At 43.8% G+C, this 144,179-nt stretch overlaps 1 protein-coding gene and 4 pseudogenes across 1 annotated transcript; all 5 read left to right on the forward strand.

Annotated features, from left to right (window-relative positions):
- The first annotated feature begins 1,211 nt into the window (after positions 1 to 1,211).
- LOC125511403 (putative cyclin-dependent kinase F-2) lies at positions 1,212 to 2,504 on the forward strand (annotated as a pseudogene).
- Positions 2,505 to 4,119: 1,615 nt separating this feature from the next.
- LOC147990237 (protein FAR1-RELATED SEQUENCE 5-like) lies at positions 4,120 to 4,983 on the forward strand (annotated as a pseudogene).
- A 37,722-nt stretch (positions 4,984 to 42,705) lies between these two features.
- LOC147990238 (serine/threonine-protein phosphatase 7 long form homolog) lies at positions 42,706 to 89,309 on the forward strand (annotated as a pseudogene).
- Positions 89,310 to 131,012: 41,703 nt separating this feature from the next.
- Positions 131,013 to 132,242, forward strand: LOC125511487 (putative cyclin-dependent kinase F-2; annotated as a pseudogene).
- A 1,617-nt stretch (positions 132,243 to 133,859) lies between these two features.
- LOC147990239 (protein FAR1-RELATED SEQUENCE 5-like) lies at positions 133,860 to 134,722 on the forward strand. The gene is made up of 2 exons (XM_087537622.1): positions 133,860 to 133,879; positions 133,963 to 134,722. The coding sequence occupies exons 1-2, from the start codon at positions 133,860 to 133,862 to the stop codon at positions 134,720 to 134,722; spliced, it is 780 nt and encodes a 259-aa protein (XP_087393748.1).
- Positions 134,723 to 144,179: the final 9,457 nt, after the last annotated feature.

Raw genomic sequence — 144,179 nt, forward strand, 5'->3', positions numbered from 1 at the left:
TAAAAATTGTACAGCGGAGTAAAAAATTAATAACTTGGATATATCGTTTTCATTTTAAAATTTTAGGGTTGCATCTTATTTACGATTTTTAGGCGAAAAGACCACATCTGTTATAAAAGTTCACCGGAAGTACAAGGCATCTAAAAAAATTTACATCGAGACTCTAAGACCATCGAACACCCACTACTGCCGCAAGAATGAGTTGATGTCGCCGCTCTCTGCCGGAGCCGGTTTGACTTTGTCGATGTCAACGGGAAAATCTTTGTGCACGTGCCCATAAGGACCACTGCGCCGGAGTTGTAGTCATCGCAGTTGAACCCTTGCATATATTTAAGCACCTGACATCAAATCTTGCCACATGACGAGAAACTCCAACCTCGCCGCTAAAAAAAAGGGCAGAAAACTTTGTCAGAGCTTCATCGACTATGACTCTCATGTCTTGCGCGATGTGGTTCTATGCCGACACTTAGTCGACTAAACGATGTGGTTTTTCAGTAAGAGGGTGCAGCTCCCATTGCAACACATGGCCTATTTCGTCGTGGCAATTGATGATGGTGTAGTTTTTAAGGACTAAAACGGATGAATGCAAGGGTGCTATTTCTCGTGATGCAATGCACGGGCATATTAAATTGTTTATCAAGTACTTCCTCTATAAATTAATATAGTACGTAGGTCTCTACTTTATAAAGGGAGTATTAAAGTTTATTCATCAAGTAATTAATAAAATTTTATAACTGAAAGAAGTGTACACACATTTAAAAATCTTCTTGTAATTTTAAAATGTATTCATGCCTTTGTAATAATTTTTCATTTATTATAAAAAGGTGTTCACAAATTTGAAAATATTCATATATTTTCATATAGAAAAGGGAAAAAGAAGTGTCCACATTTAAAAAACCTTGAGTTGATGGAAAATATGCGTGCATGAATATTATAGAAATATTCATGTAATTTTAAGAAGTTTTCACACAGTTAAAATCAGTCTTGAATTTTTTAGAAGTGTTTGAACATTTTAAAAAATCTGTATTCGCAAAAATAAAAATATATAAAACGGAACCAAAAAAAGAGAGAATGGCGTACGAGTTGCCTTGCGCGTGACGAAGAGATTTCAAAGTGAGCTGTCCCTGCGACTGCGAGCGTCACCCGCGTAAATTTCAAAAAAAAAAAAGCGTCACCCGCGTAAACGCGACGCGTACCCAAAATCTGTCTGAATCCCCCCGCGCGCCGCCAGTGCCAGCCCATAAACAGCCTCGATCCTTATCCTCCTCAATCCTCATCCTCGATCCTTCCTCTCATCCACCTCGATCTCCTCTGCTCCCGATTCACACGAATCCCCACCCCTCTTGCTCTGATCTGCTCTCGGCGCGCGTTCTAAGCTCAGATCATGCCGACGGCCATCCGCAAGCGCCCGGCGGCGGGACAAGAACCGCGCGTCCATGGCGGCAAGAAGCCCCGGTACGCGTTCGGTAGCATCTCCGACTACGAGAAGCTTGAGGTGCTTGGAGAAGGCACCTACGGCGAGGTGTTCAAGGCGCGCGACCGCCGCACCGGCAAGAAGGTCGCCGTGAAGTGGGTCCGCGGCAACGGGGCCGGCGGACACGGCCCGCCCGACATCCGCGCGATCACCCGCGAGGCCGGCTGCCTCGGCGCGTGCCGGGGTCACGAGTCGATTATCGAGATCTTGGATGTGGCGACGGACGCCGAGACAGGGGACGTGTTCCTCGTCACGGAGCTCGTCGCCGACGGCCGCACCCTCCGCGAGTCGCTCTGGAGGCCTGTATCCGAGGACGTGACGCGCGTGATGATGGAGCAGCTCCTGGACGCTGCAAAGAACATACATGGAGCCGGCGTCATCCACCGGGACTTCAAGCCGGAGAACGTCATGGTCGGCTTCTTCGGCGGGCTCAAGGTTGGTGACTTTGGGTCGGCGATGCGAGCGAAGCCGGCCGGAGTGCCCTATGAGGAGTGCTGTGTCGGCACCCTGATCTACACCTCACCGGAGCAGCTGGAAGGCAACCGGTACTACGGCCAGGCCGTGGACATGTGGGCGCTTGGGTGCATCATGGCGGAGATGTTGGCCGGCGCGACCCTCTTCGTGGCGGACACAGAGGAGGAGCTGCTCGCCGAGATTTAAGTTGCGAGATCAGATCACTTCTACGGGGAAGCTCGACCTGGAGTTCTTCGAGGAGCTTTCGGAAGCCGGGCGTGAGGTCCTCACCGGCCTGCTTGCCTTCAACCCCGCCGAGAGGATCACGGCGGCGGAAGCGCTCGAGCACCGGTGGTTCAGCAAGCCCAAAGGAGCAGAGCACCCGGGCTTTGTGTCGCTGAAGAGTTAATTAGCTTGATGTAGCATCTGATAGATGCAGTGCCACAGGTTAATTATTTCATTGCAGTGCCACTGACTTAACCGCTGTGTTACTGTGTAATCAGTTGCACGAATCTTAGTTATGTGTTCCTGTTCATGTAATTATTTGACTTGAGCAATCAATGATTCAGTTACTGTAGCATGGAAATTACTTGATGGACGAACAATGTCTATCCTGAATCCTGATGGCGTGCTAGAAATGGAATTGGCTAAAAGAGCTCCATTTTACGCATCGTGGTGATAGTGGTGCGTCTGAATAGTTGTGCATCTGAATCTGGTTGAGCTTTTCTATAACCTGTCTGAATATGATAAGCTTCTGAATCTGGTTGAAAAAAAAATGATCTTGATGTAACGGTGATTGCTGCTAACCTTCTGAATCTGGTTGAGCTTTCTATAACCAGTCTGAATCTGCTAAGCTTCTGAATCTGGTTGAGAAAATCGATGTTGATGCATAGACTAAATAGATGTGAAGTCCAAGGAAGAAAAACAAATGCTGAATGTCTCAGACCTAAGAAGGATATTCTACTAGTAGCAAGTTGGATTTCATCAGTTCAGAGCGACACACATGAAATCTGCACAGCAGTAAACAGGCAATCAAGTTTTTCTATAACCAACAAAGACTTAAATTCTTTGATGTGTGGTAACAGATTCCACTGAAAAAATATGGCTACCTCCTCTGTCTCAAAATCAGTATAAAAATCCGTATAATACAAGGAAAGGGAAAAATCTCTAAAAATCCTTGCGTACCTAAGCTTTTTTTTGGCTCCGGTCTCATCATGGCTGAGCTTTACTTCCATTGCAATGCAAGTCACATCTTCTTGTGCAAGTCTATTTAAAGCTCGGCAATTCATCTCCATTTCAGGTCTCCTCCTCAACAGATCTGAGTTGAGAGATGGTTACTTGACTGCTGCGTTTGTACTGAACATGTAGTACATCGTTATCATTTTTCACTTTAGCTATATGTCAGGCAACTGAATTTTCATTTTCGGTCAGTCGAATTTGATGCCGTTGATCCAATGTGCTTTATGATACGTGAGTAAGAAGTCTTCATTGATTTGACTGACGCTGTTCTTTATTCAGTTGATTTCCTGCCTTTGCTTGGTGAGTGCATGATGCAGCCGGGCGCAGATTCTCTGACTTGCCATGGCAAAGGCTGCCTCTACCTTACCCCTCACGATGCCCTCCGTTTCTGATCCCACGGCTACTGAGTGAACTGCCTCTCTCTGTGCACATCAATCGGCCCAAATCGAAACGAAGCCAGCCCGTAAAGGCCCAGCTAGAGGACCTGGAGGAGGAAAAGCCAGAGGATTTGACGGGTGAGCAGCCGCCAGATGCAATTTTTGGCGCGGGAGTCCAGTGCGGGTTCTCATCTCAATTAGCGTCTTAGCGATTGGGACGATCATCGGGGTGCCTGGACGCCTCGCTGGCTGGGCCGTCCTAGTTGAGCGTCGGAGCAGATCGAAGCTGCTCGACTTCCCTCTGCTTCAGGTTCGTGTCCTCCTTCGATTTCAAGAAACAGAGACTGCCTAGTTTTTAGGTTTGTGTCCAAGTCGCCTAGAGCAGGAACGCAAACTGCCTGTAATTGCTATTTGTCTGAAATATTCGCTCTTTCACTGCCTAGTATGATTGATTTATTTGTTCGGTTATCCTAAAGAAATCTACACACTTTCACTTGTAATTGTCTGAAATATTCAATCTGTTTGTTCATAATATGTGCAGTATACATCGACTTCTTGCCTTCCAGTTAAGATTCAATGGCACAATCCAACAAGAAGTAAGTTAGACTTTCCATTCGAAAAAAATGTATTTGCTTGCAACCAGATCTGTAGCAACAAAGATTGATTAACTTTTGTGTAGGGAGAATGAGAGTCCTATCTGGTTACCTCAAGTTGGTCTGAAATTCAGAAACTTAGATGATGCTTGGTTGTTCTGGGTAAACTATGGAGGCCGTGCAGGATTTGAGGTCAGAAAAAGGTATATAAATAAGATTAAAGTTGACGGGAAGGCAACATCATGTAGATATGTGTGTGCCAAAGAGGGTCTTCGAGCACACGACAAGAGGGATCATATCACAAAGAATCCCCAAGCTCAAACAAGAACAAATTGTGAAGTTCGGATGACACTTTCATTGGATCGAGTGGCAGGGAATTGTGAAGTGGTTGATGTAATGCTTGTCCACAATCATGGTCTTTACTTGCCACAAACATTCCATTTTGATGTTATCACAAAGAAAGATTTCAGAAGTTCAAGCTTTTGAAATTGAGACAGCCGATGATTCTGGAATTAGGCCAAAAGCTTCACATGAGCTAGCTAGTCGCCGAGTTGGAGGACCAATGAATCTCACCTACACTCCTCGTGATCTAAAGAATCACTTACAGGGCAGGCGCCAAAGAGAGTTGCCATATGGACAAGCAGGAAGCATGTTGAAGTATTTTCAAGGCAGGATCGTCGAGAATCCTTCTTACCAATATGCTTTGCAATTGGATTGTGAGGAGATTATAAGCAATATATTTTGGGTTGATGCTAAGATGGTCATTGATTATGCACACTTTGACGATGTTGTCACATTCGATACTATACTGCAATATAAGCAATATATGTTGGAAATGTTTGTTTAATTATGATTGTACTGTACTACAGTGCCAAAACTGAATTCTGTCTATACGTGTGCCTTTACTTAACTGAATCTTTTCTGTATTTGTTCCTATACTGAACCATAGTTCATTTCTGAACCTGAAAAGCTGCATTCTCCTCTCTCTGGCGAGCTGGGCTTGTTTCCCCCCCGAACTGGGCCTTAGTTGGGCCAAGGAATCACATGGTTTGGCAAGCTGTGCTTAGAGAGAGGCAGCTCGCTCAACAGCCATTGGATCAGAAAGGGAGGGCATCCATGAGGGGAAAGGTAGAGGCAGCCTTTGCCATGGCAAGGCAGAGAATCTTCGCCTGATGCAGCCACATGCATGCATGTCTTTTTTTTGCGTTCAAACTTGGGAGCTTTATTCAACTCAGGAACTCCATTGTTCCTGAGAACGGAGTCTTGGTCATTTTACCCATGAGGCATGGTTCGCACGTGTCAAATGATTCGCAATCAAGAGACTCCAAAAGTCCATCTGCATGGAGCTTCTTCATGCGTTTGACACCTATGTGACCAAGGCGGCAGTGCCACAAGTATGTGGGACTATCATTATCAACCTTACATCTTTTGGTATTCACACTATGAATATGTGTAACATTACGCTCGAGATTTATTAAGAATAAACCATTCACCAGCGGGGCATGACCATAAAACATATCTCTCATATAAATAGAACAACAATTATTCTCGGATTTAAATGAGTAGCCATCTCGAATTAAACGAGATCCTGATACAATGTTCATGCTCAAAGCTGGCACTAAATAACAATTATTGAGGTTTAAAACTAATCCCGTAGGTAAATGTAGAGGTAGCGTGCCGACGACGATCACATCGACCTTGGAACCATTCGCGACGCGCATCGTCACCTCGTCCTTCGCCAGTCTCTGCTTATTCCGCAGCTCCTGCTTTGAGTTACAAATGTGAGCAACCGCACCGGTATCAAATACCCAGGAGCTACTACGAGTACTGGTAAGGTACACATCAATCACATGTATATCACATATACCTTTAGTGTTGCCGGCCTTCTTGTCCGCTAAGTATTTGGGGCAGTTCCGCTTCCAGTGACCACTTCCCTTGCAATAAAAACACTCAGTCTCGGGCTTGGGTCCATTCTTTGGCTTCTTCCCGACAGCTTGCTTACCGGGCGCGGCAACCCCCTTGCCGTCCTTCTTGAAGTTCTTCTTACCCTTGCCTTTCTTAAACTTAGTGGTTTTATTCACCATCAACACTTGATGTTCCTTTTTGATCTCCACCTCCGCTGATTTCAGCATTGAATATACCTCAGGAATGGTCTTTTCCATCCCCTGCATATTGAAGTTCATCACAAAGCTCTTGTAGCTCGGTGGAAGTGACTGAAGGATTCTGTCAATGACCGCGTCATCCGGGAGATTAACTCCCAGCTGAGTCGAGCGGTTGTGCAACCCAGACATTTTGAATATGTGCTCACTGACAAAACTATTTTCCTCCATCTTACAACTAAAGAACTTGTCGGAGACTTCATATCTCTCGACCCGGGCATGAGCCTGGAAAACCATTTTCAGCTCTTCGAACATCTCATATGCTCCGTGTTGCTCAAAACTCTTTTGGAGCCCCGGTTCTAAGTTGTAAAGCATGCCACACTGAACGAGGGAGTAATCATCAGCACGTGACTGCCAAGCGTTCATAACGTCTTGGTTCTCTGGGATGGGTGCGTCACCTAGCGGTGCTTCTAGAACATAATCTTTCTTGGCAGCTATGAGGATGATCCTCAGGTTCCAGACCCAGTCCGTATAGTTGCTGCCATCATCTTTCAGCTTGGTTTTCTCTAGGAACACGTTGAAGTTGAGGGCAACATTAGCATGGGCCATTTGATCTACAAGACATATTGCAAAGATTTTAGACTAAGTTCATGATAATTAAGTTCATCTAATCAAATTATTCAATGAACTCCCACTCAGATAGACATCCCTCTAGTCATCTAAGTGAAACATGATCCGAGTCGACTAGGCCGTGTCCGATCATCACGTGAGATGGACTAGCCAACATCGGTGAACATCTTCATGTTGATCGTATCTTCTATATGACTCATGCTCGACCTTTCGGTCTTCCGTGTTCCGAGGCCATGTCTGTACATGCTAGGCTCGTCAAGTCAACCTAAGTGTATTGTGTGTGTAAATCTGGCTTACACCCGTTGTATTCAAACGTTAGAATCTATCACACCCGATCATCACGTGGTGCTTCGAAACAATGAACCTTCGCAATGGTGCACAGTTAGGGGGAACACTTTCTTGAAATTATTGCAAGGGATCATTTTATTTAAGCTACCGTAGTTCTAAGCAAATAAGATGTAAAACATGATAAACATCACATGCAATCAAATAGTGACATGATATGGCCAATATCATTTAGCTCCTTATGATCTCCATCTTCGGAGCGCCATGATCATCGTCGTCACCGGCATGACACCATGATCTCCATCATCATGATATCCATCATCGTGTCTTCATGAAGTTGTCTCGTCATCTATTACTTCTACTACTATGGCTAACAGTTTAGCAATAAAGTAAAGTAACTACATGACGTTATATGTTGACACGCAGGTCATAAATAAATTAAGACAACTCCTATGGCTCCTGCCGGTTGTCATACTCATCGACATGCAAGTCGTGATTCCTATTACAAGAACATGATCAATCTCATACATCACATATATCATTCATCACATCCTTTTTGGCCATATCACATCACACGACACATGCTGCAAAAACAAGTTAGACGTCCTCTAATTGTTGTTGCAATTTTTTACGTGGCTGCTATAGGTTTTTTTAGCAAGAACGTTTCTTACCTACGCCAAAACCACAACGTGATATGCCAATTTCTATTTACCCTTCATAAGGACCCTTTTCATCGAATCCGATCCGACTAAAGTGGGAGAGACAGACACCCGCTAGCCACCTTATGCAACTAGTGCATGTCAGTCGGTGGAACCAGTCTCACATAAGCGTACGTGTAAGGTCGGTCCAGGCCGCTTTATCCCATGATGCCACCGAATCAAGATAAGACTAGTAACGGCAAGTAAATTGACAATATCGACGCCCACAACTGCTTTGTGTTCTACTCGTGCATAGAAACTACGCATAGACCTAGCTCATGATGCCACTGTTGGAGAACGTAGCAGAATTTAAAATTTTCTACGCATCACCAAGATCAATCTATGGAGTTATCTAGCAACGAGAGAAAGGGGAGTGCATCTACATACCCTTGTAGATCGCGAGTGGAAGCGTTCAAGAGAACGGGGTTGATGGAGTCGTACTCGTCGTGATCCAAATCACCGATGACCCAGCGCCGAACGGACGGCACCTCCGCGTTCAGCACATGTACGGTTGGGAAGACGTCTCCTCCTTGATCCAGCAAGGGGGAAGGAGAGGTTGATGGAGATCCAGTAGCACGACGGCGTGGTGGTGGAAGCAACGGTGATCTCGGCAGGGCTTCGCCAAGCTCAACGAGAGGGAGAGGTGTCACGGGAGGAAGAGGGAGGTGCCAGGGGCTGGGGTGCGCATCCCTCCCTCCCCCTCTTTATATAGGGGTCCAGGGGGGCGCCGGCCCCTCCAGATCCCATCTAGATGGGGGGAGGGGGGGGTGGCGGCCAAGGGGGTTGGCTTGCCCCCCAAGCCAAGTGGGGTGCCCCCACCCCTAGGGTTTCCAACCCTAGGCGCAGGGGGAGGGCCAAGGGGGGGCGCACCAGCCCACCAGGGGCTGGTTCCCTTCCCCACTTCAGCCCATGGGGCCCTCCGGGATAGGTGTCCCCACCCGATGGACCCCCGGGACCCTTCCGGTGGTCCCGGTACAATACCGGTGACCCTCGAAACCTTCCCGATGGCCGAAACTGGACTTCCTATATATAATTCTTCACCTCCGGACCATTCCGGAACTCCTCGTGATGTCCGGGATCTCGTCCGGGACTCCGAACAACTTTCGGGTTACCGCATACTAATATCTCTTCAACCCTAGCGTCACCGAACCTTAAGTGAGTAGACCCTATGGGTTCGGGAGACACGTAGACATGACCGAGACGACTCTCCGGTCAATAACCAACAGCGGGATCTGGATACCCATGTTGGCTCCCACGTGTTCCACGATGATCTCATCAGATGAACCACAATGTCGAGGATTCAATCAATCCCGTATACAATTCCCTTTGTCAATCGGTACGTTACTCGCCCGAGACACGATCGTCGGTATCCCAATACCTCGTTCAATCTCATTACCGGCAAGTCACTTTACTCGTACCGTAATGCATGTTCCTGTGATCAACCACTTGGTCACATTGAGCTCATTATGATGATGCATTACCGAGTGGGCCCAGAGATAACTCTCCATCATACGGAGTGACAAATCCCAGTCTCGATTCGTGCCAACCCAACAGACACTTTCGGAGATACCCGTAGTGCACCTTTATAGTCACCCAGTTACGTTGTGACGTTTGGCACACCCAAAGCACTCCTACGGTATCCGGGAGTTGCACAATCTCATGGTCTAAGGAAATGATACTTGACATTCAGAAAAGCTCTAGCAAACGAACTACACGATCTTTGAGCTATGCTTAGGATTGGGTCTTGTCCATCACATCATTCTCCTAATGATGTGATCCCGTTATCAATGACATCTAATGTCCATAGTCAGGAAACCATGACTATCTTTTGATCAACAAGCTAGTCAACTAGAGGCTCACTAGGGATGTGTTGTGGTATATGTATTCACACATGTATTACGATTTCCGGATAACACAATTATAGCATGAACAATAGACAATTATCATGAACAAGGAAATATAATAATAACCATTTTATTATTGCCTCTAGGGCATATTTCCAACACGAACACCGTTTCTTAAATATCCAGAGACCCGTAACTCCAACCGGGCCGAAATTGTTACGCAACCCCCCCCCCCCAATATTAGCTTCCTTGCACTCGAAGGTGAGATCCAGCCGACTTACTGGGTGCCCACAAGGCACCTCGGCATGCCCCCTACCTTGTGGAGCCCATGGGCCCCATCTTGTGTTGATTCTTGCGCCAGAAATTAAGATATATTCCAAAAAAATCTCCGTAAATTTTTATCACATTTGGACTTTGTTTTATATGGATTTGGTGCGAAATAAAAAACATGCAACAAAAGGGACTTGCACGGGGCATTAGATTATTGTGTTAGTCCAAGAAAATCATATAAACTGTTACCAAAAGTATATGGAAATAGTAGGGTATTGGCACGGAACAATTAAAAATTATAGATACATCGGAGATGTATCAATCCCCGATAACCCAATAAATCAACAAGTTTGGGGGCGGAAAAATGTTTATTTTCCCAGGTAGCATCTTACAACTAGCATGTGCATCCATTGAATAAATAGCTCTTGTCCATCTTGGCTAATGATTTTATAGCAGGAGTGAACTTAGCAAGAGAGTGAATCCTCTTTTTTTGTTGCCTTTTCTTGTCCATCTTCTTTTTCATGATATAATATAATATAAGTTTACTTGATAAGAAAATAGCTCTCTTCTTGTTTGTTCACATGATAATAGTTTTTCGTGTCCATATTGTTTTTCATGATAAGCTTCAAAATCTCCCTTGTCTCATATTTGAAACATAAGGACATATTTGACCTCATTTAACATTGAACTATGTATACTTGCAAGGTTCTTCAAAATGCATGCCAAAGGTGATGACCGGATGAAACATGCATGCACTGAGCTATGGCTAATTTTTTTAAAATAATACATTTTTTATTAATTTTCAGAAATAATACACCGAAATTTTATTTTCTAAAAATAATACGGCCTCGTCCCACTAGAGGACGACTGCAGCCTCTCGTCTTACTGCTGGACAACTGAGTCCAGTCGGCCTATAGGAGGACAATAGGTGGCCCGTACTCCACATGGTGGCCGACGATTGGCCCAGCCATGTCGCAGCGCTCCCACTCGTCCCTGCATGGGCCGTCGGTGGCTGGGGCCCAGATGACAGGGCCCAGTCATCCTGCTGCAGGACGATCATCCACAAGGAGGACGACAGGGTCCCCAGCCCCGGGTCGCCCAGCTCCTTCCCTCGCGCGACCTTATCCCCTCGCTCTTCTGTGTTCTTCTTTCTGTTCTTTCTTCTCTCTTCGAACTAAAAATTAACCCATTTATACTCCAAAGTGAGCCATTTTCTTCATGATTTGCCACCGTAGATACATTGTAGATAGTTGGGGGAGGCAAGGGAGACCTCGATCTACTGATGGGGTAGCTCGTGGTGGTCGTGGTGAGCATTTTTGTGGAGGTGGTGGAGATGGTGGTGAGCAATTTTGTGGAGGTGGTGGAGGTGGAGATGAATTGATGAAGCTGCGGCAGTGTGGTGGACGTGAAGCTCCGGCTCCGGTGATTGAAGGCCGCTGTTCGTCGGCATTGCTTCGCACGCTTCAAGGGTATAATTTTACAGACATTTTCTCTGGTAGATGTTGTGCGAATATTGTAGATGTTATTTGCTCCACTAATATTTTGTATTAGGTGTGCGAATATTGGTATTTGCTCCGGTAGTAACCAATATTTTTTTCAATGTCTAATATTTAGTTGTGTGAATATATTCAGTTGCTCCAATAATATGGTGTATTATATGTGGATGTGGATGTCAGTTTTCCCACAAAAAAAGGATGTCAGTTTATTTTAGTTGGTGCGGTACTATATGTACTATATATAGATGTCAAACATGTTGTTGTATCAATTTTTGAAGTTGTTCTGGTATTATCCTAAAAATATTTAGTACTTAATTATTTTTAGGTATGTGAATAATTTTAGTTGATCCATTAATATTACGTAATAATTTTAGGTGTGTTAGTTAGGACTGTGAATATGTTTAGTTTGTCATGATGTTTAACAGTTGTCTGTCCATGTTAAATAATTTTATAGGTGAGCCGAGATGTCTGATGTAGTGACGTTCATATTTTTCTATGGTCCTGGTACTGTCCAAACAAATGAGATTGGGGTTGATCTGAGTGAATTTGAGAACATAGAGGTGCCACTAACCGCACATCAAACCTGGTCTCTTAGTCAGTTGAAAGAATGGGTGACATCATGTTTAAGGCTGAATACTGAAACGCACACCGTGGGTGTTCATGCATTGTGGACCCGGTCAAGTACAAATGTTTTATTCTATTTAAGGCCAATAGAGTGGGACTCTCAGTGGGTGCGGTGGTTACAAGGTTGCGAAACCAGGGGATGCAATCCTTGTGCCTTAGTGCTTCCCGTTGTGAAGGAGATAATTTCACCTGAAGGCGAGGGTGGTTACAATCCTGGGCAAAGCAGTGATGTGATGCAACACTCAATGTCAAATGCTGGAGATGATGGTTACGAACAAGGACAGAGTAGTCAGGTACACAGAGGAAATGTCGATGATTATTATAGTGGGGAGGTGGACGGTGACGAGGTAGATGGGCACATGCAGAACCATATGGAAGATGAGAATACTGATGTTGACATTGGTCATGCCGATGATTCCGACGAGTCTGATGAAGAAGAGAACCTAGAGGATGTGCTGAATCCTGCATCATGGAATCATGACTTCTCATCAGCAATGATCGTGAACGATGGGCATGATTCTGCCTGGCAATATCACCAGAACAACATTGCGATGGGTGCTATGTATCCCAACAAGAACGCTCTGAAGGACGCAATCATTCAATGGGCAATGTCCACACAAAGGGTTTTCACAGCTGAGGTGTCAAGTCAGAAATACTTGAAAATGGTATGCAAGAACGAAGATTGCCCTGCCAGGGTGCATGGCTATCTCCCTAAGTATGGAACAAGTTGGGTGATCAGTGACCTAGTTCATCACACATGTCTTATTCCCTGCATCCCTCAAGATCATGTCAACCTTTCATCCACGCTTATTGCTCGGTTGCTTTACAGCGAGATAGTGGAGTGCAAAGTGATGGAAGTTAAGGCTATCCAGACAAAAGTATTCGTCAGGTTCAAATACATAATTTCTTATGGCAAGGCTTGGAGGGCTAAGCATAGGGCGCTTGAGACCAGATTTGGTTCTTTTTTCGATGCATATGACTATGTTGTCCGGCTCCTCCAAACGCTGCAGGCCCGCAATCTTGGCACATATGTCGACATCCAAGACCTCTTCATGCCAGAGTTCCCAACTGTGAGGGTACTGCATTGACTGTTCTTCTATTTCGGTGTATGCATCGAAGCCTTCAGGCATTGCCGACCGGTCATATGTGTAGATGGAACTTTTCTCACTAGCAAGTACAAGGGTCAGATCCTGACAGCCATTGGTCAAGATGGACAAAATCAAGTAGTACCACTCGCTTTTGCATTTTTGGAGAGTGAGAACGTTGAAAGTTGGACATGGTTCTTCAGGCAATTGAAAGTAGCAGTTGTGAAGGATAAGCCCAATGTCTGCATCCTTCATGACAGGCATACAGGTATACTCGGTGCGGTAAAGACACTGACAAACCCTAGTCCTGAGGAACAAACTCCATGGCAGGACTTGCAGAGCCGTTGGTGCATGCGCCATCTGGGGGCTAATTTCTTCTCGCAGTTCAGAAATAAGAACCTGATGAATTTGTTCAAAAAACTCTGTAAATAGAACCATCTATGGAAGTGCAATTTGATACCTGACAGACTTAATGTGTGCACGCAGAGACACGTTAGGGATATGAAAGCTGCAAGAGATGCAGCTGTCAGAGCACATGTGGAAGCAGTAGTAGCATAGTTACCAACTGGAACAATGGCTGTGGAGGAGGAGCCTGTTGGGCTTTGTGACTTGCCTGGATTTGACCCACCTGGTACTAGGAGAAGGCTCGGGAGGTCCATTAAAAACTTCGAGCAGTGGATAGGGAATGAGCCTCTGGAGAGGTGGTCTTTGTTGCATGACACACATGGAGCAAGGTATGGTGTCATGACTACCAATCTCGTAGAAACATACAACTTTGTACTCAGAGGAAACAGGGCATTGCCACTTACAGCCATCGTTGAGGGTATTTTCTATGGCACCGTGAAGTATTTCAGAGATAGACGTCAAAAAGCAGAGCAACATATCTTGAACAACCCAAGCACACGTTACTATAAAAGAATTATGAAGTACATGGAAGAAAATATGCAAAAAGCTAGGTCACACACTGTAGTCCCCATTGGTAATCAAGAAAGAAGGTTTGAGGTCCACTTAGCTAACAAGAAATTCGGTTGTGCAAATGAGCTGAGGATGCATGAGGTCAAAATTGGAAATGAAGTATGGCCAACGTGTGAGTGCACATGCAACAAACCAAAGTTGCTTCACCTACCATGCTCCCATGTACTTGCTGCTTGCGGGCAGCTTGGAATGGACGCAATATCATTCGTGTCTCCATATGTTCTAAAAGAGTCCGTCCTCAATACCTGGACAGGTGAGTTGCTGGGATTTTGCTCAATGGGTAACTTCAACACCGTTAATCCTTTTGAAAGGCGGTACATTCCAGACCCAGAGAATATGCGTACAAGTAGAGGTAGGCGACAATGTCGGCGCATCCAGAATGATATGGATGAATCTGAAGCGGGAGGTGCCACTATGCAATGTATTTTATGTAATGAATTTGGCCATAGGGACTGAGGGAGTCCTGGATTAGGGGCTCTCCGGACAGCCGGACTATATCCTTTGGCCGGACTGTTGGACTATGAAGATACAAGATTGAAGACTTCGTCCCGTGTCCGGATGGGACTCTCCTTGGCGTGGAAGGCAAGCTTGGAAATACGGATATGTGGATCTTCTTCCTTGTAACCGACTCTGTGTAACCCTAGCCCCCTCTAGTGTCTATATAAACCGGAGGGTTTAGTCCGTAGGACAAGAACAATCATACCATAGGCTAGCTTCTAGGGTTTAGCCTCTACGATCTCGTGGTAGATCAACTCTTGTAATACTCATATCATCAAGATCAATCAAGCAGGACGTAGGGTATTACCTCCATCGAGAGGGCCCAAACCTGGGTAAACATCGTGTCCCGCGCCTCCTATTACCATCCGCCTTAGACGCACAGTTCGGGACACCCTACCCGAGATCCGCCGGTTTTGACACCGACATTGGTGCTTTCATTGAGAGTTCCACTATGCCGTCATCGTAAGGCTTGATGGCTCCTCCGATCATTGGTAACGATGTGGTCCAGGGTGAGGTTTTCCTCCCCGGACAGATCTTCGTATTCGGCGGCTTCGCACTGCGGGCCAACTCGCTTGGCCATCTGGAGCAGATCGAAAGCTACGCCCCTGGCCATCAGGTCAGGTTCGGAAACTTAAACTACGCTACCGACATCCGCGGAGACTTTATCTTCAACGGATTCAAGCCCATGTCAGGTGCGCTGCACAATCACGATGAGCATGACGTAACTCTATCGTCGGACAGTGTTCGGGAGATCACACCTGCAACTACTCCGGCCCTCAATCCGGAGCAAATTGCGCCATCCGAGGACGGAGGGATAGACCCCGCCATGGAGGCCGCACTCTCAGTGGCGATGGAGCCGGATACTGACTTCACCCCTTACGAGAGCCGTGTTGCCGAACCACTGGATTTGTCCCCGGCCACGGACTCCGAGCCGCCTGCGTCCGTGCCTATTGAATCTGATTGGGCGCCGATCATGGAGTTCACCTCCGCGGATATCTTTCAGCACTCACCTTTCGGCGACGTGCTAAATTCATTAAGGTCTCTCTCCTTGTCAGGAGAACCTTGGCCGAACTATGTCCGGCTAGAATGGGATGCGGACGACGAAGAAATTCGCTCCCCACCCACCACCCACTTAGCAGCCACTATTGACGATTTAAATGACATGCTCGACTTCGACTCCGAAGACATCGACGGTATGGACGACGTTGCAGGAGACGAGCAGGAACCACCGCCCACAGGGCGCTGGACCGCCACCTCATCATATGATATATACATGGTGGACACCCCCCCAAATAAGGCAATGGCGACGAGACAGCAGAGGTTGACCCCTCCAAGAAGCAACCCAAGCGCCGACGTCAGCGGCGCCGCTCTAAGTCCCGCCATAGCAAAAGTAGTGATACCGGCACAAGAGACAATAACACTCCGGATAGTGCCGAAGACAACAATCCCCTCCAGCACGACTTAGAGCGGGAGGGTGAACAAGCTAGCCCTCTAGAGCGGGCAGCAGATGGAGAATCAGAGGAGGACAATTACATGCCTCTCTCCGAAGACGAGGCGAGCCTCGGCGACGAAGAATTCATCGTGCCTGAGGATCCCGTCGAGAAGGAGCGCTTCAAGCGCCGGCTTATAGCCACATCAAATAGCTTGAAGAAAAAGCAACAACAGCTTCGAGCTGATCAAGATTTGCTAGCAGACAGATGGACCAAAGTCCTTGCGGCCGAGGAATACGAACTCGAGCGCCCAACCAAGAGTTATCCAAAGCGCAGGTTGCTACCTCACCTCGAGGAGGAAGCATTGAAACCCACATCACCAGCATATGATGCGGCTGACAGGCCACCTCGTGGCCGAGACAGAGAGGCATTTCAGCCCGAAGTCCAGCCCGCACCCTGCCGCCAATCAAACAAAAATACCAAGGCTCAGGGCAACACGCGGGACCTGCGAGATGTATTGGAAAACAAGGCAAAACATGCAAGATCGATCTACGGATCACGAGGGCGCGCACCAACACGCGACGATGACCGTCACGTCGGATACACTAAAAGTAAATCCGGCCGGGCCGAATACAGCAGACAAGACTCATATGAACTGCGTCATGATATAGCCTGACACAGAGGCGCCGCACACCCCCTATGCTTCACTGATGAAGTTATGGATCACGAATTCCCGGAGGGTTTAAACCCGTAAATATCAAATCGTATGATGGTACAACAGATCCTGCTGTATGGATTAAGGATTTCCTCCTCCACATCCACATGGCTCGCGGTGATGATCTGCATGCCATCAAGTACCTCCCACTAAAACTTAAAGTACCAGCTCGACATTGGCTGAATAGCTTGCCAGCAGACTCTGTCGGCAGTTGGGAGGATTTGGAAGATGCATTCCTTGACAACTTCCAGGGCACTTATGTGCGACCACCAGATGCTGATGACTTGAGCCATATAACTCAGCAGCCAGGGGAATCGGCCAGGCAATTCTGGACACGGTTCCTAACTAAGAAAAAACAAATTGTCGATTGTCCGGTCGCAGAGGCCTTAGGGCATTCAAGCATAACATCCGTGATGAGTGGCTCGCCCGGCACCTCGGCCATGAGAAGCCGAAGTCTATGGCAGCCCTCACAACACTCATGACCCGCTTTTGCACGGGCGAGGACAGCTGGCTGGCTCGCAGCAACAACACATCAAGGAATCTGGGCACTTCGGATACTAAAGATGCCGACGGCAGACCACGTCGTAACAGACACAAGCGCCGCAACAACGGCGATAACGCCAATGATACGACAGTCAATGCCAGATTCAAAGGCTCTAGATCCGGTCAGCGGAAAAAGCCATTCAAAAGAAGTACTCCGGGCCCGTCCAGTTTGGATCGCATACTCGATCGCTCATGTCAAATCCACGGCACCCCCGATAAGCCAGCCAATCACACCAACAGAGAATGATGGGTGTTCAAGTAGGCCGGCAAGTTGAATGCCGAAAACAAGGACAAGGGGCTGCATAGTGATGACAAGGAGGAGCCCCGGCCGCCGAACACGGGAGGACAGAAGAGGTTCCACCCACAAGTGAAGACGGTGAACATGATATACGCAACCCACATTCCCAAGAGGGAACGGAAGCGTGCACTAAGGGACGTCTATGCGATGGAGCCCGTCGCCGCAAAGTTCAACCCATGGTCCTCTTGTCCGATCACCTTCGATCACAGGGACCACCCCACTAGTATCCGTCATGGTGGATCCACCGCATTGGTCCTAGACCCCATCATCGAGGGATTTCACCTCACTCAAGTCCTTATGGACGGCGGCAGCAGCCTGAACCTGCTCTATCAGGATACAGTGCGCAAAATGGGTATAGATCCCTCGAGGATCAAACCCACCAAAACCACCTTTAAGGGCGTCATCCCAGGTGTAGAGGCCCGTTGCACGGGCTCAATCACACTAGAAGTGGTCTTCGGATCTCCGGACAACTCCGAAGCGAGGAGTTAATCTTCGATATCGTCCCGTTCCGCAGTGGCTATCAGGCACTGCTCGGGTGAACCGCATTTGCAAAATTCAATGCGGTACCGCATTACGCATACCTCAAGCTCAAGATGCCAGGACCTAGGGGGGTCATAACAGTCAATGGAAACACAGAACACTCACTCCACACGGAAGAGCACACTGCGGCCCTCGCAGCAGAAGCACAAAGCAGCCTTTTAAGGCAAACCGCCAATTCGGCGATACAGCCCCCGGACACCGTTAAGCGAGTCCGGAGTAACCTACAACAGGATCGTCTGGCACGTTCATAGCTTGCCTAGCAATTCGGCCCCTGTCCCAGTACCAGTCAAGCAACGAAATCCGTGCCACACGTACATAATTACGCACTGAAAATACCATGGGCATAGGCGGGGGCACAATCAGGGCACGTCCCGCAATGCGGCTTAACCGCCCCAGGGGCTGCATACCTTTATCATTTTTTCTCTTTTAGGACCTTACTCTCTGGAAGCCCTTTCTGGCATTATGATTGCCGGACACATTACGGGAAGGAACAACCAAGGAGGCAAGAAGCTAAGACGTACAAGGGAACCCCCAGGTGGTCTCTAATAACAATCGATATACCCCCTTTTTACTACCCATACGCAGCTTGCCCTTGGATAGGACATGTCTTATTGCACTACTTGTATCAGTACGCTTCGACGTATTGTTTAAATAACAATGCATAGCATTAGTCTATTATTGCATTATCCATCCCTTTTTTCTTATATGTTCATTTACGACAACTTGCACCCGTACATTCTGGTGCGGTTAGTACGCCAGGGTCTTTCGTTTACCCCATAATACGGCGTGAGAAGTCAGAACACTTTCGATAGTGCGGCACCCCGAACTTATAACATTATATGCATCAGCTCCGAATCATGTCTTGGGTCGATAGTTGGGTTTGCCCGGCTCCCATGTTTTGGTACCTTACGTTCCGCTATATCGGCTAAGGTAGCGCTGGGAGACCTACTGCGATTGTGTCCCGGTTCTTCCAGACGAGCACCTCAGCAGAGAAAGCCAAAAACTGACTGTCATGATAAGGCAAGAGTTGGTCGCTGTTCGAGAGGTCTCAAGTCCTTAAAGAATTTTTCCGCTTCAGGCGAGGAGTCGGCCTTTCCCGACTTAGGCGTAATATAGCGCCCCAAATTCGGCCTTCCGAATACTAGGGCTTCGCCAAAATTTAAAATTGTAGACTTCTATGGCTAAGTGAGAGTGATAAAGCCTTATAGTCCGATTGCCCGGTTCGTTGTGCTGAACACCTCCCTCGAAGGACCCAAAATTGGGATAAAGAGTGCTCAGGTTTATCCTGAACACCCTAGTACTACTTACATGGGGGCACAAGCCAACGACTGGCCAATGCTACCTCTTGAGCACTGCATTGGTTTTCCCCGAAGAGGAAGGGATGATGCAGCAAAGTAGCGTAAGTATTTCCCTTAGTTTTTGAGAACCAATGTATCAATCTAGTAGGAGGCTACGTGCGAGTCCCTCGTACCTGCACAAAACAAATAAATCCTCGCAACCAACGCGATAAGGGGTTGTCAATCCCTACACGGCCACTTACGAGAGTGAGATATGATAGATATGATAAGCTAATATTTTTGGTATTTTTATGATGAAGATGCAAAGTAAAATAAAAGAAAAGTAAAAAGCAAATGAAATAACTAAGTATTGGAAGATTAATATGATGAAGATAGACCCGGGGGCCATAGGTTTCACTAGTGTCTTCTCTCAAGAGCATAGGTATTCTACGGTGGGTGAACGAATTACTGTTGAGCAATTGACAGAATTGAGCATAGTTATGAGAATATCTAGGTATGATCATGTATATAGGCATCACGTCCGAGACAAGTAGACCGACTCCTGCCTGCATCTACTACTATTACTCCACTCATCGACCGCTATCCAGCATGCATCTAGAGTATTAAGTTCATGAAAACAGAGTAACGCCTTAAGCAAGATGACATGATGTAGAGGGATAAACTCATGCAATATGATGAAAACCCCATCTTGTTATCCTCGATGGCAACAATACAATACGTGCCTTGCTGCCCCTACTATCACTGGGAAATGACACCGCAAGATTGAACCCAAAGCTAAGAACTTCTCCCATTGCAAGAAAGATCGATCTAGTAGGCCAAACCAAACTGATAATTCGAAGAGACTTGCAAAGATAACCAATCATACATAAAAGAATTAAGAGAAGATTCAAATATTGTTCATAGATAGACTTGATCATAAACCCACAATTCATCGGTCTCAACAAACACACCGCAAAAACAAGATTACATCGAATAGATCTCCACAAGAGAGGGGGAGAACATTGTATTGAGATCCAAAAAGAGAGAAGAAGCCATCTAGATAATAACTATGGACCCGAAGGTCTAAGGTAAACTACTCACACTTCATCGGAGGGGCTATGGTGATGATGTAGAAGCCCTCCGTGATCGATGCCCCCTCCGGCGGAGCTCCGGAACAGGCCCCAAGATGGGATCTCGTGGATACAGAAAGTTGTGGCGGTGGAATTAGGGTTTTGGCTCCATATCTGATCGTTTGGGGGTACGTAGGTATATATAGGAGGAAGGAATACGTCGGTGGAGCAACAGGGGCCCCACGAGGGTGGAGGGCGTGCCTGGGGGGAGGGGGGGTAGGCGCGCCTGAGGGAGTCCTAGATTAGGGGGTGTCCGGATGGCCGGACTATACCTTCAGCCGGACTCCTGGACTATGAAGATACAAGATTGAAGACTTCGTCCCGTGTCCGGAAGGGACTTTCCTTGGCGTGGAAGGCAAGCTTAGCGATACAGATATGCAGATCTCCTACCATTGTAACCGACTTTGTGTAACCCTAACCCTCTCCGGTGTCTATATAAACCGAAGGGTTTTAGTCCTTAGGACAATATAGGCAACAACAATCATACCATAGGCTAGCTTCTAGGGTTTAGCCTCTCCAATCTCGTGGTAGATCTACTCTTGTACTACCCATATCATCAATATTAATCAAGCAGGACGTAGGGTTTTACCTCCATCGAGAGGGCCCGAACCTGGGTAAAACTTCGTGTCCCTTGCCTCCTGTTACCATCCGGCCTAGACGCACAGTTCGGGACCCCCTACCCGAGATCCGCCGGTTTTGACACCGACATTGGTGCTTTCATTGAGAGTTCCTATGTGTCGTCGCCATCAGGAAGGATGCCTCGCCCCGTCTTTAAAGACGGCACCGTTGCTAAGGGAGCTTTGGCTGTCGGCCAACCCTCTGGCTAGGTGGTTTTCTTATGACCGCTTGTTCGGCTTCTGCGCCAACGATGACCTCTCGAGCCATCGAAAACAATCTTCATGTCAGCTCAGAACTCGCCGAGCAGTTAGATCCAATGGAGCTCTCCTCCATAAACGAGCTCTTGGATCGCTTCGCCGCCCTGGGAGTCGCTACGGATTACGACCAGATTGGGCCTAAACCCGATCTGAAAGAGATTAACTCTCCCCAAGTCACCCATCACGTTGCCGTGGTAGAGGGACAGTGCGGCGACCCTTCATCTATCTTAAGGACTCGTTACGTCCGGATTCCCGATCCCTCCAAGCCGGATACCCGCGGAGGGGAGGATATCACTCAAGACCTGAACTCAGAGTCAGGCGACGGACTGGATTCATTGGACAACATCGAGGAATCCACATTTTTGAGTTCGGAAATTCCTCAGCCTCTGAGCCTCAGATGGGGTGAGGCTTCGGATTTAATTCCACCCACCCACCCGAACATTAGCGATCTATCCCAAATTAGGCAAGATCCCGAAGAAACAATACATCATTACTGGGCCAGATTCCTCCTGGTTATGAACAGGATAAAGGACTGCCGCAAGGAAGACGCGATTTCATTCTTCTGTAATAATTGCACGGACAAGGGAATCCTTAACGCCATAAGTCGCCGTGATATTACACGCTTCGCTGACTTGGCGTCCATAGTACAGAAGTACTATGCGATGGAAAGTGCCTGGAGAACCGAAATAAAATTTTGGGACAATCCAGCCCTGAATGCAAACCCAGTCCGAAATAAAAGGGTGCATCATCGCCAGACACCCGGGTCAAACACCAAAAAGCAAAAACCCTCTACAGGGCATGGAACCGTATTGGAAGGATGGCTTAATGGACCCTGTAAAATTCACAGTACAGAGGACGCCACACCAACTCACAGCCTTAGAGCATGTTGGATACTCCGGCAGGTGGCCAAAATTGGCGAAAATCTCCTAATTCCGGAGGCCACAGAAAGCCACCCCAGAGACACCAATACGGTATTAACAGTCTTTGAGACTTTCGCATCAAATAATATGTGAAAAAGGACACTCCGCAGCCTTGCCGAAGTCTACCAAGTAGCAACAATAAATCCATGGAGTGACACGGCTATTACCTTTAACGCCAGAGATGAACCTAAATTCCGAACAGCCCGAGCACCAGCCGCATTGGTCCTCAGTCCAATAGTGGACGACTTTCGTCTTACCAAGGTACTCATGGACGGCGGTAGTGGATTGAACCTCATTTATGAGGAAACCCTTCAAAAAATGGAAATAGACTGGAACCGCATTGAGCGAAGCAGCACAGCCTTTAGAGGAATAATCCCCAGTCGGGAAGCGCGCTGCACAGGAAAAATCACACTAGATGTGGTGTTCGGCATGCCGGATAATTACAGGACCGAAGAGGTCACGTTCCATGTGGCTCCGTTCAGCAGTGGTTATCACGCTCTGCTAGGGCGGGAAGTGTTTACAATCTTCCAAGCAATACCTACATGAAGCTCAAGATGCCCGGGCCCAACGGGATCATCACTCTCGCTAGTGCTCCGGACATAGCACTCCGCGCCGAAAAAAAGACAGCCGCACTGGCCCTTGAGGCACTATCCAAAGCCCTAGCGGCTGAGGAACTGACTGCGCTGCGCTCCACGGTGAATAGAGACGACGTGGTACTCGACAAAATATCCAAGTCCACCTCCTTTAAACCGGCGGACAAAATAGTCAAATTCCAGGTCCATCCAACGGACCCCAATAAAACAGCTTCCATCGGGGCACATTTAAACCCGGATGTAGATGCCGCACTGCGAGAATTCCTATGGGAAAACTGGGAAATTTTCGCCTGGCACCCTTCAGACATGCCAGGAATCCCACGCAGGCTGGCCGAGCACAGCTTAAATATCCTAAAAGAATTCAAGCCTGTCATGCAAGCTCTTCGGCGTTTTTCCGAACCTAAGAGACAGGCCATGTGAGAAGAGCTAGCAAAGCTATTGGAGGCTAGATTCATCAGAGATATAAAACATCCGGACTGGCTAGCAAACCTGGTGATGGTACCAAAGAAGGACAAATCCTGGCGCCTGTGCGTTGATTTTAAGGACCTTAACAAGGCTTGCCCAAAGGATCCCTTCCCCCTCCCCCGCATCGATCAAATTATCGACGCTACCGCAGGACACAATTCGTTGTGTTTCCTCGACGCATATTCCGGCTACCATCAAATCAAGATGGCAGAATCAGACCAAGCCGCAACGGCATTCATCACACCATATGGCCCATTCTGCTTCAACACAATGCCCTTCAGGCTCAAAAATGCCGGCGCAACATATCAGCGCATGATTCAGACATGTTTGGCAAACCAGATCGGCAAAACAGTGGAGGCATATGTAGATGATGTGGTCGTCAAAACAAGACATGTCGAATCTCTAGTAGACGACTTGAGGCTCACATTCGATAACCTACGAACATACGACATCAAGCTCAACCCAAAAAAATGCGTTTTCGGCGTTCCAGCCGGAAAGTTCTTGGGCTTCATTGTATCCGGTAGAGGAATTGAAGCAAATCCAGCCAAGATCCGAGCTCTGTCGCAGCTGGATATCCCAGAGGACCTCAAACAAATACAAAAGTTAACTGGATGCGTGGCGGCTCTCAGCCGCTTTATCTCCCGCTTGGGAGAAAAGGCCCTACCCCTTTACCGCCTCCTTCGGCGCACCGAACACTTCGAATGGACGGATGCAGCCACGGCCGGACTCGACGAAATAAAAGCCATATTGGCAACAAATCCAGTCCTGGCCGCGCCAAACATTGGCGAACCAATGCTATTGTACATTGCAGCAACACATCAGGTTGTAAGCGCAGTGCTCGTCGTCGAACGAGAAATGGACGGACACAAATTCCCCCTTCAAAAGCCGGTCTATTATGTGTCCACTGTCCTTAGTCCCTGCAAATCATGGTACCCGCATTATCAAAAGATTGCGTACGCGGTATTCATGGCATCCCGGAAGCTACGACACTAGTTTCAAGAGTGTTCAATCACAGTAGCCTCGGAAGTACCACTTAACGATATTATAAATAACCGTGACGCAACGGGCCGGATTGCAAAATGGGCCATTGAGCTCCTCCCGTTCGACATAACTTATAAACCACGGCGAGCCATCAAGTCGCAAGTCTTGGCCGACTTCGTCGCAGAATGGACGGAGGACGAACTCCCTAAAGAGTACGACACATATTCAAACTGGATCATGCATTTCGATGGCTCGAAGATGTTGGACGGACTGGGGGCTGGCGTCATTTTGACGTCCCCCACAGGAGACACAGTTCAATATGTACTCCAGATTATGTACACAGACTCCAACAATGCAACCGAATATGAGGCCCTTTTACATGGTCTCCGGATGGCAGTATCCATGGGCATCCAACGCCTAGAGGTGCGCGGGGACTCGAACCTCGCAATATCCAAAATAAATGGATACTTCGATGCCAAGGATCCAAAGATGGCAGCTTACCGCAACGCCGTCCTAAAAATGTCAGCTCGGTTCGAAGGGCTTGAATTTCACCACATAGCCCGGGAAAATAATCAGGCGGCAGATGTCCTGGCATGGATTGGCGCAAAACGCGATGTAGTCCCCCCAACATCTTCTTGGAAAGCCTGTTCAAGCCATCCATAGTATGGGAAGGGGAGCCGCACAACAACAGCCCGGACCTAACCGCACTGCCCGACACCGAACATTCTGACACAATCGGCGGCTCTGCCAATGAAATAACACCTTCAGCCCACGTAATAATGGCCGTCATCGCCCCGTGGATAGAACCATTCCTCGCCTACCTTATTAGGCAGGAACTCCCCGAGGACCAAAACGAAGCACGCTGCATAGTGCGGCGATCCAAAGCCTACAAAGTCCACGAGGGAGAGCTTTATAAGAAAAGCACTACCAGAGTCCTTCAAAGGTGCATCTCCGAAGAGGAAGGGCGGAACCTCCTGGCTGAAATTCATGCCGACTCGGCGGTCATCACGCTGCAGCTCGGTCCCTTGTGAGCAAGGCCTTCCGTACAGGCTTTTACTGGCCGATGGCCCGGGCAGACGCCCAGGACTTAGTCCAACGATGCACCGGTTGCCAGCTCTTTGCAAACCAAAGCCATATGCCACCCACTGCCCTCCAAACTATCCCCATCACTTGGCCCTTCGAGGTCTGGGGGCTTGATATGGTTGGACCCCTTAAAGGCAGAACCCACAAGCAAAAATACTTACTGGTCATGGTGGATAAGTTCACCAAATGGATAGAAGCCAAGCCTGTTAAGACGGCCGAATCCGGACCTGTGATAGACTTTATATCCGGGGTTGTACACCGTTATGGCGTCCCCCACAGCATCATCACCAATAATGGCACGAACTTTACGGCCGACGAGGTAAAACTCTGGTGCAAAAACATGGGCATCAAGCTCGATTATGCTTCCGTCTATCACCCACAAACCAACGGCCAGGTCGAACGTGCAAATGGTCTTATCATGAGCGGCATTAAACCCAGATTAGTGCGGTCCCTCAAGGAATCTAACACGCACTGGGTAGAGGAGCTCGACTCCGTACTCTGGGGGCTGCGGACCACGCCGAATCGCACCACCGGATACACAGCATTCTTTATGGTGTACGGCGCAGAGGCAGTTTTGCCTTGCGACATAATTCATGACTCACCTCGAGTGCGCATGTACGAAGAAAGAGAAGCCGAGCTCGATCGGCAGGACAGTTTGGACGCATTGGAGGAGGAGCGTGACGTGGCAAAATCCCGTTCCGCATTCTATCAACAGCAGGCTCGAAGATACCAAAGCAGAGAAGTACGGGCCAAAAATTACAACGTTGGCGAATTAGTTCTACGCCTGCCGGACAAGAAAAAGGACAAACTCAAGCCCAAGTGGGAAGGTCCCTTCATAATTGACCAAGTCCTTACTGGTGGAGTGTACCGCCTGCGAAATGCATCGGATAACCGACTCGAGCCGAACCCATGGAACGCAGCCCGTCTTCGAAGATTCTATGCCTAGCACCGGATCCTGTGTTCGTCTCCTTACTCTGTCCATTTTTTATATACTTTCTGTCTTACATTTCTCTCCTTCTCTCTCTCTCTCTCTCTCTCTCTCTTATAGCCTTTAAAGGCTCATAAAGTGACGCGCTATCCGCGCTCATTAAACCTGGGGGCTTCTTTAAACAGAAGCTTATTTATACGGGCTTCATGCCCAACACATGTGTCACACTTCCGCATGTACCTTTTATTCACCATTATATACATCGATATGACTTAAGTTTTGGCCAAGCTGGGTTGCCTGGCTCCTGTGCTTACCCCTTTCCCGATTGTTCGGCTAGGTGGTAAAGGGAGCACCTCTGCGATTGTTACTGCCGGGTCAGCCGGACGTGTACCTCAGACTGGGTGAAGCCGAAAGCTAGCGTTCTTAAGGGAATATTCGGTCGGTGAACTAAAGATGATCTTTTTTTATTTATCTATATGCCCCCAGATGTTTTTCCTGCGTTTCTTTTCGCAGCATGGACATGCACTTTAGGGCATGCCTCCCAGGGAAAGGAACCCCTAACGGAACTATTCTCCCTGGAAGATGTTTCTTACTAACCATGTAATATAACATAACTAGTCGGGCACTTGTCTGTTCACGCACTAATGACCCCTACGCCTGGTCTCCATGCATTCCCCGGTTCCTATATAACCGCATGAGAATTCGGAAACACTCCGGACCGTCAGGTCCCGAGGCTGAAGCGAAAAGGTCGTCCATGACAAATGATCTACAATCCGGCTAGAAGGCATTATAAATGTCAATTAAAATACATAGTCATTTTGACTGATTATATTCCTCTTCAATACCATCTAACAGGCTGTCTAATTTACAGTCCTGCTGGGAATACTTTGCGGCCAACTCTACTTGGCCGTATACTAAGCTTACAGGAATCTCCTTCCCATCAGGCCCTACAGGGCCGACCTCGGCCTTATGGTTGGGGTCAGCCTTTGTGTACCGCGTCTTCACCATGGCCCAGGCCTCCCTAGCGCCTTGACGGCAGGCCGACATCTTCCACAATCGGAAGTGCCGCCGTGCTCCCTTTAGCTTCTCCGCAAGCTCTCCAAGACCTTCGGGCACGGAGATGGATGGCCACAGGGCCTGGGCGACGCCTTGCATCGCCTGCCGAACTCGATCGAGCAGTTGCGAGAGCTCGGGAAGAAGGTCACCCGTAGAACCGGGCATCTCCTTTGCAGGACGACCTGTTAGCACACCTACAGACATTGCTCTGTTAGTTGACTTCCCCGCTGAACTTTCTTTCAAAGGTTCGTTCAAGCACTTACTAAATATGCCGCGCCGAAGCCGCTGATTCTCCTTCACGGAGTCTGACAGCTGGGCACGAACATCTTTCAGCTCGACGCCCAGCTTGGTGTTGACATCTTGGAGATCGTTCTTCTCCCGCTTCACCTTTGTCAGCACCTTCTCACCAGCCTTTAGCTGGCGTAGGAGGTGTTGCATTTCCGGATTCAATCCGGCGCCATCTGCAATTTCATTTGTCAGACTCGCACCCATGCCGTGCTTCACAAAATACTTATCTTTCGAAGTGTATATTACCAGAGGGGGTCTCCTTGGGCTCCCCTGCTGCGGCTAGTGCGGCCTCAAGTTGGGCTTTGCACTCTTCCAGCTCCTTGGACAGTAGGGAATTCTTTTCTGTAAGAACCTTCATAACAAATGATCCTTAAATCAGTTATTCTAACTGTTTCAAGTCTCGGGGGCTACTGGTATATATATAATTACCAAAATTTTCTTACCCGTATGTCTTTTACATATTGCTCCGTGGCTCTGGCTAGACCATTTTGAGCGGCACAGAGGTATGCATCTCCCGAATTGAAGGCATCTAACGCCCCTTGGGAGAAACAAGCGTCGTGAAGAATTGTCCGGCGACGCCTGTGGTTCATGGCACTCTCCACCTCAGAGTTGGTGGCAGACAACCCGTCCGCATCCTCCGTCGGAGGAGCGTCTGGCGCACGCCTTGTGTTCGCCTCCGCCTCCGGACCAGGCTTTGGAGCCTGGCTTGTGGAGGCGCGATTGGCAGCCTCTCCAGATATAGTCCGGCGAGGTCTCTTTGTCCTGAAGAGAGCATGAGTGTCAATGTGCCTCGAAGGTATAACACCTGGGATAGGGGGCGCGCCATACCTTTGCGCTGACGCCTCGATCCGGATTGCACTTCTTTTCTGCCCACGGGGCCCTGTGGCCCCTCGTTGGCTTGTCGTCGCAGGTTCGGCCTTCTGCCTCAAAAACCTCCCCTGCAAAGTTCGGTTGTAGTCAGGAAACTGAAAACACGAGAGGGCGGACACCTATTCAGGGTACTGGGACTTCAATCTCAGTTACCTGGGAGGCCGGAATTAGCCCTGGGTAATCAGCCATAATGGCCACCAAGGCGTTGTCCTTGCTCAATTGATGGAACACTCCATCAATCAGCTCCACAGATATGTCCGGATCCTCTTGAGAGGCCGGGTCGAGGGACCGTACTAGGTCCTCGGGTTGTGGAGGAGGGCTGCTTATTTCCTTAATAGCCCGGCGCAGTTCCTGCATTGAAGTCGTTAGACTGAATATTTAATGATGGGAATACAAAACAGATGGGCAGGTAAATGCGACCACTTACCCAGCTTGGGGGATTGTGCATAGAGAATCCGCCCTGTGGGTTGACGCGGAGAAATTCCTCCTCTTCTCCCTTATACAAAGTGGACAAGATCTTTAGTAGAGCGGCAGCTGAATCCGGCCCCTTACGGCCGTAGCGGGTGGCGTCGTCCTCCCCGTTGAAGTCCCACATGGGGTGGCTTCTATACTGAAGCAGCTGCGCCCCCCGCATGATGCATTCGGCCATAACCCCGATCATGGTTAGTCCAGAATGGGCTAACAATCTTATTCGGCCCATCAGGTAAATGATGTCCCTGTCACTTTCCCTCTGAGGGCTCCGTGGACGCCAGCTTAGGCGCTTCTTTAAGGGAGCACTGTCGAATTCAGGGAGGCCGATCCGGACAGGATCCGGCAGCGGGACGTCTTCTATATAAAACCATTCCGAGGGCCAGTCTTAGGACGCCTTCTTTGGGGTTCCGGATAGATATCCGGTCCCGGTGATGCGCCACACTTTGGCTCCGCCCACTTGATACATTGACCCCTCCTTTGAGCGGGGCACAAGGCAGAATAACCTTTTCCATAGCCCGAAATGAGCCTCGACGCCCAAAAACAGCTCGCAGAGGGCTACGAAGCCCGCGATATGCAATACGGAGGCAGGTGTGAGATTGTGTAGCTGGAGGCCGTAGAACTCCAGCAGCCCCCGGAGAAATCGATGGATTGGAAACCTGAGCCCCCTTATTAGATAAGGGACATGGCATACCCTCTCTCCTTTGGAGGGATTGGGGGCACTCTCCGCTTGCTTTCCGCCGTTATAGATGGCAAGACCGGCTCGAACCGGGACCATGTAGGCCGGGGGGAGGAGTCCCTTGGTCTGGAGCGTCACTAGCTCGCTATGTGGGACGGAGCATCTCTCCCAATACCCAGGCTGAGGGCTGGAAGGGCGAGAGAAGGAGTTGCGATGGCTGGCCATGGTGGAATGGACCTTTGTCGAATGCACTCTGATGAACACTCGCGAAGGGGGGAAGATGTTGTTTGGATCTAAATCCTCGTCCCCTTAAATAGGGCAGCTCATTTACGCGGCTAGGGGTGTGAATGTAAAAACACTCAGACTTTTCATATTCGTTTAACACGTGGGAAGCGGCCATTATTGGGCGTAGAAGCCAAGGAGCGCAACATCTACAAGAAACCGGACTTTATTCAACAGGTACACGGAATTTGGGGGAGAACCCGCCTTGCAATGCCGAAGACAATCTGCGCGCCGGACTCATTGTCATTGAAGCCTGGTTCGGGGGCTACTGAGGGAGTCCTGGATTAGGGGGTGTCCGGATGACCAGACTATACCTTCAGCCGGACTCCTGGACTATGAAGATACAAGATTGAAGACTCCATCCCGTGTCCGGAAGGGACTTTCCTTGGCGTGGAAGGCAAGCTTGGCGATACGGATATGCAGATCTCCTACCATTGTAACCGACTTTGTGTAACCCTAACCCTCTCCGGTGTCTATATAAACGGAGGGTTTTAGTCCTTAGGACAATATAGACAACAACAATCATACCATAGGCTAGCTTCTAGGGTTTAGCCTCTCCGATCTCGTGGTACATCTACTCTTGTACTACCCATATCATCAATATTAATCAAGCAGGACGTAGGGTTTTACCTCCATCGAGAGGGCCCGAACCTGGGTAAAACTTCGTGTCCCTTGACTCCTGTTACCATCCGGCCTAGACGCACAGTTCGGGACCCCCTACCCAAGATCCACCAGTTTTGACACCGACAGCGCCCCCTACCTCTTGGCCTCCTCCTTTGTTTCTTGACGTAGGGTCCAAGTCTCCTGGATCATGTTCGGTGAGAAAATCACGTTCCCGAAGGTTTCATTCCGTTTGATATTCCTTTTTTGCGAAACCCTAAAATAGGCAAAAAAAACAGCAATTCTGGGCTGGGCCTCCGGTTAGTAGGTTAGTCCCAAAAATAATATAAAAGTGGATAATAAAGCCCAATAATGTCTGAAACAGTAGATAATATAGCATGGAGCAATCAAAAATTATAGATATGTTGGAGACGTATCAAGCATCCCCAAGCTTAATTCCTGCTCGTCCTCGAGTAGGTAAATGATAAAAATAGAATTTTTGATGCGGAGTGCTACTTGGCATAATTTTAATGTAATTCTTCTTAATTGTGGTATGAATATTCAGATCCGAAAGATTCAAGATAAAAGTTTAATATTGACATAAAAAATAATAATACTTCAAGCATCCTAACAAAGCAATCATGTCTTCTCAAAATAACATGGCCAAAGAAAGCTATCCCTACAAAATCATATAGTCTGGCTATGCTCTATCTTCATCACACAAAGTATTTAAATCATGCACAACCCCGATGACAAGCCAAGCAATTGTTTCATACTTTTGACATTCTCAAGCCTTTTCAATCTTCACGCAATACATGAGCATGAGCCATGGATATAACACTATAAGTGGAATAGAATGGTGGTTGTGGAGAAGACAAAAAGGGAGAAGATAGTCTCACATCAACTAGGCATATCAACGGGCTATGGAGATGCCCATTAATAGATATCGATGTGAGTGAGTAGGGATTGCCATGAAAAGGATGCACTGGAGCTATAAGTATATGAAAGCTCAACAAAAGAAACTAAGTGGGTGTGCATCCAACTTGCTTGCTCATGAAGACCTAGGGCATTTTGAGGAAGCCCATCATTGGAATATACAAGCCAAGTTCTATAATGAAAAATTCCCACTAGTATATGAAAGTGATAACATAGGAGACTCTCTATCATGAATATCATGGTGATACTTTGAAGCACAAGTGTGGTAAAAGGATAGTAACATTGTCCCTTCTCTCTTTTTCTCTCATATTTTTTTGACTTGTCTGGAGTCGCATCCCGACTTGTGGGGGAATCATAGTCTCCATCGTCCTTTCCTCATCGGGACAATGATCTAATAATGATGATCATCACACTTTTATTTTCTTACAACTCAACAATTACAACTTGATACTTAGAACAAAATATGACTTTATATGAATGCCTCCGGCGGTGTACCGGGATATGCAATGAATCAAGAGTGACATGTATGAAAGAATTATGAATGGTGGCTTTGCCACAAATACGATGTCAACTACATGGTCATGCTAAGCAATATGACAATGATGGAGTGTGTCATAATAAACAGAACGGTGGAAAGTTGCATGGCAATATATCTCGAAATGCCTATGGAAATGCCACAATAGGTAGGTATGGTGGCTGTTTTGAGGAAGGTATATGGTGGGTGTATGATACCAGCGAAAGGTGCGCGATATTAGAGAGGCTAGCAATGGTGGAAGGAAGAAAAGTGCGTATAATCCATGGACTCAATATTAGTCATAAAGAACTCATATACTTATTGCAAAAATCTACAAGTTATCAAAACAAAGTATTACGCACATGCTCCTAGGGGGATAGATTGGTAGGAAAAGACCATCGCTCGTCCCCGACCGCCACTCATAAGGAAGACAATCAAAAAATAAATCATGCTCCGACTTCATCACATAACGGTTCACCATACGTGCATGGTACGAGAATCACAAACCTTAACACAAGTATTTCTCAAATTCACAACTACTCAACTAGCATAACTTTAATATCACCATCTTTATATCTCAAAACAATTATCAGGCATCAAACTTCTCATAGCATTCAACACACTCATAAGAAAGTTTTTACTATTCTTGAATTCCAAGCATATTAGGATTATTTAAGCAAATTACCATGCTATTTAAGACTCTCAAAATAATCTAAGTGAATCATGAGAGATCAATAGTTTCTATAAAACAAATCCACCACCGTGCTCTAAAAGATATAAGTCAAGTACTAGAGCAAAACTATATAACTCAAAAGATATAAGCGAAGCACATAGAATATTCTAACAAATTCCAAATCATGTATGGCTCTCTCAAAAGGTGTGTACAGAAAGGATGATTGTGGTAAACTAAAAATCAAAGACTCAAATCATACAAGACGCTCCAAGCAAAACACATATCATGTGGTGAATCAAAATATAGCTCCAAGTAAAGTTACTGTTAGAAGTAGACGAAAAGAGGGATGCCTTCTGGGGCATCCCCAAGCTTTGGATTTTAGGTGTCCTTAGATTATCTTGGGGGTTCCATGGGCATCCCCAAGCTTAGGCTCTTGCCACTCCTTGTTCCATAATCCATCAAATCTTTACCCAAAACTTGAAAACTTCACAACACAAAACTTAAAGTAGAAAATCTCATGAACTCCGTTAGCAAAAGAAAACAAAAGACCACTTCAAGGTACTGTAATGAACTCATTCTTTATTTATATTGGTGTTAAACCTACTGTATTCCAACTTCTCTATGGTTTATAAACTATTTTACTAGCCATAGATTCATCAAAATAAGCAAACAACACACGAAAAACAGAATCTGTCAAAAGCAGAACAGTCTGTAGTAATATATAGCTAGCGCAAGATCTGGAACCCCAAAAATTCTAAAATAAATTTCTGGACGTGAGGAATTTATCTATTAATCATCTGCAAAAATAATTAACTAAATATCACTTTCCAAATAAAAATGGCAGCAGTTCTCGTGAGTGCTAAAGTTTCTGTTTTTTTGCAGCAAGATATCGAGACTTTCCCCAAGTCTTCCCAACGGTTCTACTTGGCACAAACACTAATTAAACACAAAAAACACAACCTAAACAGAGGCTAGATAAATTATTTATTACTAAACAGGAGCAAAAAGCAAGGAATAAAAATAAAATTGGGTTGCCTCCCAACAAGTGCTATCGTTTAACGCCCCTAGCTAGGTATAAGAAGCAAGGATAGATCTAGGTATTGCCATCTTTGGTAGGCAATCCATAAGTGGCAATCATAATAGATTCATAAGGTAATTTAATTTTCTTTCTAGGAAAGTGTTCCATGCCTTTCCTTAACGGAAATTGGAATCTAATATTTCCTTCCTTCATATCAATAATTGCACCAATCGTTCTAAGGAAAGGTCTACCAAGAATAATAGGAGATGAAGGAGTGCAATCTATGTCAAGAACAATAAAATCTACGGGTACATAATTCCTATTTGCAACAATAAGAACATCATTAATTCTTCCCATCGGTTTCTTAATAGTGGAATCCGCAGGGTGCAAGTTTAGAGAGCAACCATCAAAATCACGGAAACCTAACAAATCACACAAAGTCTTTGGAATCATGGAAACACTAGCACCCAAATCACATAAAGCATAGAACTCATGATATTTAATCTTAATTTTAATAGTTGGTTCCCACTCATCATAAAGTTTTCTAGGGATAGAAACTTCCAATTCAAGTTTTTCTTCATAAGATTGCATCAAGGCATCAACGATATGTTTAGTGAATGCTTTATTTTGACTATAAGCGTGAGGAGAATTTAGCACGGATTGCAACAAAGAAATACAATCGATCAAAGAGCAATTTTCATAATTAAATTCCTTGAAATCCAAAATAGTGGGTTTAGCAACATCTACGATTTTAATTTCTTTGATCCCACTTTTATCAATTTTAGCATCAAGATCTAAAAACTCCGAATTCTTGGAACGTCTTCTAGGTAAAGGTGGATCATAATCAGTCCCATCATTATTAAGATTCATATTGAAAAACAAAGATTTAATAGGGGACACATCAATAACTTTTAGATCTTCATCTTTATTTTCATAGGGACTAGAAGAACACGCTCTTATAAAGGCATCTTTCTTAGCACGCATCCTAGCGGTTCTTTCTTTGCACTCATCAATGGAAATTCTCATGGATTTGAGAGACTCATTGATATCATGCTTAGGTGGAATAGATCTAAGTTTCAAAGAATCAACATCAAGAGAAATTCTATCAACGTTCCTGGCCAATTCATCAATCTTAAGCAATTTTTCTTCAATCAAAGCATTGAAATTCTTTTGCGAAGTAATAAATTCTTTAATATTAGATTCAAAATCAGAGGGCATCTTATTATAATTTCCATAAGAATTGTTGTAGGAATTACCATAATTATTAGAGCGATTACTAGGATAAGGCCTAGGATTAAAATTTCCTCTATACGCGTTGTTACCAAAATTGTTCCTACCAACAAATTCACATCCATAGACTCATTATTATTCTCAATCAAAGAAGACAAGGGCATATCATTAGGATCAGAAGAAACATTCTTAATAGAAAATAATTTCATAAGTTCATCCATCTTTCCACTCAAAACATTAATTTCTTCTATCGCATGCACCTTTTATTAGTAGATCTTTCAGTATGCCATTGAGAATAATTAACCATAATATTATCTAGGAGTTTAGTAGCTTCTCCTAAAATGATCTCCATAAAAGTGCCTCCTGCGGCCGAATCTAAAAGATTTCTAGAAACAAAATTCAATCCGGCATAAATTTTTTGTATAATCATCCACAAATTCAAACCATGAGTAGGGCAATTACGTATCATTAATTTCATCCTCTCCCAAGCTTGTGCAACATGTTCATCATCAAGTTGCTTAAAATTCATAATATCGTTTCTAAGGGAGATGATCTTAGCGGGAGGGAAATACTTAGAGATAAAAGCATCTTTGCACTTATTCCATGAATCAATACTATTTTTAGGCAAAGACGAAAACCAAGATTTAGCACGATCTCTAAGCGAAAAAGGAAATAGCTTCAATTTAACAATATCGTTATCCACATCTTTCTTCTTTTGCATATCACACAAATCAACGAAGCTATTTAGATGGGTAGCGGCATCTTCACTAGGAAGGCCGGAAAACGGATCTTTCATGACAAGATTCAGCAAAGCACTATAAATTTCACAAGATTTAGCATCGGTAAGAGGAGCAATCAGAGTGCTAATAAAATCATTGTTGTTGGTATTGGTAAAGTCACAAAATTTAGTGTTATCTTGATCCACCGTGACAAGCAAGCAATCCAACACACAAGCAAACAAAAAGCAAGCGGGCAAAAAGAGGCAAATAGAGAAAGAGAGGGAGGATAGAGAGAGAGGGCGAATAAAACAACAAGGGTGAAGTGGGGGAGAGGAAAACGAGAGGCAAATGGCAAATAATGTAATGCGGGAGATAAGGATTGTGATGGGTACTTGGCATACTGAATTTTGCGTAGACTCGCCGGCAACGGCGCCAGAAATCCTTCTTGCTACCTCTTGAGCACTGCGTTGGTTTTCCCCGAAGAGGAAGGGATGATGCAGCAAAGTAGCGTAAGTATTTCCCTCAGTTTTTGAGAACCAAGGTATCAATCCAGTAGGAGGCTATGCGCGAGTCCCTCGTACCTGCACAAAACAAATAAATCCTCGCAACCAACGCGATAAGGGGTTGTCAATCCCTACACGGCCACTTACGAGAGTGAGATCTGATTGATATGATAAGATAATATTTTTGGTATTTTTATGATAAAGATGCAAAGTAAAATAAAAGAAAAGTAAAAAGAAAATGAAATAACTAAGTATTGGAAGATTAATATGATGAAGATAGACCCGGGGCCATAGGTTTCACTAGTGGCTTCTCTCAAGAGCATAGGTATTCTACGGTGGGTGAACGAATTACTGTTGAGCAATTGACAGAATCGAGCATAGTTATGAGAATATCTAGGTATGATCATGTATATAGGCATCACGTCCGAGACAAGTAGACCGACTCCTGCCTACATCTACTACTATTACTCCACTCATCGACCGCTATCCAGCATGCATCTAGAGTATTAAGTTCATGAAAACAGAGTAACGCCTTAAGCAAGATGACATGATGTAGAGGGATAAACTCATGCAATATGGTGAAAACCCCATCTTGTTATCCTCGATGGCAACAATACAATACGTGCCTTGCTGCCCCTACTATCACTGGGAAAGGACACTGCAAGATTGAACCCAAAGCTAAGCACTTCTCCCATTGCAAGAAAGATCAATCTAGTAGGCCAAACCAAACTAATAATTCGAATAGACTTGCAAAGATAACCAATCATACATAAAAGAATTCAGAGAAGATTCAAATATTGTTCATAGATAGACTTGATCATAAACCCACAATTCATCGGTCTCAACAAACACACCGCAAAAACAAGATTACATCGAATAGATCTCCACAAGAGAGGGGGAGAACATTGTATTGAGATCCAAAAAGAGAGAAGAAGCCATCTAGCTAATAACTATGGACCTGAAGGTCTAAGGTAAACTACTCACACTTCATCGGAGGGGCTATGGTGATGATGTAGAAGCCCTCCGTGATTGATGCCCCCTCCGGCGGAGCTCCGGAACAGGCCCCAAGATGGGATCTCGTGGATACAGAAAGTTGCGGCGGTGGAATTAGGGTTTTGGCTACGTATCTGATCGTTTGGGGGTACGTAGGTATATATAGGAGGAAGGAGTACGTCAGTGGAGCAACAGGGGGCCCACGAGGGTGGAGGGCGCGCCTGGGGGAGGGGGGGTAGGCGCCCCCCTACCTCATGGCCTCCTCCTTTGTTTCTTGACGTAGGGTCCAAGTCTCCTGGATCATGTTCGGTGAGAAAATCACATTCCCGAAGGTTTCATTCCGTTTGGACTCCGTTTGATATTCCTTTTCTTCGAAACCTTAAAATAGGCAAAAAACAACAATTCTGGGCTGGGTCTCCGGTTAGGAGGTTAGTCCCAAAAATAATATAAAAGTGGATAATAAAGCCCAATAATGTCCAAAACAATAGATAATATAGCATGGAGCAATCAAAAATTATAGATACATTGGAGACACATCAGCCAACTCTCAGATTTTATAAACGGCCGCACGAAAGGTAATATTTTAAATTCAAAAAGCGTTGCATAGCGCAAATGAACTCGTTTCACATTACAGGATCACATGAGCATGTTCATTCAAAAATTACATCTCTAGCATATTCCTCCGCCACAAGGCGGGAACCCTTCAGGACACTGTCATAATACATTTCGGGGCAGCAATGCTCCTTGCCCTCCGGTGGCCCCTCCTTCACCAGCTTTACGGCGTCCAGCTTCGCCCAGTGCACCTTTGCCCGGGCAAAAGCCCTACGCGCACCCTCGATGCAGACGGACCGCTTTATGACTTCAAGCCATGGGTAGGCATCCACAAGCCACCTCACCAGACCGAAGTAGCTGCTCGGCAGGGGATCGCCGGGCCACATCCGGACTATAAGACCCTTCATGGCCTGTTCGGCCGCCTTGTGAAGCTCGACCAGTTGCTTCAGCTGGTCGCTCAAGGGCATTGGGTGTTTGGTCCTAGTATACTGAGACCAGAACAACTTTTCTGTCGAGCTCCCCTCCTCAGCTCGGTAAAACTCCGTGGCATGCAGTACACTGCGGGGAAGATCTGCGAACGCTCCTAGAGAGCTCTGAACTCGGGTAAGTAAAAGGGAAGTTTCCTTCACATGCTTGCTTTGCATAATGAATGCCTTACCCACTGCTATCTTCTTCACCGCATCAATCTCCTGGAGGGCCTTGTGGGCTTCAGCCTTGGTGATCCATGCGCTTTCGAGCGCCTTCGCAAGCTCGGACTCTCGCGTCTTAGAGTCAAGTTCCAAGGACTCGTGTTTTTTGGCGAGAGCCTCGAGCTCTTGCTGCACCTCGCCTACCCGAGCTTCTTGCTTTTCCCGCTCAATGCGCTCCTTGGACGCTTTGTCTTCAGCCTCGGACAGCGCCTTCTTCAGGGTCGCCACCTCGATTGTGGCCCCTGGCAAATTCATGATGATCCTATTACTTTACAACCGAATTTCTTTTTAATATATAGACAAGGTATTGCTTACCTTTGCTCTCCTCGAGCTGCCTCTTGGTAAGGCCGAGCTCTTCCTCGGACCACTCAAGGTCCTGCTTCAGTGCAGCGACCTCCATAGTACGTGCGGCAGTGGCCAGCAGTGAAGCCTGCATATGCACATAGACATATTTGGATTAGACTCCTGAGTCATTATTTGATCCTCTATCCGGCCTTTCTTCGCGAACGCCAAATAGAGCATCAGGGGCTATTGTCTATGCGGTAATATTTTCCTATATTTTGATTGCTTACCTGAAAGCCTGTTAGGAGGCTGGCACAAGCTTCGGTTAGTTCGTTTTTGGCGGACTAAACTTTCTCGATCACCGCACTCATGATAGTGCGGTGCTCTTTGTCGATGGAAGCGCTGCGAAGCGCTTCCAGCAAGTTGTCCGGTGCCTCTGGATGGACAGAGGCCACCGACACGGGCGGCTTGCCCCTCTTAACGGGGGGTCGCCCGCCGGAGCTCGGAACCACCGAAGGTTCCGGCGCAGTGTTCGGCTGGGGGCCGAACTTGGAGCCCGTGGGAGTCTTGCTCCCTTTGTGCCTAGGGTCCGGAAGGTCGCCTCGAGGCACCCCCAGGACTACCTCCCCTCGGCTCGGTGCCTTTTGAGACAACACCTCGACGTTGCCCGTAGGGCAAGGGGTGGAGGCGGTCGGAAGTGAATCGCTATTCATATCCGACGAGTCCAAAGAACGGTCCGACGAAGATACGTCGAGATGGGCTCGGGACGGACTGCATAATCATATTCGGCGTAAGGAGAAGCGGTGCAATAAAACATACCATGAATTACTATGGTATCCGGATACTTACGACTTCGCCAGGGGCTTGTCCCTCGGCAACCACTCGTCGCCGCTGTAGGCGGCCGTCGTGGAACAGTCCGGAAGGAGGATCCTTCCCTTCTTGGACCCTTTGCCCTCCCCGGTTGGGGCGGCCTTCCTTTTCTTGTCTCCCCCGGCGGGGGGGGGGGAGAACTTTTCTCTTCCTCCTCCTCGTTTTCGTGGGAGGAGTGCGCTTTGGAGTTATTGGACGATGAGTCCGATATAACCTTGCGTCGGAAACCCTTTCAGGTCCCCGTGGCCTTCTTCTTGGCCTTCTTCACCGGCACCTCGTAAGGCGTCGGAACCAGCATCTTCGTTAGGAGAGCATCTGCAGGATCTTCAGGCAGGGGGGCTGGGCAATCGATCTGCTCCGCTGTCTCTACCTAGTCCTGTTAATGGCATGGAAGCTTAGATCCCGCACATGATTAAATTGGGGCAAATAAATATCCTATGAGATATAAAAACTTACCGGATTGGCATGGCGCTTTGCGCTGAGTCCGCGGTCCTCGGTAAGGGGAGGAGGTACCTCGGCGCCCTTGAACATCACCTTCCAGACGTCCTTGTGCGTCGTGTCGAAGAGCTCTCGTAGCGTCTGGTGCTTGGCCGGGTCGAACTCCCACAAATTGAATACCCGTCGTTGACACGGGAGGATCCGGCGGAAGAGCATGACCTGGACCATGTTGACGAGCTTGATTTTCTTGCTCATCATGTTCTTGATGCAGGTCTGGAGTCCGGTCAGCTCTATCGGGGAACCCCAGGACAGGCCCTTCTCTTTCCAAGAAGTGAGCCACGTGGGGATTCCGGATTGAAATTCGGGGGCCGCCACCCAGTTGATGTCGCGTGTCTCGGTGATGTAGAACCACCCCGATTGCCACCCCTTTATGGTCTCCACATAGGAGCCTTCGAGCCAGGTGACGTTAGGCATTTTGCCCACCATGGCGCCTCCGCACTCTGCTTGCTGGCCGACCACCACCTTCGGTTTAACATTGAAGGTCTTCAGCCACAGGCCGAAGTGGGGCCTGATGCGGAGGAAGGCCTCACACACGACGATAAACGCCGAGATGTTGAGGATGAAATTGGGGGCTAGATCATGGAAATCCAGCCCGTAGTAGAACATGAGCCCGCGGACAAATGGGTGAAGGGGAAATCCCAGTCCGCGGACAAAGTGGGTAAGGAAAACTACCCTCTCATGGGGTTCGGGCATAGGGATGATCTGCCCCGCATCTGGCAGCCGGTGCGCGATGTCCGCGGCTAGATATCCGGCTTCACGTAGCTTTGTGATGTTCTCCTCCGTGACGAAGGAGACCATCCACTTGCCTCCCGCACCGGACATGCTTGGAGTGGTTTGAGGATAAAGACGCAAACTTGGGCGCTGGAGTTCGAGTGTGCGCGAATGGATAAGCAAGGAGGAAGAAGGCGTGGGTAAAAAGGGTGAATCTTTGTCCCTTTGTAAGGGTGGAAGAGGCGATGCGCCTCCCCACTTACCTGGTAAAATCGCTTATTCCCTAAACGCCGTAATTGATGGCGCGGTTGGGTTACCCATACCCGTATTGATGAGAATCCTGTGATAAGGGGACACGATCTCTGCTTCGACAAGATGTGTCAAGAAAACCGCCTCGCGATATGTGCAGTGCTGGTTAAGAAAAACGGTTCGAATAATGACCAGGCCATGGTATGATGTCATGCTGTCAGACGTGTCAGCAGATTAGATTTGTGGAAATATTATTCTCTCTACGGTGGTATGTGGAACTTGTTTTGCAGAGCCGGACACTATCCTTGTGTTCAAAATCTTCTATGGGGTATTCGGAGGAAGTACCTGCCTTGCAATGCCGAAGAAAAATCTGCGTGCCAGACTCATCGTCATTGAAGCCTGGTTCAGGGGCTACTGAGGGAGTCCTGGATTAGGGGGTCTCCGGACAGCCGTACTATATCCTTTGGCCGGACTGTTGGACTATGAAGATACAAGATTGAAGACTTCGTCCCGTGTGCGGATGGGACTCTCCTTGGTGTGGAAGGCAAGCTTGGCAATACGGATATGTGGATCTTCTTCCTTGTAACCGACTCTGTGTAACCCTAGCCCCTCCGGTGTCTATATAAATCGGAGGGTTTAGTCCGTAGGACAAGAACAATCATACCATAGGCTAGCTTCTACGTTTAGCCTCTACGATCTCGTGGTAGATCAACTCTTGTAATACTCATATCATCAAGATCAATCAAGCAGGACGTAGGGTATTACCTCCATCGAGAGGGCCCGAACCTGGGTAAATATCGTGTCCCCCGCCTCATGTTACCATCCGCCTTAGACGCACAGTTCGGGACCCTCTACCCGGGATCCGCCAGTTTTGACACCGACAGGGACACTAATTGTCCCACTTTCATCACTGGGCATGGACGAAGGAAACGGGGACGAGGAGCAAGAGCAAGAGGAGGAAGAGGTCAAGGCAGAAGCTAGGCACTAAGTTATAAATTTGTATTAAGTGTGGCAGTATATTTGAAATTTTTATTAATTCTGGCACTATGTTTGAAATTTGTGTTAGTGCTGGCACTATGTTTGAAATTTGTATTAAGTCTGGCACTATGTTTGAAATTTGTATTATGTCTGGCACTATGTTTGAAATTTGTATTAAGTCTGGCACTACGTTTGAAATTTGTATTAAGTCTAGCACTAGGTTTGAAATTTGTATTAAGTTTGACATTATGTTTGAAATTTGTAAATGCAGGAATGGCGGGAATGGGGTTGCTTAGTGCGGGCATTGATTGAAAGCATCGCGCTACGATAGGTTCTGAGCGCAAGCTTGATGCGCTGGTCACTCGCACTCAAAAGGAAGATTGGAAAATACACGAGGGATGGGTTCAGCGGTACGCACTTTACTTATTTCCTTCAAGAATATATGGATGAGACACACCTACTGATTTGTCCTCACATGCAGGTTGAAATGGGTTGGCCTTTTACCTTTCGCGCGTCTGGTTGAGTCCACGCAGACCTCCAAATGCCTCGCCATCGACGCCTCTTTGCTCACATGCTTAGTGGACCGGTGGAGACCTGAGACCCACACGTTTCACTTCCGCTGGGGAGAGATGGCTCCTACTCTCCAGGATGTGTCCTTTTTATTGGGACCACCATTGGCAGGTCATGCCATAAGACCGTTGGAGGCACCGGCTGATTGGCAGCTTGGTATTGCACAGCGTTTCGCGGGTATTTATGACCGAGCTCCGGTGTTGACATCGGATAATCATGGACCTAAGTACGAATGGTTGCTCCATTTCCAGGTTAGTTCCCCTACCGCTTAAGTTTCATTTGTCTTGCAATTGTTCTTACAGAACATACCTTCGCTATGTACTAATACTCTCTTTGCTTAAAACATATCCAAAAGTTCCCGTGGTATCCAAGCGTCCCGTTGAATGCGACATAGATCACTAGAAGTCTGGAGGCATATATATTGTGGCTTCTCAGCAAGGTGATGTTCACAGAGAACCATCTCAACACTATTAGCGCGAGCTACATCCCTATTGCACTTGAGATCGTGAGCGCTGAGACGCCGAATCAGATCACACAGAGGAGTTGGGGTTCGGCTGTCTTAGCGTATACATACCGAGCTATGTGCAACGCCTGCCAGCTTACGTCACCCACGTCTGCCCTTCTTGGATGCCCTCTCTTTCTGCAACTGTGGTCATGGGAGAGGTTCTCTATAGGATGACCAGACGTACGTGTTGATGAGCCTATGGATATCATGTTCGATGTTGACGGCATCGACATGCCTACCTTCGGTCTCAGTTGGACACGTCGCAGGGTATGTCACAATCCAAGTTTTGTTCGTTTTGTACACTAGGGTTCAATCTAATTTTTGTTTTCCGCAGAGACGCTTTGCTGCTGATCAGACCAGACGAGCTTACACGACATTAAACGAGCAGTTTGATGCGTACACTGGGGCGATCTGGCAGCCGTACACGCAAGAAGCCATAGATGCAAGATACCCCGTCGGTTTGTCCGTGCTATGCACAAGAGATGCTGATTATTGGATGACGAAATCGAAGATCATCTTCGATGTCTTCGTCGAGGAGATGGCCCAACAGAGGGTTATGAGGCAATTTGGTCTTCTGCAATTGGAGACACCTCCCTCTATAGAGGTCCCGCTGCACAGAGACATCCACAGGTACTGTCTAGTTATTAATATTGCACTGTCCTTCAAAATTGTCCATAGTTAAGCTGTTAGTTAATTGTTCAACGAACACCAAAATTTTAGGATCACAAAGAAGGGGATCAACAGGACTGCTACTGAGTGGCTATATAGGGTTCAGTCGTATGTTACACAATGGGAGACTGTGAGCACACATCTATGGCACGAGAATCACAACTTTGATATGGACGAATTCAATCTCTATCTGCAGTGGTACATGATCGGAACACGGTTATGCATCATTCATCACAATCACCTACATGAGATACCTGCCCCTAATACGACGGATATGTACCCGAGCTATGATACTTCGGGCTCTAGGCAGCAAGCGGTAAGATATATTCCATTCATATAATGCAAGTAGTCCATACATACTTTGCCGTGCGCATGCAATAATCGTCCTCACAATTTCAGGTTGAGTTAACTCGCGGACTTGGCGAGGAGGTGTCCACCTTTCAGCGTTCACTGTCGTCTGCACCTCTAATGCTTCCTCAGGCTCAGGTCCAGACCTGGATGTCGCGCATTGAGGAGAAAGTACGATCTGTGTATCGGGCTATTACATGCACACACACACTTTAGATGTACTTCACCAGCATCCCCCCGCCACTCCACGCACCAGCAGCCGCTGCGTCACTCGACTGGTCAGCTCGAACCCACGCATCGCTGACATGATCCGCGTACACGTCTAGCAGAGCAGTGGACGACCAGGCCACCACTTCCTGACCAGGCCGGTAGTTCGGCGTGGCAGCACCACCCGGATCCCACGTCTACCTACATGTTTCGGCCACGACCTCCGCCTACAGGTATGTTTCTTCATATTTATTCTTGTGAATATCTATTGGGCCTATGTATTTCATCATTACTTATGTTCGTCCATCCAACAGGGTCCTACAGATATCAGCTGTATGGACATGACGCGTCTATGTCCGAATCCGGGTAGGATAGTGACCATGAAGGTGGGCATAACAAACAGGATTTCTTGTCACAGCACAACGAGTGGATGGACATATATACGACTCCTGCACCACCTCCCACACAGGAAACACAACATGACCAGACATGGTCTGAGCTTCCTCCCTGTAACATTCGGGCACCCCACAGGTATCTGTGGCCGACGCCGCCTACACCACCTCCACGACGTGCCGGATGATGTGGCTGATGCTTGTCTACCACTATATCTATCTATGTACGCGAGGGACGTACGTATGCTACCTATGTATGTGGTTGGAACTAATCATCTTCTTGGTGGACGACTGGAACTAATCATCTTTCTGGTGGACGATTAGTAATAATAATCTTTCATGTGGACGACTGCAACTAATAATCTTCCTGCAAGACGACTGCAACTAATAATCTTCCTGCAAGATGACCGTAACTTATCATCTTCCTGCAAGACGACTAGTGCCCAACGCTATAGATGATTGCCCAGTCGGCTTCCTGGTGGACGACTGGACCCTAATCGTCCACCAGGAAGACGATTAGGTCCAATCGTCCACCAGGAAGACGATTAGGTCCAATCGTCCACCAGGAAGATGATGCCGTATTATTTGTGAAAAATATCAAAACGGTGTATTATTTCTGAAAATTAATAAAAAATGTATTATTTAAAAAAATTATCCTGAGCTATGTATACTTGCAGGGTGAACTAGTTCAATGCATTAAACTATGTATACTTGCATGCATTTGACTAGTTCAATGTTAGACCAAAGAGTATGCATTGAACTATGTATACTTGCAGGGCTCTTCAAAATGCTGATTTTCCTTTGTTTATTATATTTCTTTAATCACCAGCTAATCTCAAGGTAGTTTGACTGACCAACTCCACTACGTGCGTATTAACTGGCATGGGGCTAAACTCCTTTTTTCATTCTAATTAATGTGTGGGCCTTGGTATCACCCCACCCTATGCATGCATGCAGCATAGCCATATTTTAATGGTTTAGGCCTTAATTGGCTATTAATTAATGGCTAATTAGAGTTTATGGTGTGGTGCACATGTTAATTATTATTTTTGAAATTAAACTCAAGGTCTAGCATTATATGTGATATGAGGTGAATATTTGACAAAGTACACTGAATATAAATTTCATTAGCGTGATATTCTTTATGCGCTGTATCAATATTTTACCTTGTTAATGGAATAATGCCAAACATTTACCATATAGTTGATATTTTGGTGATATTAGCGCCCCTCATGACAATTTGATGTTGGCATTATATGTTCCCCAGACACACATGTCCGCGTGAAGAAAATTGCGCATCCTTGATTCGAACCAAAAGGGCGAACCTAAGGGCATGATTTCTTGAAGTTATATTCCTTGATCCGAACCAAGAAGGCCGAACCTAAGGGCATGATATCACGAAGTGCATATTTCTTGGTCCGAATAAAAAGGCCGAACCTAAGGGCATGATTTCATGAAATGCATATTCTTTGATCTAAACCAAAAGGGCCGAAGCTAAGGAAATATGCCCTAGAGGCAATAATAAAGTTGTTATTTATATTTCCTTATATCATGATAAATGTTTATTATTCATGCTAGAATTGTATTAACCGGAAACTTAGTACATGTGTGAATACATAGACAAACATAGTGTCACTAGTATGCCTCTACTTGACTAGCTCGTTAATCAAAGGTGGTTAAGTTTCCTAGCCATGGACAAAGAGTTCTCATTTGATAAATGGGATCACATCATTAGAGAATGATGTGATTGAATTGACCCATCCGTTAGCTTAGCACGATGATTGCTTAGTTTACTGCAATTGCTTTCTCCATAACTTATACATGTTCCTATGACTATGAGATTATGCAACTCCAGAATACCGGAGGAACACTTAGTGTGCTATCAAACATCACAACGTAACTGGGTGACTGTAAAGATGCTCTACAGGTGTCTCCAATGTTGTTTCTTGAGTTGGCATAGATCGAGATTAGGATTTGTCACTCTATGTATCGGAGAGGTATCTTTGGGCCCTCTCGGTAATGCACATCACTATAAGCCTTGCAAGCAATGTGACTAATGAGTTAGTTACGGGATGTTGCATTACGGAACGAGTAAAGAGACTTGCCGGTAATGAGATCGAACTAGGTATTGAGATACCGACAATCGAATCTCGGGCAAGTAACATACCGATGACAAAGGGAACAATGTATGTTGTTATGCGGTTTGACCGATAAAGATCTTCGTAGAATATGTAGGAACCAATATGAGCATCCAGGTTCCGCTATTGGTTATTGACCGGAGATGAGTCTCGGTCATGTCTACATAGTTCTCGAACCCGTAGGTTCCGCACGCTTAACGTTCGGTGACGATCGGTATTATGAGTTTATGTGTTTTGATGTACCGAAGGTAGTTTGGAGTCCCGGATATGATCACGGACATGACGAGGAGTCTCGGAATGGTCGAGACATAAAGATCGATATATTGGAAGCCTATGTTTGGACATCGGAATGGTTCCGGGTGAGTTCGGGCATTTACCGCAGTACCGGGGGGTTACCGGAACCCCCCAGGGAGTATATGGGCCTTATTGGGCCTTAGTGGAATGGAGGAGAGGAAGGCCAAGGTGGAGGGCGTGCCCCCCTAGCCCAATCTGAATTGGGTGGGGGGACGCCCCCCTTCCTTCCCTCTCTCTCCCCCTTCCTTCTCTCCTACTCCAAAAGGGGGGAATCCTATTCCCGGTGGGAGTAGGACTCCCCCTAGGGCGCACCATAGAGAGGGCCGGCCCTCCCCTCCTCCACTCCTTTATATACGAGGGAGGGGGCACCCCATAGACACACAAGTTGATCTCTTAGCTGTGTGCGGTGCCCTCCTCCATAGATTTCCACCTCGGTCATATCATTATATAGTGCTTAGGCGAAGCCCTGCATCGGTAACTTCATCATCACCGTCATCACGCCGTCATGCTGTCGAAGCTCTCCCTCGATACTCAGCTGGATTTAGAGTTCGTGGGACATCACCGAGCTGACGTGTGCAGATCGCGGAGGTGCCGTATCTTTGATGCTAGGATCGGTCGGATCGTGAATACGTACGACTACATCAACCACGTTGTCATAACGCTTCCGCTTACAGTCTACAAGGGTACGTGGACAACACTCTCACCTCTCGTTGCTATGCATCACCTAGATAGATCTTGCGTGTGCATAGGATTTTTTTTTGAAATTACTGCGTTCCCCAACAGTGGCATCCGAGCCAGGTCTATGCGTAGATGTTATATGCACGGGTAGAACACAAAGGAGTTGTGGGCGTGGGTATATACATATTGCTTGTCATCACTAGTTGATTCTTGATTCAGCGGTATTGTTGGATGAAGCGGCTCAGGCTGACATTATGCGTACGCTTATGCGAGACTGGTTCTACCGACGTGCTTCACACACAGGTGGTTGGTGGGTGTCAGTTTCTCCAACTTTAGTTGAATCAGATCCAATGAACAGGGTTCTTTCTGAAGATCAAAAAGCAATCACTATACCGCGTTGTGGTTTTTGATGCGTAGGTAAGAACGGTCCTTGCTCAGCCCGTAGTAGCCACGTAAAACTTACAACAACAAAGTAGAGGACGTCTAATTTTTTTTGCAGAGCATGTTGTGATGTGATATGGTCAAGACATGATGCTAAATTTTATTGTATGAGATGATCATGTTTTGTAATAGAGTTATCGGCAACTGGCAGGAGCCATATGGTTGTCGCTTTATTGTATGAAATGCAATTGCCATGTAATTGCTTTACTTTATCACTAAGCGGTAGCGATAGTCGTAGAAGCAATAGTTGGCGAGACGACAACGATGCTTCGATGGAGATCAAGGTGTCAAGCCGGTGACGATGGTGATCATGACAGTGCTTTGGAGATGGATATCAAAGGCACAAGATGATGATGGCCATATCATATCACTTATATTGATTGCATGTGATGTTTATCCTTTATGCATCTTATTTTGCTTAGTTCGGCGGTAGCATTATAATATGATCTCTCACTAAATTTCAAGGTACAAGTGTTCTCCCTGAGTATGCACTGTTGCTATAGTTCGTCATGCCGAGACACCACGTGATGATCGGGTGTGATAAGCTCTACGTTCACATACAACGGGTGCAAGCCAGTTTTTCACACGCGGAATACTCAGGTTAAACTTGACGAGCCTAGCATATGCAGATATGGCCTCAGAACACTGATACCAAAAGGTCGAGCGTGAATCATATAGTAGATATGATCAACATAGTGATGTTCACCATTGGAAACTACTCCATCTCTCGTGATGATCGGACATGGTTTAGTTGATATGGATCACGTGATCACTTAGATGATTAGAGGGATGTCTATCTAAGTGGGAGTTATTAAGTAATTTGATTAATTGAACTTTAATTTATCATGAACTTAGTACCTGATAGTATTTTGCATGTCTATGTTGTTGTAGATAGATGGCCCGTGCTGTTCTTTCGTTGAATTTTAGTGCGTTCCTAGAGAAAGCTAAGTTGAAAGATGATGGTAGAAATTACATGGACTGGGTCCGTAACTTGAGGATTATCCTCATTGCCACACAGAAGAATTACGTCCTGGAAGCACCGCTAGGTGACAAACCCGCTGCAGGAGCAACACCAGATGTTATGAATGTCTGGCAGAGCAAAGCTGATGACTACTCGATAGTTCAGTGTGCCATGCTTTACGGCTTAGAACCGGGACTTCAACGACGTTTTGAACGTCATGGAGCATATGAGATGTTCCAGGAGTTGAAGTTAATATTTCAAGCAAATACCCGGACTGAGAGATATGAAGTCTCCAATAAGTTCTACAGCTGCAAAATGGAGGAGAATAGTTCTGTCAGTGAACATATACTAAGATTGTCTGGGTACCACAACCACTTGACTCAGCTGGGAGTTAATCTTCCTGATGATAGTGTCATTGACAGAGTTCTTCACTCACTGCCACCAAGCTACAAGAGCTTCGTGATGAACTATAATATGCAAGGGATGGATAAGACAATTCCCGAGCTCTTCGCAATGCTAAAGGCTACGGAGGTAGAAATCAAGAAAGAGCATCAAGTGTTGATGGTCAACAAGACCACCAGTTTCAAGAAAATGGTAAAGGGAAGAAGGGGAACTTCAAGAAGAACAACATGCAAGTTGCTACTCAAGTGAAGAAGCCCGAGTCTGGACCTAAGCCTGAGACTGAGTGCTTCTATTGCAAAGGAACTGATCACTGGAAGCGGAACTGCCCCAAGTATTTGGAGGAGAAGAAGGATGGCAAAGTGAAAGGTATATTTGATATACATGTTATTGATGTGTACCTTACTAATGCTCGCAGTAGCGCTTGTGTATTTGATACTGGTTCTGTTGCTAATATTTGCAACTCAAAACAGGGGCTACGGATTAAGCAAAGATTGGCTAAGGACGAGGTGATGATGCGCGTGGGAAATGGTTCCAAAGTCGATGTGATCGCCGTCGGCACACTACCTCTACATCTACCTTCGGGATTAGTTTTAGACCTAAATAATTGTTATTTGGTGCCAGCATTCAGCATGAACATTATATCTGGATCTTGTTTGATGCGAGACAGTTATTCATTTAAATCAGAGAATAATGGTTGTTCTATTTATATGAGTAATATCTTTTATGGTCATGCATCCATGATGAGTGGTCTATTTTTACTAAATCTTGATAGTAGTTATACACATGTTCATAGTATTGAAGCCAAAAGATATAAGTTTAATAATGATAGTGCATATTATTTGTGGCACTGCCGTTTAGGTCATATTGGTGTAAAGCGCATGAAGAAACTCCATGTTGATAGACTTTTGGAATCACTTGATGCTTGCGAACCATGCCTCATGGGCAAGATGACCAAGACTCCATTCTTCGAAACAATGGAGCGAGCAACAGACTTGTTGGAAATAATACATATTGATGTATGCGGTCCAATGAGTGTTGATGCTCGCGGAGGGTATCGTTATTTTCTTACCTTCACAGATGATTTAAGAAGATACGGGTATATCTACTTGATGAAACATAAGTCTGGAACATTTGAAAAGTTCAAAGAATTTAAGAGTGAAGTGGAAAATCATCATAACAAGAAAATTAAGTTTCTATGATCTGATCATGGAGGAGAATATTTGAGTTATGAGTTTGGTCTTCATTTGAAACAATGCAGAATAGTTTCACAACTCACGCCACCTGGAACACCACAGCATAATGGTGTGTCTGAACGTCGTAAATACACTTTATTAGATATGGTGCGATCTATGATGTCTCTTACTGATTAACCGCTATCGTTTTGGGGTTATGCTTTAGAGACGGCTGCATTCACGTTAAATAGGGCACCATAAAAATCCGTTGAGACAACACCTTATGAACTGTGGTTTGGCAAGAAATCCAAGTTGTCGTTTCTTAAAGTTTGGGGCTGCGATGCTTATGTGAAAAAGCTTCGACCTGATAAGCTCGAACCCAAATCGGAGAAATGTGTCTTCATAGGATACCCAAAGGAGACTGTTGGGTACACCTTCTATCACAGATCCGAAGGCAAGATATTCGTTGCTAAGAATGGATCCTTTCTAGAGAAGGAGTTTCTCTCGAAAGAAGTGAGTGGGAGGAAAATAGAACTTGATGAGGTAATTGTACCAAATCCCTTATTGGAAAGTAGTTCATCACAGAAATTAGTTCTAGTGATTCCTACACCAGTGAGGAAGCTAATGATGATGATCATGAAACTTCTGATCAAGTTACTACCAAACCTCGTAGGTCAACCAGAGTATGATCCGCACCAGAGTGGTGCGGTAATCCTGTTCTGGAGGTCATGTTACTTGACTGAGGGAGTCCTGGACTAAGGGGTCCTCGGGCAGCCGGCCTGTTGGACATGGGCCGGACTATTGGGCCTTGAAGATACAAGATAGAAGATTTTCTCCCGTGTCCGGATAGGACTCTCCTTTGCGTAGATGGCAAGCTAGGTGGTTGGATGTACTATTTCCTTTCTATGTAACTGACTTTGTACAACCCTAGTCCCCTCCGGTGTCTATATAAACCGGAGGGTTTAGTCCGTAGAGAGGATCATACTCATAATCAGATAGGCTAGACTTCTAGGGTTTTAGCCATTACGATCTCGTGGTAGATCAACTCTTGTAACCCCCATACTCATCAATATTAATCTAGTAGGACATAGGGTTTTACCTCCATCGAGAGGGCCCGAACCTAGGTAAACATTGTGTTTCCTGTCTCCTGTTACCATCAACCTCAGACGCACAGTTCGGGACCCCCTACCCGAGATCTGCCGGTTTTGACACCGACATTGGTGCTTTCATCGAGAGTTCCACTACGACGTTGAAGTCAGGGTTGATGGCTCGCCTTGTGAACAAGGACAACATCACCACCGATGGAGCCCTGGCCTTAGGTCAAACCTTCCGATTGGGTGGCTTTATCATGACCACCCGTTCGGCTGGTGAGCTGATGTCTACTACACAACCTTCTTCTTGTAGACGTTGTTGGGCCTCCAAGTGCAGAGGTTTGTAGGACAGTAGCAAATTTCCCTCAAGTGGATGACCTAAGGTTTATCAATCCGTGGGAGGCGTAGGATGAAGATGGTCTCTCTCAAACAACCCTGCAACCAAATACAAAGAGTCTCTTATGTCCCCAACACACCCAATACAATGGTAAATTGTATAGGTGCACTAGTTCGGCGAAGAGATGGCGATACAAGTGCAATATGGATAGTAGATATAGGTTTTTGTAATCTGAAAATATAAAAACAACAAGGTAACTAATGATAAAAGTGAGTGAAAATGGTATTGCAATGCGTTGAAACAAGGCCTAGGGTTCATACTTTCACTAGTGCAAGTTCTCTCAACAATAATAACATAACTGGATCATATAACTATCCCTCAACATGCAACAAAGAGTCACTCCAAAGTCACTAATAGCGGAGAACAAACGAAGAGATTATTGTAGGGTATGAAACCACCTCAAAGTTATTCTTTCTGATCGATCTATTCAAGAGTTCATACTAGAATAACACCTTAAGACACAAATCAACCAAACCCTAATGTCACCTAGATACTCCAATGTCACCTCAAGTATCCGTGGGTATGATTATATGATATATATCACACAATCTCAGATTCATCTATTCAACCAACACAAAGAACTTCAAAGAGTGCCCCAAAGATTCTACCGGAGAGTCAAGACGAAAACGTGTGCCAACCCCTATGCATAAGTTCACAAGGTCACAGAACTCGCAAGTTGATCACCAAAACACACATCAAGTGGATCACGTGATATCCCATTGTCACCACAGATAAGCACATGCAAGACATACATCAAGTGTTCTCAAATCCTTAAAGACTCAATCCGATAAGATAACTTCAAAGGGAAAACTCAATTCATCACAAGAGAGTAGAGGGGGAGAAACATCATAAGATCCAAATATAATAGCAAAGCTTGCGATACATCAAGATCGTGCCAACTCAAGAACACGAGAGAGAGAGAGAGAGAGAGAGAGAGATCAAACACATAGCTACTAGTACATACCGTCAGCCCCGAGGGTGAACTACTCCCTCCTCGTCATGGAGAGCGCCAGGATGATGAAGATGGCCACCGAAGAGGGATTCCCCCCTCCGGCAGGGTGCCGGAACGGGTCTTGATTAGTTTTCGGTGGCTACGGAGGCTTCTGGCAGCAGAACTCCCGATCTAGGTTTCTTTCTGGAAGTTTTGGGTTATATAAGAGGTGTTGGAGTCGGGAACAAGGCAGGGGGGTCTCCGGGCTGTCCACAAGGCAGGGGGGCGCGTCCAGGGGGTGGGCGGGATCCCCACCCTCGTGGGCAGCCCAGAACTCTTCTGGCCCAACTCTTTTACTCCATATCCTTCGTTTGGTCCAAAAATAAGTTCTGTGAAGTTTCAGGTCAATTGGACTCCGTTTGGTTTTCCTTTTCTGCGATACTCAAAGACAAGGAAAAAACAGAAACTGGCACTTGGCTCTAGGTTAATAGGTTAGTCCCAAAAATCATATAAAATAGCATATAAATGCATATAAAACATCCAAGGTTGATAATATAATAGCATGGAACAATAAAAAATTATAGATACGTTGGAGACATATCAAGCATCCCCAAGCTTAATTCCTGCTCGTCCTCGAGTAGGTAAATGATAAAACAGAATTTTTGATGTGGAATGCTACCTAACATAATTATCAATGTAATTTTCTTTATTGTGGCAAGAATATTCAGATCCATAAGATTCAAGACAAAAGTTTAATATTGACATAAAAATAATAATACTTCAAGCATACTAACCAAGCAATTATGTCTTATCAAAATAACATAGCCAAAGAAATCTTATCCCTACAAAATCATATAGTTTGGCCATGCTTCATTTTTGTCAGACAAAATGCTCCCATCATGCACAACCCCGATGACAAGCCGAGCAATTGGTTCATACTTTTTAACGTGCTTCAGCCTTTTCAACCCTTACGCAATACATGAGCGCAACCCATGGACATAGCACTATGGGTGGAATAGAGTATGATGATAGGGGTTATGTGAGGAGACAAAAAGGAAGAAAGTCTCACATTGACGCGGCTAATCAACAGGCTATGGAGATGCCCACCGACTGATGTCAATGCAAGGAGTAGGGATTGCCATGCAACAGATGCACTTGAGCTATAGATATATGAAAGCTCATCAAAGAAACTAAGTGGGTGTGCATCCAACTTGCTTGCTCACGAAGACCTAGGGCATTTGAGGAAGCCCATCATTGGAATATACAAGCCAAGTTCTATAATGAAAGATTCCCACTATTATATGAAAGTGACAACATAGGAGACTCTCTATCATGAAGATCATGGTGCTACTTTAAAGCACAAGTGTGGTAAAAGGATAGTAGCATTGCCCCTTCTCTCTTTTTCTCTCAATTTTTTGGGCCTTCTCTTTTTTATGGCCTTTTTTCTCTTTTTTTTCGTCCTGAGTCTCATCCTGACTTGTGGGGGAATCATAGTCTCCATCATCATTTCCTCACTAGGACAATGCTCTAATAATGATTATCATCACACTTTTATTTACTTACAACTCAAGAATTACAACTCGATACTTAGAACAAAATATGACTCTATATGAATGCCTCCGGCGGTGTATCGGGATGTGCAATGAATCAAGAGTGACATGTATGAAAGAATTATGAATGGTGGCTTTGCCACAACTACGATGTCAACTACATGATCATGCGAAGCAATATGACAATGATGGAGCATGTCATAATAAACGGAACGGTGGAAAGTTGCATGGCAATATATCTCGGAATGGCTATGGAAATGCCATAAAAGGTAGGTATGGTGGCTGTTTTGAGGAAGATATAAGGAGGTTTATGTGTGATAGAGCGTATCGTATCACGGGATTTGGATGCACCGGCAAAGTTTGCACCAACTCTCAAGGCGGGAGAGGGCATTGCACGGTACTGAAGAGGCTAGCAATTATGGAAGGGTGAGAGTGTGCAATATCCATGGACTCACATTAGTCATAAAGAACTCCTATACTTATTACAAAAGTTTATTTGCCCTCGAAGCAAAGTACTACCACGCATGCCCCTAGGGGGATAGATTGGTATGAAAAGACCATCGCTTGTTCTCGACCGCCATTCATAAGGAAAGCAATCAAAGAACACCCCATGCTTCAAATTTGTCACACAACGTTTACCATACGTGCATGCTACGGGACTTGCCAACCTCAACACAAGTATTTCTCAATTTCACAATTACTCAACTAGCACAACTCTAATATTACCACCTTTATATCTCAAAACAATTATCAAGTATCAAACTTCTCATAGTATTAAATTCACTTTATATGAAAGTTTTTATTATATCCCTCTTGGATGCCCATCATATTAGGACTAAATTCATAACTAAAGCGAATTACCATGCTGTTTAGGACTCTCAAAATAATATAAGTGAAGCATGAGAGTTAATCTATTTCTTCAAAGTAAAACTACCATCATGCTCTAAAAATATATAAGTGAAGCACTAGAGAAAATGATAAACTACTCCAAAAGATATAAGTGAAGATCAATGAGTAGTCGAATAATTATGCAACTATGTGAAGACTCTCTAACATTTAAGAATTTCAGATCTTGGGATATTATTCAAACAGCAAGGAAAACTAACTAAAATAAAATGACGCTCCAAGCAAAACACATATCATGTGGTGAATAAAAATATAGCTCCAAGTAAAGTTACCGATGAACGAAGACGAAAGAGGGGATGCCTTCCGGGGCATCCCCAAGCTTAGGCTCTGGGTTTCCTTGAATATTACCTTGGGGTGCCTTGGGCATACCCAATCTTAGGCTCTTTCCACTCCTTATTCCTAGTCCATCGAATCTTTACCCAAAACTTGAAAACTTCACAACACAAAACTTAACAGCAAACTCGTAAGCTCCGTTAGTATAAGAAAATAAATAACCACTTAGGTACTGTTTTGAACTCATTATAAATTCATATTGGTGTAATACCTACTGTATTCCAACTCATCTATGGTTCATACCCTCCGATACTACTCATAGATTCATCAAAATAAGCAAACAACACATAGAAAACAAAATCTGTCAAAAACAGAATAGTCAGTAGTAATCTGGATCAAACATATACTTCTGGAACCCCAAAAATTATAAAATAAATTGCTGGACGTGAGGAAGTTATCTCTTAATCATCTCAAAAATTAATAAACTAAGTATCACTCTCCAGTAAAACATAGCAGCAAATCTCATGAGCGCTAAAGTTTCTATTTTTTACAGCAAGATCGCAAAGACTTTCCCTAAGTCTTCCCAAAAGTTCTACTTGGTACAAACACTAATTAAAACATAAAACCACATCTAAACATAGGCTAGATGAATTATTTATTACTAAACAGGGACAAAAAGCATGGAATAAAAATAAAATCGGGTTGCCTTCCAACAAGCGCTATCGTTTAACGCCCCTAGCTAGGCATGATGATTTCAATGATGCTCACATAAAAGATAAGAACTGAAACATAAAGAGAGCATCATTAAGCATATTACTAACACATTTAAGTCTAACCCACTTCCTATGCATATGGATTTTGTGAGCAAACAATTTATGGGAACAAGAATCAACTTGCATAGGAAGGTAAAACAAGAAAATCTTCAAGATTTTCAACACATAGAGATGAAACTTGATATTATTGCAATTCCTACAAGCATATGTTCCTCCCTCATAATAATTTTCAGTATCATCATGAATTAATTCAACAATATAACCATCACATAAAGCATTCTTTTCATGATCTACAAGCATAGAAAATTTACTACTCTCCACATAAGCAAAATTCTTTTCATTCGGAATAGTAGTGGGAGCAAACTCAACAAAATAATTATTATGTGAGGCATAATCCAATTGAAAACTAAAATCATTATGACAAGTTTCATGGTTATCATTATTCTTAATATCATACAAGTCATCACAATAATCATCATAGATAGCAACTTTGTTCTCATAACCAATTGGAACCTCTTCTGAAATAGTGGACTCATCACTAAATAGAGTCATGACCTCTCCAAATCCACTTTCATAATTATCACAATAATATTTAACACCCTCCAAAATAGTGGGATCATTACTTCCTAAAGTTGACACTCTTCGAAACCCACTTTCATCAATATAATCATCATAAATAGGAGGCATGCTATCATCATAATAAATTTGCTCATCAAAACATGGGGGACAAAAAATATCATCTTCGTCAAACATAGCATACCCAAGCTTGTGGCTTTGCATATAATTAGCATCATGGATATTCAAAGAATTCATACTAATAACATTGCAATCATGCTCATAATCAAAATATTTATGCCAAACATTTTATAGATTTCTTCTTCTAGCACTTGAGCACAATTACCGGAATCCTTATTCTCACGAAAGACATTAAAAAGGTGAAGCATAAGAGGTACCCTCAATTCCAATTTTTTATAATTTTATTTTATAGACTAAACTAGTGATAAAACAAGAAACAAAAAGATTCGATTGCAAGATCTAAAGATATACCTTCAAGCGCTAACCTCCCCGGCAACGGCGCCAGAAAAGAGCTTCATGTCTACTACAAAACCTTCTTTTTGTAGACATTGTTGGGCCTCCAAGTGCAGAGGTTTGTAGGAAAGTAGCAAATTTCCCTCAAGTGGATGACCTAAGATTTATCAATCCGTGGGAGGTGTAGGATGAAGATGGTCTCTCTCAAACAACCCTGCAACCAAATAACAAAGAGTCTCTTGTGTCCCCAACACACCCAATACAATGGTAAATTGTATAGGTGCACTAGTTCGGCAAAGAGATGGTGATACAAGTGCAATATGGATAGTAGATATAGGTTTTTGTAATCTGAAAATATAAAAACAGCAAGGTAACTAATGATAAAAGTGAGCGAAAACGGTATTGCAATGCATTGAAACAAGGCCTGGGGTTCATACTTTCACTAGTGCAAGTTCTCTCAACAATAATGACATAACTGGATCATATAACTATCCCTCAACATGCAAAAAAGAGTCACTCCAAAGTCACTAATAGCGGAGAACAAACGAAGAGATTATTGTAGGGTACGAAACCACCTCAAAGTTATTCTTTCTGATCGATCTATTCAAGAGTTCGTACTAGAATAACACCTTAAGACACAAATCAACCAAACCCTAATGTCACCTAGATACTCCAATGTCACCTCAAGTATCCGTGGGTATGATTATACGATATGCATCACACAATCTCAGATTCATCTATTCAACCAACACAAATAACTTCAAAGAATGCCCCAAAGATTCTACCGGAGGGTCAAGACGAAAACATGTGCCAACCCCTATGCATAAGTTCACGAAGTCACGGAACTCGCAAGTTCATCACCAAAACACACATCAAGTGGATCACGTGATATCCCATTGTCACCACAGATAAGCACATGTAAGACATACATCAAGTGTTCTCAAATCCTTAAAGACTCAATCCGATAAGATAACTTCAAAGGGAAAACTCAATTCATCACAAGAGAGTAGAGGGGGAGAAACATCATAAGATCCAAATATAATAGCAAAGCTCGCGATACATCAAGATCATGCCGACTCAAGAACACGACAGAGAGGGAGAGAGAGAGAGAGATCAAACACATAGCTACTGGTACATACCCTCAGCCCCAAGGGTGAACTACTCCCTCCTCGTCATGGAGAGCGCCGGGATGATGAAGATGGCCACCGAAGAGGGATTCCCCCCTCTGGCAGGGTGCCGGAACGGGTCTAGATTGGTTTTCGGTGGCTACGAAGGCTTCTGGCGGCGGAACTCCCGATCTAGGTTTCTTTCTGGAAGTTTTGGGTTATATAAGAGGTGTTGTAGTCGGGAACAAGGCAGGGGGGTCTCTGGGCTATCCACGAGGCAGGGGGCGTGCCCCCCACCCTCGTGGGCAGCCCGAGACTCTTCTGGCCCAACTCTTTTACTCCATATCCTTCTTCAGGTCCAAAAATAGGTTCCGTGAAGTTTCAGGTCAATTGGACTCCGTTTGGTTTTCCTTTTCTGCGATACTCAAAAATAAGGAAAAAAACAAAAACTGGCACTGGGCTCTAGGTTAATAGGTTAGTCCCAAAAATCATATAAAATAGCATATATATATATGCATATAAAACATCCAAGGTTGATAATATAATAGCATGGAACAATCAAAAATTATAGATACGTTGGAGACGTATCATGAGCCAACGATGACTTCTCGGGTCATCGAAAATCGCCTCCGAGTTGGCTCCGTATACTCCAAACAGATTGATCCAACGGAATTATCATCCTTGAATGAACTCCTGGATTGCATTGCCGCCTTGGGGGTCGCTACAGACTATGGTCAGATTGTGCTTAAAACCGATCAGGAAGAAACCAAATCTCCATCGATCACCCATCAGATAGCAGTAGTGGAGGAGCAAAACAACAACTCTCCCTCTATACTGAGGACGAACTATGTTCGGATCCCTGAGATCGAAGAGCCGGAACCTGTCCACGGAACGACATGACTTGTCCTCCGAACTGGGAATCAGACGGTAGACCTAAAAAATCGGTCGATCTCCCGGAGCCCGAACTATTAAGCTCGTAAATTTTTCAAACTCCGGATCCCAAATTGGGTCAGGGTTCGGATTTAAATCCACCCACCCACCCAGATATATGCGATTTCACATACCTACAGCAGCAGTCTCAGGAAACAGTCCATCACTTTTGGGCCAGATTCCTCCTTATCAAGAACAAGATCAAAGATTGTTGCGACAAAGACGCGATCTCAATATTCTGCCATAATTGTACGAACGAAGGAATCCTCAACGCTATCAACCGCCGTCACGTATTACATGTCGCTGACTTGGCAACCATAGTACACAAGTACTGCACAATGGAAAGCGCCTAGAAAACTCAGGCAGCTCGTTGGGAACCGCCAGCTCCCACTCAACCTTACGTCCAGACAAAAAGGATGCACCCTCCCGGGGTGCCCGACACAGCAGTAAAGAAATCCAAACCCATTACGGGGCACGGAACCATTCTGGAGGGATGGCTCGATAGGCCGTGCAAAATACACACCACACCGGATACCATACCTACCCACAGCCTTAGAGCATGTTGGATACTCCGGCAAGTGGTCAAGAGTGGCGAGGATATCCTCACCAAAAATACCTCGGAACAACTCCCCCCGGAACACGACGACCACAAAGTATTGACGGTCTTCGAGACTTCCGCTTCAAACAATCGGCGCAAAAGGGCACTCCGCGACCTCGCCGAAGTCTGTCAAGTCGCAACAATAAATCCTTGGAACGACACGGCCATAACTTTCAATGCCAGTGACGAACCAAAAACCCAGTCAGTCCTCAATACAATTGTGGACGGCTTTCGACTCACCAAGGTGCTCATGGACGGCGGCAGCGGATTAAATCTCATCTACGAGGATACACTCAGTAAAATGGAAATAGACAGGAGCTGTATCGAGCAAAGTATCACGACCTTCCAAGGAATTATTCCCAGTCGGGAGGCACGATGCGCGGGAAAAATCACACTTGACGTGGTATTCGGCACGCCAGAGAACTATCGGTCTAAAGAGATAACCTTCCAAGTGGCCCCTTTCAACAGTGGATACCACGCCCGGTTGGGGCGAGATGCATTCACACGCTTTCAAGCCATACCTCATTACGGGTATATGAAGCTCAAAATGCCCGGGCCCAACGGTATTATCACTCACGCCAGTGATCCGAATATAGCCCTCCGTGCTAAAAACAAAACAGCGTCCCTGGCCCTTGAGGCACTCTCTGAGGCCCTTGTGGCCGAAGAGTTAACTGTGTTGCGCTCAACGTGGATTGGGACGACATAATCCTCGACAAGCGCTCCAAATCCACCTCCTTCAAACCAGCTGATGAAATAGTCAAATTTCAAGTCCACCCGACGGACCCAAGGAAGATAGCCTCCATCGGTGCACAGCTGGACCCGATGGTGGACGCCTTATGATAACCCACAAGTATAGGGGATCGCAACAGTTTTCGAGGGTAGAGTATTCAACTCAAATTTATTGATTTGACACAAGGGGAGCCAAAGAATATTATCAAGTATTAGCAGCTGAGTTGTCAATTCAACCACACCTGGAAACTTATTATCTGCAGCAAAGTATTCAGTAGCACAGTAATATGATAGTAGTGGTAACGGTAACGAAAGGTAATGATAGCAAAAGTAATGTTTTTGGTATTTTGTAGTGATTGTAACAATAGCAACGGAAAAGTAAATAAGCGAAGAACAATATATGGAAAGCTCGTAGGCAATGGATCAGTGATGGAGAATTATGCCGGATGTGGTTCATCATGTAACAGTCATAACCTAGGGTGACACAGAACTAGCTCCAGTTCATCAATGTAATGTAGGTATGTATTCCGAATATAGTCATACGTGCTTATGGAAAAGAACTTGCATGACATCTTTTGTCCTACCCTCCCGTGGCAGCGGGGTCCTAGCGGAAACTAAGGGATATTAAGGCCTCCTTTTAATAGAGTACCGGACCAAAGCATTAACACATAGTGAATACATGAACTCCTCAAACTACGGTCATCACCGGTAAGTATCCCGATTATTGTCACTTCGGGATTAACGGATCATAACACATAATAGGTGACTATAGACTTGCAAGATAGGATCAAGAACTCTCATATATTGATGAAAACATAATAGGTTCAGATCTGACATCATGGCAATCGGGCCCTAGTGACAAGCATTAAGCATAGCAAAGTCATAGCAACATCAATCTCAGAACATAGTGGATACTAGGGATCAAACCCTAATAAAACTAACTCGATTACATGATATATCTCATCCAACCCATCACCGTCCAGCAAACCTACGATGGAATTACTCACGCACGACGGTGAGCATCATGAAATTGGTGATGGAGGATGGTTGATGATGATGATGGCGATGGATTCCTCTCTCTGGAGCCCCGAACGGACTCCAGATCAGCCCTCCCGAGAGGTTTTAGGGCTTGGCGGCGGCTCCATATCGTAAAACGCGATGAATTCTTCTCTCTGATTTTTTTTCTCCTAGAAACCAAATATATAGAGTTGGAGTTGAGGTCGGAGGAGCTCCAGGGGGCCCACGAGGTAGGGGGCGCGCCCCCCACCCTCGTGGACAGGTGGTGGGCCCCCTGGTCTTCATCTTTTGCAATGATTTTTTATTATTTCCGATTAGATGTTCCATGAAGTTTCAGGTCATTCCGAGAAATTTTGTTTCTGCACATAAATAACACCATAGCAATTCTGCTGAAAACAGCGTCAGTCCGGGTTAGTTCCATTCAAATCATGCAAGTTAGAGTCCAAAACAAGGGCAAAAGTGTTTGGAAAAGTAGATACGACAGAGACGTATCAACTCCCCCAAGCTTAAACCCTTGCTTGTCCTCAAGCAATTCAGTTGATAAACTGAAAGTGATAAAGAAAAACTTTTACGAACTCTGTTTGCTCTTGTTGTTGTAAATATGTAAAGCCAGCATTCAAGTTTTCAGCAAAGATTATGACTAACCACATTAACAATAATGCTCAGGTCTCAAGTTTACTCATATCAATGGCATAATCAACTAGCGAGCAATAATAATAAATCTCGGATGACAGCACTTTCTCAAAACAATCATAATATGATATAACAAGATGGTATCTCGCTAGCCCTTTCTGAGACCGCAAAACATAAATGCGGAGCACCTTTAAAGATCAAGGACTGACTAGACATTGTAATTCATGGTAAAAGAGATCCAGTCAAGTCATACTCAATGTAAACTAACAGTAATGAATGCAAATGACGGCGGTGCTCTCCAACTGGTGCTTTTTAATAGATAGGCCCTTCGCAGAGGGAAGCAGGGAATTGTAGAGGTGCCAGAGCTCGGTTTTGAAATAGAGATGAATAATATTTTGAACGGTATACTTTCATTGTCAACATAACAACCAACAAGCATCGATCATAACAACCAAGAGATGGCAATATCTTCCATGCTACACACATTATAGGCGGTTCCCAAACAGAATGGTAAAGTTTATACTCCCCTCCACCAACAAGCATCGATCCATGGCTTGCTCGAAACAACGAGTGCCTCCAACTAACAAGAGTCCTAGGGGGAGTTTTGTTTGCAATTATTTTGATTTAGTTTGCATAAATCATGGGACTGGGCATCCCGGTGACCAACCACTTTCTCGTGAGTGAGGAGCGGAGTCCACTCCTCTTGAGAATAACCCGCCTAACATGGAAGATACAGACAACCCTAGTTGATACATGAGCTATTCGAGCATACAAAACAAGATATTTATTTGAAGGTTTAGAGTTTGGCACATACAAATTTACTTGGAACGGCAGGTAGATATCGTATATAGGTAGGTATGGTGGACTCATATGGAATAACTTTGGGGTTTATGGAGTTGGATGCACAAGCAGTATTCCCGCTTAGTACAGGTGAAGGCTAGCAAAAGACTGGGAAGCGACCAACTAGAGAGCGACAACAGTCATGAACATGCATTAAAATTAATCAACACCTAATGCAAGCATGAGTAGGATATAATCCACCATGAACATAAATATCGTGAAGGCTATGTTGATATTGTTTCAACTACATGCGTGAACATGCGCCAAGTCAAGTCACTTAAATCATTCAGAGGAGGATACCACCCTATCATACCACATCACAACCATTTTAATAGCATGTTCGCACGCACGGTAAACCATTATAAGCTCCTAGCTAATCAAGCATGGCACAAGAAACTATGATCTCTACTTGTCATTGCAAACATGTTTATTCATAATAGGCTCAATCAGGAACGATGAACTAATCATATTTACAAAAACAAGAGAGGTCGAGTTCATACCAGCTTTTCTCATCTCAATAAGTTCATCATATAATCATCATTATTGCCTTTCACTTGCACGACCGAATAGTGTGAATAATAATAATAGTGCACGTGCATTGGACTAAGCTGGAATCTGCAAGCATTCAATAAACAGGAGAAGACAAGGCAATATGGGCTCTTTTGTCAGATCAATAATAATGCATATAAGAGCTACTTCAACAATTTAACTATGGTCTTCTCCTATCGATCCCTAGAGAAAAGAAAAGAAATAAAACTATTTACACGGGAAAGCTCCCAACAAGCAAAAGAAGAACAGGAAATCTTTTTGGGTTTTCTTTTTAATTACTACAAGCATGGAAAGTAAACTAATATTAAAAGCTATAACTATTTTTTTTGTTTTTCTTAAGGTTTATCAAACACACAAGAAGAGAGCATAAAAAGGGAAATAAACTAGCATGGATGATACAATGAAAAAGTATGAGCACCAACATCTAGCAATGAGTGTGTGAACATAAATGTAATGTCGGTGAGAAATACGTACTCCCCCAAGCTTAGGCTTTTGGCCTAAGTTGGTCTATGGCCACGGTTGGCCTGGCTGATATCCATAGTAATAGTTGGGGTCGTACTGCGAAGAAGAAGACTCTGACTGCCACTGGTTGGCAATCATTTCCGGATCCCAATGATAATTAGACTGTCGTGGAGGATCAACTTGTGGATCCGGCTCTGGCTCTGTGGCTGATGTAGGGTTCCGATAGGCGTGAATAGCCTCTAACGGAACAAGGTACTGGCTTGCAGATAAATCAAACAAGGAAGGAGCAGGCAGGGTAATAGTCTCAGGATGATGTTTATCAAAGAACAATTTGTATTTAAGCTCTCCTTCCCTATTCTTAACAATAAAATCGTGTGCTATCATACTCTTATAATCTAAATAAACACGAGGCAGCAACTTTTCTTCCTTCTCATAATGCCTAATAGGTATGTTAAAATGTGCAGCTAGGCGTGAAGCATAGATGCCTCCAAAGATGGGGCCCTTTGTACGGTTCAGACTTAACCGTTTAGCAATAATACCGCCCATACTAACAGAGTTATCACTGAATAAACCGTGGAACAAAATAATAATAACAGGAACACTAAGGTTTCCATAGTTTCCACGACCAATTAAGCAACAACTAGCAAATATTGCAAAGTAGCGTAAAACAGGAAAATGTATGCTAGTGATTCGTGCATCGGAAACCTTCCTCGTTTCCCCTACAGTGATGGTATCAATAAACCCATCCACATCGCTGCGGTGTGGTTCCTCTATCGTTGCCCTCGAAAGGGACCAAACAAACCCGGAAAAAATCATAAAGTGACGTCTCCTTATGCTCATCATATAAATAAAACTCCACCGTAGGTGGTGAGCTCCTAGAATGGAAATGAAAGTTTTGCACAAAGATATTTGTGAGTAAGAGATACTGTTCACGTTGGTCGTGGAGGAAGGCGGTGAGGCCTGCATTCTCAGCCAATTCATAAAAATCATCATAATTCCCGGCTGCTCTCAAGAAATCATCGGAAGGCCATTCACACGGCCGAACCTCCGTGGTGCGAGGCAGATTATACTTGGGCTTCTGTGCCTTTTCCTTCGAGCTTCAGCTCGATGAGCCCCTCAAAAATCTCTTCATTATTTTCTGAAAAATTCTGAAATTTTTAGTAACTTCAAAATAAAAGTGAACAAAGCTCAATAATATTGATAGCAACTACTCCTACAAGTGCCTAGAGCCTATATCATGCATCAAAACTACTTTTGACCATATAAATTTGACATGCAAGCTCAAGAACAGGGTCACCTAAGCAGCACAAATTTGCAATGAATAAAGCACTAGAACAAAAACTAATTGGACCAATGGAGGAGTCACATACCAAGGAACAATCTCCCCAATCAGTTTTGTGAGAGGTGCTTTGAGCAAGGAGATCGAAAATGGCAGCAAAATGAGCTTGGACTCGGGTTTGAGCTGGATATTCGTGTTTGTGGGAGGAAGGAGTGTGTGGGTGCAAGGATAAGTGGAGGAGGGCCACCATGGGCCCACGAGGCAGGGGGCGGCCCAGGGGGGTAGGGCGCGCCCCTGACCCTCGTGGCCAGGTGCCAGCTCCTCCTGCTGTGTTCTCAGTGCCAAATATTCTCAAATATTCCAGAAAAAATCGTATTTAAATTTCAGGGCATTTGGAGAACTTTTATTTTTGGGGTATTTTTATATTGCACGGATAAATCAGATAACAGACAGAAAAATACTATTTTTATTTTATTTAATATAAATAACAGAAAGTAAAAGGAGGGTACAGAAGGTTGTGCCTTCTAGTTTCATCCATCTCATGATCATCAAAAGGAATCCGCTAACAAGGTTGATCAAGTCTTGTTAACGAACTCATCCGAATAACATGGAACCAGAGAAATTTTGAATAACACTATGTTACCTCAATGGGGATATGCACATCCCCAATAATAAGAATATCATATTTCTTCTTGACAGTAGGAAGAGGAAATTCAAAACCTCCAAATATAATCGATGGGATTTTTCCAATAGAGTTGATACTATGAACTTGAAGTTGTTTCCTCGGAAAGTGTACCGTATGCTCATTACCATTAACATGAAAAGTGACATTGCCTTTAGTGCAATCAATAACAGCCCCTGCAGTATTCAAAAAGGGTCTTCCAAGAATAATAGACATACTATCGTCCTCGGGAATATCAAGAATAACAAAGTCTGTTAAAATAGTAATGTTTGCAACCACAACAGGCACATCCTCACAAATACTGACAGGTATAGCAGTTGATTTATCAGCTATTTGCAAAGATATTTCAGTAGGTGTCAACTTATTCAAATCAAGTCTACGATATAAAGAGAGAGGCATAACACTAACACCGGATCCAAGATCACATAAAGTAGTTTTAACATAGTTTCTTTTAATGGAGCATGGTATAGTGGGTACTCCTGGATCTCCAAGTTTCTTTGGTATTCCACCCTTAAAAGTATAATTAGCAAGCATGGTGGGAATTTCAGCTTCCGGTATCTTTCTTTTATTTGTAACTATATCTTTCGTATACTTAGCATAAGGATTCATTTTGAGCATATCAGTTAATCGCATACGCAAAAAGATAGGTCTAATCATTTCAGCAAAGCGTTCAAAATCCTCATCATCCTTTTTCTTGGATGGTTTGGGAGGAAAAGGCATAGGTTTCTGAACCCATGGTTCTCTTTCTTTACCGTGTTTCCTAGCAACAAAGTCTTTCTGATCATAATGTTGATTTTTTGATTGTGGGTTATCAAGATCAACAGCAGGTTCAATTTCTATATCATTATCATTACTAGGTTGAGCATCATCATGAACATTATCATTAACATTATCACTAGTTTCAGGTTCATTACCAGATTGTGTTTCAGCATCAGAAATAGAGATATCATTTGGATTCTCAAGTGTTTCAACAATAGGTTCACTAGAAGCATGCAAAGTCCTATCATTTTTCTTTTTCTTCCTATTAGAAGGACTAGGTGCATCCACATTATTTCTCTGAGAATCTTGCTCAATCCTTTTAGGATGGCCTTTAGGATACAAAGGTTCCTGAGTCATTTTACCACCTCTAGTCATAACTCTAACAGCATTATCATTATTCTTACTATTCAATTCATTGAGCAAATCATTTTGAGCTTTAAGTACTTGTTCTACTTGAGTGGTAACCATAGAAGCATGTTTACTAATAAGTTTAAGTTCACCTTTGACATTAGCCATATAATCACCCAAGTGTTCAAGCATATTTGAATTGTATTTCAATTGTCTACCCAAATAAGAATTAAAATCTTCTTGCTTAACCATAAATTTATCAAACTCATCTAAGCAGGGGCTAGCAAACTTAGTAAATGGGATTTCAACTTTATCATATCTATAGATTGAATTTACCTTTACTACCTGTGTCGGGTTATCAGGACCATGAGTTTCTTCAATAGGAGATGGATTAAGGTCATATGTTTCTTCAACAAGCGGTAAATTAAGACCGTGTATTTCTTCAATAGGAGGTAAATTCTTAACATCTTCAGCTTTAATACCTTTTTCTTTCATAGATTTATTTGCCTCTTGCATATCTTCAGAACTGGGAAATAGAACACCCCTCTTCTTCGGAGTTGGTTTAGGAATAGACTCAGGAGTTGGCTCATGAAGTGTCCAATTATTTTCATTTGTCAACATATTATTCAATAGAATTTCAGCTTCATCTGGTGTTCTTTCCCTGAAAACAGAACCAGCACAACTATCCAGGTAATCTCTGGAAGCATCGGTTAGTCCATTATAAAAGATATCAAGTACTTCATTTTTCTTAAGAGGATGATCAGGCAAAGGATTAAGTAACTTGAGAAGCCTCCCCCAAGCTTGTGGGAGACTCTCTTCTTCAATTTGCACAAAATTATATATATCCCTTAAGGCAGCTTGTTTCTTATGAGCAGGGAAATATTTAGCAGAGAAGTAATAAATCATATCCTGGGGACTACGCACACAACCAGGATCAAGAGAATTAAACCATATCTTAGCATCACCCTTCAATGAGAACGGGAATATTTTAAGGATATAAAAGTAGCGAGTTCTCTCATCATTAGTGAACAGGGTGGCTATATCATTTAATTTAGTAAGATGCGCCACAACAGTTTCAGATTCATAGCCATGAAAAGGATCAGATTCAACCAAAGTAATTATATCAGGATCAACAGAGAATTCATAATCCTTATCAGTAACACAGATAGGTGAAGTAGCAAAAGCAGGGTCAGGTTTCATTCTAGCATTAAGAGATTGCTGCTTCCATTTAGCTAATAACCTCTTGAGTTCGTATTTATCTTTGCAAGCTAAAATAGCTAAAGCAGGTTCTTTTTCAAAAACATAACCCTCAGGAATAACAGGTGAGTCTTCATCATCACTTTCATGAATATTATCAGATTCAATATTTTCATTCTCTCTAACCCTAGCAAGTTGTTCATCAAGAATTTCACCAAGTGGCACAGTAGTATCAAGCATAGAAGTAGTTTCATCATAAGTATCATGTATAGAAGAAGTGGCATCATCAATAACATGCGACATATCAGAATGAATAGCAGAAGCAGGTTTAGGTGTCACGAGCTTACTCAAAACAGAAGGTGAATCAAGTGCAGAGCTAGATGGCAGTTCCTTACCTCCCCTCGTAGTTGAGGGATAAATCTTGGTTCTAGGATCTTTCAAGTTCTTCATAATAATAAGCAGATATAAATCCCAAGTGACTCAAAGAATAGAGCTATGCTCCCCGGCAACGGCGCCAGAAAATAGTCTTGATAACCCACAAGTATAGGGGATCGCAACAGTTTTTGAGGGTAGAGTATTCAACCCAAATTTATAGATTCGACACAAGGGGAGCCAAAGAATATTCTCTAGTATTAGCAGTTGAGTTGTTAATTCAACCGCACCTGGAAACTTAATATCTGCAGCAAAGTATTTAGTAGCAAAGTAATATGATAGTAGTGGTAACTGTAACGAAAGGTAATGATAGCAAAAGTAATGTTTTTGGTATTTTGTAGTGATTGTAACAATAGCAACGGAAAAGTAAATAAGCGAAGAACAATATATGGAAAGCTCGTAGGCAATGGATCAGTGATGGAGAATTATGCCGGATGCGGTTCATCATGTAACAGTCATAACCTAGGGTGACACAGAACTAGCTCCACTTCATCAATGTAATGTAGGCATGTATTCCGAATATAGTCATACGTGCTTATGGAAAAGAACTTGCATGACATCTTTTGTCCTACCCTCCCGTGGCAGCGGGGTCCTAGCGGAAACTAAGGGATATTAAGGCCTCCTTTTAATAGAGTACCGGACCAAATCATTAACACATAGTGAATACATGAACTCCTCAAACTACGGTCATCACCGGTAAGTATCCCGATTATTGTCACTTCGGGGTTAATGGATCATAACACATAATAGGTGACTATAGACTAGCAAGATAGGATCAAGAACTCTCATATATTGATGAAAACATAATAGGTTCAGATCTGAAATCATGGCACTCGGGGCCTAGTGACAAGCATTAAGCATAGCAAAGTCATAGCAACATCAATCTCAGAACATAGTGGATACTAGGGATCAAACCCTAACAAAACTAACTCGACTACATGATATATCTCATCCAACCCAACACCGTCCAGCAAGCCTACGATGGAATTACTCACGCACGACGGTGAGCATCATGAAATTGGTGATGGAGGATGGTTGATGATGACGATGGTGACGGATTCCCCTCTTCGGAGCCCCGAACGGACTCCAGATCAGCCCTCCCGAGAGGTTTTAGGGCTTGGCGGCGGCTCCGTATCGTAAAACGCAATGAATTCTTCTCTCTGATTTTTTTCTCCCCGAAACCAAATATATAGAGTTGGAGTTGAGGTCGGAGCAGCTCCAGGGGGCCCACGAGGTAGGGGGCGCGCCCTAGGGGGGCAGGTGCGCCCCCACCTTCGTGGACAGGTGGTGGGCCCCCCTGGTCTTCATCTTTTGCAAGGATTTTTTATTATTTCCGAATAGATTTTCCATGAAGTTTCAGGTCATTCCGAGAACTTTTGTTTCTGCACATAAATAACACCATAGCAATTCTGCTAAAAACAGCGTCAGTCCGGGTTAGTTCCATTCAAATCATGCAAGTTAGAGTCCAAAACAAGGGCAAAAGTGTTTGGAAAAGTAGATACGACAGAGACGTATCACCACACTACGAGCGTTCCTACGCGAGAACTGGGGCATATTCGCCTGGCACCCTTCTGATATGCCAGGAATCCCACGCAGGTTGGCTGAGCACAACCTCAATATATTGAAGGGATACAAGCCAGTTAAGCAAACACTGCGGCACTTTTCCGAACCCAAACGACAAGCTATGGGGGAGGAGCTAGCCAAGCTAATTGAGGCCGGATTCATCAGAGAAATAAAATATCCAGAATGGCTAGCAAACCTGGTGATGGTGCCAAAGGATAAATCCTGGCGCTTGTGCGTCGATTTCAAAGACCTCAACAAAGCTTGCCCTAAGGATCCATTCCCCTCCCCCGCATCGATCAAATTATTGATGCCACTGCAGGATACGACTCACTGTGTTTCCTCGATGCGTATTCCAGATATCATCGAATTAAAATGAAGGAATCCGACCAAGCCGCAATGGCATTTATTACCACATACGGGCCTTTCTGCTTCAACACTATGCCCTTTGGGCTCAAAAACGATGGCGCCACCTACCAACGCATGATTCAAACATGCCTGGAGAAACAAATCAGCAAGACAGTTGAAGCATATGTGGACGACATCGTAATCAAGACTAAGCGCGTCGAGTCATTAATAGATGACTTACGTCTCACATTCGACAATCTCAGGACATATGACATTAAGCTCAATCCGGAAAAATGTGTATTCGGCGTCGCCTCTGGAAAACTACTGGGCTTCATTGTTTCCAGTAGAGGAGTCGAGGCAAATCCAGCCAAAATCCGAGCTTTATCACAACTGGCTACACCAACTGACCTTAAACAAGTCCAAAAGCTTGCTGGATGCGTGGCAGCTTTAAGCTGCTTTATCTCCAGACTAGGAGAAAAAGCATTGCCACTTTATCGACTTCTCCAAAGCACCGATCATTTCGAGCGGACAGATGCAGCAACAGCCAGATTGGAAGAAATAAAGGCTCTTTTAGCAAGCAACCCAATCCTAGCCACGCCAAGCGTCAGCGAACCAATGTTATTATACATATCCGCAACACACCAGGTGGTGAGCGTAGTACTCGTCGTCGAATGAGAGGAGGACGGACACAAATTCCCGATCCAGAAGCCGGTATACTACGTATCCAATGTCCTAACTCCATGCAAATCCTGGTACCCTCATTATCAAAAGATAGCATACACGGTCTTCTTGGCATCCTGGAAGCTACGACACTATTTCCAAGAGTGCTCGATCACGGTGGATTCCGAAGTTCCACTTAACGACATAATAAACAATCGTGACGCCACGGGCCGGATTGCCAAGTGGGCCATCGAGCTCCTCCCATTCGATATAACATATAAGCCACGCCGGGCTATCAGATCCCAAGTACTGGCAGACTTCGTCGCCGAATGGACAGAAGCCGAACTCCCTAAAGAGTACGTCACATATTCAAACTGGGTCATGCACTTCGATGGTTCCAAAATGCTGGCGGGCTTAGGGGCGGACGTTGTCTTAACATCCCCCACTGGAGGTACAGTTCAGTACGTACTCCAAATATTTTACACAGACTCCAACAATGCAGCCGAATATGAGGCCTTATTGCATGGTCTTCGGATGGCTGTCTCCATGGGCATACAACGCCTGGAAGTGTGCGGGGACTCAAACCTCGCGATATCTCAAATAAATGGAGATTTCGATGCCAAGGATCCAAAGATGGCGGCCTACCGTAACGCCGTTCTCAAAATGTCGGCTCGGTTCGAGGGGCTCGAGTTTCACCATGTGGCTCCAGAAAGTAATCAAGCGGTGGATGTCCTTGCTCGCATCAGCGCCAAGCGCGACCCCGTCCCACCTAACATCTTTTTGGAAAGGCTTTTTAAGCCATCCGTGCTGTGGCAAGGGGAGAGCGGCAACGCCAGTTCGGATCCGACCATAACCCCAGACTCCGAACATACCGATATGATCAAAGGCTCAGCCACCGAAATAACATCATCGGCCCATCTTATCATGGCAGTCATTGCCCCATGGACCGAACCCTTCTTGGCCTACCTCAATAGGCGAGAGCTCCTTGATGATCAGAATGAGGTTCACTGCATTTTTCGGCGTTTGAAAGCCTATAAGGTCCACGGAGGAGAACTCTACAAGAAAAGCGCTACCGGAGTACTTCAAAGATGTCTCTCCGAGGAAGAGGGGAGGCAGCTCTTGGCTCAAATTCATGCCGGTCTCGGTGGTCACCACGCCGCAGCTCGAGCCCTTGTAAGCAAGGCCTTCCGTATAGGTTTCCGCTCGGTTCTGCGTGTTCGTGCTGAAGAGGGAACGCACCGAATAGAGGGGTGCTTGAGAATGAATATGGGGGTTGTGTTGTCGGACTCTGTAGTTTTATCTCATGTACAACCCTAGTCCCCTCTGGTGTCTATATAAACCAGAGGGTTTAGTCCGTAGAGGGAATCATACTCATAATCAGATAGGCTAGACTTCTAGGGTTTTAGCCATTACGATCTCGTGGTAGATCAACTCTTGTAACCCCCATACTCATCAATATTAATCTAGCAAGACGTAGGGTTTTACCTCCATCGAGAGGGCCCGAACCTGGGTAAACATTGTGTTCCCTGTCTCCTGTTACCATCAACCTCAAACGCACAGTTCGGGACCCCCTACCCGAGATTTGCCAGTTTTGACACCGACATTGGTGCTTTCATTGAGAGTTGAACTCCGACGTCGAAGTCAGGGTTGATGGCTCGCCTTGTGATCAAGGACAACATCACCACCGATGGAGCCCTGGCCTCAGGCCAAACCCTCCGATTGGGTGGCTTTATCATGACCGCCCGTTCGGCCGGTGAGCCGACAATGACTTCTTGGGGCATCGAAAATCGCCTCCGAGTTGACTCCGAATGCTCCAAAGAGATGGATTATCATCCTTGAACGAACTCCTGGATTGCATTGTCGCCTTGGGGGTCGCTACAGACTACGGTTGGATTGGGCTTAAACCCGATCAGAGAGAAATCAAATCTCCATCGATCACCCATCAGATAGCGGTAGTGGAGGAGCAAAACAAAAACTCTCCCTCTATATTGAGGACGAACTATGTTCGGATCTCCGAGCTCAAAGAGCCGGATACCTGTCCATGGAATGACATGACTTGTCCTCTGAACTGGGAATCAGATGGTAGACCTAAAAAATTGGTCGATCTCCCGGAGCCCGAACTATTAAGCTCGAAATTTTTTCAAACTCCGGATCCCAAATTGGGTGAGGGTTCGAATTTATATCCACCCACCCACCCATATATACGCGATCTCACATACCTACGGCAGCAGTCTCAGGAAACAGTCCATCACTTTTGGGCCAGATTCCTCCTTGTCAAGAACAAGATCAAAGATTGCCGCGATGAAGACGTGATCTCAATATTCCGTCGTAATTGTACGGACGAAGGAATCCTCAACGCTATCAACTGTCGTCACGTATTACACTTCGCCGACTTGGCAACCATAGTGTAGAAGTACTTCGCAATGGAAAGTGCTTGGAAAACTCAGGCAGCTCGTTGGGAACCGCCAGCTCCCACTCAACCTTCCGTCTGGACAAAAAGGATGCACCCTCACAGGGCGCCCGACACAGCAGTAAAGAAATCCAAACCCATTACGGGGCACGGAACCGTTCTGGTGGGATGGCTCGATAGGCCGTGCAAAATACACACAACACCGGATACCATACCTACCCACAGCCTTAGAGCATGTTGGATACTCCGGCAAGTTGCCAAGAGTGGCGAGGATATCCTCACCAAAAATACCTCGGAACAACTCCCACTGGAACACGACGGCCGCAGAGTATTGACGGTCTTCGATACTTTCGCTTCAAACAATCGGCGCAAAAGGGCACTCCGCGACCTTGCCGAAGTCTATCAATTCGCAACAATAAATCCTTGGAACGACATGGCCATAACTTTCAATGCCAGTGAAGAACCAAAAACCCGGTCAGTCCGGGCACCAGCCGCCTTGGTCCTCAATCCAATTGTGGACAGCTTTCGACTCACCAAGGTGCTCATGGACGGTGGCAGCGGGTTAAATCTAATCTACGAGGATACACTCAGTAAAATGGAAATAGACAGGAGCCGTTTCAAGCAAAGTAGCACCACCTTCCGAGGAATTATTCCCAATCGGGAGGCACGATGCGCGGGAAAAATCACACTTGACGTGGTATTCGACACGCCGGAGAACTGTCAGTCCGAAGAGATAACCTTCCAAGTGTCCCCTTTCAACAGTGGATACCACGCCCTGTTGGGGCGAGATGCATTCACACGCTTTCAAGCCATACCTCATTACGGGTATATGAAGCTCAAAATGCCCAGGCCCAACGGTATTATCACTCTCACCAGTGATCCGGATATAGCCCTCCGCACTGAAAACAAAACAGCCTCCCTGGCCCTTGAGGCACTCTCTGTGGCCCCTGCGGTCGAAGAGTTAACTGCACTGCGCTCAACGGTGGATAGGGACGACATAATCCTCGACAAGCGCTCCAAATCCACCTCCTTCAAACCAGCAGATGAAATAGTCAAATTTCAAGTCCACCCGACGAACCCAAAGAAGACAGCCTCCATCGGTGCATAGCTGGACCCGATGGTGGAGGCCGCACTACGAGCGTTCCTACACGAGAACATATTCTCCTGGCACCCTTATGATATGCCAGGAATCCCACACAGGTTGGCTGAGAACAGTCTCAATATATTGAAGGGATACAGGCCAGTTAAGCAAACACTGCGGCGCTTTTTCGAACCCAAACGACAAGCTATGGGGGAGGAGCTAGCCTAGCTAATTGAGGCCAGATTCAACAGAGAAATAAAACATACGGACTGGTTAGCAAACCTGGTGATGGTCCCAAAGATGGATAAATCCTAGCGCTTGTGCATCGATTTCAAAGACCTCAACAAAGCTTGCCCCAAGGATCCATCCCCCCTCCCCCGCATCGATCAAATTATTGATGCCACTGCAGGACACGACTCACCGTGTTTCCTCGACGCGTATTCCGGATATCATCAAATTAAAATGAAGGAATCCGACCAAGCCGCAACGGCATTTATTACCCGACACGGGCCTTTCTGCTTCAACACTATGCCCTTTGGGCTCCAAAATGCTGGCGCCACCTACCAACGCATGATTCAAACATGCCTGGAGAAACAAATCGGCAAGACAGTTGAAGCATATGTGGATGATGTCGTCATCAAGACTAAGCGCGTCGAGTCATTAATAGATGACTTATGTCTCACATTCGACAATCTCCGGACATATGACATTAAGCTCAATCCGGAAAAATGTGTTTTCGGCGTCCCCTCTGGAAAACTATTGGGCTTCATTGTTTCCAGTAGAGGAATCAAACCAAATCCAGCCAAAATCCGAGCTTTATCACAAATGGCTACACCAACAGACCTTAAACAGGTCCAAAAGCTAGCTGGATGCATGACAGCTTTAAGCCACTTTATCTCCAGACTAGGAGAAAAAGCATTGCCACTTTATCGACTTCTCCAAAGCACCGATCATTTCGAGCGGACAGATGCAGCAACAGCCAGATTGGAAGAAATAAAGGCTCTTTTAGCAAGCAACCCAATCCTAGCCACGCCAAGCGTCAGCGAACCAATGTTATTATACATATCCGCAACACACCAGGTGGTGAGCGTAGTACTCGTCGTCGAATGAGAGGAGGACGGACACAAATTCCCGATCCAGAAGCCGGTATACTACGTATCCAATGTCCTAACTCCATGCAAATCCTGGTACCCTCATTATCAAAAGATAGCATACACGGTCTTCTTGGCATCCTGGAAGCTACGACACTATTTCCAAGAGTGCTCGATCACGGTGGATTCCGAAGTTCCACTTAACGACATAATAAACAATCGCGACGCCACGGGCCGGATTGCCAAGTGGGCCATCGAGCTCCTCCCATTCGATATAACATATAAGCCACGCCGGGCTATCAGATCCCAAGTACTGGCAGACTTCGTCGCCGAATGGACAGAAGCCGAACTCCCTAAAGAGTACGTCACATATTCAAACTGGGTCATGCACTTCGATGGTTCCAAAATGCTGGCGGGCTTAGGGGCGGACGTTGTCTTAACATCCCCCACTGGAGGTACAGTTCAGTACGTACTCCAAATATTATACACAGACTCCAACAATGCAGCCGAATACGAGGCCTTATTGCATGTTCTTCGGATGGCTGTCTCCATAGGCATACAACGCCTGGAAGTGTGCGGGAACTCAAACCTCGCGATATCTCAAATAAATGGAGATTTCGATGCCAAGGATCCGAAGATGGCGGCCTACCGTAACGCCATTCTCAAAATGTCAGCTCGGTTCGAGGGGCTCGAGTTTCACCATGTGGCTCGAGAAAGTAATAAAGCGGCGGATGTCCTTGCTTGCATCGGCGCCAAGCGCGACCCTGTCCCACCTAACATCTTTTTGGAAAGGATTTTTAAGCCATCCGTGGTGTGGCAAGGGGAGAGCGGCAACGTCAGTCCAGATCCGACCATAACCCCAGACTCCGAACATACCGATATCATCAAAGGCTCAGCCACCGAAATAACACCGTCGGCCCATCTTATCATGGCAGTCATTGCCCCATGGACCGAACCCTTCTTGGCCTAACTCAATAGGCGAGAGCTCCCTGAGGATCAGAATGAGGCTCGCTGCATTGTTCGGCATTTGAAAGCCTATAAGGTCCACGGAGGAGAACTCTACAAGAAAAGCGCTACCGGAGTACTTCAAAGATGTATCTCCGAGGAAGAGGGGCGGCAGCTCTTGGCCGAAATTCATGCCGGTCTCGGTGGTCACCACGCTGCAGCTCAAGCCCTTGTAAGCAAGGCCTTCCATACAGGTTTCTACGGGCCGACGGCCCGAGCAGATGCACAGGACCTTGTCCAACGTTGCGTCTGATGCCAACTTTTCGCCAACCAAAGCCATATGCCACCCACTTCTCTACAAACAATCCCCATCACTTGGCCTTTCGCGGTCTAGGGGATTGACATGGTTGGACCCCTTAAAGGAGGCAGCCATAAGAAAAAATATCTACTAGTCATGGTAGATAAGTTCACTAAGTGGATAGAGGCCAAACCAGTTAAAATGGCTGAAGCTGGACCAGTGATAGACTTTATATCCGGTGTTGTGCACCGTTATGGTGTCCAACACAGCATCATCACCGACAACGGCTCTAATTTTACAGTCGATGAGGTGAAAACCTGGTGTGCTAATCTAGGCATTAAGCTCGATTATGCTCCGTCTATCATCCGCAAACAAACGGTCAAGTCGAACGAGCCAATGGTCTTATTATGAGCGGCATCAAACCCAGGCTAGTGCGATCTTTGAAAGAATCATACAAGCACTGGGTTGAGGAGCTCGACTCCGTACTCTGGGGGCTACAGAACACGCCCAATCGCACTACCGGATATACACCTTTCTTCATGGTTAATGGCGCAGAGGCTGTGTTACCCTGTGACATTACTCATGACTCACCTCGAGTGCGCATGTATGAAGAGAGAGAGGCCGAGCTTGATCGGCAGGACAACATAGATGCCCTGGAGATGGAGCGCAATGTTGCAACAGCCCATTCCACATTTTATCAACAGCAGGCCCGCAGATATCAAAGAAGAGAAGTATGGGCCAAGACTTACAATGTTGGCGAACTCGTTCTATGCTTCCCGGAGAATAAAAAGGACAAACTCAAGCCCAAGTGGGAGGGTGATGTCTACTACACAACCTTCTTCTTGTAGATGTTGTTGGGCCTCCAAGTGCAGAGGTTTGTAGGACAGTAGCAAATTTCCCTCAAGTGGATGACCTAAGGTTTATCAATCCGTAGGAGGCGTAGGATGAAGATGGTCTCTCTCAAGCAACCCTGCAACCAAATAACAAAGAGTCTCTTGTGTCCCCAACACACCCAATACAATGGTAAATTGTATAGGTGCACTAGTTCGGCGAAGAGATGGTGATACAAGTGGTATATGGATAGTAGATAAAGGTATTTGTAATCTGAAATTATAAAAACAGCAAGGTAACTAATGATAAAAGTGAGCGTAAACGGTATTGCAATGCTAGGAAACAAGGCCTAGGGTTCATACTTTCACTAGTGCAAGTCCTCTCAACAATACTAACATAATTGGATCATAAAACTATGCCTCAACATGCAACAAAGAGTCACTCCAAAGTCACTAATAGCGGAGAACGAACGAAGAGATTATGGTAGGGTACGAAACCACCTCAAAGTTATTCTTTCCAATCAATCCGTTGGGCTATTCCTATAAGTGTCACAAATAGCCCTAGAGTTCGTACTAGAATAGCACCTTAAGATACAAATCAACCAAAACCCTAATGTCACCTAGATACTCCAATGTCACCTCAAGTATCCGTGGGCATGATTATACGATATGCATCACACAATCTCAGATTCATCTATTCAACCAACACAAAGGACCTCAAAGAGCGCCCCAAAGTTCTACCGGAGAATCACGACGAAAACGTGTGCCAACCCCTATGCATAGGTTCATGGGTGGAACCCCCAAGTTGGTCACCAAAACATACATCAAGTGAATCACGTGATATCCCATTGTCACCACAAATATCCACGGCAAGACATACATCAAGTGTTCTCAAATCTTTAAAGACTCAATCCGATAAGATAACTTCAAAGGGGAAACTCAATTCATTACAAGAGAGTAGAGGGGGGAGAAGACATCATAGGATCCAACTATAATAGCAAAGCTCGCAATACATCAAGATCGTATCACCTCAAGAACACGAGAGAGAGAGAGAGAGCGAGATCAAACACATAGCTACTGGTACATACCCTCAGCCCCGAGGGAGAACTACTCCCTCCTCGTCATGGAGAGCACTGGGATGATGAAGATGGCCACCAGAGAAGGATTGCCCCCTCCGGCAGGGTGCCGAAACGGGTCTAGATTGGTTTTTGGTGGCTACGGAGGCTTCTGGTGGCGAAACTCCCGATCTATTGTGCTCACGGATGTTTTTAGGGTATATGGAGATATATAGGTGGAAGAAGTACGTCAGGGGGGCCACGAGGGGCTCACGAGGGTGGAGGACGCGCCCAGGGGGGTGGGTGCGCCCCCTGCCTCGTGACCTCCTCACAGATCCCCCGACGTGCACTCCAAGTCTTCTGGGCTTCTTTCCTTCCAAAAATGAGTTCCGTGAAGTTTCAGGTCAATTGGACTCCATTTGATTTTCCTTTTCTTCGAAACCCTAAAACAGGGTAAAAACAGAAACTGGCACTGGGCTCTGGGTTAATAGGTTAGTCCGAAAAATGATATAAAAGTGTATAATAAAGCCCATAAACATTCAAAATAGTAAATAATATAGCATGGAGCAATCAAAAATTATAGATACGTTGGAGACGTATTAGCATCCCCAAGCTTAATTCCTGCTCATCCTCGAGTAGGTAAATGATAAAAACAGAATTTTTGATGCGGGGTGCTACTTGGCATAATTTCAATGTAATTCTTCTTAATTGTGGTATGAATATACAGATCTGAAAGATTCAAGACAAAAGTTCATATTGACATAAAAATAATAATACTTCAAGCAAACTAACTAAGCAATTATGTCTTCTCAAAATAACATGGCCAAAGAAAGCTATCCCTACAAAATCATATAGTCTGGCTATGCTCTATCTTCACCACACAAAATATTTAAATCATGCACAACCCTGATGACAAGCCAAGTAATTGTTTCATACTTTTGATGTTCTCAAACTTTTAGAATCTTCACGCAATACATGAGCGTGAGCCATGGATATAGCACTATAGGTGGAATAGAGTGGTGGTTGTGGAGAAGACAAAAAGGGAGAAGATAGTCTCACATCAACTAGGCGTATCAACGGGCTATGGAGATGCCCATCAATAGATATCAATGTGAGTGAGTAGGGATTGCCATGCAACGGATGCACTAGAGCTATAAATGTATGAAAGCTCAACAAAAGAAACTAGTGGGTGTGCATCCAACTCGCTTGCTCACGAAGACCTAGGGCATTTTGAGGAAGCCCATCATTGGAATATACAAGCCAAGTTCTATAATGAAAGATTCCCACTAGTATATGAAAGTGACAACATAGGAGACTCTCTATCATGAAGATCATGGTGCTACTTTGAAGCACAAGTGTGGTAAAAGGATAGTAGCATTGCCCCTTCTCTCTTTTTCTCTCATTTTTTTATTTTTTTTATTTGGGCCTTCTCTCTTTTTTATGGCCTCTTTTCTTTCTTTTTTTATTTGGGCTTCTTTGGCCTCTTTTATTTATTTTTCGTCTGGAGTCTCATCCCAACTTGTGGGGGAATCATAGTCTCCATCATCCTTTCCTCACTGGGACAATGCTCTAATAATGATGATCATCACACTTTTATTTTCTTACAACTCAAGAATTACAACTCGATACTTAGAACAAGATATGACTCTATATGAATGCCTCCGGTGGTGTACCGGGATGTGCAATGATGCATGAGTGACATGTATGAAAGAATTATGAACGGTGGCTTTGCCACAAATATGATGTCAACTACATGATCATGCAAAGCAGTATGACAATGATGGAGCGTGTCATAATAAACGGAATGGTGGAAAGTTGCATGGCAATATATCTCGGAATGGCTATGGAAATGCCATAATAGGTAGGTATGGTGGCTGTTTTGAGGAAGGTATATGGTGGGTGTACGATACCGGCGAAAGGTGCGCGGTACTAGAGAGGCTAGCAAAGGTGGAAGGGTGAGAGTGCGTATAATCCATGGACTCAACATTAGTCATAAAGAACTCATATACTTATTGCAAAAATCTACAAGTTATCAAAGCAAAGTATTACACGCATGCTCCTAGGGGGATAGATGGGTAGGAAAAGACCATCGCTCGTCCCCGACCGCCACTCATAAGGAAGGCAATCAATAAATAAATCATGCTCCGACTTCATCACATAACGGTTCACCATACGTGCATGCTACGGGAATCACAAACCTCAACACAAGTATTTCTCAAATTCACAACTACTCAACTAGCATGACTCTAATATTACCATCCTCATATCTCAAAACAATCATCAAGTATCAAACTTCTCTTAGTATTCAACACACTCATAAGAGAATTTTATTATTAATCTTGTATACCTAGCATATTAGGATTTTAAGCAAATTACCATGCTATTTAAGACTCTCAAAATAATCTAAGTGAAGCATGAGAGTTCATCTATTTCTTCAAAATAAAACTACGACCATGCTCTAAAAGATATAAGTGAAGCACTAGAGCAAATGACAAACTACTGTGAAAGATATAAGTGAAGATCAATGAGTAGTCGAATAATTATGCAACTATGTGAAGACTCTCTAACATTTAATAATTTCAGATATTGGTACTCCATTCAAACAGCAAGAAAGAAAAATAAAATGACATCTAAGAATAGCAAACATCATGTGAAGAAGCAAAAACTTAGGATCAACCGATATTAACCGATAGTTGTTGAAGAAGAAAGGTGGGATGCCAACCGGGGCATCCCCAAGCTTAGACGCTTGAGACTTCTTGAAATATTATCTTGGGGTGCCTTGGGCATCCCCAAGCTTGAGCTTTTGTGTCTCCTTAATTCCTCTCATATCACGGTATCCCTAAATCTCAAAAGCTTCATCCACACAAAACTCAACAAGGACTCGTGAGATAAGTTAGTATAAACCATTGCAAAAACCTTATCATACTCTACTGTAGCAAATCACTAAAATTATTATTCAACATTTCATACTAAATGCCTCTGCATATTTAATAGTCCTACCCTCAAATAGAATCATTAAAGAAGCAAACATATGCAAACATAACAGCAATCTGCCTAAACATGATAGTCTGTAAATAATGCTGCAACATCCATACTTCCCTAACTCCAAAATTATGAAATAAAATTCCCACTGTATTAAATTTATCAGATCTTAATATGCAAAAGGTTTCGACATTTTATCACATTCTGACTTTTCTGGGGAATTATTGCAACAGCGGTAAACTTTCTGTTTTCAAACAGCAACATGTATACTTGTAACATAGGCGTAGTAAAGGCTATCAATGCCACTTTTATTGAAATAAAAGATGCAAAACATTGTTCTAAATAACAGTAAGCAAATCCTAACAAAATAAATTGACGCTCCAAGCAAAACACATATCATGTGATGAATAAAAATATAGCTCCAAGTAAAGTTACCGATGAATGAAGACGAAAGAGAGGTGCCTTCCGGGGCATCCCCAAGCTTAGGCTCTTGGCTATCCTTGAATATTACCTTGGGGTGCCTTGGGAATCCCCAAGATTAGGCTCTTGCCACTCCTTATTCCATAGTCCATCGAATCTTTACCCAAAACTTGAAAACTTCACAACACAAAACTTAACAGAAAACTCGTAAGCTCCGTTAGTATAAGAAAATAAATCACCACTTCAAGGTACTGTAATGAAATCATTCTTTATTTATATTGGTGTTATACCTACTGTATTCCAACTTCTATATGGTTTATAAACTCTTTTACTAGCCATAGATTCATTAAAATAAGCAAACAACACATAGAAAACAGAATCTGTCAAAAACAGAACAGTCTGTAGTAATATGGATCAAACGTATACTTCTTGAACTCATAAAATTCTCAAATAAATTTCTGGACCTGAGGAATTTATCTATTAATCATATGCAAAAATAATTAACTAAATATAACTCTCAAAATATCAATGGCAGCAGTTCTCGTGAGCGCTAAAGTTTCTGTTTTTTACAGCATGATCAACAAGACTTTCCCCAAGTCTTCCCAAAGGTTCTACTTGGCACAAACACTAATTAAAAGCATAAAACCACATCTAAGAAGAGGCTAGATGAATTATTTATTAGTAAATAGGAACAAAAAGCAAGGAACAAAAATAAAATTGGGTTGCCTCCCAACAAGCGCTATTGTTTAACGCCCCTAGCTAGGCATGATGATTTTAACGATGCTCACATAAAAGATAAGAGTTGTAACATAAAGAGAGCATCATGAAGAATATGACTAGCACATTTAAGTCTAACATACTTCCTATGCATAGGGATTTTGTGATCAAACAATTTATGGGAACAATAATCAACTAGCATAGGAAGGTAAAACAAGCATAACTTCAAAACTTTAAGCACATAGAGAAGAAACTTAATATTAGTGCAATTCCTACAAGCATATGTTCCTCCCTCATAATAATTTTCAGTAGCATCATGAATGAATTCAACAATATAACCAGCACCTAAAGCATTCTTTTCATGATCTACAAGCATAGAAAATTTACTACTCTCCACATAAGCAAGATTCTTCTCATGAATAATAGTGGGAGTATCATAAGAGACTCGAATACTATAAATTGCTTCCACATTAAAAGAGTAATGTTCAGAGAAGGGTTAATCATAATCATGACAAGTTTTATAAATATAATCACTACTTTTTATAGCATAAGTATCATCACAATAATCATCATAAGTAGGAGGCATGCTATCATCATTATAAACTTGCATATCAAAACTTGGGAGACTAAAAATATCATCTTCATTAAGCGTAGCATCCCCAAGCTTGGGACAAACATTAATTGCAGCAAATATATTCTCAAAAACATCATCTTCATCAAACATAGCATCCCCAAGCTTGGGCCTTTTCCTATTATAAGCATAATCACTCTCATCATTAATAGTATGGATAGCACCAATAGTATAGCAATTATCATATTCTCCCAAGCAAGTGCCAAAAAGATTTTCAAGATCATAAGAAGTACCATTATATTCCACAATTGTATTTTCATGAGGCACAATAGTAATAGGAGCAGCATTATTTGGGAGAGATATCTTTTTACCTCTTTTTGGAGCTCCTTATTAATGAGATTGGTTGAATAGAGGGCTCCTCTTCGTTACCTGATTCATCATAAGAAATAATAGGAGAATATTGGGAAGTCTCTTCCCGTTCGTTAGCATTCTCTTCGTCTTCTATTTGTTTTCCTTTCTTTATGTAATTGGTAATATAAGGATTTTCAATGCAATTCACCGCGCAATACATATAAATTTCCTCTAGATCAAAATGAAGAACTTTATCAAGGGCAAATTTTGGAATATCTTTAGTTCTACGTTTAATTTCTTCATAACCCAAGAGCAAACTAAGTTCATTATGATGTGCAAGGGAAATTAAGTCATCACAATTTTTGGACACGATACGCTCATGAAACAATTTGCATTGGGTACTAAAATGATCACGTTCATTGCAAAGTTCACAAGTAGGGCTAAGAAAAGATAAATTTTCAGCACATTCATCTAGCTCTTCTTGCAACAATTTGGTTTCTAAGTACTTATGCCTCTTGCAATATCTATCTTCCCTATTTGGTGTGTACTTGCAAACCCAGTCTACTCCACAAAAATTGACATGTTTATAGGAGGCATTTTCATCATAACTAGTGCAATCATCATTAGCATCATGGATATTCAAAGAATTCGTACTAACAACATTGCAATCATTCTCATCATTCAAATATTTAGTGCCAAACATTTTAGAGATCTCTTCTTCTAGCACTTGAGCACTATTATCCTTTCCATCATACTCACGAAAGATATTAAAAAGATGAAGCGTATGAGACAAACTCAATTCCATTTTTTTGTAGTTTTCTTTTATAAACTAAACTAGTGATAAATCAAGAAACTAAAAGACTCGATTGCAAGATCTAAAGATATACCTTCAAGCGCTAACCTCCCCGGCAACGGCGCCAGAAAACAGCTTGATGTCGACTACACAACCTTCTTCTTGTAGACATTGTTGGGCCTCCAAGTGCAGAGGTTTGTAGGACAGTAGCAAATTTCCCTCAAGTGGATGACCTAAGGTTTATCAATCCGTAGGAGGCGTAGGATGAAGATGGTCTCTCTCAAGCAACCCTGCAACCAAATAACAAAGAGTCTCTTGTGTCCCCAACACACCCAATACAATGGTAAATTGTATAGGTGCACTAGTTCGGCGAAGAGATGGTGATACAAGTGGTATATGGATAGTAGATAAAGGTATTTGTAATCTGAAATTATAAAAACAGCAAGGTAACTAATGATAAAAATGAGCATAAACGGTATTGCAATGCTAGGAAACAATTCCTAGGGTTCATACTTTCACTAGTGCAAGTCCTCTCAACAATACTAACATAATTGGATCATAAAACTATGCCTCAACATGCAACAAAGAGTCACTCCAAAGTCACTAATAGCGGAGAAAACGAAGAGATTATGGTAGGGTACGAAACCACCTCAAAGTTATTCTTTCCAATCAATTCGTTGGGCTATTCCTATAAGTGTCACAAACAGCCCTAGAGTTCGTACTAGAATAACACCTTAAGATACAAATCAACCAAAACCCTAATGTCACCTAGATACTCCAATGTCACCTCAAGTATCCGTGGGCATGATTATACGATATGCATCACACAATCTCATATTCATCTATTCAACCAACACAAAGGACCTCAAAGAGCGCCCCAAAGTTCTACCGGAGAATCACGACGAAAACGTGTGCCAACCCCTATGCATAGGTTCATGGGCGGAACCCGCAAGTTGGTCACCAAAACATACATCAAGTGAATCACGTGATATCCCATTGTCACCACAGATACCCACGGCAAGACATACATCAAGTGTTCTCAAATCTTTAAAGATTCAATCCGATAAGATAACTTCAAAGGGGAAACCCAATTCATTACAAGAGAGTAGAGGGGGGAGAAAACATCATAGGATCCAACTATAATAGCAAAGCTCGCGATACATCAAGATCGTATCACCTCAAGAACATGAGAGAGAGAGAGATCAAACATATAGCTACTGGTACATACCCTCAGCCCCGAGGGAGAACTACTCCCTCCTTGTCATGGAGAGCACCGGCATGATGAAGATGGCCACCGGAGAAGGATTGCCCCCTCCGGCAGGGTGCCGGAACGGGTCTAGATTGGTTTTTGGTGGCTACGGAGGCTTCTGGTGGCGGAACTCCCGATCTATTGTGCTCACGGATGTTTTTAGGGAATATGGAGATATATAGGCGGAAGAAGTACGGCAGGGGGGCCACGAGGGGCTCATGAGGGTGGAGGGCGCGCCCAGGGGGGGTGGGCGCCCCCCTGCCTTGTGACCTCCTCGCAGATCCCCCGACATGCACTCCAAGTCTTCTCAGCTTCTTTCCTTCCAAAAAAGAGTTCTGTGAAGTTTCAGGTCAATTGGACTCTGTTTGATTTTCCTTTTCTTCGAAACCCTAAAACAGGGTAAAAACAAAAACTGGCATTGGGCTCTGGGTTAATAGGTTAGTCCTAAAAATGATATAGAAGTGTATAATAAAGCCCATGAACATTCAAAACAGTAAATAATATAGCATGGAGCAATCAAAAATTATAGATACGTTGGAGACGTATCAGAGGGTCCCTTCATCATTGACGAAGTTCTCACTGGAGGAGCGTACCGCCTGCGTGTTGCATCAGACAACCGCCTTGAACTGAACCCCTTGAATGCGGCCAGACTCCAAAGATTATATGCCTAGAGCCGAACCCTTCGTTTGCTTCCTCCTCCCTATTGTTTACAATATTTTTTATCTCTCTTTTCACCCTCTTTTATTAACCTTAAAGCTTTCGTGTGGCTAAACCTTACAGCTATGACATACACATTCTCAAATGTGTACATCCATTATACCTGGGAGCTTCTTGCACAGAAGCTTATTATTGTTATTTTTCGAGCATCAAGCTCATCACATATGTGCTTTTTCCTCATATGTACCTTTTCTTCACCATTATATGCATCGATATGACTTAAGTTTTGGCCAATCTGGGTTGTCTGGCGCCTGTGCTTATGCCCTACGTTCCCGTTAGTTCGGCTAGGGCATAAAGGGAGCACCTCTGCGAATGTTACTGTCGGGTCATCCGGATGTGTACCCCAGACTGGATGAAGCCGAAAGCTAGCATTCTTAAGGGAATATTTGGTCGACGGACTAAAGATGTTTTACATTTCTTCCAATATGAACCCCCAGATGTTACCTATACTGTGATGTTTTCAATCACAGTTCGGACATGCGCATCAACGCATGCGCATCCAGGGAAAGGAACCCTTAACGGAACTATTCTCTCTGGAAGATGTTTCTTACAATCACAATGTAATATAACATAGCTAGCCGGATACAACTTGTCTGTTCAAGCAACTATGACCCCTACGCCTGGTTTCCAGGCATACCCTGTTCTATTTTACCGCTCGAGTATTCGGAAACACTCCGCACCTTCGGGTCCAGAGGTCGAAGCGAAAAGGTCGGCCATGACAATCATTTTACAATCCGGCTAGGAAAAAATATATTAAGGAAAGTACATAGTCACTTGGACTCAAAAACTTCCTCCTCCATACCGTCCAACAGGCTGTCTAGCTTACAATCCTATTGAGAATATTTGGCAGCTACTTCTACTTGGTCATATACCAAATTAACGGGAATTTCTTTCCCATCTGACCCTAGCGGTCCGACCCGGGCCATATGATTCAGATCAAGCTTGGTATACCATGTTTTTACCATGGCCCGGGCCTCTCACGCACCATCCCGACAGGTTGATATCTTCCATAATCGAATACGCCACCATGCCCCTTTGAACAGATCCACGAGCTCCGCCATACCTCCTGGAGGAGAGGCGGATGGCCATAAAGCCTTGGCAACACTACACATTGCCTGCCAAACTCGCTCGTCCATCTCGGAGAGCTCTTGTAGCAGGTCACCTTGAGATCCGGACATTTCTTCCTCAGGACGGCCAGTCAGCATACCTGCCGACATAAATCTGTCAGTTCCGGCCCTCGTCGAATTATAGGGAGGCAAGTTTGAAAAGCATACTAAATATGTCGCCTTGTAGCCTCTTGTTCTCCTTGACAGCGTCAGCTTGTTGGGCTCGAACATCTTTTAGTTCTTCGCCCAGTTGGGTATGGGAATCCTGCAGGTTGTTCCTCTCATCCCTGACCCGCGTCAGCACACGTTCACCTGCCGCATGTTGCCTTTTGGCCTCTTGTTCACTAGCCTGGGCGTCCTTTAGTTTCTCTCAAAGTCGCTCTACTGCTTCTGTCAGCAAAAACACAACAGTGTTAATATAACTGGTATATGATTATACTTCTTTCCGCTGGGGAGAAACATTACCAGGTGGTGCCTCCTTGGATTTTTCCAATTCGGTGGTAGCCGCAGTTAGTTGAGTCTGACATTTTTCCAGCTCTTGAGACAACAGGCTATTCTTCTTCATAAGTGCCTGATTATACAATGATCCTTAAATCAGTTGTGTCACCTGCTTTAAATCTCGGGGGCTACTGGTGTATGATTATTAAATCTACACTTACCCGCATATCTTTTAGATGCTGGTCCGTGGCTCTGGCAAGCCCATCCCGAGCAGCTCAGATGTACGCATCGGCCGAGCTGAAGGCATCGAATGCCTCCTTTGAAAAGCCGGGGTCATGGAGAGCAGCCCTCCGACGACGATGATTCATGGCGCTCTCCACTTCAGAGTTCGTGACAGACATATTGTCTGAATCCTCTACGGAAGGACAGTTCGGCGCCACTCCCGTGTCAGCCCCCGTCCTTAGGGCAGGGTCTGGAACCTGACTAGTGGAGGCACGACCAGCGGGGTCCCCGGACATAGTCCGACGGTCACTTTTCCTGATAAAATGCAGCGAATGGCATCACGATTTGATGTGGCTATCAAGAGATGTATTCTTGAAAAGAAAGCCTTACCTCTTTGATGAAGGTTCTGTCGTATTATCATTTGCCTTCCTCTTCGAAGATGTGCTCGGCGCGGGCGCCGCTCTCCTCGGAGACGCTTCTGGTGCATGTTGTGACGTCGAGCGCCTCCCCTTTGGAACATGAAATAGTGTAGTGGGTGAGGCATAATAAGGAAACTCTTTCGAAGAAGGCATCTCTTAAATTACTTACATGCGAGGCAGGGAGGAGGCCGGGATAATCGGCAATGATGGGTACTTCCATACCGTCGTAGCTCGTCTGGTAGAATACTCCATTCTCGAGCTCCACAAATATGTCCGGATCTTCTTCGAATCCGGGGTCAAGGTCCCGGTTGTGACCCTCCGGCTGGGGGGCAGGGCTATGGATCCCCTCAGTAGCCTTCCTCCATTCCTGTTGCGAGTGGATAGGTTACTATCCATCAAAAATGATTCAGGGAGAGGAGTAAAATGGTGGGATTGGAGCTCACCCAGCTAGGAGGATTATACATGGAAAATCCATCTCGACATTGGAGATGAGTGAACTCCTCCTTCTCCCCTTTGTACAGTTTGGCCAATATTTTGGCCAAAGCGGCGGGGGTTTCCGGACCCTTCCGACCGCAGCGTGAGGCGTCATCTTCCCCATTATAGTGCCACATGGGAAGCCCTCTGTATAGGAGTGGTTGGACCCCCGCACTATGGAGATCGGCATTACCTCGATTATTGATAAACCAGACTGGGCGAGCGTCTTAATCTTGCCCATCAACTGACTGACTTCCGCGCTATCCTCCTCCTCGAGGCTCCGAGGGCGCCAGCTATGGCGTTTCTTCAACGGAGAACTTGAAAATTCGGGGAGACCCATTCGGACTGGGTCAGGAAGAGCGACGACGTCAATATAGAACCATTCGGAAGGCCACTCTTCGGAAGCCTTCTTCGGCGTGCCAGACAAGTATCCGGTCTCAGAGATACGCCATACCTCGGCTCCTCCCACTTTGAATATTGACCCCCCTTGATTACGAGGGACGAGGCAAAACAATTTTCTCTATAATTCAAAATGGGCCTCACAGCCCAGGAATAGCTCGCATAGAGCAACGTAACCGGCGATGTGCAGGATGGAGGCGGGAGTGAAACTGTGCAGTTGGAGGCCGTAATATTCTAGAAATCCTTGGAGGAAGGGATGGATTGGAAATGCAACGCCTCTTAGTAAGAAGGGAACGAAGCATACTCGTTCCCCCTGGACGGATTGGGGAAATTCTCCGCCTAAACCCCACCGCTGAAGGACGTGAATCCTGCTCGGACGGGGACAAGATCCGCGGGAGGAAGGAATCCCTGTTTTTGCAGCTTCGTCAGCTGACCGTGAGATACGGAACATCTCTCCCAATCACCTTTTTCGGAGCCGTGGGGACGAGAGGAAGAGCTGGGAGCGCTAGCCATGTTGGAGTGGTTCCTCCTAGCGAGCTCTGAGGATTTTTTCACAGGGTGTGGAATGGATCTGAGATCTATTCTCTTCAAATAGGCACCTCTCTTATATGGTCAGGGTGGTATGTGCAAAAATACCCAGACCTCTCGTATTCGCTCGCCATGTGGAAACTGAAGTCAGGAAGGTGCGAAAGCCGATGGGCGCGACATTAAATGGAAAAGCCGAATACCGCTCTTTAAGTCAGGGACTTTGAAGTAATAGGAGGGGGAACCCGCCTTACAACGTCGAAGACAATCTACGCGCTGGACACCTCATCATTGAAGTCTGGTTCAGGGGCTACTGAGGGAGTCCTGGACTAAGGGGTCCTCGGGCAGCCGGCCTGTTGGACATGGGCTGGACTATTGGGCCATGAAGATACAAGATAGAAGATTTTCTCCCGTGTTCGGATACGACTCTCCTTTGCGTAGATGGCAAGCTAGGTGGCCGTATGTACTATTTCCTTTCTATGTAACCGACTTTGTACAACTCTAGTCCCCTCCGGTGTCTATATAAACCGAAGGGTTTAGTCCGTAGAGAGGATCATACTCATAATCAGACAGGCTAGACTTCTAGGGTTTTAGCCATTACGATCACGTGGTATATCAACTCTTGTAACCCCCATACTCATCAATATTAATCTAGCAGGACGTAGGGTTTTACCTCCATCGAGAGGGCCCGAACCTTGGTAAACATTGTGTTCCCTATCTCCTGTTACCATCAACCTCAGACGCACAGTTCGGGACCCCCTACCGGAGATCCACCGGTTTTGACACCGACATTGACCATGACGAACCTACAAACTATGAGGAAGCGGTGATGAGCCCAGATTCCGCAAAATGGCTTGAGGCCATGAAATCTGAGATGGGATCCATGTATGAGAACAAAGTGTGGACTTTGGTTGACTTGCCCGATGATCAGCATGCCATAGAGAATAAATGGATCTTCAAGAAGAAGAATGACGCTGACGGTAATGTTACTGTCTACAAAGCTCGACCTGTTGCAAAAGGTTTTCGACAAGTTCAAGGAGTTGACTACGATGAGACCTTCTCACCCGTAGCGATACTTAAGTCCGTCCGAATCATGTTAGCAATTGCTGCATTTTATGATTATGAAATTTGGCAAATGGATGTCAAAAGTGCATTCCTTAATGGATATCTTAAAGAAGAGTTGTATATGATGCAACCAGAAGGTTTTGTCGATCCAAAAGGTGCTAACAAAGTGTGCAAGCTCCAGCGATCCATTTATGGACTTGTGCAAGCCTCTCAGAGTTGGAATATACGCTTTGATAGTGTGATCAAAGCATATGGTTTTATACAGACTTTTGGAGAAGCCTGTATTTACAAGAAAGTGAGTGGGAGCTCTGTAGCATTTCTGATATTATATGTAGATGACATATTGCTGATCGGAAATGATACTGAATTTCTGAATAGCTTAAAAGGATACTTGAATAAGAATTTTTCAATGAAAGACCTCAGTGAAGCTGCTTATATATTGGGCATCAAGATCTATAGAGATAGATCAAGACGCTTAACTGGACTTTCACAAAGCACATACCTTGATAAAGTTTTGAAGAAGTACAAAATGGATCAAGCAAAGAAAGGGTTCTTGCCTGTGTTACAAGGTGTGAAGTTGAGTCAGACTCAATGCCCGACCACTGCAGAAGATAGAGAGAAAATGAAAGGTGTTCCCTATGCTTCAGCCATAGGCTATATCATGTATGCAATGATGTGTACCAGACCTGATGTGTGCCTTGCTATTAGTTTAGCAAGGAGGTACCAAAGTAATCTAGGAGTGGATCACTGGACAGCGGTCAAGAACATCCTGAAATACCTAAAAAGGACTAAGGATATGTTTCTCGTATATGGAGGTGACAAAGAGCTCGTTTTAAACGGTTACATCGATGCAAGCTTTGATACTGATCCGGATGACTCTAAGTCACAAACCGAATACATGTTTTTATTAAATGGTGGAGCTATTACTTGGTGCAGTTCCAAGCAGAGCGTTGTGGCGGGATCTACGTGTGAAGCGGAGTACATAGCTGCTTCGGAAGCAGCAAATGAAGGATTCTAGATGAAGGAGTTCATATCCGATCTAGGTGTCATACCTAGTGCATCAGGTCCAATGAAAATCTTATGTGACAATACTGGTGCAATTGCCTTGGCAAAGGAATCCAGATTTCACAAGAGAACCAAGCACATCAAGAGACGCTTCAATTCCATCCGTGATCAAGTAAAGGAGGGAGACATAGAGATTTGCAAGATACCTACGGATCTAAATGTTGCAGACCCATTGACTAAGCCTCTCTCACAAGCAAAAACATGATCAGCACCAAGACTCCATGGGTGTTAGAATCATTACAATGTAATCTAGATTATTGACTCTAGTGCAAGTGGGAGACTGAAGGAAATATGCCCTAGAGGCAATAATAAAGTTGTTATTTATATTTCCTTATATCATGATAAATGTTTATTATTCATGCTAGAATTGTATTAATCGGAAACTTAGTACACGTGTGAATACATAGACAAACAGAGTGTCACTAGTATGCCTCTACTTGACTAGCTCGTTAATCAAAGATGGTTAAGTTTCCTAGCCATGGACAAAGAGTTCTCATTTGATGAACGGGATCACATCATTAGAGAATGATGTGATTGACTTGACCCATCCGTTAGCTTAGCACGATGATCGTTTAGTTTACTGCAATTGCTTTCTCCATAACTTATACATGTTCCTATGACTATGAGATTATGCAACTCCCGAATACCAGAGGAACACTTAGTGTGCTATCAAACGTCACAACATAACTGGGTGACTATAAAGATGCTCTATAGGTGTCTCCAATGGTGTTTGTTGAGTTGGCATAGATCGAGATTAGGATTTGTCACTCTGTGTATCGGAGACGTATCTCTGGGCCCTCTCGGTAATGCACATCACTATAAGCCTTGCAAGCAATGTGACTAATGAGTTAGTTACGAGATGTTGCGTTACAGAACAAGTAAAGAGACTTGCCGGTAATGAGATTGAACTAGGTATTGAGATACCGATGATTGAATCTCGGGCAAGTAACATACCGATGACAAAGGGAACAACGTATGTTGTTATGCGGTTTGACCGATAAAGATCTTCGTAGAATATGTAGGAACCAATATGAGCATCCAGGTTCCGCTATTGGTTATTGACCGGAGATGAGTCTCGGTCATGTCTACATAGTTCTCGAACCCGTAGTGTCTGCACGCTTAACGTTCGGTGACGATTGGTATTATGAGTTTATGTGTTTTGATGTACCAAAGGTAGTTCGGAGTCCCGGATATGATCACGGACATGATGATGAGCCTCGGAATGGTCGAGACATAAAGATCGATATATTGGAAGCCTATGTTTGGACATCGGAATGGTTTCGGGTGAGTTCGGGCATTTACCGGAGTATCGGGGGGTTAGCGGACCCCCCCGGGGAGTATATGGGCCTTATTGGGCCTTAGTGGAATAGAGGAGAGGAAGGACAAGGTGGAGGGCGCGCCCCCCTAGCCCAATCCAAAGTGGATGGGGGGCGCCGCCCCCCTTCCTTCCCTCTCTCTCCCCCTTCCTTTTCTCCTACTCCAACTAGAGAAAGGGGGGAATCCTACTCCCGGTGGGAGTAAGACTCCCCCTAGGGCGCGCCATAGAGAGGGCCGGCCCTCCCCTCCTCCACTCCTTTATATATGGGGGAGGGGGCACCCCATAGACACACAAGTTGATCTCTTAGCCGTGTGCAGTGCCCCCGTCCATAGATTTCCACCTCGGTCATATCATTGTAGTGCTTAGGCGAAGCCCTGCATCGGTAACTTCATCATCGCCGTCATCACGCCGTCGTGCTGTCGAAGCTCTCCCCTGACACTCAGCTGGATCTAGAGTTCGTGGGACGTCACCGAGCTGAACGTGTGCAGATCGTGGAGGTGCCGTATCTTCGGTGTTTGGATCGGTCGGATCGTGAAGACGTACGACTACATCAACCGCGTTGTCATAACGCTTCCGCTTATGGTCTACGAGGGTACGTGGACAACACTCTCACCTCTCGTTGCTAAGCATCACCTAGATAGATCTTGCGTGTGCCTAGGATTTTTTTTGAAATTACTACGTTCCCCAACAATTTCATGAGTCATATATTCTTTGATCCAAAGCAAAAGGCCAAACCTAAGGGCATGATTACATGAAGTGCGAGAGGGGGCTCCTTAATCCGAACCAAATGACCGAAATTAAGGGCAAGATTTCATGTATGAGAAGAGAGGGCTCCTTTATCTAAACCAAATGACCGAAACCAAGGGCATGAGGGCAGCATCATATCTCACTTGCTTACCTCCATGGAACACACCAAAGCTTCGCTCCTTGCTTCTCCCTATCTCATGATGTCTCTGATTTGTGTAGTATATTGCTACTAGAGAGGAGGAAGAAGACCAGTGGAACCAAAGAGCAGATAAGCGGCGGAACCTGTGAATATATTTAAATATGCATTCACGTCATTGATACATAATGAATATATTTAAATGTGTAAAGGAATACAACAAAAACGGATCAAACATTGTAGATGCTTTAATTCCCAAACTCTTACATTTACATAAAAGATATGTTAATTACATCTCCATGGATAAAACCCCTAATTATGAATTCCAAAATATCTATTACATAGGATTACATCACATGCTACAATAAGCTATGAGAGAAATTCTCCTCATAGTCGACAATGAGCTCCTGCTTGGCAAACTTGAAGTTTGCTTTCATGCAAGTACTTCTCCTTGATTTCGTGTTTGATATTTTGGACTATATTTTCCTAGCATGCAAAAAAATTATGTTCAATCTCATTTATATGATGGTGCAGAATGAAGGTTGATTTTGACTAGGCATGGTTTTATCCTACGTTTAACACATAGGATGCGTGTATATTTTCCTTTGGGATTTGGTGTGATATATTTAGCTCTGGTGGCATGAATATATATGACATCTAAGTTTAACAAGTTTTGTCTCCACACATTACTAGTATCATCGCATAACACTAACGTCATGCCCACGTGTAGCATAACAGAACTGAAGCTTTCTGACACAATCATGATGCTTTCTATGGTGCATGTGATATGTGCCATATTTCGTTGATTTTGACTTCACACGATACCAAAACTAACTATGCGGTGCAATAAGATGACACCCACGTGTAGCCTATGTCAGGTGGAGTTTTCTAATGACATAGTTGTTTGTTTAAAGCTTACATGGGCTACATGGAATATGTCTTATCATGTATTTTGCATGAAATTTTTTTTGCATATGTGGATGTGGCATGAACATATTTTTACTAAGTTTTGCTTTACCTGTATTACTAGTAACACCACATAGCACTAAGATAATGCTCGTGGGTAGCATAACCAAGTAAAGGTTTGCAGAGCAATTATGATATTGCATGAGTCGTATGACATTTATAATTTTTTGTTTATATTTGTACCTTACATGGTATTAAAACTAACTCCATGTATCTTCATTCAATTGGTGCTCATGTGTAGCATAACCCAAGTAAAGCGAGTTTGCGACACACATTTGTGATGATGCTAGCAGTTTAGCCTCTTGTAGCATTGTAGCATTTATAATATATTATAACATGACTCTGGAAAAAGTTTGTGGCTATGAGCACTTTATTTAAATTTATGTCACTTGTATTACTATTAACACCGTGTAAACAGTAATATCATGTCCGCGTGTAGCATAACCAAGTAGGATTGATTTATGAGGCATATGACATTTATCATTTTTTTTGTTTATATTTGTATCTTCAATGGTATTAAAACTAACTCCAAGTAACGTCATTCAATTGGCGCTAGTGTGTAGCATAACCCAAGTAAATCGATTTTGTGATATATTTGTGATGATGCCAAACAGTTCATGCTCTTATAGCATTAGAGCATTTATAATATATTTAACATGACTCTAGCCAAAGTTTGTGACTTTGAACACTTTATTTAAGTTTATCTAACTTGTATTACTACTAGCACCGTGTAACACTACTATCATGTCCACGTGTAGCGTAACCAAATAAGATTGGTGTATTATGCAACATGTTTTATTATACATCTTGCATATTTTGGTCTTAGCGTGTGTAGAATGAACATGGATTTTAAATTGAGTGTAACATCCCAAATTTTTAATTTGGAATGTTATACATTAGGTCATCATGCATATCATATTTTATTTTGCTTTTGGTTTTGATCCTAGAAAATCCTAAGCAACTCAAGGACCCACGGAGAGAGTTAGGGATTTCGTTATTTACGTATTTGAGTTTTCTCAAATTATGTAAACAGGATCATTTGATTTTATTTATTTTATCATCAATTATTTCTATTACAAAAATATGAGAGAGGGAATAAAATGAATTTCCCAAAATATAGAAATATTGAGGATTTAATAAAAAAAATCAAATAAGTTTTATTTCGGAGTTTTTCGGTATTTTTATTTGAATTTAGGAAAAATGCGCGTTTTCAAAGTTGTAGTTTGGGCCCAGATAAATGTTCACTTTATCGGGCTTGATTTTAGGAACCCGGCAAAATTTATTTCGTGATTTTTGGAGTCCGTTTAGTATTTCTTTTTATTTTTCTTCCGAGCGGATTTATAAAAAAAACGCAAACCGACATCGGGCCGTACCCGGCCAGGACTCCCTGGCCCGGGGCCTTTATATAGCGCCCGAAGGCCCGGCCGAGAGCCAGCCCCACGAAACCCTAACCCTAGCCCCTGTCCGCCGCCGCCGCCGTCACCGGAGCGCGCCGCCCGAGGTTCGCCGCCGCCGCCTCGTTTTCTGTGCAGTTTTTAAAAAAAAATCTGTTCGTCGTTCGTGTTTTTTGTCGGATTTTCCGCGGTTATTTTCTGATCGCGATTTCTGATCGGATTTTCGTTTTAGTATAACTTTTCGCTCGTTTATCGGAATCAGGCGATTCAAGCGCCTGGAGTTTCGTCTCGAAACCCTCTTTCCGAATAATCAACTTAAACAAGTTTTTGCTACAGTAAAATTTGCCCTAGATCCAGATTACTAGAACGAAGTTGTTTTCTTTCGCCGTTTGATTTCTTTTGCTTTGTTCGATTTGATTCTTTTTGCCAACCATGGTTCTTAAGTTGAACTTTCTGGTTAGATCTTCTATTTGAGTTTTACCTGTGCATTAGATGAGTACTTATTGTATGCTTGTTGTTTGTCTGCGATAGAATACCCGGAGTGCGCCGCCTGTTACGTTGAATCTCTAGGTTACGCGGATCATCAGCAAGGCAAGTAACACTTTGATCATACCTTTTCTGCAACCCAGTTTTATTGCATTAGATCAATCCTCACACATTGCATGATTAGGATCTAATTAAATCGTGGGATGGAAAGTAGATGAGGTAGTACCTATTACCTGTTTATTATCAAACCTTTGGGAGTTACTTCTACGTTTGCTTATTATGCCATGCTATGCTAGTAGACGTGGATTGGGTGAGTGATATCCATGACAGATGTGAGATTGTTAATTAATGGTTTATCTAAGGTGGCAACCTAACACACATCTGGGTGGATTGAGGCACCTGGAGTTCCCAGGACTTGCCTGTTTTTATTGGACCGCCACCCAGGCCCAAAGGGATCATGAGATATTTCATACTAGAAACTTCCGTGTGCAGCCACAAGCCATTATGGGCTCTGGCATAGTTGACTAAGTTGTGTGAACTCTTACAGTGGTGAACTAGCAGATGTAGGGGTTGTAGGTGGTACGGTCTACCCGATCGTAAGGTGCTAGCGCTTCTGAAAGACTATGTCTCGGTCATCCGTCTTCTCAAACACCCTGTAGTGCGAGAAACCAAACGGAGGCGATCGAGTCTTATGGGGAAAAGTGCGCAAACCTCTGCAGAGTGTAATAAACTAATCATGATTAGCCGTGTCCCCGGTTCTGGACATCTTGAGTATCTAGTACCTGGATTATCATGTGAATCTCAACATGTTACTCTAAATTAATTTTGATGGGTTTTAATGATGATACTTAATTGGGATTGAGAATGCTGTCAACCATTCTCAATGTTTCACAACCACCTTGATAGTAATTAATTTTATTCCTTTGAAGTAGGGAAAAATTGGCTTTACGCAAAAACAGTAACCATAGAGCTTTCCACCAGCCAAATATGCATATAGTATAGCTATTGCATTCCATTATTCTCTATGTGTTACCTTGCCAGCATATTCCATGTGCTGACCCGTTTTCGGGCTGCAACGTTAATGTTGCAGACTTTTCAGACGACGATTTAAGGAGTTTTTAGGTCGTGGTTCTATACTCAGTGATGCCGTTAGAGTTGATGGACTCACTTATCTTCCAAGCCTTCCGCTGTTATCGACACTAGATGGCCTTAAGCCATATTTATTGTAATTAGTTCTCTTTTGAGACACTCGATGTAATAAGTGTGTGATTGCTACTCTGCTATAAATCCTCCGAGTACTGTGTGGTGTCAGCATTACTGATCCAGGGATGACACCGGAGCACAGAGATCAGACTGTTTGAGGTCTGGTCACTACAGAGATGGTATCAGAGCACACGCTGACTGTAGGACACGACCACTAAGCTAAAAGACCTAGATCACTAGATTACTCTCTTCTCTTCTGACTTCTCATCTTTTCTACTCTTTAGGATGGCGGATGCAAGGAACAAGTTCACACAACCAGATGAAGACACACCCTTTGGACGCCACTTGAAGGAAGTCACTAGATACCTGAACATAGGAATACCAAGCTTCACGCGAACTTACAACGCCACTTTACCCGAAGAAGAGCGCTGGATGATTCAAGTTCAAGTTCCAGGAAGGACGTTCATGCCAGTCACTGAGCCCATAGAGTTTTCTTTTGATGCACCAACTTGGAGTCTAGGAAAGAGTATGGCAGCTCACATTGCCATGGGACGCATTGGAGAAGTCTACCACAAGGATCTCAAGGATACTATCTACCAGATTTGTGGGCGCCGAGATGAACACTGGGAGATGATTAGCACCAGGAAGGATAGATCAATCGCAGCTTTTATCCAGGAGTTAAACTAGCACATTCGACAGGAGAATCAGATGTGCGCCAACATGATAGATCTGAAGAAGGCTAAGACTAGAATCAAGGAACTGGAGGAAGAACTCAAGGCTACACGCGAAGATTATGAAGAAGAAATTGAAGTATTGGTGGAGAAGAATGCCGACCTAACAAAGAAGATTGGCATATTTATGGGAGGCCCGACACCCGTAGATGAAGACGAAGAACCCAAGGAGATTAGCCCGGAGGACTACATCATCATTAACGCCACCGACTCGGAACAAGATAGTAGTGATGATGACTATGTTGATGAAGCAGGAGCGGACATCATGGAGTCTACAACCGTAGAATATTTCTAGTAGACCACCTCATCAGTAGTAGTAGTAGTCCACCATGTAAAAATAGTAGTCCGAGCACTTTTGCGATAGTTAGATCGATTGTATGCCCTTGTTTGATTGATTGAAGTGAATTGTGTGCTTTTGCCTCATGTGCATATGGGTAGTGTTTTCCCTTTAGACCCCCTCTATTCTTATATCTCGTTTTTTCTAAAACCCTCAGATGCCTCCGAGACATGACCCCGGATTTGCCTTTTCGCCGGAGCTCACCCAGTTGATCCAGCAATAGAACACCTTGATGCAGTTGCTAGTTCAGAATCAGAATCAGGGGAACAACAACAACAACCCACCACCACCACCACCTGTTGACCACCTAACCCGTTTTCTTAGGCTGAATCCGCCGGTGTTTTCCAGTAGCACCGAGCCGATAGTAGCAGATGATTGGCTCCGCAAGATATATAGGGAGTTGACCACAGCAGGATGCACAGATGTGGAGAAGGTGAAGTTTGCCGCACATCAGTTAGAAGGACCCGCAGCATCTTGGTGGGAGAATTTCACAGCCACCTTCCCAATCGACACTGTCACATGGGACCAGTTTCAGCAAGCTTTTCGTACCGCCCATGTTTCAGCAGGAGCAATGGCCATGAAGAAGCGTGAGTTTCGTAACTTGCGCCAGGGAGGACGGACAGTTGGCCAGTATGTGGAGGAGTTTAGTAAACTAGCACGTTATGCCCCAGATGACGTTGCTACAGATGCAGCTAAGCAGGAGAAATTTCTGGAAGGATTAAATGATGAGTTGAGTATGCAGTTGATGGTAGCCACCTTCAACAACTACCAGGAGTTGGTAGATCGTGCTCTTATGATTGAAGGGAAGCAGCAGCAAATTGAGAACCGCAAGAGGAAGTATGGTCAAGGAAAGTATAATTCAGGAGCTCAGCAGAAGCCTCGTTTTACCCCTAGACCAGGAGGACATTTTCAGCATACCCATGGAGTAGGTAGCTCGCACAACCACAATGGCATCAAGAATGGTAATGGGAATGGAGGAAGTAATGGACAGAACCGCAGCACCCCATCAACCCCAGCCAAGAAGGACTTGAGCCAAGTCACTTGTTATAAGTGTTCGAAGCCAGGACATTTTGCAAATGAATGTCCTGAAGGCCAAAACAGCAATGGAAGTTTTGGGAAGAAGCCGAACCCTCTCAACAGGGGACAGGTGAACCACATTAGCGTGGAGGAGGTTGAAGCTCAGCCCGATGCAGTAATAGGTAAGTTTTTGGTTAAGTCATTTACTGCACTCGTTCTTTTTGATACTGGTGCATCGCATTCATACATATCAAGGAGATTTGTGGATAAGTATAACCTACCAACCCAAGCCCTTAGGTCACCCATGTTAGTAACCTCGCCAGGAGCAGAGTATGTGGCAAGTTTATGGTGGGATCGGTTACCATTAAGGATTGGTAACTATGTTTTTCCCTCAGACCTAATAGTATTGGAATCTCAAGGATTGGATGTGATATTAGGCATGGATTGGTTATCAAAGTATAAAGGGAATATTGAGTGTGCTAGTAAGTCAATTTTGCTTACCACACCAGAAGGGAGAAGGATCAAGTATGTATCCCGGCATGTACCAAAAAGGACACAAGTGAATTGCCTAACAGGAGTTGTGCAGGAGGAAGTACTAGTGGTAAAGGATTTTCCTGATGTATTTCCTGAAGAGTTTCCAGGCATGCCACCGGATAGAGACATTGAGTTTTTGATTGAGCTTTTGCCAGGCACTGGGCCAATATCGAAGAGACCATATAGGATGCCAGCAAAAGATTTGGTGGAAATTAAGAAGCAGATTAAGGAGTTACTGGATAAGGGATATATTCGCCCAAGTTCTTTGCCTTGGGGATCACCAGTACTTTTAGTGGAGAAGAAGGATGGATCGTTAAGGATGGTTGTTGATTATCGAGGATTGAATGAAGTAACGATCAAGAACAAGTACCCACTACCAATGATCAACGATCTGTTTGATCGATTGCAAGGAGTTAAAGTGTTTTCCAAGATCGACTTGCGATCTGGATACCACCAGTTGAAGATTCGAGAACAGGATATACCTAAGACAGCATTCACCACAAGATATGGACTATATGAGTATACCGTTATGTCATTTGGACTGACTAACGCGCCTGCCTATTTTATGAACATGATGAACAAAGTGTTTATGGAGTTTTTGGATAAGTTCGTCGTGGTGTTCATTGATGATATCCTGGTATATTCGAAGAATGAAGAGGAGCATAAGGAGCATTTGCGTTTGGTACTTGGAAAGCTCAGAGAACATCGGTTATATGCCAAATTCCGCAAATGTGAGTTTTGGCTGAAGGAAGTAGGATTCCTCGGACACGTTATATCCGGAGAAGGTATAGCAGTAGATCCCGCTAAAGTCGAAACCGTGACCAAGTGGGAAGCACCAACAACAGTTGGAGAGATCCGGAGTTTTCTTGGACTCGCAGGATACTACCGGAGATTTATTGAGAATTTCTCAAAGATTGCAAAACCTATGACGGAGTTGCTGAAGAAAGATACTAAGTTCAAATGGACCGAGGAGTGTGAGGCAAGTTTCCAGGAGTTGAAGAAACGTTTGGTGACCTCACCAGTGTTGATTTTGCCAGATCAAACCAAGGATTATGAGGTGTATTGCGACGCTTCACGTCGAGGACTTGGAGCAGTGCTTATGCAGGAAGGGAGAGTTGTTTCGTATGCTTCACGACAACTGAAGCCCCACGAATTGAATTATGCTACGCATGATTTGGAGTTAGCAGCCGTAGTGCATGCACTGAAGACATGGAGACATTTCCTCATTGGAAATCATTGTGAGGTGTACACGGATCATAAGAGTTTGAAGTACATTTTCACGCAGAAGGAGTTGAATCTCAGACAAAGGAGATGGTTGGAGCTTATCAAGGATTATGATATGAAATTGCATTATCATCCCGGGAAGGCTAATGTAGTAGCTGATGCATTAAGCCGCAAGAGCCATGTCAATACACTAATGACGGGAGAAATACCCAAGGAGTTAGCAGGAAATCTTCGTGAACTATGTTTGGAAATAGTTCCGAGAGGCCATGTAGCAGCGCTAGAGATTCAGTCAACTTTGATGGATAGAATCAGAGAATCTCAGAAAACTGACAAAGAGATTGCCGCTATAAAGGAGAAACTGAGCAAAGGAAAAGCTAAAGGATTTCGTGAGGATGAGCACGACACCCTATGGTTTGAAGACCGTGTTTACGTGCCCAATGACCCGGAGATCAGAAAGTTGATTCTGCAAGAGGCACATGACTCACCGTATTCGATTCACCCAGGAAGTACCAAGATGTATTTGGATTTGAAGGATATTTTCTGGTGGACCGGAATGAAGAAGGATATTGCGGAGTATGTAGCAGTTTGTGATGTATGTCAGAGAGTAAAGGTAGAACATCAGAAGCCAGCAGGATTGTTGCAACCATTGCCGATACTCGAATGGAAGTGGGATAAGCTAGGCATGGATTTTATCACGGGATTACCAAGGACTCGTTCAGGCTATGACTCGATTTGGGTTGTAGTTGATCGATTGACGAAGGTAGCACATTTCATCCCAGTAAAGACCACTTATACCAGTGCTAAGTTGGCAAAGATATACATGACCAGGATCGTATGTTGCATGGAGTTCCGAGGAGCATCGTATCAGATAGAGGAACCTAGTTTACCTCAAAGTTTTGGAAGCAGTTGCATGAGACTTTGGGTACTAGGCTAGAGTTTAGCACAGCTTTTCACCCGCAGACAGATGGACAGACTGAGAGAGTCAATCAGATTTTGGAGGATATGCTGAGAGCTTATGCGCTAGATTATGGATCTAGTTGGGATGATAATTTGCCATATGCAGAGTTTTCTTACAATAATAGCTATCAGACCAGTTTGAAGATGGCACCTTTCGAAGCTTTGTACGGAAGGAGGTGCAGGACACCGTTGTCATGGGACGAAGTTGGAGACCGCCAGTTGTTTGGACCAGATCTGATCAAAGAGTCTGAACGGAAGGTGAAGTTGATTCGCGATAGGCTCAAGGTAGCCCAGTCCAGACAGAAGAGCTACGCAGATTCTAAACGCAAGGAGACAGTTTACGAAGATGCAGATAGAGCTTATCTTCGAGTATCCCCACTTCGAGGGATTAAGCGCTTTGGAGTTAAGGGGAAGTTAGCGCCACGATTTGTAGGACCATATCGAGTTTTGGAGCGTATGGGAGAAGTGGCCTACAAGTTGGAATTGCCAGAAGGATTGGCCGGAGTGCATGATGTGTTCCACGTTTCTCAGTTGAAGAAGTGTCACGCGGAGATGGCTGACATACCTTTGAGAGACACAGTACCATTAGAAGCAATTCAGTTGGATAACAATTTGACCTATGAGGAGAAACCAGTCAAGATTCTCGAGTTTGCCAGTCGAGTTACTCGCAGCAAGGTTATCAAGTTTTGCAAAGTTCAGTGGAGCCACCACACGGAGGATGAAGCCACCTGGGAGCGAGAGGAAGAATTGCTCAAAGACCACCCTCACCTATTTTCTAGCCAACCCGAATCTCGAGGGCGAGATTCATCTTAAGGGGGGTAGGTTTGTAACATCCCAAATTTTTAATTTGGAATGTTATACATTAGGTCATCATGCATATCATATTTTATTTTGCTTTTGGTTTTGATCCTAGAAAATCCTAAGCAACTCAAGGATCCACGGAGAGAGTTGGGGATTTCGTTATTTACATATTTGAGTTTTCTCAAATTATGTAAACAGGATCATTTGATTTTATTTATTTTATCATCAATTATTTCTATTACAAAAATATGAGAGAGGGAATAAAATGACTTTCCCAAAATATAGAAATATTGAGGATTTAATAAAAAAATCAAATAAGTTTTATTTCGGAGTTTTTTGGTATTTTTATTTGAATTTAGGAAAAATGCGTGTTTTTCAAAGTTGTAGTTTGGGCCCAGATAAATGTTCACTTTATCGGGCTTGATTTTAGGAACCCGGCAAAATTTATTTCGTGATTTTTGGAGTCCGTTTAGTATTTATTTTTATTTTTCTTCCGAGCGGATTTATAAAAAAAAACCGACATCGGGCCGTACCCGGCCAGGACTCCCTGGCCCGGGGCCATTATATAGCGCCCGAAGGCCCGGCCGAGAGCCAGCCCCACGAAACCCTAACCCTAGCCCCTGTCCGCCGCCGCCGCCGCCGCCCGCCGCCGCCGTCGCCGGAGCGCGCCGCCCGAGGTTCGCCGCCGCCGCCTCGTTTTCCGTGCAGTTTTTTTTAAAAAAAAAATTCTGTTCGTCGTTCGTCTTTTTCGTCGGATTTTCCGCGGTTATTTTCTGATCGCGATTTCTGATCCGATTTTCGTTTTAGTATAACTTTTCGCTCGTTTATCGGAATCAGGCGATTCAAGCGCCTGGAGTTTCGTCTCGAAACCCTCTTTCCGAATAATCAACTTAAACAAGTTTTTGCTACAGTAAAATTTGCCCTAGATCCAGATTATTAGAACGAAGTTGTTTTCTTTCGCCGTTTGATTTCTTTTACTTTGTTCGATTTGATTCTTTTTGCCAACCAGGGTTCTTAAGTTGAACTTTCTGGTTAGATCTTCTATTTGAGTTTTACCTATGCATTAGATGAGTACTTATTGTATGCTTTTTGTTTGTCTGCGATAGAATACCCGGAGTGCGCCGCCTGTTACGTTGAATCTCTAGGTTACGCGGATCATCAGCAAGGCAAGTAACACTTTGATCATACCTTTTCTGCAACCCAGTTTTATTGCATTAGATCAATCCTCACACATTGCATGATTAGGATCTAATTAAATCGTGGGATGGAAAGTAGATGAGGTAGTACCTATTACCTGTTTATTATCAAACCTTTGGGAGTTACTTCTACGTTTGCTTATTATGCCATGCTATGCTAGTAGACGTGGATTGGGTGAGTGATATCCATGACAGATGTGAGATTGTTAATTAATGGTTTATCTAAGGTGGCAACCTAACACACATCTGGGTGGATTGAGGCACCTGGAGTTCCCAGGACTTGCCTGTTTTTATTGGACCGCCACCCAGGCCCAAAGGGATCATGAGATATTTCATACTAGAAACTTCCGTGTGCAGCCACAAGCCATTATGGGCTCTGGCATAGTTGACTAAGTTGTGCGAACTCTTACAGTGGTGAACTAGCAGATGTAGGGGTTGTAGGTGGTACGGTCTACCCGATCGTAAGGTGCTAGCGCTTCTGAAAGACTATGTCTCGGTCATCCGTCTTCTCAAACACCCTGTAGTGCGAGAAACCAAACGGAGGCGATCGAGTCTTGTGGGGAAAAGTGCGCAAACCTCTGTAGAGTGTAATAAACTAATCATGATTAGCCGTGTCCCCGGTTATGGACATCTTGAGTATCTAGTACCTGGATTATCATGTGAATCTCAACATGTTACTCTAAATTAATTTTGATGGGTTTTAATGATGATACTTAATTGGGATTGAGAATGCTGTCAACTATTCTCAATGTTTCACAACCACCTTGATAGTAATTAATTTTATTCCTTTGAAGTAGGGAAAAATTGGCTTTACGCAAAAACAGTAACCATAGAGCTTTCCACCAGCCAAATATGCATATAGTATAGCTGTTGCATTCCATTATTCTCTATGTGTTACCTTGCCAGCATATTCCATGTGCTGACTCGTTTTCAGGCTGCAACGTTAATGTTGCAGACTTTTCAGATGACGATTTAAGGAGTTTTTAGGTCGTGGTTCTATACTCAGTGATGCCGTTAGAGTTGATGGACTCACTTATCTTCCAAGCCTTCCGCTGTTATCGACACTAGATGGCCTTAAGCCATATTTATTGTAATTAGTTCTCTTTTGAGACACTCGATGTAATAAGTGTGTGATTGCTACTCTGCTATAAATCCTCCGAGTACTGTGTGGTGTCAGCATTACTGATCCAGGGATGACACCGGAGCACAGAGATCAGACTGTTTGAGGTCTGGTCGCTACATTGAGTTTTGCCTTACTTGTATTACTACTAACACCTCGTAGCATGGAGATTGTGCCCGTGTGTTGTGTAACCAAGTGAAGTAAAGTTTTTGTATATTCTTGTCCGTATTACAACTAGCATGACACATAATGTTTGTAGCATAACCAAACAAGAATTTTGTTATGAATTCAGTTTAGTGTATTTGTAATTTGGCTCCAACTTAGCCACATCAATTTTACCGATGATGGCCAAAGCAAGACAAATTTTTATGAGTTTTTCGTACCGAGGCGTTCATCCTGACTTGTATCGCTAAGGGGACTGAACCTAGAAGGAGATCATTAGGACGAAGCATAGGCAACATGTAAAATCAAAATGCATGCACCTTGGTTTGTACCGCCATGGCTGGACCAAGGACAAAACGTGAGGTGGATGTAAAACGCTCCTTGATTTGTACCATGATGGCCGAACCAAGAACAAAAATTGAAGTTAGATGAAACAAGCACCTTGGTTTGTACCGCAATGGCCGAACCAAGGACAAGAATTTGCAAGAGATGAAGCATGCTCATTGGTTTGTATCGCGATGGCTAAACCGAGGGATAGATTTTTAGGAGAGGAGGAAGAAGTAAGCTCCCTAGCCTGTACGGTATGGCCAAACCATGGGCTAGAGGAGAGCCATGAATCTCACCATTAAACTTGTAGCAAGCATGAGGCATGCCTCCTTCTCTCTTTGCATGCTTGTATGTATTGTGTGTGTGACGTAAGAGGGGCGCGGAAAGAATGAAGAGCCGACCCTAGAGCAGTCAAGGCACTAACTATTTATAGGGGCGGATAGCAACAGAGCGCTGATGCGCACGCGCCCATGTCCTCGATCGTGGGAGATCGTGGCAGCGTGGGCTAACTTTCCTTTGTTTATTATATTTCCTTAATCACCAGCTAATCCCATAGTAGTTTGACAGGCCAATTCCATTACATATGTACTAACCGGTGTGGGCTAAACTACTTTTTTCATTCTAATTAATTTTGGGCCTTGCATCACCCCACCCATATGCATGCTTGCAGCACAGCCATATTTTAATGGTCTAGGCCTTAATTGGCTATTAATTAATGACTCGTTATAATTTATGGTGTGGGTGTACACGTTAATTAATTTTCTGCATGAAACTCAAGGTATACCATTACATGTGATATGATTGGATATTTGACAAAGTACACCACACATGTATTTCATTAGCGCAATATTTTTTATGTGCCGTGTCAATATTTCACCTTGTCGATCGAATAAGGCTAAACAATGACCATATAGTCGACATTAGCGCCACTCATGACATTTTTATGTTGGCATTGTCGTTGTTGGTGATTGCATGCATGCTTGCGAATCATGTGTCCAGCTAATTATAATTTTACTATGATAAACACATTTTGCAATTATTGGCTCTCTTTATTTATTTATTTCTGCTATTTTCCATTGAGGGGCAACAATTCATTAGTCATTTTCTTTGATTATTTGGCACGTATACTCGTAGTTTTATTTGGTTGATGGTTTATACCACGGAATTCATTTTAAAGAACCCATGACATACCATAATTTATATTTCCTTTGTTTTATGGCTTCTGCCATGGAATTTATATGAGTAGAACCCATGCTTTGAGCATCATTTCTTCTTTATTTGGTTGATGGTTTATGCCAGAGAATTCATTTTAAAGAACCCATGGCATACCATAATTTTTATTTCCTTTTTATTATGTCTTATGCCATGGAATTCATACGAGAAAAACCCATGCCATAACATAATTTGCATTTTCTTCGGTTTTTGGCTTATGCCATGGAAATAATATGAGAAGAACCCATGACATAGCATAATTTGCATTTTCTTTGTTTTATGACATGGAAATAATATGAGAATAACCCATGACATAACATAATTTACATTTTTTTTGTTTTATGGCTTATGCCATGGAATTCATAGGAGAAGAACCCTTGACATAGCATAATTTGCATTTTCTTTGTTTTATGGCTTATGCCATGGAATACATACGGGAAGAGCCCATGACATAGGATAACTTGCATTTTCTTTTTTTACGGCTTACACCATGGCATTCATATGAGAAAAACCCATGACATAGCGTAATTTGCATTTCATCCATTCTGTGGACCACTCCATGGGATTCATATGCGAGAACCCATGTCATGTCATAGCTTGTATTTTTAGTCATTTTATGGCTCGTGTCATGGAATTCGTGAGAAAGAACCCATACACAAAATATGCTTTATGAATATTTTAGGAATTATTGGCCCATGTCATGGAATAAGAACTCATGCTTAGAGCATTTGATATGTTCCCCTGGACACGGCATGTCCTCATGAAGACTAATGTGCATCCTTGTTCAAACTGAAAGGCCGATCCTAAAGGTATGATTTCATGAAGTGCATATTTCTTGATCCGAATAAAAAACGCCGAACCTAAGGGCATTATTTCATGAAGTGTGTATTCCTTGATCTAAACAAAACAGGTCGAAGCTAAGGGCATGATTTCATGAGTTATATATTCTTTGATCCAACCAAAAGGCCGAACCTAAGGGCATGATTACATGAAGTGAGAGAGAGGGCTCCTTGATCCAAACCAAACTAAGGGCATGGTTCATGTATGAGAAGAGAGGGCTCCTTGATCCGAGCCAAGTGGCAGAAACTAAGGGAATGAGGGTAGCATCATATCTCACCTTCTTACCTACTTGAAACACGTTAAAGCTTCGCTCCTTGCTGCTCCCTCTCTCATGATGTCTCTTTTTTTGTGTAGTATATTGCTACTAGAGAAGAGTAAGAAGACCAGCGGAACTAAAGAGCGGATGAGCGCAGAACTAGTGAATATAAGTAAATACGTGTTCAAATCATTGATAAAGAATGAATATATTTAAATGTGTAAAGGCATACAATAAAAGAAGATCAAACATTGCAGGTACTTTATTTTCAGAACTCTTACATTTACAAAAAAGGTCTTTTAGTTACATCTTCGCTGATAAAACTCATGATCAAGAATCCCACAATATCTATTACATAGGAATACATCACATGCCTATTACAGTATGCTACAAGAGAAGGCCTCCTCACGGTCGACAATGATCTCCTGCTTGGCAAACTTGAAGTTTGCTTTCATGCGAGTACTTCTCCATGATTTTATGTTTGATATTTTGGATTATATTTTCCTAGCACGCAACAAACTTATTTGTGTTCAACCTCATTTATATGATGGTGCAGAATGAAGAAGGTTGATTTTGGCTAGGCATGGTTTTATACTACGTTCAGCACATAGGATGCGTGTATATTTTCCCTTGGGGATTTGGTGTTATATATTTAGCTTTGGTCGCATGAATATATATGACATGCTAATTTTAACAAGTTTTGTCTCATCACATTACTAGTATCATCGCATAGCACTAATGTGGTGCCCATGTGTAGCGTAAGAGAACTAAAGCTTTCTGACACAATCTTGATGCTTTCTATGGTGCTTGTGATATGTGCCATATTTCGTTGATTTTGACTTTACACAGTATCAAAACTAACTACTCTGTGCAATAAGATGACACCTACGTGTAGCCTATGCCGAGTGGAGTTTTCCAATGACATAGTGTTTGTTTAAAGCTTACATGGGCTACATGGAGTATGTCTTATCATGTATTTTGCATGAATTTTGTATGCATATGTGGATGTGGCATGAACCTATTTTTATTAAGTTATGTTTTACCTGTATTACTAAGATAGTGCTCGCGTGTAGCATAACCAAGTAAAGGTTTGCGGAGCAATTATGATATTGGATGAGTCATATGACATTTATCATTTTTTATATTTGTACCTTACATGGTATTAAAACTAACTCCATCTATCGTCATTCAATTGGCGCTCGTGTGTGGCATAACCCAAGTAAAGGGAGTTTGCGACACACATTTGTGATGATGCTAGCAGTTTAGGCTCTTATAGCATTGTAGCATTTATAATATATTATAAGATGAATCTGGCCAAAGTTTGTGGCTTTGAACACTTTATTTAAGTTTATCTCACTTGTATTACTACTAACACCATGTAAACATTAATATCGTGTCCACGTGTAGCGTAACCAAGTAAGATTGATTTTGATGATGCATCATGTTCTATAATACATCTTGGATCATTTTGGCCTTGCGTGTGTAGCATGAACGCAGATTTCAAACTGAGTTTTGCCTTGCTTGTATTACTACTAACACTGCGTCGCGTAGAGATTGTGCCCGTGTGTGGTGTAACCAAGTGAAGGAAAGTTTTCGTATATTCTTGTCTGTCTTACAACTAGCGTGACACATAATGTCTGTAGTGTAACCGAACAAGAAATTTGTTATGAATTCAGGTTAGCACATTTGTAACTTGTTAGTCATATCAATTTCATTGATGATGACCAAAGCAAGACAATTTTTATGAGTTTTTCATACCTATGACACTCTCTTGATTTGTATCCACGTATAGGTACCAAACCAAGGAATGAGGCATTCATCCTGGCTTGTATTGCTAAGGGGACCGAACCAAGAGGGAGATCATTACTACGAAGCATATGCAACATGTAACATAAACATGCATGCTCCTTGGCTCGTACTGCCATGGCCGAATGAAGGACAAAACCTGAGGTGGATGTAACACGCTCCTTGGTTCGTACCATGATGGCAAACCAAGAAAAAAATTAAGGTAGATGAAACAAGCACCTTAGTTTGTACCGCGATGGTCGAACTAAGGACAAGAATTTCAAGGAGATGAAGCATGCTTCTTGATTTGTACCGCGATAGACCAAACCAAGGGCTAGAGTGATAGGAGAGGAGGAAGAAGTAACCTCATTAGCTTGTACCGTATGGCCAAACCAATGGCTACAGGAGATCCATGAATCTCACCTTTAAACTTGTAGCAAGCACGAGGCTTGCCTCCTTCTCTCTTTGTGTGCTCCTATGTATTGTGTGTGTGTGTGTGACTTAAGATGGGCGAGCAACAAATGAAGAGCCAACCCTAGAGCAGCCAAGGCGTCAACTATTTATAGGGGCAGAGAGCAGCGGAGTGTTAAGACGCGCGCACCCATGTCCTCGATCATGGGAGATCGTATGCTGCTTTTCCTTTGTTCATTATATTTCCTTAATCACCAACTAATACCAAGGTAGTTTGACTGGCCAACTCCACTACATACGTACTAACTAGTGTGGGCGAAACTCTTTTTTAATTTTAATTAATAAGTGGGCCTTGGCATCACCCCACCCATATGCATGCATGCAACATAGCCATATTTTAATGGGTTAGGCCTTAATCATTTATTAATTAACAGCTCATTAAGGTTTATGGTGTCGGTGTACACGTTAATTAACTTTTTGCATGAAACTCAATGTCTAGCACTATATGTGAGATGAGATGGATATTTGACAAAGTACACCACATATATATTTCATTACCGCGATATTTTTTATGGGCCGCGTCAATATTACACCTTGTCGATGGAATAAGGTCAAACATTTACCATATAGTCAATATTTTGGCGATATTAGCACCACCCATGGCATATATATGGTGGCATTGTCGTCATTGGTGATGGCGTGCATGCGTGCAAGCCATGTGTCCCCTAATTATAACTTTACTAGGATAAAAACATTTTGCAATTATTGGCTCTCTTTCATATTATTTACTTTTTTATTCTATTTTGTATTGAGAGACCACAATTAATCAACAATTTTCTCTGACTATTTGGCAGTTATGCTCATAATTTTATTTGGTTAATGGTTTATGCCACATAATTCATTTTAAAGAACCCATGACATGCCATAATTTGTATTTCCTTTATTTTATGGCTTATGACATGGAATTTATATGAGAAAAACTCATACTTAGAGCATAATTTATGCTTTACTTATTTGATGGTTTATGCCATGGAATTCATTTTAAACAACCCATGACATACCATAATTTGTATTTCCTTTGTTTTATGGCTTATGCCATGGAATTCATATGAGAAGAACCCACGACATAACATAATTTGCATTTTCTTCATTTTATGGCTTATGCCATGGAAATAATATGAGAAGAACCCATGCCATAGCATAATTTGCATTTTCTTTGTTTTATGGCTTATGCCATGGAATTCATATGGGAAGACCCATAACATAGCATATTTTGCATTTTCTTTGTTTTATGGCTTATGCCATGGAATTCATATGAGAAAAACCGATGGCATAGCATAATTTGCATTTCGATTATTCTATGGATCACTCCATGGGATTCATATGTGAGAACCCATGTCATGTCATAGTTTGTATTTTTAGTCATTTTGTGGCTCGTGTCATGGACTTCATGAGAAATAACCCATGCACGAAATGTGCTTTACGAATATTTTAGGATTTTGTGGCACATGTCATGGAATTCACATGAAAGAATCTAAGCTTAGAGCATTTTATATGTTCCCCAGACACGGCATGTCCGCGTGAAGAAAAAATGTGAATTCTTGATTTGAACCAAAAGGGCGAGCCTAAGGCCATGATTTCCTGAAGTTATATTCCTTGATCCGAACGAAAAAGACCGAACCTAAGGGCATGATTACATGAAGTGAGAGAGAAGGCTCCTTGATCCGAGACAAATGACTGAAACTAAGGGCAAGATTTCATGTATGAGAAGAGAGGGCTCCTAGATCCGAACCAAGTGGCCGAAACTATGGGCATGAGGGCAGCTTCATATCTCACATGCTTACCTCCTTGGAACACACCAAAGCTTCGCTCCTTGCTTCTCCCTATCTCACGATGTCTCTTTTTTGTGTATTATATTGCTACTAGAGAGGAGTAAGAAGACCAGCAGAACCAATGAGCAGATGAGCGGCGAAACCTATGAATATATTTAAATATGCATTCACGTCATTGATACAAAATGAATATATTGAAATGCGTAAAGGCATACAACCAAATAAGATCAAACATTGCAGGTACTTTAATTCCAAAACTCTTACATTTACATAAAAGATATGTTAATTACATCTCCGTGGAGAAAACTCCTGATTATGAATCCCAACATATCTATTACATAGGATTACATCATATGCTACAAGAGAAATTCTCCTCACAATCGACAATGAGTCCTGCTTGGCAAACTTGAAGTTTGCTTTCATGCAAGTACTTCTCCTTGATTTCATGTTTGATATTTTGGACTATATTTTCCTAGCATGCATTTTTTTCTTGTGTTCAACCTCATTTATATGATGGTGCAGAATGAAGAAGGTTGATTTTCACTAGGCATGGTTTTATACTATGCTTAGCACATAGGATGCATGTATATTTTCCCTTGGGGATTTGGTGTGATATACTTAGCTTTGGTGGCAGGAATATATATGGCATGCTAATTTTAACAAGTTTTGTCTCATCATATTACTAGTATCATCGCATAGCACTAATGTGGTGCCCACATCTAGCATAACGGAACTGAAGTTTTCTGACACAATCTTGATGCTTTATGTGGTACATGTGATATGTGTCATATTTCATTGATTTTGACTTCAAACAGTTTTAAAACTAACTACGCGGTGCAATAATATGACACCTACGTGTAGCCTCAACCGAGTGCAGTTTTCATATGGCATAGTTGTTTGTTTAAAGCTTACATGGGCTACATGGAATATGTCCTATCATGTATTTTGCATGAATTTTGTATGCATATGTGGATGTGGCATGAACCTATTTTATTAAGTTTTGCTTTACCTGTATTACTACTAACACCGCGTAGCACTAAGATAGTTCCCGCGTGTAGCGTAACGAATTAAAGGTTTGTGGAGCAAATATGATATTGCATGAGTCATGTGATATTTATCATTTTTTGTTTATATTTGTACCTTACATGGTATTAAAACTAACTCCAAGGAGCATCATTCAATTGGCGCTCATGTGTAGCATAATCCAAGTAAAGCGAGTTTGTGATACACAATTGTGATGATGCAAACAGTTTAGGCTCTTATAGCATTGGAGCATTTATAATATATTTAACATGACTCTGACAAAAGTTTGTGGCTTTGAACACTTTGTTTAAGTTTTATCTCACTTGTATTACTAGTAACACCGCGTAACACTAATATCTTGTCCGCATGTAGCGTAACCAAAAGTAAGATTTGTTTTTATGATGCAGCATGTTTTATAATACATCTTGCATGATTTTAGCCTTTGCGTGTGTACCATGAACACGAATTTTAAATTGAGTTTTGCCTTGCTCAGTGGCGGAGCTTTAAAGAAAATGATGGACGGGCCATGTTAAAAAGAGCACAAATTTTTTAGGCATTAGTCACTACTTTATCTTTTCTTCTCATGAATTTTCACCCTATAAGTTAACAAACATGTTACTGGCAAGACACTGATATTCTACATTATTACGCAACCTTGTTTCAATGATCTTCATACACTAAAACACAGAATTAAGTTCTCTGTAATATATTGTTGCAGCCTCTTGCATGGTTAAAAAACACTATTAAGCATTAGGTATGAATTTGCAAGGAAACACACTGCTCCGGAGTAATTACAAATTACCCCGCGGATTGCTGTGAATATGCGATGAGGCAGGGCCAGAGCCATCTAGGTGGAACAACGACATGATCCTGACGGTCAGGGCTAGGACTGGGCGGTGCGGAGGCTGGAGCCCGAGGGGAGGGGCTGGGGGCTAGTTGTGCGACACGAGATCCGTGCCTACTTGAGATGCCGACGGTGGTGGCATAGTCCTGGTCGGCTAGCGGCGGCTGCTCCTGTTGTGTGCACCCGTGCGAGACCTTGGAGTCTTGGCTCGATTGGTAGTGCGATGTGGTGGTATGGGCCAAGTATTTTTTTTTTCTTGAGGGAACTGGGCTGAGTGCATAGGTATATGAAAAATCATGAAAATCCTGGGTGGGCCATGGGTCGGTTCGGCCCCAATGAAGCTCCGCCCTTGGCCTTGCCTGTATTACTACTAACTCCGCGTAGCATGAAGATTGTGCCTGCGAGTAGCGTAACCAATTGAAGGAAATTTTTTGTTATGAATTTAGTTTAGCACATTTGTAATTTGGCTCCCACTTAGTCATATCAATTTCGTTGATGATGACCAATGCAAGACAATTTTGTATAAGGTTTTCATACTTATGACACTCTCTTGATTTGTATCCACTTATAGGGACCAAGGCAAGGAACAAGGCTTTCATCCTGGCTCGTATCTCTAAGGGGACCGAGCCCAGAAGAAGATCTTTAGGAAGAAGCATATGCAACATGTAAAACAAACATGCAGGCTCCTAGGCTCATACCGCGATGGCAAAAACCAAGGACAAAACTTGAGGTGGATGTAACACGCTCCTTGGTTTGTACCATGATGACTGAACCAAGGACAAAAACTAAAGGTAGATGAAACAAGCACCTTGACTTGTACCGCGATGGCCGAACCAAGGGTAGGAATTTCTAGGAGATGAAGCATGCTCCTTGATTTGTAACGCGATGGCCGAACCAAGGGCTAGAGTTTTAGGAGAGAAGGAAGAAGTAAGCTCCCTATCCTGTACTGTATGGCCAAACCAAGGGCTAGAGGAGCGTCATGAATCTCGCCTTTAAACTTGTAGCAAGCATGAGGCCTCACTCCTTCTCTCTTTGTGTGCTCCTATGTATTGTATGTGTGACTTAAGAGTGGCGAGGAAAGAATGAAGAGCCGATCCTAGAGCAACCAAGGCGCCAACTATTTATAGGGCAGAGAGTAGTGGAGCGTTGAGACGCGCGCAACCACGTCCTCCATCGCGGAAGATCGTGGCAGCGTGGTATGCTTTTCCTTTGTTTATTATTTTTTCCTTAATCACGAGCTAATCCCACGGTAGTTTGACTGGCCAACTCCACTACGTCTGTACTAATCGCGTGGGTTAAAGTCTTTTTTTATTCTAATTAATATGTGGGCCTTGCTATCACCCCACCCATATGCATGCATGCAGCATAGCCATATTTTAAGGGGATCAGCCTTAATCGACTATTAATTAATGAGTCATTAAGGTTTATAGTGTGGGTATACATGTTAATTAATTTTATGCATGAAACTCAATATCTAGCATTATACGTGATATGAGATGGATATTTGACAAAGTACACCGCATATATATTTCATTAGCACGATATTTTTTATGCGTCGCATCAATATTTCACCTTGTCGATGGAATAAGGCCAAACATTTACCGTATAGTCCAAATTTTTACGATATTAGCGCCACTCATGACAATTTTATGTTGGCATTGTCATCGTTGATAATGGCGTCCATGCGTGTGAGCCATGTGTCCCGCTAATTATAATTTAATTAGGATAAACACATTTTTGCAGTTATTAGCTCTTTTTTATTTATTTACTTTTTCCGCTAACTTTGTATTGAGTGATCACAATTCATGAGTCATTTTCTCTGACTATTTGGCACTTTGCCATTTTTATTTTATAATTTGACTTTATCATATTTTAATAATAGATTTACTTCGGCGAAATTCCATGTGAACAAGAGGCTTCAACATCTTGGAGATATTCAAAATGGGAGGAAATAAATGCTCATGTCGACCATGTTTATAGTACGTAGCCTTTTGAAGTGATGTTCACAAACTTTCTGTCATTTGTGGTGTTTATTAATGAAGTGATGTTCATTTCTGAAGCAAAAAAAAGTGCTACAGTCTGGTTGCATGTATCATGAACCAAAGTTATATTATTTTTCAAATGATTTCTAGCTTGCAACGAATCTTCATATATGCATGTTGTAGACATCCATTGTTCATATCTGCATGTTGGATACGCTGTATGTTCATATCTGCTCATAGTTTGTGAACTAAAATCATATATACCTTTCGGAAGTGGGATCTTGCTTGTGCCCACCTATCCCACATAAGTTTTACTGGATTGTTGGCTATCGGCCACCAAAGCATGTTGGGATTAAGTGGGATGTGGTGGGACGCCCATTATTTTGTACCACTGATACGTCTCTGTCGTATCTATAATTTTTGATTGTTCCATGCCAATATTCTACAACTTCCATATATTTTTGGCAACTTTTATTACTATTTTTGGGACTAACATATTGATCCAGTGCCAGTTCCTGTTTGTTGCATGTTTTTTGTTTCGTAGAAAATCCATATCAAACGGAGTCCAAACGGGATAAAAACTGACGGAGATTTTTTTTGAAATATATGTGATTTTTGGGAAGAAAAATCAACGTGAGACGATACCCGAGGGGGCCACGAGGTAGGGGCCACCCCGTAAGGTGGTCAGGTGCACCTTGGGCCCTCGTGGCCACCCCGTAAGGCGGTTGGTGCCCTTCTTTCGCCGCAAGAAAGCTAATATCCGAAAAAAATCGTGTCCAAATTTCAGCCCAATCGGAGTTACGAATCTCCGAGAATTTAAGAAACGGTGAAAGGCCAGATCTGGAAAGCAGAAACAGAGAGAGACAGAGAGACAGGTCCAATCTTGGAGGGGCTCTCGCCCCTCCCATGCCATGGAGACCAAGGACCAGAGGGGAAACCCTTCTCCCATCTAGGGAGAAGGTCAAGGAAGAAGAAGAAGAAGGGGGGCTCTCTCTCCCCCCTCTCCCGGTGACGCCGGAACGCCGCCGGGGCCATCATCATCACCGCAATCTACACCAACAACTTCACTGCCATCATCACCAACTCTTCCCCCCCCCCTCTATGCAGCGGTGTAACCCCTCTTTTACCCACTGTAATCTCTACTTAAACATGGTGCTCAACTCTATATATTATTTCCCAATGATGTATGGCTATCCTATGATGTTTGAGTAGATCCGTTTTGTCCTATGGGTTAATTGATGATCGTGATTGGTTTGAGTTGCATGTTTTATTATTGGTGCTGTCCTATGGTGCTCTCCGTGTCGTGCAAGCGTGAGGGATCTCTGCTGTAGGGTTGCAATATATTCATGATTTGCTTATGGTGGGTGGCGTGAGTGATAGAAACACGGACCCGAGTAAGTAGGTTGTTTGCGTATGGAAATAAAGAGGAATTGATGCCTTATAATTCTATGGTTGGGTTTTACCTTAATGATCTTTAGTAGTTGCGGATGCTTGCTAGAGTTCCAATCATAAGTGCATATGATCCAAGAAGAGAAAGTATGTTAGCTTATGCCTCTCCCTCAAATAAAATTGCAATAATGATTACCGGTCGAGTTATCGATTGCCTAGGGACAAATAACTTTCTTTTGTGACAACAAGCTCTCTTCTAAAACTAACTTAGTTGTGTATTCATATAAACAACCCCTACTTTTTATTTACGCGCTCTTTATTATCTTGCAAACCTATCCGACAACACCTACAAAGTACTTCTAGTTTCATACTTGTTCTAGGTAAAGCGAATGTTAAGCGTGTGTAGAGTTGTACCGGTGGTCGATAGAACTTGAGGGAATATTTGTTCTACCTTTAGCTCCTCGTTGGGTTCGACACTCTTACTTATCGAAAGAGACTACAATTGATCCCCTATACTTGTGGGTTATCAAGACCTTTTTCTGGCGCCGTTGCCGGGGAGTTATAGCGTGGGGTGAATATTCTCGTGTGTGCTTGTTTGCTTTATCACTAAGTAATTTTTATTTGATGTTCTAAGTTGTTCTCTATCTTTATTTATGGATATGGAACACGAAATACCAAAAACAATTAGGTTTACTTGCTACTCATGAAGATGGGGAACCTCCTAAAACTCTCGATGCTCATTATGTGAAAGATATTATGTACTACTTTGATAATCCTGAGAATACCCCATTCAACTTTATAATGGGAGTAACGTTGGATCAACATGAATACTTTAGGGATTATCGCTTGACTCAAAAAGGGAAACTATTATGGGATCAAATTTATATGTTGCATTGGTATGGTCGGCAACTATGCTTGAGATATGATTATACTTGTTTCTCCAGGATGAAGGATCCACACCTTCCCTTTTCATCTGAATTTAATGATGATGAAACCTTGGCTTCTTATGCTAATGGTATATATGATTATTATGATGTGGAACAAATAGAAGAATTCGTTGCTTTTATGGGTGCTTATGAAATTGAATCTTTGTTTAAAGAGTTTGAAGATTTTGATGATTCAGTTTATAGACCTAAAAATTTAGCTATCCTTAAATATTGCTATGAGAGTTATAAATACAATTATGATATTGATGAATTTATTGAGAAAGTCTCCGCTGTCCGAGAAAAGACTAATATTTTGCAGGAGTCTATGGAAGAAGAAATTGATAAAACTGTGAGCTCATTGGATGAAAAATATGGTGGGGAGAACGAAGAACAAAAGGAGGAAGAGCGGATTAGCTACCCGTGCCCACCTTCTAATGATAGTAACTCTTCAACTCATACATTATTTAATTTCCCTTCGTGCTTACTGAAGGATGATTGCTATGATGATTGTTATGATCCCGTTAATTCTTTTGAAATACCCCTTTTTGATGATGCTTGCTGTGCTTGTGGCCAAGATGCTAATATGAATGATGTTTATAGAGATGAACTTGCTACAGTTCCTTATGTTAAACATGAAATTGTTGCTATTGCACCCACGCATGATAGTCCTATTATCTATTTGAATTCTCCCGACTACACTATATTGGAGAAGTTTGCCCTTATTAAGGATTATATTGATAGGTTGCATTTCACTACTACACATGATAATTTTGATGACTATAATATGCATGTGTCTGCTGCTCCTACTTGCAACTATTACGAGAGAGGAACTACATATCCGCCTCTCCATGTTTCCAATATGATAAAATTGCAAGAAACTGTTTATACTATGCATTGGCCTTTACTATGTGTGCATGAATTGTTCTTTTATGACATGCTGATGCATAGGAAGAGAGTTAGACTTCGTTGTTGCATGATATATGTTACTTTGTGCTCACTACTAAATCACAAATCATTGTTAATTAAAATTGGCTTTGATATACCTTGGGATCCGGGTGGATTCATTACTTGAGCACTATATGCCTAGCTTAATGGCTTTAAAGAAAGCGCTGCCAGGGAGACAAGCCGGAAGTTTTAGAGAGTAATTTATTTCTGTTGAGTGCTTTTATATAGTTTAAAAATAAAAAAATAAAAAGGGGAACCCAAAACTTTTCAAAAAGGAAAGTGAAAGTGAGAGAGACAAGCATTGTTGAAGTGGGGGAGCTCCTTGAACTTTGTTCATGCTCACGAAAAATTTGTGAATCTTAATTACAGAAACTTTTCAACAAAAATAATTATCCCCTTGTACAATTCCATTGTATTATAAAAATAATATGCCAAGATTTGCCTTTAGGATGTTTACATTGCTTGTTGGTTTGTGCGGTGCAAAACAGAAACTTCGGCTGTAGTGTGTGATTTTACATTTTTTTACTGGAATGTCAAACGGTTCTGAAACTTTTTGCACTGTCTTTCTTTACAATTTTTATATTTTTCCTAAATTGTTCAGAATTTTTGGAGTAACATAAATATGGTGAATGTTCAGATTACTACAGACTGTCCTGTTTAAGGCAGATTCTGTTTTTGATGCATAGTTTGCTTGTTTTGGTGAAACTATTAATTTATATCAGTGGATTAAGCCATGGAAAAGTTATATTAAAGTATATACAATGCAAAAATAAAATATGAATTGGTTTGCAACAGTACTTATAGTAGTGATTTGCTTTATTATACTAACGGATCTTACCGAACTTTCTGTTAAGTTTTGTGTGATTGAAGTTTTCAAGTTTTGGGAGAGATCACGATGGATGAAGGAATAAGGAGTGGCAAGAGCCTAAGCTTGGGGATGCCTGAGGCACCCCAAGTTAATATTCCAGGACTCCCAAGCAACCAAGCTTGGGGATTCCCCGAAAGGCATCCCCTCTTTCTTCTAACGATCATCAGTAATTTCACTTGGAGCTATATTTTATTCGTCACATGATACGCGTAAATTTTGGAGCGTCTTTTGCATTTAGTTTTCACTTTTACTTTATGCACCATGCTGGTATGAGATAGTCCTTTGTTGATTTATAGAATGCTCATTGCACTTCACTTATATCTTTTGAGTATGGCTTTATGGAATGCTTCATGTGCTTCACTTATATCATTTGAAGTTTGGATTGCCTATTTCTCTTCACATAGAAAACCGCCATTTGTAGAATGCTCTTTTGCTTCACTTATATTTGTTAGAGCGTGGGTATATCTTTTGTAGAAAGAATTAAACTCTCTTGCTTCATTTATATCTATTTAGAGAGATGACAGGAATTGGTCATTCACATGGTTAGTCATAAAATCCTACATAAAACTTGTAGATCACTGAATATGATATGTTTGATTCCTTGCAATAGTTTTGCGATATAAATATGGTGATATTAGAGTCATGCTAGTGGGTAGTTGTGGATTGTAGAAATACTTGTATTGAAGTTTGTGATTCCAGTAGCATGCACGTATGGTGAACCGTTATGTAACGAAGTTGGAGCATGATGTATTTATTGATTGTCTTCCTTATGAGTGGCGGTCGGGGACGAGCGATGGTCTTTTCCTACCAATCTATCCCCCTAGGAGCATGTGTGTAGTACTTTGTTTTGATAGCTAATAGACTTTTGCAATAAGTATGTGAGTTCTTTATGACTAGTGTTGAGTCCATGGATTATACGCATTCTCACCCTTCCATCATTGCTAGCCTCTTCGGTACCGTGCATTGCCCTTTCTCACCTCGAGAGTTGGTGCAAACTTCGCCGGTGCATCCAAACCCCGTGATACGATACACTCTATCACACATAAGCCTCCTTATATCTTCCTCAAAAAAGCCACCATACCTACCTATTATGGCATTTCCATAGCCATTCCGAGATATATTGCCATGCAACTTCCATCATCATCATATACGAGACTTGAGCATTTATTGTCATATTGCTTTGCATGATCGTAAGATAGCTAGCATGATGTTTTCATGGCTTGTCCGTTTTTTGATGTCATTGCTACGCTAGATCATTGCATATCCCGGTACACCGCCGGAGTCATTCATATAGATTCATACTTCGTTCTAGACATCGAGTTGTAAGTAAATAAAAGTGTGATGATCATCATTATTAGAACATTGTCCCATGTGAGGTTATCAAAATAAAAGTGGCCAAAGAAGCCCCCCCCCAAGAAAAAAGAGAGAGAGGCCAAAGAAGCCTACAAAAAAGGAAAAAAAGGAAAATAAACAAAAAAATAAAAGAAAAGAGAGAAGGGGCAATGTTACTATCCTTTTACCACACTTGTTCTTTAGAGTAGCACCATGTTCTTCATATAGAGAGTCTCTTGAGTTATCACTTTCATATACTAGTGAGAATTTTCATTATAGAACTTGGCTTGTATATTCCAACGATGGGCTTCCTCAAATGCCCTAGGTCTTCATGAGCAAGCAAGTTGGATGCACACCCATTTAATTTCAGTTTGAGCTTTCATACACTTATAGCTGTTAGTGCATCCGTTGCATGGCAATCCCTACTCCTCGCACTAACATCAATTGATGGGCATCTCCATAGCCCGTTGATTAGCTGCGTCGATGCGAGACTTTCTCCTTTTTGTCTTCTCCACACAACCTCCATCATCATATTCTATTCCACCTATAGTGCTATCTCCATGGCTCACGCTCATGTATTGCGTGAAAGTTGAAAAGGTTTGAGAATGTCAAAAGTATGAAACAATTGCTTGGCTTGTCATCGGGGTTATGCAGGATTTGAATATTTTGTGTGGTGAGGATGGAGCATAGCCAGACTATATGATTTTGTAGGGATAACTTTCTTTGGCCATGTTATTTTGAAAAGACATGATTGCTTTATTAGTATGCTTGAAGTATTATTATCTTTAATGTCAAATGATAGACTATTGCTTTGAATCACTTGTGTCTTAATATTCATGCCATGATTAGATTACATGATCAAGATTATGCTAGGTAACATTCCACATCAAAAATTATCTTTTTTATCTAAACCAACAACTTCACTGCCATCATCACCAACTCTTCCCCCCTCTATGCAGCGGTGTAACCCCTCTTTTACCCGCTGTAATCTCTACTTAAATATGGTGCTCAACGCTATATATTATTTTCCAATGATGTATTGCTATCCTATGATGTTTGAGTAGATCCGTTTTGTCCTATGGGTTAATTGATGATCGTGATTGGTTTGAGTTGCATGTTTTATTATTGGTGCTGTCCTATGGTGCTCTCCGTGCCGCGCAAGCGTGAGGGATCCCCGCTGTAGGGTTTGCAATATGTTCATGATTTGCTTATGATGGGTGGCGTGAGTGATAGAAACACAGACCCAAGTAAGTAGATTGTTTGCGTATGAGAATAAAGAGGACTTGATGCCTTATAATGCTATGGTTGGGTTTTACCTTAATGATCTTTAGTAGTTGCGGATGCTTGCTAGAGTTCCAATCATAAGTGCATATGATCCAAGAAGAGAAAGTATGTTAGCTTATGCCTCTCCCTCAACTAAAATTGCAATAATGATTATCGGTCTAGTTATCGATTGCCTAGGGACAAATAACTTTCTCGTGTGACAACAAGCTCTCTACTAAAACTAACTTAGTTGTGTCTTCATCTAAACAGTCCCTACTCTTTATTTATGCGCTCTTTATTATCTTGCAAACCTATCCAACAACACCTACAAAGTACTTCTAGTTTCATACTTGTTCTAGGTAAAGCGAACGTTAAGCGTGCGTAGAGTTGTATCGGTGGTCGATAGAACTTGAGGGAATATTTGTTCTACCTTTAGCTCCTCGTTGGGTTCGACACTCTTACTTATCGAAAGAGGCTACAATTGATCCCCTATACTTGTGGGTTATCAACCACCTGCGGCCTGATTAGTATCATGCCTATCGAGCTATCAGTGGTGCTGGTTGATCCTCTTTAGCAAGCCAGCCCGGCCTTTATTGGGCGCATTTTCTCGGCAGCATCTTCTCTTTCCTTTACCCATCAACTAGATATAAAGGAGTGCGACCGGGAATATGGTGTCTCGCTTTTGTATCTATCATGAACAATTGGATTGGTACATACTCCCTTCGTTCCATAATGTAGTGCGCCCATACTTTTTGAGATTCAACTTTGGTCATAAATTTAATCAACATGAGCGACTATGGTGGAAGCATGACAAATACCTTTGAATTCGTATTTGGAAGAAGTTTTTAAAGATAAAATTTTTCAGTAAAATGATTTATATATTATTGGTTTAATTTATAATCAAAATTGAATCTTGAAAAGCATGACGCAGTAAATTATGAAATGAAGAAAGTACCAAATATATCCAATGCGCCATTCCGTCTTGGTCCATGGAGACTGATAGCTCCATCTATAGACTATTTTCTGATGCCAACAAGACGCACTAGCTAGTAGAAGGTTGAAAAATCATGTACTCCTTCTGTAAATTAATATAAGACGTTTAAAGTGTCTACTTTACAGAGGGAGTATTAAAGCTTATTCATCATGTATTTAAAACATGTTTGTATCACTAAAAGAAGTGTCCACACATTTAGAATTCTTCATGTAATTTTAAAATGTGTTCATGCCTTTCTAATGAATTTTCATGTATTATAAAAAACTGTTCGCACATTTAGAAAACATATTCACATATTTTCGTATAGAAAATGGAAAAAGAAGTATGCACACATTTTAAAAACCTTGATTTGAGGGAAAATAAGTGTTCATGTATATTGTAGAAATATTCATGTAAGTTTTAAGAAGTGTTCACACAATTAAAATAGTTCTTGAATTTTTAAGAAGTGTTTCAACATTTTCTTTAAATCTTGTATTTTTTTGTTACAATAGAACAATTCGAAATTAATAAAAGCCAACAGAAAAGAAAGGGAAAACGCAAAAATAAAAAATAAAAATAAATGATGGACGGATGGAAAACCCGTACGAGTTGCCTTGCGCGTGACGAAGAGATTTCAAAGTGAGCTGTCCCTGTGACTTGCGAGCGTCACCCGTGTAAATTTCAAAAAAAAAAAGCGTCACCCGTGTAAACGCTACGCGTACGCAAAATCTATCTACACCCTTACTAATTCTGGCCGGACATCACTAATACAAGGAAAGCAAACCGACTCAAGCTAGCTTTCCTTATACTACTAAAAACTAACATAGACTTGCAGACTAATAAGTTTAGATTAAGCTAACATTCATCCCCTAATCCAAACATCTGATTCTTCATTTGATGAGACACGCAGACGATTCTTTACTCATCTTGTCACGCTCGTTGCCTCCGGTGACGCGACTTATCAGATTACAACTTCTCTCTCTTCATGCAACGATGGGCCACTTCATCGTCACCACAACTTCGTTTGCATGCCGACTCATAGATTTTAATCAACGATTACCCGGACTACCAGCCACACGGTCACATCTTAGCGTGCTACATGCAGACTAAACACACATAGCCTCATGCAGGAACTCAACTTAACTGGTGCACGTTCATTTTCACGTTGATCTTCATCTTCTCATCGGTTGAATGCACACGGGGAAACACATCTGTTCACCCGCCTCATCTTCACTTCGTCTCTTGCCGTTGGTGACTCAACTTATCAAACGACGCTTCCTGTCCGACGGCATCACAACTCGCCATATACGTGTAACTCAACTTCATCGTATATGAACTCGCCGGAACTCCTTGATCACGAATGGAAACGCAAGGCAGAATTTTCTTTTTCCATCCACTCTCACTCTAAACTCTCCTTCGCCGGTGACGCATCTCAACTGCAGCGGAAGATTCACACACTAAGCTCTTGGATGCATCTTACAAGAACTCATGTGCACACCTTGATGACGACTCGCAACTTCGCCATCTTCACCTTGCACCCTCCAACGATGATCTCGATGATTTCCATGTGAAGGAAATATGACCTAGAGACAATAATAAAGTTATTATTTATTTCCTTATTTCATGATAAATTTTTATTATTCATGCTAGAATTGTATTAACCGAAAACATAATACATGTGTGAATACATAGACAAACACATTGTCACTAGTATGCCTCTACTTGACTAGCTCGTTAATCAAAGATGGTTATGTTTCCTAACCATAGACATGAGTTGTCATTTGATAAACGGGATCACATCATTAGGATAATGATGTGATTGACTTGACCCATTTCGTTAGCTTAGCACTTGATCGTTTTAACTTACTACTAGTGCTTTCTTCATGACTTATACATGTTCCTATGACTATGAGATTATGCAACTCCCGATTACCGGAGGAACACTTTGTGTGCTACCAAACGTCACAACGTAACTGGGTGATTATAAAGGTGCTCTACAGGTGTCTTCGATGGTACTTGTTGAGTTGGCATAGATCGAGATTAGGATTTGTCACTCCGATTGTCGGAGAGATATCTCTAAGCCCTCTCGGTAATGCACATCACTATAAGCCTTGCAAGCAATGCAACTAATGAGTTAGTTGCGGGATAGTGCATTACAGAACGAGTAAAGAGACTTGCTGGTAATGAGATTGAACTAGGTATTGCGATACCGACGATCGAATCTCGGGCAAGTAACATACCGATGACAAAGGGAACAACGTATGTTGTTATGCGGTTTGACTGATAAAGATCTTCATAGAATATGTAGGAGCCAATATGAACATCCAGGTTCCGCTATTGGTTATTGACCGGAGACGTGTCTCGGTCATGTGTACATGGTTTTCGAACCTGTAGGGTCCGCACGCTTAACGTTCGGTGACGATCGGTATTATGAGTTTATGTGATTTGATGTACCGAAGGTAGTTCGCAGTCCCGGATGAGATCAAGGACATGACGAGGAGTCTCGAAATGGTCGAGACGTAAAGATCGATATATTGGACGACTATATTCGGACATCAGAAAGGCTCCGAGTGATTCGGGTATTTTTCGGAGTACCAGAGAGTTACGGAAATACGAGGAAAAAGTATTGGGCCTCACGGGCCAAGTGGTGGAAGAAAGGAGGCAGGGCGCGTGGCCCCCTAGCCCAACCCGAATTGGACTAGGGGGCCGGCCCCCCTTTCCTCCTTTCCTCCCTCTCCTTCCTTCTCCCCTTCCCCCTTCCTTTCCTCCTCCTAGTAGGAGTAGGAAGTCCTACTCCTACTAGGAGGAGGACTCCTCCTCCTGGCGCGCCCTACAGGGGTCGGCCGGCCTCCCCCCTTGCTCCTTTATATACGGGGGCAAGGGGCACCCTAGAACACACAAGTTGATCATTGATCCCTTAGCCGTGTGCGGTGCCCCCCTCCACCATAATCCACCTCGATCATATCGTAGTGGTGCTTAGGTGAAGCCCTGCGTCGGTAGCAACATCATCACCGTCATCACGCCGTCGTGCTGACGGAACTCTCCCGTGAAGCTCTGCTGGATCGGAATTCGTGGGACGTCAACGAGCTGAACGTGTGCTGAACTCGGAGGTGCCGTGCGTTCGGTATTTGGATCGGTCGGATCGTGAAGACATTCGACTACATCAACCGCGTTCTCATAACGCTTCCGCTTACGGTATACAAGGGTACATGGACGATACTCTTCTCTGTCGTTGCTATGCATCACCATGATCTCGCGTGTGCGTAGGAAAATTTTGAAATTACTATGTTCCCAACACCATGCTGTCGCAATTTCGGCACCTTTATGACCATCAACGATCATCAACGCCTTGCCGACGACAGCCCCGTCGTCCTCCTCCAGGTTATTCTGTCGAATGCCGATCACCCGTCGCCTCGCTTGCGACAGCGTCATCGCTGCCTCCTCGTCGTCACTCCGCCGAACGACAATCAACCCGATCCTTCACGTCGTTGCACCCCCAACAACTAAATCGCCTGCTCTCCTTGTCGCTGCATCACCCAGCGATTATACCACCCGCTCTTTCTCGTCGCTGCACCGGCGACTGTATCGCCCGCCCCGAGGCGCTAGCAGGGTCGTCACCCCGGGGCAAGCACAGCTTCACTTGAACCTTGCTCTAAATATCAATTGTTGGAAATTCACCCTCAGAATCAATCACATCAAACTGCACGTACACACACGCACAAAAATCTAATAGCCAAATGCCTTTGTCGTGCCCTTATTTTCTCTTTATTTCTTTTTTCTATTTTCTCTCGTGGTTACAATAAACTCACACGCCTGTGTATATATACTCAACCATGACCATCGTGAACCCAAGCCCTATACGGACAAGCTACCTACTCCAAATAGAACTCACGCTAACATAAGGAAACTCTAAACCGACTTGTCTATACTTTCCTATTTTACCAGTACTACTAATTATCCAGCAACCTTGATCATACTTATACTAATCCTAACCAAACACGCTAGCACCCACGGCTACACTAGCCTAGTTAACTAGCATACTCTTAACAAGCTCAAATTTGTTTGGATTAAGCTAAGAATACATACATTGTTTAATTAAATTTTTAAAAAATTGTACAGCAGAACAAAAAATTAATAACGTGGATATATCGTTTTCATTTTAAAATTTTAGGGTTGCATCTTATTTACGATTTTTAGGCGAAAAGACCACATCTGTTATAAAAGTTCACCGGAAGTACAAGGCATCTAAAAAAATTTACATCGAGACTCTAAGACCATCGAACACCCACTACTGCCGCAAGAATGAGTTGATGTCGCCGCTCTCTACCGGAGCCGGTTTGACTTTGTCGATGTCAACGGGAAAATCTTTGTGCACGTGCCCATAAGGACCAATGCGCCGGAGTTGTAGTCATCGCAGTTGAACCCTTGCATATATTTAAGCACCTAACATCAAATCTTGCCACATGACGAGAAACTCCAACCTCGCCGCTAAAAAAAAGGGGCAGAAAACTTTGTGGGAGCTTCATCGACTATGACTCTCATGTCTTGCGCGATGTGGTTCTATGCCGACACTTAGTCGACTAAACGATGTGGTTTTTCAGTAAGAGGGTGCAGCTCCCATTGCAACACATGGCCTATTTCGTCGTGGCAATTGATGATGGTGTAGTTTTTAAGGACTAAAACGGATGAATGCAAGGGTGCTATTTCTCGTGATGCAATGCACGGGCATATTAAATTGTTTATCAAGTACTTCCTCTATAAATTAATATAGTACGTAGGTCTCTACTTTATAAAGGGAGTATTAAAGTTTATTCATCAAGTAATTAATAAAATTTTATAACTGAAAGAAGTGTACACACATTTAAAAATCTTCTTGTAATTTTAAAATGTATTCATGCCTTTGTAATAATTTTTCATTTATTATAAAAAGGTGTTCACAAATTTGAAAATATTCATATATTTTCATATAGAAAAGGGAAAAAGAAGTGTCCACATTTAAAAAACCTTGAGTTGATGGAAAATATGCGTGCATGAATATTATAGAAATATTCATGTAATTTTAAGAAGTTTTCACACAGTTAAAATCAGTCTTGAATTTTTTAGAAGTGTTTGAACATTTTAAAAAATCTGTATTCGCAAAAATAAAAATATATAAAACGGAACCAAAAAAAGAGAGAATGGCGTACGAGTTGCCTTGCGCGTGACGAAGAGATTTCAAAGTGAGCTGTCCCTGCGACTGCGAGCGTCACCCGCGTAAATTTCAAAAAAAAAAAAGCGTCACCCGCGTAAACGCGACGCGTACCCAAAATCTGTCTGAATCCCCCCGCGCGCCGCCAGTGCCAGCCCATAAACAGCCTCGATCCTTATCCTCCTCAATCCTCATCCTCGATCCTTCCTCTCATCCACCTCGATCTCCTCTGCTCCCGATTCACACGAATCCCCACCCCTCTTGCTCTGATCTGCTCTCGGCGCGCGTTCTAAGCTCAGATCATGCCGACGGCCATCCGCAAGCGCCCGGCGGCGGGACAAGAACCGCGCGTCCATGGCGGCAAGAAGCCCCGGTACGCGTTCGGTAGCATCTCCGACTACGAGAAGCTTGAGGTGCTTGGAGAAGGCACCTACGGCGAGGTGTTCAAGGCGCGCGACCGCCGCACCGGCAAGAAGGTCGCCGTGAAGTGGGTCCGCGGCAACGGGGCCGGCGGACACGGCCCGCCCGACATCCGCGCGATCACCCGCGAGGCCGGCTGCCTCGGCGCGTGCCGGGGTCACGAGTCGATTATCGAGATCTTGGATGTGGCGACGGACGCCGAGACAGGGGACGTGTTCCTCGTCACGGAGCTCGTCGCCGACGGCCGCACCCTCCGCGAGTCGCTCTGGAGGCCTGTATCCGAGGACGTGACGCGCGTGATGATGGAGCAGCTCCTGGACGCTGCAAAGAACATACATGGAGCCGGCGTCATCCACCGGGACTTCAAGCCGGAGAACGTCATGGTCGGCTTCTTCGGCGGGCTCAAGGTTGGTGACTTTGGGTCGGCGATGCGGGCGAAGCCGGCCGGAGTGCCCTATGAGGAGTGCTGTGTCGGCACCCTGATCTACACCTCACCGGAGCAGCTGGAAGGCAACCGGTACTACGGCCAGGCCGTGGACATGTGGGCGCTTGGGTGCATCATGGCGGAGATGTTGGCCGGCGCGACCCTCTTCGTGGCGGACACAGAGGAGGAGCTGCTCGCCGAGATTTACAAGTTGCGAGATCAGATCACTTCTACGGGGAAGCTCGACCTGGAGTTCTTCGAGGATCACGGCGGCGGAAGCGCTCGAGCACCGGTGGTTCAGCAAGCCCAAAGGAGCAGAGCACCCGGGCTTTGTGTCGCTGAAGAGTTAATTAGCTTGATGTAGCATCTGATAGATGCAGTGCCACAGGTTAATTATTTCATTGCAGTGCCACTGACTTAACCGCTGTGTTACTGTGTAATCAGTTGCACGAATCTTAGTTATGTGTTCCTGTTCATGTAATTATTTGACTTGAGCAATCAATGATTCAGTTACTGTAGCATGGAAATTACTTGATGGACGAACAATGTCTATCCTGAATCCTGATGGCGTGCTAGAAATGGAATTGGCTAAAAGAGCTCCATTTTACGCATCGTGGTGATAGTGGTGCGTCTGAATAGTTGTGCATCTGAATCTGGTTGAGCTTTTCTATAACCTGTCTGAATATGATAAGCTTCTGAATCTGGTTGGAAAAAAAATGATCTTGATGTAACGGTGATTGCTGCTAACCTTCTGAATCTGGTTGAGCTTTCTATAACCAGTCTGAATCTGCTAAGCTTCTGAATCTGGTTGAGAAAATCGATGTTGATGCATAGACTAAATAGATGTGAAGTCCAAGGAAGAAAAACAAATGCTGAATGTCTCAGACCTAAGAAGGATATTCTACTAGTAGCAAGTTGGATTTCATCAGTTCAGAGCGACACACATGAAATCTGCACAGCAGTAAACAGGCAATCAAGTTTTTCTATAACCAACAAAGACTTAAATTCTTTGATGTGTGGTAACAGATTCCACTGAAAAAATATGGCTACCTCCTCTGTCTCAAAATCAGTATAAAAATCCGTATAATACAAGAAAAAGGAAAAATCTCTAAAAATCCTTGCGTGCCTAAGCTTTTTTTTTTGGCTCCGGTCTCATCATGGCTGAGCTTTACTTCCATTGCAATGCAAGTCACATCTTCTTGTGCAAGTCTATTTAAAGCTCGGCAATTCATCTCCATTTCAGGTCTCCTCCTCAACAGATCTGAGCTGAGAGATGGCTACTTGACTGCTGCGTTTGTACTGAACATGTAGTACATCGTTATCATTTTTCACTTTAGCTATATGTCAGGCAACTGAATTTTTATTTTCGGTCAGTCGAATTTGATGCCGTTGATCCAATGTGCTTTATGATACGTGAGTAAGAAGTCTCCATGGATTTGACTGACGCTGTTCTTTATTCAGTTGATTTCCTGCCTTTGCTTGGTGAGTGCATGATGCAGCCGGGCGCAGATTCTCTGACTTGCCATGGCAAAGGCTGCCTCTACCTTACCCCTCACGATGCCCTCCGTTTCTGATCCCACGGCTGCTGAGCGAACTGCCTCTCTCTGTGCACATCAATCGGCCCAAATCGAAACAAAGCCAGCCCGTAAAGGCCCGGCTAGAGGACCTGGAGGAGGAAAAGCCAGAGGATTTGGCGGGTGAGCAGCCACCAGATGCAATTTTTGGCGTGGGAGTCCAGTGCGGGTTCTCATCTCAGTTAGCGTCTTAGCGATTGGGACGATCATCGGGGTGCCTGGACGCCTCGCTGGCTGGGCCGTCCTAGTTGAGCGTCGGAGCAGATCAAAGCTGCTCGACTTCCCTCTGCTTCAGGTTCATGTCCTCCTTCGATTTCAAGAAACAGAGACTGCCTAGTTTTTAGGTTTGTGTCCGAGTCGCCTAGAGCAGGAACGCAAACTGCCTGTAATTACTATTTGTCTGAAATATTCGCTCTTTCACTGCCTAGTATGATTGATTTATTTGTTCGGTTATCCTAAAGAAATCTACACACTTTCACTTGTAATTGTCTGAAATATTCAGTCTGTTTGTTCATAATATGTGCAGTATACATCGACTTCTTGCCTTCCAGTTAAGATTCAATGGCACAATCCAACAAGAAGTAAGTTAGACTTTCCATTCGAAAAAAATGTATTTGCTTGCAACTAGATCTGTAGCAACAAAGATTGATTAACTTTTGTGTAGGGAGAATGAGAGTCCTATCTGGTTACCTCAAGTTGGTCTGAAATTCAGAAACTTAGATGATGCTTGGTTGTTCTGGGTAAACTATGGAGGCCGTGCAGGTTTTGAGGTCAGAAAAAGGTATATAAATAAGATTAAAGTTGACGGGAAGGCAACATCATGTAGATATGTGTGTGCCAAAGAGGGTCTTCGAGCACACGACAAGAGGGATCATATCACAAAGAATCCCCAAGCTCAAACAAGAACAAATTGTGAAGTTCGGATGACACTTTCATTGGATCGAGTGGCAGGGAATTGTGAAGTGGTTGATGTAATGCTTGTCCACAATAATGGTCTTTACTTGCCACAAACATTCCATTTGATGTTATCACAAAGAAAGATTTCAGAAGTTCAAGCTTTTGAAATTGAGACAGCCGATGATTCTGGAATTAGGCCAAAAGCTTCACATGAGCTAGCTAGTCGCCGAGTTGGAGGACCAATGAATCTCACCTACACTCCTCGTGATCTAAAGAATCACTTACAGGGCAGGCGCCAAAGAGAGTTGGCATATGGACAAGCAGGAAGCATGTTGAAGTATTTTCAAGGCAAGATCGTCGAGAATCCTTCTTACCAATATGCTTTGCAATTGGATTGTGAGGAGATTATAAGCAATATATTTTGGGTTGATGCTAAGATGGTCATTGATTATGCACACTTTGACAATGTTGTCACATTCGATACTATACTGCAATATAAGCAATATATGTTGGAAATGTTTGTTTAATTATGATTGTACTGTATTATAGTGCCAAAACTGAATTCTGTCTATATGTGTGCCTTTACTTAACTGAATCTTTTTTGTATTTGTTCCTATACTGAACCATAGTTCATTTCTGAACCTGAATCGCTGCATTCTCCTCTCTCTGGCGAGCTGGGCTTGTTTCCCCCCGAACTGGGCCTTAGTTGGGCCAAGGAATCACATGGTTTGGCAAGCTGTGCTTAGAGAGAGGCAGCTCGCTCAACAACCATTGGATCAGAAAGGGAGGGCATCCATGAGGGGAAGGTAGAGGCATCCTTTGCCATGGCAAGACAGAGAATCTTCGCCCGATGCAGCCACATGCATGCATGTCTTTTTTCGCGTTCAAACTTGGGAGCTTTATTCAACTCAGGAACTCCGGGCATCATCAACCAACAGGCTAGTGAGCAGGAAGGAAGGTCTAGTGTCAGTCCAACTCTCAGTTGCCATTAGTGAGCATGCATGCTTAGCACAAAGATGGGTCGGTAGATTGGCTGACTTGTTTATATGTTGAATACAAAAAAAAATTGGCAGCTAGCTCCCCAATTTCTACAAATAAAGATGCCACAACAGAGCGACTATTATGACGAGATTTTCAGAGGTTCACTACCTCCAGGCAGTCTGTCTTCATAGTCACATGTGAGAATCCGCGCAGTCTTGCAAAGATAATTCCATCTCTTAGTACCATCGTCTCACCAATGAACGGATCCGTAACCCCATGATGAGGTTTATTCCAAGCGCCCAGCAAACGAGTGTCAGAACGAATGACTCCTCCTGCACCACATTGAGCCAAGACCAAACTCATCGCTGCATCTGTATTGATCTTTACCACCCCCGGTTCCGGCGGCACCCATCCGTAACCCGGTAATATAGCAGCAGCAGAACTCAGTATTTCTAAGACGGACAGGTATTCCTTGATCCGCCGAACAGTCGTCAACGGGTCCAGTTTCTCTCTGTCGTGCGTAATTCTATTTCTAGATTGCCAGATCGCCCATATAACGGAAATCATCTGTGCCCTCTGAGTGTTCGTAAATTGTGGGTCAGACAAAATGTCACGAGCCCACGTGTCCGGGTGTAGCTGTGGCCGACGCACACCCAACCAAGCATAAGCTTCTTCCCAGAACATCTTCGCATGAGTGCAATGCACTAAAACGTGCATCAAATCCTCATCCATTGCCAAACACACTTTGCATCTACCAAGTGGTTGTATATGTCTATGCCGAGGAGTGCATTCATCAGGCAAAATCTTTCTCACAACTCGTCACCAGAATACGCGCACTTTTGGCAACACCTTAAGCCTTCATAGTCGCTTCCACATCTATCCATCAGTCTGTGAGGTGCTTGTAGCCGCCCCTTCCTCTAGAGTTGCATGCTCTTTGATAGAATAGTTGCCATTAACTTCATGGGCCCAAGCAAGAAAATCCTCCTCGCCGCCATTACGAAATGGTATGTTTTAATTTTGTCACTACATGGATGAGCAATACTACATCTACGAAGGAGCTGTTACGTAACCTACGTATGAGATGATTTGGCAGACTTTAATTTGGCATTAGAGAGGGCTGGGGCCCACCTAGCCACAGTATGTAGGTCTAGCATTTTCGCACATGGATCGATCAAATGCATGCCAATTTTCGTGCATGCCGATTTTAGTACGCGTGCATGCTTTTTTCCTTGTGCTTGCTTCTGTTTTTTGCACGTGTTTGCTTTCCTTTTTTTTTTCCTTTTTTTAGTTGAGTTTCCTTTTTTCTTTATGTGTATTTTTGGATGTTGAGTGTGTGTAAATGTATGCATGCAAGTACTACATGTATATATTATGTTAGAGTACGGAAATTTCACTATTATATGTTTCCTCTTGCATATTATAAGAAGTGCAATTTTTGTACTAATTGTGTGGAATTGTTTTTTTAAGTTTTTATTTCACCCTTTTTCTTATTTAAGGGTAATACCAGTGACACCAATTCATTTCTTCTTTTAAACCTATTTTTATACAAGTTCTACTAGCTATTATATGTCTGTTCTTGCAGGTATAAAAAAGTGCACGCGTGCAATTTATGTGTAAATTAAGTGCAAATTTTATCATCATTTCTTTTTTCTTTTTTTCTTATTAACGGGGGTACCAATGTCACTACTTCATTCTTTCTTAGAAAATGTTTATTTTTTATTTTTATGTGTGTAAATATGTATGCACGGAAATACTATACAACATGTGTGTAAATTATAGTAGTGTGTGCAATATTATATGTTCATTTTTTTCCATATTACTAAAAGTGTAAACTTGTGTGCATTTTTTTCTTTCTTCTTAAAAGGGTCCATTATTCCCTAGAAAACTTCATTTTATGATTTTTTATAGTTTTTTAAAGGGTTTCATTCTTTCTTCTTAAAAGGGTTCATTATTCCCTAGAAAACTTCATCAATTTGATTTTGTTTTATTTTTTATTTTATTTTATTTTCTTTCTTTAAGGGCAATGCCAATATCATTCCACTATTATATGCTTATTCTTGCATATGTGCCCTTTTTATGTATAAACTGTGTGCAAATTTGTCATTTTTTTATTTTCTTCTTCTTAAAGAGGAATACTAATGCTAGTAATTCATTATTTCTTAAACAATCTTTTTTTATTTTTGCGTGTTTAAGTATACATGCAAGTACTATACAATATGTGTGAAAAATATACTAGGTTGTGAAAATTGCATTATTATATGTTTATTCTTTGCGTATTACCAAAAGTGTAATTCGAATGTAATGTTGTGTGCAAGTTTTTTTGTTTCTTTATTCTTAAAGGGCAATTCCAATGCTAATAACATATTCTTGCTTAGAAAACTTTGTTATTTTAATTTTGTTAACTTTCATATGATATGTAATTATTGAAACTCATAAAGACGTGTGTGTATGCACGTTTTTTAACTAAGTACAATCAAAGTCACTCACATACACAAGCATGCACTCACCCCTATGAACACACACACACCCTACTCCTATGAGCACCTCCGAGAGACAGGGCCGGCATAACATCTTGAGATTTACGAAGTCTTCACATGCCCCTCGCAGTGGACGGGGATTGTCTACTCCAACACACCATCCTCTGGCCCCGCCGCCTGCTGCTCCCCCACGCGGGAAACAGTGGGTGGTTATGCCCACCCTGCTGGCCCGGACATGCACGCTGGAGTCAGAGGCGCGCGCCGCTCGCCGCGAGAGGCAACGGGCAAGTGAGAGGGAAGCGATCGAGAGCTCCGTCTGCCGCCGCCGCCGGTACCCGCGGAACCCGACGAGGACCAGCGGCTCCTCACGTGGGTCTACCACCGGTCGCTTACGACGACGGAGACAGACACTCGGCGGCTTCGTCGAAAGAATGCGAAGGCTCTCCGGCTAGCTATTGAGCACTCTGAGCGCGAGGCCAGGGAGAAGGCGGCGGACGTGGCTCGGCAGGCGAAGCTCAAGCGCCAGCAGGACCGGGCCGTCCGGCTCCTCAAGGTCCTCATCATCGTCTCCTCCTCCTCCGACGGCTCCTCGTCCGACGACTCGGACGATCTTCCACCAGCCGCCAATGGCTACTGTTGTGCCGGCAACCGAAAGGGGAAGGGGTCGGCCTGGAAGTGGTGAAGATCCGCCTTTCTTCAATTTAATTTCAAGTTTTAGATGTAGTTTCAAGTTGTCCATCGTTTATGTGAACTTTGGTGGTCGTTTGAACATCCGATCATGATCTTTTGGTGAAAGCAATGTGCTTGCCTATGTCAGTATGCTGATCTACGTAGTTTGATCGACGTTGCATGGTTTAGTATGGATATAGGGGATCGGATATGAGATACATGGATGTGGACGACGCTATTTGAGGAGTGCTCAGTTACTACCCGTGGATGCATCTCGGTGCATCCGCAGGCGTTTGAGAGGTCATATTTGTCCTCAGTGACTGTAGATGCTCTTAGTGATTACTCATATCTACACAATTTGTTGTTTGCCGTGTGATTAAGTGCCTCTTATTCTTCACCAAAGGGTCACAATTTCAGTGCTTTAAGTTACTAGCGAGCAAAGGCGCGGCGGCACGCCGCGCCCGTGCAAGTGCTCCAGATTTGTACAATTGTTGTAGCTGCTTAAAAACTATAAGAACAACGGAGTACACATGCCGGATGAGTAGACAACTATTGGGGAACGCAGTAATTTCAAAAAATTTCCTACGCACACGCAAGATCATGGTGATGCATAGCAATGAGAGGGGAGAGTATCGTCTACGTACCCTCGTAGACCGTAAGCGGAAGCATTATGACAACGCGGTTGATGTAGTCGTACGTATTCACGATCGACCGATCTAGCACCAAAGGTACGACACCTCCGCGATCTGCACATGTTCGGCTCGGTGACGTCCCGCGAACTCACGATCCAGTAGAGCTTCGAGGGAGAGTTTTGTCAGCACGACGGCGTGATGATGATGCTACCGGAACAGGGCTTCGCCTAAGCACCGCTACGATATAGCCGAGGTGGATTATGGTGGAGGGGGCCACCGCACACGGCTAAAAGATCAATGATCAACTTGTGTGTCCATGGGGCGCCCCCTCCCCCGTATATAAAGGAGTGGAGGAGGGGGAGGGGGCGGCCTCTCTAGGCGCGCCCAAGGGAGTCCTACTCCCACCGGGAGTAGGATTCCCCCTTCCCTTGTTTGGTTTTAGGAGAGAAGGAAGGAGGAGGAAGAAGGAAGGAAAGGGGGCCCGCCCCCCTCCCAATTCGGATTGGGCTTGGGGGCGCGCCCCCTCCTTTGCTTCTTCTCCCCCTCTTCCACTAAGGCCCATACACCTCCCAGGGGGTTCCGGTAACCTCCCGGTGCTCCGGTATACTCCCGATTTCATCTGGAACCATTCCGATGTCCAAACATAGGCTTCCAATATATCGATACTTATGTCTCAACCATTTTGAGACTCCTCGTCATGTCAGTGATCAAATTCGGGACTCCGAACTACCTTCGGTACATCAAAACACATAAACTCGTAATACCGATCGTCACCGAACGTTAAGCGTGCGGACCCTACGGGTTCGAGAACTATGTAGACATGACCGAGACATGTCTCCGATCAATAACCAATAGCGAAACCTGGATGCTCATATTAGTTCCTACATATTCTACGAAGATCTTTATCAGTCAAACCGTATAACAACATCCGTTGTTCCCTTTGTCATCGGTATGTTACTTGCCCGAGATTCGATCGTCGGTATCTCAATACCTAGTTCAATATCGTTACCGGCAAGTCTCTTTACTCGTTCCGTAATGCATCATCCCGCAACTAACTCATTAGTCACAATGCTTGCAAGGCTTATAGTGATGTGCATTACCGAGAGGGCCCAGAGATACCTCTCCGATACTCGGAGTGACAAATCCTAATCTCGATCTATGCCAACTCAGCAAACACCATTGGAGACACATCTAGAGCACCTTTATAATCACCCAGTTACGTTGTGACGTTTGGTAGCACACAAAGTGTTCCTCCGGTGTTCGGGAGTTGCATGATCTCATAGTCATAGGAACATGTATAAGTTATGGAGAAAGCAATAGCAACAAACTAAACGATCATCGTGCTAAGCTAACGGATGGGTCAAGTCAATCACATCATTCTCTAATGATGTGATCCTGTTAATCAAATGACAACTCATGTCTATGGTTCGGAAACATAACCATCATTGATTCAACGAGCTAGTCAAGTAGAGGCAAACTAGTGACACTCTGTTTGTCTATGTATTGACACATGTACTAAGTTTCCGGTTAATACAATTCTAGCATGAATAATAAACATTTATCATGATATAATGAAATAAATAATAACTTTATTATTGCCTCTAGGGCATATTTCCTTCAGTCTCCCACTTGCACTAGAGTCAATAATCTAGTTCACATCGTCATGTGATTTAACACCAATAGTTCACATCTTTATGTGATTAGTTCACATCTCCATGTGACTAATACCCAAAGGGTGTACTAGAGTCAATAATCTAGTTCACATCGCTATGTGATTAACACCCAAAGAGTGATCATGTTTTGCTTGTGAGAGATGTTTAGTCTATGGGTCTGCAACATTCAGATCCGTATATATTTTACAAATTTCTTTGTCTACAATACTCTGCACGGAGCTACTCTAGCTAATTGCTCCCACTTTCAATATGTATCTAGATCGAGACTTAGATTCATCTAGATCGATGTAAAAAGCTTGCATCGACATAACTCTTTACGACGAACTCTTTTATCACCTCCATAACCGAGAAATATTTCCTTAGTCCTCTAAGGATAATTTTGACCGTTGTCCAGTGATCTACTCCTAGATCACTATTGTACCCCCTTGCCAGAATCATGCTAAGGTATACAATAGGGCTGGTACACAACATAGCATACTTCATAGAACCTATGAGTGAGGCATAGGGAATGACTTTTCATTCTCTTTCTATTTTCTGCTATGGTCGTGTTTTGTGCCTTACTCAACTTTACACCTTGCAACACAGGCAAGAACTCCTTCTTTGACTGTTCCATTTTGAACTAATTCAAAATCTTGTCAAGGCATGTACTCATTGAAAAATCTTAACAAGCGTCTTGATCTATCTCTATAGATCTTGATGCTCAATGTGTAAGCAGCTTCACCAAAGTCTTTCTTTGAAAAATTCTTATTCAAGTACCCTTTTATGCTATCCAGAAATTCAGTATCATTTCTGATCAACAATATGTCATCCACATATAATATCAGAAATGCTACAGAGCTCCCACTCACTTTCTTGTAAATACAGGCTTCACCGCAAGTCTGTATAAAACAATATGCTTTGATCACTTTATCAAAGCATATATTCCAACTCCGAGATGCTTGCACTCGTCCATAGATGGATCGCTGGATCTTGCTCACTTTGTTAGCACCTTTAGGATTGACAAAACCTTTTGGTTGCATCATATACAACTCTTCTTTAAGAAATCCATTAAGGAATGCAGTTTTGACATCCATTTGCAGGATTTCATAAAATGCGGCAACTGCTAACATGATTCGGACAGACTTTTAAGCATCGATACGAGTGAGAAAATCTCATCGTAGTCAACACCTTGATCTTGGCGAAAACGTTTTGCGACAATTCGAGCTTTGTAGATAGTAACACTACTATCATCGTCCATCTTCCTCCTGAAGATCCATTTATTCTCAATGACTCACCGATCATCGGGCAAGTCAATCAAAGTCCATACTTTGTTCTCATACATGGATCCCATCTCAGATTTCATGGCCTCAAGCCATTTTGCGGAATCTTGGCTCATCATCGCTTCCTCATAGTTCATAGGTTCGTCATGGTCAAGTAACATGACTTCCAGAACAGGATTACCGTACCACTCTGGTGCGGATCTTACTCTAGTTGACCTACGAGGTTCGGTAGTAACTTGATCAGAAGTTTCATGATCATCATCATTAGCTTCCTTCCTTACTAGTGTAGGAATCACTGGAACTGATTTCAGTGATGAACTACTTTCCAATAAGGGAGAAGGTACAATTACCTCGTCAAGTTCTACTTTCCTCCCACTCACTTCTTTCGAGAGAAACTACTTCTCTCGAAAGGATCCATTCTTAGCAACGAACATCACTACTAGGGAAAACCTTATACACAGAATCTTAGCAGCAGCGCGGCATAAAAACAGGCACTGCTGCTAAGTAGTAGCAGGGCGGCTACGGAAAGCTCGCTACTGGTGCAAACTTAGCAGTAGCGCGTGACGCTTAAACCGCGCTGCTACAAAAATCCACCGACAGTACACAACGACATAAGTTTACCAGTAGCGCGGCGCCAGGGAGCGCGCTGCTGCTAATGCCATAGTAGCAGCACGCTTTTTTGTCACCTCGCTGGTGCTAATTTTGAAATTGTGCACAGGGTTGGCCCGTTTAGCAGTAGCGCATGACAGGAAAGCGCGCTGTTGCTACGCTCTTAGCAGCAGCGCGCTTTCTCTCCCGCGCTACTACTAAGACGCAACACCCACCACCTTTTCCACCTCCCCTCCCCATCTCCTCTCCTCCCTTTCCCCTACCTCCCACATCCTCCCTCCCTCTCTCACTCTTCTTCTTCCTCAATACTTCTCCCCCATTACTCTCCCTCTTCTACCTACCTTTCTCTCTCTTCATTACTCCTAGCTATAACTACACCACCTCCATTAATTCATATCCTTTCTCTTTTTCCTCCCCCCTCCACTAGTTAAAGTTGTCTCCTCCCAAATTAGCTAGCTAGGTAGATGTAGCATTTAGTTAAGTGACCTATTTGCCCCCTAACTAGATCTTTCTTTGTCAAGAAGAGCTTTGTTCACTTTTGACCTCCCTACATCATCATCTCTACCGTGTGCTCGATCTCGAGATAGAGGTGTGATTAATATTTCATGCTTTTGCAAAATGGAAATATATGTTCCTATTTTGTATACACACTTAATTAGCCATTATTATGCATGGGTCCAATGATGTAATATATATGTGTTCCTATTTTGTATACACACTTAGCCATTATTATGCAAGGGTCCAATGATGTAATATATATGTTCCTATTATGCTGAGGAAAAGAAAAAAGGGAAACTGGTTATAGCAGTAGCGCTTTAGTGAAAAAGAGCTACAGCTAGTCAAGGTAGCAGTAGCGGTTTCTGCAGAAAATCGCTATAGCTGCTCATAATAGTAGTAGCACGTTTCGTGTAAACGCGCTACTGCTACGTCCACTTAACCCAAAATTCTCCCTCTCCCTGCTTCATCCCGCCTCTTTTCCCCCAAATCCCCACTCTCTCTTCCCCGGCCCCGTCGCACCGCCGCGCCCGCCCCCGATCTCGGCGCGCTCGCCCCTGACCCCGCCGCCCCCGACCCCGCCGCGCCCGACCCCGGCGCGCTCGCCCCCGACCCCGCCGCCCCCGACCCAGGCGCGCTCGCCCCCGGCGCCGGCGCTCGCCCCCGACCCGTCGGCCCTCGCCTCCCTCCTCTGCTTCCTCCCCTCCCAACCTCGGCCGTCGTCAGGCCTGCCTCCTCGCCCTGCACCCTCTGTAAACCACCCCCCTCTCTCTCTCTGCTAGCTAGGGTTAATTTACTTAGGTTTTAGTTATGTTAATTAGGTTATCTATTTAGTTATGAATTTAGATAGGTTTCAAAATTTGCTGAATTTATATGCAAATTTGAACTGGACATGTGATATGTGGATATGTCATGTTTTGGACATGTCATGTTTTGGTAAATGATCCGAGTTGCCTATGTTACGCCGGAATGTTGATTCATTTCCGTTCCGGTGAATTTCAGGCGCTCGATATGTCCATTTTTTAGCAAAGGTCATGCCAAAATTTCCCGTGAATAAAGGCATGATTTGTGCTACGTAGTTGGCATATCGAGTGCTGGCACATAGATTTCTTTTTTATCTCATTTCTCATTTATTCATACTTTTATAAATAAATGAGGACACTTAATCATAGGAAGCATGTCGAACAAC

This window comes from Triticum urartu, chromosome 1A, assembly GCF_056163025.1.
Source record: "Triticum urartu cultivar PI428250 chromosome 1A, HENAU_Tu73, whole genome shotgun sequence".
NCBI lineage: Eukaryota > Viridiplantae > Streptophyta > Magnoliopsida > Poales > Poaceae > Triticum > Triticum urartu.

What these genes read in the sequence shown, in the direction of transcription:
- LOC147990239 (XM_087537622.1), top strand. Translation starts at nt 133,860, where the DNA reads ATGGCACAATCCAACAAGAA. An exon ending in ATGGCACAATCCAACAAGAA is followed by an intron (nt 133,880 to 133,962) that starts GTAAGTTAGACT and finishes ACTTTTGTGTAG; the next exon opens with GGAGAATGAGAGTCCTATCT.